At 43.5% G+C, this 144,179-nt stretch overlaps 1 protein-coding gene across 1 annotated transcript; it reads right to left on the bottom strand.

Moving 5' to 3' along the window:
• Window positions 1–98,826: 98,826 nt before the first annotated feature.
• Window positions 98,827–102,060, bottom strand: FOXA2 (forkhead box A2). The gene is made up of 2 exons (XM_081097600.1): window positions 101,881–102,060; window positions 98,827–100,867 (listed from the first exon to the last, which is right to left on the bottom strand). The coding sequence occupies exons 1-2, from the start codon at window positions 101,965–101,967 to the stop codon at window positions 99,560–99,562; spliced, it is 1,395 nt and encodes a 464-aa protein (XP_080953726.1). The 5' UTR covers window positions 101,968–102,060; the 3' UTR covers window positions 98,827–99,559.
• Between the last annotated feature and the right edge of the window lie 42,119 nt (window positions 102,061–144,179).

Raw genomic sequence — 144,179 nt, 5'->3', positions numbered from 1 at the left:
TTTCCAGAAATTTTTAATCCTCTCTCGAGAATATGTTTATTGATTTTTATTTTGTTTTTTAGAGAGAGGAAGGAAGAGGGAGAAAGACATTGATGTGAGAAAGAAACATCGACTGTGGATCAAATCCATAACCTAGGTATGTGCCCTGTTTGAGAATCGAACCCACAACCATTTTGATACATAAGATGATGCTCCAACCAACTGAGCCACCTGGCCAGGCATTCATAATCTTTTTGCAAGAATACTTTCTACCCACTGGATTGTTGACACAAATATTAAAACTCAAAGTATGTTGCCATTCAAAATGGACAAACACGTAGTACTGTGGCTTGTAGGTACTTTATTCTCATTTCCTTCTAACAGTTGACTTGCCAATAACAGGACTACTTAGTATGTCACTGATAAGATTATAAAGATTACGTACAACTATCTGGATCTCAATGATTTATCAAATGGCTTTAAAGATCATAATTCATCTTAGAATTTTTATACACACGGAGATTGTAGTTATGTCAATGACTGTGTACCTGGGAAACTAGGAGACAGTATTGTCCTTTCAGAATTATGACAGGAGTGGTAACTCCTAATTTCAAACATCAGAAAGCTCCCTTATTCACTGCAAATGAGATGTTTCAGTGTGACCTTGGTTGTTTATTGTCTGAGAGAACAGATCCTTTATGGGCTCCAGATGGAAAGTTCAAAGTTAATAACCCATTTTAGACTGTCACCCTCATGCTTTCCTCAAACTGCAGAGATGTGTTCTGATGATAGTGTTATTTTTCAATGAAATGAATATATAAATGGTGATAGAGTGCTGTTTCTGAATTTTGTTCTAGACATAGCAGAAAAAGGTATTTAATATAGTCGTTGAAAAGTCTGAAAGAAGAAATGGGTCTTCCAGTTGGTAATTAAGAATCACCGACCACAGGGTTTTTCAAGATAGTGAGGGGGTAGGTGGATCTTTCTCACACCTCCTCTCGGAACCAAACTGGAAATAAAACAGAATTGGGGAACATTCACACTGAAATACTAACTGGAGACTAGCTGAAGAGGGGACTTAAATATAAACCACCTCAGACGGGTAGGAAGGGTGGGGTGTCGAAAGTGGCTGGCCCCACTCCCTCAGGTGGCAGGCCAAGGGTGTGGAGGGATATCTCGCTGTGGAAAAGGCGGGCTTCCCTGAGATGAGTGAGGCCTGGACCCCAGGTTGGGCTCCCCAATCCAGAGCGCCAGAACAGGGAAAAGCTGCCCCCGTAGTATCTAGTGGTGAAAAGGAACAAGACTCCTATTTGCCAGGGAGAGATGGAGGCTGCTGGAGACAAAGCCATGTTTTTCTTTAAAGGGCTGGAGCATAGGATGTGCATTTATAGTCACTCACCCTGAGCTTCAGCTGAGGGAGGGTGGTGCAAGGAGAGTCTGGGGTGGAAGGCATTGGGGAGAGATGTGTGAAAGTGGCTGCCAGCAGGATACCTGCATTCGGCAACCCCCCTCACCACCCCTCCCATAACATAGCAGCCATTTTTCCTGAGATACACAAGCCCCTCCCAGCAGCAGCAGGCAGGGGAAAGGCAATAAACCCACCCACTGGGATACAGCTCACCCCACCCTGCATCTCAACCCTGCTGAGGAGACAGCATCAGAGGTCAAGCCAATGTGTCTGAGCAGTCTCAGGGGTATCAGTGACTGACATAGGGGTGGGGCCATTCTCCCCACATTCCCAGGAACCCAACTGGTATTTCCCCCGTCACAGGAGAGCTGATAGAAATTCCCGCCTTCCCGCAGACCCCACTGGATTGCCTACAAGGAGCTCTGCCCTGCTAAGGTCGGGGAAATGTTCCAGAACAGACTCAGAAGGGCATCTCAGGACCAAAGGAGCGCACCCGCCATCTTCCCTGAACTCTGAAGGGCACCTCCTCCTCATGGGATAGCCAGAGGTTCCATCCTCCAAATTCTGCCGAAAGACTTTTGAGAAACAACTCAGCGACTGAGTCTGACAGCTGACTGACAGGCAGAGGTGGGTGGAGCAGATTCCGAGATCATGGTTCCATCCTGGTCAAGGGCACATGCCAGGGTTGTGGGCTCCATCCCTAGTAGAGGTTTTGCAGGAGGCAGCCGCCAATGATTTTCTCTTATCATTGATGTTTCTATGTCTTTCTCTCTCTCCCTTCCTCTCTGAAATCAATAAAAATATATTTAAAAATAAAAGTTTAGCCCTGGCCAGGTAGCTCAGTTGGTTGAAGTGTTGTCCCATACACCACAAGTTTGTTTGCAGGTTCTATTTCCAGTCAGACCACATACCTAGGTTGTGAGTTTGATCCTGGTTGGGAGCATTTGGGAGACAACCAACTGATATCTCTTGCATTGACATTTGTCTCTCCCTACCTCCCTCTTTCTCTGTCTCTAAAATCAATAAAAACATATCCTTCAGTGAGGATAAAAATAGTTTACTTCTCTCAGACATAAAAATCCAGATTCTGTTCCATAAATTCCTTACAGCTCACCAGTCACTCTCTCAAATCTGTGGCACTGGTGCCCATGATCCAAGATGGCAAGCCACACTCTCTTTTCAGGCAGAAGGCTGAGTCAACTGGTTTTTTTGTTTTGTTTTGTTTTGTTTTTTATTGATTAAGGTATTACCCTCACCCCTACCCTGGTGTCTGTGTCCATTGGTTATGCTTATATGCATGCATACAAGTCCTTTGGTTGATCTCACCCCCGTACCCCCACCCACCCTTACCTTACCTCTGAGGTTTGAGCATCTGATCGATGCTTCTCTGGGTCTGGATCTGTTTTTGTTCATCAGTTTATGTTGTTCATTATAATCCACAAATGAGTGAGATCATGTGATATTTATCTTTCTCCGACTGGTTTATTTCACTTAGCATAATGCTCTCCAGTTCCATCCATGCTATTGCAAATGGTAAGAATTCCTTCTTTTTTTTACTGCAGCATGGTATTCCATTGTGTAGAGGTACCACAGTTTTTTAATCCAGTCATCTACTGACGGGCACTAAGGCTGTTTCCAAATTTTACCTATGGTAAATTGTGCAGCTATGAACATAGGGGTGCATATATACTTTCTGATTGGTGTTTCTAGTTTCTTGGGATATATTCCTAGAAGTGGGATCATCGGGTCAAATGGGAGTTCTATTTTTAGTTTTTTGAGGAAACTCCATACTGTTCTTCACAGTGGCCGCACCAGTCTGCATTCCCACCAGCAGTGCACGAAAGTTCCCTTTTCTCCACATCCTCGCCAGCACTTGTCATTTGTTGATTTGTTGATGATAGCCATTCTGACAGGTGTGATATGGTACCTCATTGTCATCTTGATTTGCATCTCTCAGATGATTAGTGACTTTGAACATGTTTTCATATGTCTCTTGGTCTTCCTTATGTCCTCTTTCAAAAAGTATCTATTTAGGTCCGTTGCCCATTTTTTGATTGTTTATCTTCCTTTTGTTAAGTTGTATGAGTTCCCTGTAAATACTGGAGATTAAACCTTTATTGGAGATAACATTGGCAAATATGTTCTCCCATGCAGTGGGCTTTCTTGTTGTTTGGGTCAACTGTTCTTGAAGGAAGGCTCCACAAAGCAAGCAGTCATACAATACTTCTGCTCCTATCTTACTGGCCTGATGTTGGTCACATGGTCATACCCAAACTTAGGGGGAGGCTGGGAAACGTAGTATTTTACATGAGTAGCCAAGGACCCTGATAAACCTGAGGTTATATTACTGTGGACAAGAAATTAAGGAATATCAAAGGAAAAAACAGCCTCTGACACAAAGCCTTTATGACAATTTCTGAAGATGTCAATATGGCTAATTTCAATAAGGACTATTCTTGTTTCTTTGGGCCCTCATCTTGCTTATTCCAGAATAAGAATTAAACCTGAGGTCAACTCTAATTAGTAATGTTGAACAACGTTATTTTGGAGCATATGAAATCAACCTGTGGCTGTGTAATGAATAATTTTATTGCTTCAGGGGCAGAAAGCCTCCTCATATCCATTATTCATCCATATGGAGGCATAAAAGCCCTGCTTTCTTCCACAGCCCTGGGTCAGTGCTGAAGGGTCGTCCTACCTACAGAACTCTCAACTGTTGTCTGAGGCTTCCCTGGGTCTATGTCACAGATGTCAACACCATCCCCCCCCCCCCCCGCCCCACACACACACACATACACACACTTGCCTGCCCTGCTTTATCCCTGAGTCGATTTTTGCCTCTCTAACATGAGGATAGCCACCTGCTATCACAGGTTTATTGGTTTAATAATCTAATTTGGTTTAAACCGCCAGCTTTTCAATGCTTTCTGGCATACTTCTTGTATACCCCAGGCTGAGGTAGAATTTACTTGCCCAAATGGTCAAGGATATGCTTTGACTTTCTTATTGAACCCTGAGAACTACAGGGGATTTTCAAAAGAAATGTTCAAAAGAGACCCACTTCGTTGAGGACTCTCATTTTTTGGTGGTGGCCACCTTTTCCTTTGGTTCCTGGCCTCTCTCTCTGTCGCAGTGTGGACCTGTCAGAGTTCAGTGTCTGACCTTGTGTGGCCATTCCAGTTGCTGGATTATTCTCTCACCCTTTGTTGCCTCCAGGCCCAGCAATTGTTTTCGACTCAGGAAAACATGGAGATTTCATGAAAACATCAACCAAGCCACTGATGTAACCTCTGCCCAACTGGAAGACCTGAGAATAACAGGTGGGTTCTCAAAGCAGGGTGCCTCCGCTAGAAGCATCAGCAGGAAACGTGTCAGAAATGTGAATTCTGTGGCCCCAGCCCAGATTTACTGAATCAACAAATCTGAGATCCAGACTCAACAGTCTGTGTGTCAGCCGGCCCTCCAGAGGAATCCTGTAAGTTTGAGAGTCACTGCTAGAGGAGGTGGCCCAAAGGATATAAACAAGAGGGCTTTCCCTGCGAGTCTTGCACCAACATTAAATCCCCACCCCCACTCCATGCAAGTGGCTGTTTGGGGGCTTACTTTCACACAATCATGTTTTCTAATATTGGTTCTATGCCTTTGAAAAAAGAAAAACTACACATTTGTAAAAATTTTAGAGTAAATAGATACTGTACTTTGCAAATTTTTTCCTACCTTTCCTCAGCATTCTGGCAATAAATAAATAAATAAATAAATAAATAAATAGTTATTAAACTTTTAAGCCACGTGACCTGGAAATGATTCCAGGTGCTGACAGTGGATCTGATTATCACACTGTAGGCAATAAAGGGCTAGCTAACCTGCCTTTATTTGCTTTCTGCTCAAGATAAACATTTATCACCGGGTGTATTGATTAACACCATATCACTTCCCTCCTTACACTCTCACAAGAGAAACAGGCTCCCCTGGGTACTCAAACCTTTGTGGGGTTCAAGCGATACCGAGTGCTCCTACAGCTGTGAAGCCCTGTGAGCTTCAGGAAGGTATGGGATCCCCTCTGCCAAGGAGAGGCCAGTCACCATTCTCCAGAGCTGGTTTGTGTATCAGTGATGCTTTCCCAATGGGAGCCAATCAAGGAACAAAATGACTGTGACAGAATGAGGTGTGAAGTCCCCGGTAGGATGCATAAGGCTTTAGAAAGTGGCATTGCTCAAGTGCAAAATCCCTGCTAAGAATGTCTACATTATTCATGACCTGTAAAATAAGTTGTAAATAAACCTTGCATTTCCTGAAGTTTTGCTTTGGGTTTTTTGTTTTGTTTTGTTTTTATGTGTGTGTTGTTTTGGGGTTTTTTTTTGCCAAGTATGGGAAAACAGGGCTAGAGAGAAATCAGAAATATTGGCTTGATTTACCATTTATGACAGACATTAATGAGTAACTGTGGTCTATGAGTGTTTTAATATTTGAGACTGCCTCAGTTCCTATCTAGAAATGGGTGAAATACAAATTATAAATAAATGGATTCATTCCCCACCAACTCTTTCTGTGATCTTTTGTTTTTGTTAATAAACCATTCTTGTAGCTAATAATGTGGGTTTTGAGTCTATACAACTGGAGAATTAAATAATCTATATTTTAAAATCGTAATTATGCATCCTGAGAAGGGTATTTTTATCAGTTAAACATAGTCTAAAGAGGTTGATTCGTGGTTAATTACGCCCTGTGACTAACCTACCCTAACCTATTGCTTTTAAAACAAATTGTTCTGATAGTAAACTTTGTTTCCTATTTCTCTCTCTCTCTCTCTCTCTCTCTCTCTCGGTTCTGGAGAGAACCTTGGAATCTGTCCTTTAAGGGAGCTAATGTGAAAAAGAGGCATTGGGTCTGCACCTCTTGAGTCCATGTAGAGCCAGTGTGTGAGATTAGAATCAGTGGCTGCAATTGTTTCTTCATGGTTTTCTGCAAATAAAAATATAACATTTAAAAAAAAATTAAAAATTTTAAAGTTGACCTTTTTAAAAACTTTCTAAAAGCTTTTTAACCTTTATTTTTAGATAATGAGATAATTGTGGATTCCTGTCATTGTAAGAAATAATACAGACATCCCATGTGCCCTTTAGCCAATGGTAAAACCTTGTAAAATTATTGTACAATATCACAAGGATATTGACATTAATATAGTCAAGACATAAAACATTTCCATCACTACAAGGATCCCTCATGTTGTCCATTTTTGTCCAAACCCATGTCTTTCCCATCTTGTCCTCTCTCTAACCCCTGGCAAAAAATGACTAATCTTTTCTTCATTTCTATATTTTTTTCATTTCAAAAATATTATATAAATGGAGTCATATACTATGCAATCTTGGAAGATTTAATTTTTTCCCTTCAGCATAATTCTCTGAAATTCATCCAGATCATTGCATGTATCAATATTTTGTTCCTTTTTTATTGCTGAGTAGTATCCCAATGTATGAATATACTACATTATATTCAACAATTCACTCATTAAAGGACATCTGGATTGTTTTAGGTTCGGCTGTTATGAATAAAGCTGCCAAACATTCTGTGCATGGATTTTTATGTGAACACTAGAGGCCCGGTGCACAGATTTGTGCACCAGTGGGGTCCCTTGGCCTGGCCTGCACCCTCTTGCAATTCAGGACCCATTGAGGGATGTCTGACTGCCGATTAGGGCCCAATCCCTGCAGGCCAGGCTGAGGGACCCCACTGGTGCACGATCGGGGCCAGGGAGGGACCACAGGAGGGCTCCAGGGCATGTCCAGCCCATCTTGCCCAGTCCTGATTGGCCAGACCCCAGCAGCAAGCTAACCTACCGGTCAGAGCGTCTGTCTCTTGGTGGTCAGTGCATGTCATAGCGACTGGTTGAATGGTCAAACAAACAGTAGGACACTTAGCATATTAGGCTTTTATTATATAGGATAAGTTTTCAGTCTTCAGCAGTGTAATTGCTGGCAGTAGCATGTTTCTTTTTTAAAGAAACTGCTGAATTTTTTCCAGGGTGACTGTGGAATTTTGCCTTCCCACCAGAAATCTAAGAATGATTCAGTTTCTCTGCATCCTAGCCAGTGTTTGGTATTGTCACTATTCCTTGCTGTGGTTTTGATTTACACTTCTCTAATGGCTAATGATTTCCCTAATTCCTAATTAATTTTCATGTTCTTATTTGCAATCTGTATATCCTCTTCCATGAAATGTCTCTTTATGCCCACTTTTTAATAAGATAGTTTGGTTTTTTACTGTTGTGTTTTGAAAGGTCTTTACATATTTTATATACTAGTCTTTTGGTAAGTTATTTGCAAGTATTTCTCCCAGTCAGTAGCTTGTTGTTTCATCCTTTTAACGGGTCTTTTGCCTCCCAAAAATAGTCTTTAATTTTGACAATGACCAATTTTCTTTTATTGATCATTTTTGTGTCAAGTCTAAGAAGGCTTTGCCTCATCCTATATCCCTAAGATTTTAATCTTATGTTTTCTTCTAAAAGTTTTATAGTTTTACATTAACATTTATACCCACACACAACCCATTTTGAGTAAATGTTTTGTATAAAGTTGGAGACATAGGTCGAGGTTCATATTTTGCCTCTGGGTGTCCACTTACTTCAGTACTGTTTGTTGAAAAGGCCACCTTTCCTCTATTGAATGACTTTTGCAACTTTGTCAAAATCTTTTGGGGCATATTTGTTTGGGTCTATGTGCAGGTTCTCTATTCTGTCCCATTGACCTATGTGATTTATCCCTCTGCCAATTCCACACAGTCTTGATTACTATAGCTGCAAATAATTCTTGAAATCCAATAAACTGATTCGTCCCACTTTGTTTTTATTTTTCAAAATTGTTTAAGCTATTTTTTTTAAATATATTTTTATTGATTTCAGAGAGGAAGAGAGAGAGATAGAAACATCAATGATGGGAGAGAATCATTGATTGGCTGCCTCCTGAATGCCCCCTACTGGGGATCGAGCCTGCAACCCTGGGCATGTGCCCTTGACCGGAATCGAACCTGGGACCCTTTGGTCCGCAGGCAGACGCTCTATCCACTGAGCCAAACCAGCTAGGACTGTTTAAGCTATTTAACCCCTTTGTCTTTCCATTTAATTTTAGAATAATCTTGCTTATATCTACAAAAATCTTGCTGAAATTTTGGTAGAAATTTTTATTAAACCTGTATGTGAATTTGGGGAGAAATAACATACTTACCATGCTGAGTCTTCCAATTCATGAACACGTTTGTATTCTCCATTTATTTAGATCTTCATCAGTTTCTTTCATCAGCATTATGTGGTGGTCAGGATACAAGTCATGTATATGTTTGGTTAGATTTATACCTAAGCATTTATTTTTTGGAACAATTTTAAATAGTATATTTTAATTTTGCTCTCCATGTGTTCATTACTAGTATATAAAAAAACAATTTTTGTGCACTTATCTTGTATCCAGAAACCTGTTATAGAAAAAATTTTTGTAGATTCCTTGAGCTTTTTTTAAAAAAAGTTTTTATTGATTTTAGAGAGGAAGAGAGAGAGAAACATGCATTGGCTGCCTTCTGCACACCCCTACTGAGGAACAAGCCCACAACCCAAGCTTGTGCCCTGACCAGGAATCAGATGACCTCTTGGTGCATGGAATAAACTTAACCTACTGAACCACAGGGGCCAGGACGCCTGGGTCTTTTCTGTGTAGATAATAGTACATCTGCAAATAGAGACCATTTTATTTATTTATTTATGCATTTCATTTGCTTTTCTTGCTTCACTGCACATGCTAGAAGTTTTAGCAGTATGTTGAGTAAAAGTTGTAAAAGTGGACATCCTTACCTTATGTTCAGTCTTAGGGGAAAGCATTCAGTATTTCACCATTAAGTATAATTTCAGATGTAGATTTCTATAAATGGTTTTTATCAAGTTGAGGATGTGCTTCTCTATTCTTTTTTTCTGAAAGTTATTATCATAAATGCATATCGAATTTTGTCAAGTACTTTTTCTCTGTAGATGCATTTGGTCATGTGAGATTTTTCTTCTATAGCCTGTTAATATGGTGAAATACATTGATTGATGTACAAATCTTGAAACAACCTCGCATCTCTGAAATAAACCCTATTTGGTCATGGTTTATAATTATTTTTATGTATTACTGTACATATTGTTAAGGATATTTTTTGTCTATATTCAGGAGGGATATTGGTCTGTTGTTTTCTTTTTGAAATGTCTTTGTCTGGTTTTGGTATCAGGGTAATACTAGCCTCACAAAATGAATTAGGAAGTTTTTTTCTCTCTTCTGTTTTCTGGAAGAGATTGTATATAGGATTGGTGTTAATTATTCTTTATATATTTATTTGCATACATATTGGTAGCACAGCTTTCTCCACTGAAACCTTCTGGAACTGGAGATTTTTTTTTGAGGGGGGGATTATGAAATTGCAAATGTAATTTTCTTCATCGTTATAGGCCATTCAAATTATCTATTTCATATTAAGTGAATTGTGGTAGTTTGCATTTTTTAAAGAAATATTTCTATTTTATTTGCCAAGTTTATGTATGTCAAGTTGTTGGTATTTATTTCTTTATTACCCTTTCACTGTCTGCATGATCTGCAGTGCTATCACTTATTTCACTCCAAATATTAGTAATTTGTGCCTCCTTTTTTTTATTGTCAGTCTTGCTAGCAGTTTATCTGTTTTATTGAACTTTTCAAAGAATCCACTGTTTGTTTCATTGATTTTCTCTATTGTTTTCTGTTTTACATTTCATTGATTTCTTATCTTTATTAGTCTCTTCATTCTGCTTACTTTGGACTTATTTTCTCTTCTTTTTGTAAGTTTTTAAGGTGGGAAGTTATATTTGAGGCTCTTTTATAATATAAATGTTTAATGCTATAAATGTTCCTCTCAGCACTGCTTTAGCTGTCTATCACAAATGTTGATGTATTGTATTTTTATTCAGTTCCATTTTTTTATTTTTTTTTACTTGAGACTTGCTCTTTACCCATGTATTATTTAGGAGTACGTTCTTTAGTTTCCAAGTGTTTGGAAACTTGTTTGTTATTTTTCTGTTACCGACTTCTACTTTTATTCCATTGTGGCCAAAGAACATACTCTGATATCAATTCTTACAAAGATTTTCATATTTGTTTTATGATTCAGGAGATGGTCAAAATTGGTTTGTGTTCCATGAGCAGTTGAAAATAATATGTATTCTATCATTGTTGGGTAGAGTGTCCTATAGATGTTAAACAGATCCTCTGGATTGATCATGTTGCTCCGTTCTCTCTTTTTGTTGGTCTCTCTAGATGAAAGTTTATCTATTTTGTTGATCTTCTCATAGAACCAATTTTGGCTTTTGCTCCTTTTCTCTACTGTTTTTCTGTTCTGTATTTCATTTATCTTCACTGTAATTCTATTTTTTTCTTCATTCTGATTGCTTTAGAGTTAGTTTGCTATCCTTTAGATTATTGGTTTGAGATCATTCTCTTTTTTTAATCTAGTCAAACACTAGCAATTTTTAAATTTTTGCCAAATCATTCAGAATTTGAAAGAAAAAGAAAGATTTGTGCACAAATAAGTTTTAGCCTGAGATTTGAGATTTCATATCTCCCTACAGCCCTGTTTTATCTAATTATGCAGCTCAATAATTTATTTTAATTGCTGACGGAAGCAATAAATAATGTCTGTACTTTTTCCTAATTAATTATAAATTTGAATATACTTAGAGTTGAAAGAAGGGAAAGATCCATTTCTGTTATACCTAACGAGGTCGGCCTTCTCAATATGACCTCTCTCAAAAAGGTGAAACTGCTAGTAAGGTCTGTAGGTGAAGATGTCATCCTTCTCAGTCTTGGATTTCCACTCTCACACTCCACATGTTTCTCTTGTCCTTTTATTCCTAGTACTAACGAGACATCTGTTATATATTTTTTTTAATTCAAACCTTTGTTCATTTCTAAATTCACTGGCCCATTCACTGAACAAACTTACAAAGTTTATAGTACAAGCTGGTCCTGGTATGTGAAGACATGAAATAACCTAAAACCCTACCTTGAGAAGCTCATTGTCCATGAGTATTCACTGGTCAGGAACCAATTCCCAGATGATAGACATCTTGCCATTGACATATTAGCTACTCCTCTACCACAGGTACCATATTTGATCCAAGCTTGCCTGGACTGCAGGGTACGATAATGAAAGGATCATTTATTTTCTTAGAAACTAAGCAGAACATGTCTATTTAAGTGATTGTAGAATCCTTCAGAATGACAGTCACTTTGAAAGATTAAGCTCTTCTTCTGTTGGTGTTCAAATGGTTTAGGAACTTGTAGCACACCCTGCCAACGCCCCTGCCCCACCCCCTTGGCCCACCCCAGGGGTCATCTGCCAAAGGATCCAAACATGCCTGAGTCTTTCACCCTCTCTCTGCCGGAAGGAATTCTCTAGCACAACCGTGTGTTTAGGTGCACATGGAGCAGGCTGAAGTCTCTGAGCTACTAGCATCCTAGAAGTAGCCACTAATCCAACAGAACAGGGGTTTAGTAGATCAATACCCAACTTCTCACCCTTGGTAGGATGATTCTGAGGCATATTCTGCACAGTTTCTCAGAAACTTTCTAGCTGACTTGAACCCTAACTGCCCACAGTTTGTGTTTTAAAATAACAGGGTGCCCCCAAAAATGTATACACACTTTGAATAATTATAAAGGAATTATAAAGGCAGCATTTTTTAAAATACATTTCATTTTCAAAATATAATATTATGAATCTACAGACGAAGTGTGTACACCTTTTCTGGGACACCCTGTATACATATATGTATGTATATACAGAAAAATATATACACTAACAGCTGATGGTTCAATTGACATTTTTTTGTTTTCAGATGTAACCCATTAAATAGGAAAAAAATCCTGGTGAATATTCAGGACTGAGACACAGAAAGGGAAGGGAGGCTAACTTTTATCTTTGTGGGGAACTAGATTGACTGGATTTCATTCCCAGCCCTGGAACTGACTGTGTGACCTTAGGCAAGTTACTTAGCCTCTCTGTAAACAGCATATATCTTATGGTTCACGGTGAGGACAAGAGTAGTAAGTGTATGAAAAGTGCTTAGAGTGCCTGGCACATAATATGCATCAATTAAGGCTAGGTATTATTATTATTTATATGTGTTTTGTTTCTTGTTGTTATTTCAAAATGTGTACCATATGTATGTATTGAATTTTTCAAAAATAAATAACTTGAGAACTCTTATAGACATGTGAAAGAACAGTTTTCTGACAAAAATCTATCAGTAATCATTATTTAAGCCACAACTGCATTTTTTCCAGTGGGTACGATGGGGTACTTGATCCATATTGGTAACTTTAAAAAACTTCAGGAATGCTATTATATCTTTTTATATTGTTAACATAAAGAGGAAGAAAAGCCCTTGGGGATATACAGATAGCTGAGTTTTCAGTTCATCCTTATAAGAAGGTTCCTCAATGCCAGTGTCACAATCATGCTCCTCATAATCATGTATTTCTGGTTTGGCTGCAAAAGTGTTTATATTTAACTATGATTTTTATGTTCTAAGTAATTCAGGCAACAGCAATGCCACCTATCCGTAAACATTTGAAAGAGTAACCCAATTATTTATCAGCTGAAAAATAATAACTTACTAAAATCATTTGGTGTCTGAAGTCCACAATGGGCACCTGTTACTCAGAGGTAACCAAGCCTCCCCTGCAGCTGGGGCCTCTAGTCACACCATCTCCATCAAAAAAATTCAGAGCTTAGGACCGATAGGGAAATACGCAGAATAACACCCCCACAACCCCCCAACATGCACCACTAATCAATTACAGTAGCTTGGCCAGGGTGTTTGGGACTGGAAGCTGCTAAGGTTTATTCGGTGGCAGCATCAACTGGGCGAGGAAAACAGCACCCCACACACGGCAGGCAGCTGTGTTTGAGTTGACATTCACCAACTCTGAAATACATTCGAGTGTAAAGACCTCACAGGGTTGTGGGTTTGTTTGTTTGTTTGTTTGCTTTCCCTTTAACTGGGAATCCTGCAGAACGCTGCATTTAAATATCAAACATTGGTACTCATGTCAGCGGTAGTGTTAGTTCGGATGAAATGTCTTCCTCATTGTAGCTAATTGATTGAATATCTGCAAACGGGTGTATTCTTTGTAGAAATGTATGCGGTCTTCTTTTTATAACTTTATTTCATGTTCTGTTCATTTCTGGTATTGACTCAAAGGGCCTTTATCACCTCGCACTGATAATCTGTGCTTTATGGCCGCTGGTGTGATAGGGAACAGTTGAAGCAGCGTGCAGTCATACACACATATAAATATTTGAACAGGAAAAAGAAAGTCTGTCTGATGGAGGCCAAGAAGAAATGCATTTAAACAAATAATGCCACTAGAGGGAACTTGACTCTAACCCAGGACCAGGCAAGATCAGCCTCTCCTTGCACTGCTTGGAAGGTGGGCTGACTGCACAGAGTCGAGCCACACCAGGCCCCAGGGCACGGGTGCCTAGTAGGGTCCACTCTGGCAGGCTATAACGTCATTGCTGCAGCTTGCTGATCGCTAAAATCATCCCTCTGAAAAGAATACATTTGCTCCTGCTGGGAGTTAAAGACCTGAGAGGTTTTAATCAGTTCACCCGGGTGTTCGTGTTTGGTTGCCACACGTTGCTGCAGGGTTCAAAGAACATGATGCTGTGTCTCCCTTTCCCATTTTTGCGTGGGGGCTTCCCCCCACTGTTTGCACCTCTTTCGCACAATTAAAAATGCGCGCAAAGTGGCATGCGACTTAGAAAGTAAGAGCACCAGGAAGCAAAACTGGAGACAAACAGAGCAGCTCATTTTGCCAGGCATAGCTGGTGCTGGCCACCGTTGTCCCTGACAGCAGGCTGACTAGGAACCACCTGTGTTTGCTCACTAGCTTTCCCCAATCTGCGAGAAAATGGCTTGGGCTGGTCACATGGCAGCCAGATAGGCCAGGCAGCATGGGAATACAAAAGCCAGAGCTTTTAGCAGAGTTAATCATTAATGCGCCTTTTCTTTGTCCCATTCAGGAGTGCTGACAGGGCTTTGATAGCCAGTGTTTGCCATTGGGCGGCTGCAGTCACAGCCAGGTACCAATGGGCCCCTGGCTCCCTTGCGTAGTGCCCGCAGAGCCTGGTCTGGACCTGGGCACTGCCCTCCACCCGGGTCCTGCCCCCTGAACACACCACCTAGCCCCAAGTTGTGCCCCACCCCCTCTAGGGCCTCCACCTACCCAGCTAGAGTCCTGGGTGTTTCTGTGTGTTTTCTACCAGAGTCCAGCACAGCAAGGCTAGGAGATGTAATTAGGAAACCCCTAACCCTTCCTTCCCCATGTGTTATCTTTCCCCCAACCAGAAAAAAAAAGCTAAAGTGGGTCTGGTTTTTGTTTTGTTTGTTTGTTTGTATATATATATACATATATATTCCAGAGAGGAGTGGAGAGAATGAGAGAGATAGAAACATCAATGATGAGAGAGAATCCTGGATCAGCTGCCTCCTGCACTCCTCCTACTGGGGATGGAGCCCGCAACGCAGGCATGTGCCCTTGACTGGAATACGAACCCAGGACCCTTCAGTTCACAGGCCGGCGCTCTGTCCACTGAGCCAAACCAGTTAGGGCTGGCTTTGTTTGTTTTAATGTGGACCAGGAAGGGACTACTTTGGTATAACAGCAATGGAGTATTATGTTCTCAAAACTTAGCTTAGAGAATCAGCCATGGGTATATTATGAAATTTCCATCTCAGGAACTAAAATGCAGGTGTCCCTGACAGCCTTTTTTTTTTTTTTTTTTTTTTTTTAAATGGAAAACCCTCAGAGTAAGTAGCTTGGGTGTCAACAGGCTGGAGTTAGGGTAAATGGGAACCACATGAAAACTTCTTGCTACCTATCCGTTTATCTGACTCTGTGAAGCTGCCTCCCTCCTAGCAACAAGATATCCAAACCCCCCAAATCGATGCTTTTGCCTCCAGCTTTGGAAAATGTTCTTTGGGTGTGTGCAGCCAACTTCCTGCCAGTCCCTTGCGAACATAAGCTGGCTGTTAAGATATAAACCATGAATGTCCCATTGTCCTTTAAGAAGAGTTCAAAGCAAGTGAATAAAAAGTACATCTTTGAAGCCTGGCTTACAAAGGGACAGAGATTTTAAACTTTTCAGCCATTAAACGCCAGAGCTTTTCTCTAGGAGCTGAGCACATGGAAAGTTTGCTGACTGTTGATTGTGCATGAGGACACTGTCATTAAAAACATTACTGCCTGGCCACTGTGCTCAGCTGGTTGAGCGGTGTCCCATACGCCACGAGGTCGCAGGTTCGATTCCCAGTCAGGACACATGCCAGGGTTGTGGGCTCGATCCCCAGTGGGGTGCCCCAGGAGGCAGCTGATCAAAATATAATCAATAAAAAGATATTTAAAACAAAACATGGCACTACCATGTGTTTATATTTCTCCCATTGGGCAGAGTCAAAATGCCTTTAAAGATTTTATCCAATTGGTCTTTACCACATCTAGGGCATACTAGACAATGACAGATCTTATTGCCATCTCTCTCTTTTTTTTTTTTAACAGATGAGGAAGTGAAAGTTGACTGACCTGCTTCATCGTCTTGGAACTGTAACAATAGACAGATAATTAGAATCCCAGAAGGATTAGATTGTGCAACCAGTGTTTAGGGATAGACTAGCTGCTTGTTATTGCATCCTGTGCCCTGCAGCCTGATTTTATTCTTACGGAAATTATTTAACAGCTCTCAAGTTCACCAGTTGACTACTATGGACTCCACAACACTTAGCTCTAGAGGGAATAAAAAAGACAATGTGGTTCCTGCTATTGAAAAGCAGCTCCGAAAATTAGACTCGCACGTCATATAAATACAGCAGCAGATGAAAGTGTGCGTCGCATTTAAGTGCCACGGGATAAAATGCCTAAATCCTTATATCCTGGTAGAGCTTTGTCCCAGATCTGAAAACTCTCCACAGGCAGAAAAAGCTGGTGATTTCAGAACCCCTGGGCGTTAGAATGTGGAAAGCTTCCAATTCAAATAATGTTATCAGTTAACATAATGAGCAGGGTCTGTGGCATGATCAGCCTTTACTTTTTAAAATGCTCTTCATTCAGGGAGCATAACAAAACTGTATACCCTACATTGTCCATCTCCTCACAGGTTTATCAACCACAGATTTGTGTTTAAGCTTAGAGTTGACTCTACATTAAAAAAAAAAAATCCATCTTTGTTCCTCTACATGTGCAGTCGCTGCAGAATACAATCTTTAGTTTTAAAGGGGGCAACGCTGTTGGTTAAGTACAAATTCAAATATATTTCAGTGTACACAAAGGACATAAGTAAAAGATATTGTTATTTTGGGGGCAAAATTATCTGATTTATTCCTTAAGATTTAAACAATAATTAAATGGACATTCGAGGCAGATAATGGAGGCTAAATTGATGTATTGATAATGATGCATTGATTGTAATTAATATTGACAGTCTTCTTGAATTTTTAAAATGGGGAGATTGGATCTGTGTTGTTCAGTCTTATTTTCTGGTGGGACAACAGAAATCTTAGTTTTGGATATCCCAAGAGTAGCCCCTAAGTCAAGAATCTGTGGGTGGGTTTTTTGTTTTTTTTTTTTTTTGGAATGTGATCCCAGGAAACAGAGTGAGTGAAAGTAGAAGTGAGACAGGGAAGGGAGGACAGATTATGCTCACACACCGCTGTGGATGACTGGAGCTTAACCCTGTAGGGACATCCACTGAGAAACTGCACAGAACCCACTCCAGGATTGTCCCATTAATGGGAAAGGAACCTGGGTTTCTGGACCACCAACTCCTGTCCTTCATTGTTTGAGGGTCCTTCCTGGAGGTGGAAACTCTCTAACACTCTGACCACCCCACGCACTGGGGAGCACACTCCTCAGTTCCAAGAATACCCTTGCACAGAGGAAGCATCAATATGTGGGAGAACTGTCTCCAAGCGACCTCTGATGGGCTCAGGATATACGGGAAGGGCATGTGCAGCATCAGCTACAACAGACTTCCCTGAGGCACAAGTGGAGGGAAGAGAAAGGAGGCTCATGATCGGGGCCAGTTGAGGTCAACACAACTTGTAGGCAGAGCCCTAGTCATGGAAACATCCAAACACTGGATAATAAGATAAGAAGGTTGATCTTAGATCAACCACAGTTCTCTTTCGTGCCTTCTACTTGCAATATAAGTATATTCTAGCTTGGAGGGACAGGCTTCAAAAGACCTTGAGGCTGCAGAATTTACTTTAAAAGTGTAAGAAGGCCCTCATCAGTTCTGGGCGGTTCCATTTCAATGGATTTACATGTGGCCATGTAGGCCATATGGCTCCTTGTTGGAGCTCATCTGTCCAGTAGCGTGGGGAGCACATTTGGATTGGCTGTGGTCATCCTAGAATGAAGAACCAGGAAGTGGAATAAGTGCATTTATACATTCATGTTCTTAGCATGTTTAAACTCTGACATCTGTTTGCACATTTTTACACATTTTATTCAATGAAGCCATGCCGTTGCAGCAGCCCATGCCTTGTATCCGTGATTCTCAGTGTGCGCCCTGGACCAGCAGCACCAACATCACCTAGGAACTTATTAAAAATGCAAATTTTCAGCCTCTACCCAAGACCTACTCTTTCGGAAACTCTTGCAGTGAGGTCCAGGGATCTGTGTTTTAATAAGCTCAGGGGAACCCTGCGACCTGCTAAAGTGTAAGAACCACTGGTGGGATTGCTCCAGGGGACTAGGATCTCTGCCCCATCTCCTCAGTTTTATATATTTTCCTCATCATATTTCTCAGCTTTAAATGTGATTCAAAGATATACTAACAATTTAATAACTGCTTTCCAGAAAGAGGGGAGGTTTTCCTGATTGCACTGTTCACATCCTAAATGTATATGCCAAGACATGACATTTGAAATAACACCCATCTGGGAAACACGGAAACAGGCATTTGGGATGCCCCATATCTGACTCTAACAACCTACGGCTCTTAAAACAGTGGTCCCCTCTAGGTCTGTTTTCTCATAGGACACAATCTAGAACACAAGAGAAAAAGAGTCAAGAAAAGTTGTTCTTCCTGTGGAGTGGCAAGAAATTCCAGCAAATTCAGTGATGTGCTCAGCACAGGAAGGAGGGAGACTATGTCAAAATTGTGGGCACTCACCTCGCTGATTAACCCCATGCACCACACACCCCAGTGAGGAGAATGGGGACCTGCGTTTTTCTAGTAATCTTCCCCAGGCCTGTGTGCCTCTCAGGATATAAGTATCTCACCCTTGGGTTTTAAGAAGGTGCGTTTGCTTACACAATAGCCCCTAAATGCAAGCTGTTGGTCCAGTTCAACTGAATACCTGTTCTCTCTACTGACTAACAGGAATGCTGGCCCCTGGGACCCAGTGAAAGGAGCAATGTCAGTCTCCAGTGAGGCCCTGCCGATGGGATTTTAAGGATAAATTTGATGACACAGATGTTGCAGGTTGAGTTCCGTAGGAAGCAGTCGCTGAAATGGAAACTAACAAGACATGTATTAGGAATTGAGATATAGACCCGCAAGAGGGAAAAAAAAGAAAGTAGATCAGGCAGAGGGAATCCCAGAAAAGTTCTAGCTGTCCCCATGGAGAGTTCTGGGACAGAGCTGACCTTCAGGGTGTTTCCCACTTGGTTGGGGATAAGAGGTGAGTCTTTACCTCCGTGTTAAGCAGGCACATGTTAGGAGATGCCCTTGGAAAGGGGCACAGCCTTAGGCCAAGCAGTTCTTCAGCCCTAGAACAATGTTTCAAACATAAAATATACATTCTGGATAATTTCATGCACATCTAAATTTGAGAGTTTACCTGTGATACGCTCTTAGGATAAACCTTAAACCATTAACCCATTTATAACACCAAGCTGGAAACAATCCAAGTGTCCATCAACAGGTGAAGGAAGAAACTGTGGTCCATCCATACAATGGAATAATACTCAGCAACGAAAAATGATGAACTGATGATACACGTAGCAACATAGACAAATCTCAAAAACACCGTGCTGGGTGAGAGGAAGAAGGCTCTAAACCTATCTACTGTACGGTTCCGTTTATATAATGTTCTAAATCATGAAAAACTAACCTATGCTAAAAACTTTAGGAACAGCAGTAGACTCAGGGGGAAAAGGCAAAACAAAATAGACTGGGAAGGAATAGGAGAGAACTTTCTAGGGTGATAGGAATGTTCAATCTTGGTAGGGAGTTGGCTTACAGAGATGTCTATATTTATCAAAATCCAGTGGCTGATGAAAGAAAGATTAGTGCATTTCACTATATGTCAATTTTTACCTTAAAAAACTGCAAGCAAATATTGAACTCTAGTCATAATAAAACGCATGCTGTTGTGGCTAGGGATAAAATACCTGGTTGTGTAAAACTTATTTTGAAATGCGTGGGGAAAGCTGACAGATAGGTAGAGGGGTGTGTGAGAAAGTAACTAAAGGGAAACTTTAATAACTACAGGATCTGCCTGGTGCACATGTGGGTGTTCCCAGAAACATTCATTCAACTTTTCTTTACTTTTGAAGGTTTTCATTACATAATCACAGGGAGCAGTCATTAGAAGTAGTTTGCCTCTCCCCTGTTGGTAAACCTACCTCCCTGCTTAGCGATCACAATCCCTGAGCCATGATGCCAAAATTCCTCTTCTTCTCCACAACACTTTTTGGAGCCTTTTACATGAGTGAGGGGAGAATTTCATGATTACTTTGGAAGAACATAAAGAAATGGCACTGTTTGGTTTGTACAGGAACCAAGTTTTGCATCTATTTAGAATGTGCTAGGTTACTTCCTCATGATCAATCACTGAGAGTCCAGGACAAAGAGAGGGGTTCTTCCACAATCTCTAGACATGGACAGAGTGTGCCTCTCTCTGCCCCCAGTGAAGAGAATGCTTAGCACAACAAGCTCATGGACTCTGTTCCATATTTTTTAAAATATATTTTATTGATTTCAGAGAGGAAGGGAGAGGGAGAGAGAGAAACATCAATGATGAGAATAATTGATTGGCTGCCTCCTCCATGCCCCCTACTGGGGATCGAGCTCACAACCTGGGCATGTGCCCTGACTGGTAATTGAACAGTGACCTCCTGGTTCGGTTGATGCTCAACCACTGAGTGACACCGGCCGGACTCTGTTCCATATCTTGAATTAAAGCAAAATGATCCTCATTTGTTATGGACTAATTGTTTATTTATGTTCCCCTAAAATTCATATGTTGAAGCACTAAGTCCCAAAGTGATGATATTTACAGGTGGGGCCTATGGGAGAGAATTAGGTTTAGATACGGCCATGAGGGTGGGGTCCTCATGATGGGATTAGTGTCCATGTAAGAAGATATCAGAGAGCTTGCTTGCTTTCTCTGTCCTTCTGTCTCTACATCTCTCTGCCACATGAGGATACTAAATGACAGGAAGAGAGCTCTCATCTGACACAGAGTCTTGAACACTTTGACCTTGGACTTTTTGGCCTCCAGAACTATAAGATATATACATGTGTTATTTAAGTCACCTACTCTATGGTATTTTGTTATAGCAGCCCAGCCAACTAAGACACCATTGTTTTGAATAAACTGCCAATATTCAGGCTCATTCTGAAGACCAGCCTGCACTAAATGGCTCACTATTTAGCCCCCACTGGTAAGTTACATTGGGGGCTAAACATTGTCATTCTCTGGTTTTATAAGGTGGTAAAGTGAAAGCATGCCCTGAGGTGGAATCTATCATGGACAGTGCAGAGCCCAGGCGCAAAGGGATGGGAAGGATCCCAGTCCAGTATTATAGAGGTGATACTGGTTGGTTTGTTATCAGAGATGCTATAGAAATAACTTCCAAAGGCTGCAGGCTGCAGCAATTGATTATGGAGAAAGGCCAGAATTAAGACCGCCTTAGACATAGGTTCATACAAGTAAGAAGGGGTAGAGGTGACACAATGGAGACCTCAGTGACCTTGGAAACCCCGATAGGAAAGCATGAAGGAGATACTGAGAATAGAAACTGCTAATATTTATTTATTGAGCTCTTATTTGTGCCAGCCATTACTCTATAAACTTCACACTTAATTCTTACAGCTCAAAAAAAGTCCATGAAATAGGTGCGACTATCACCTCCATTCGACAGACAAGGAAACAGTCTCAGAGATGAGGACTGCTCAGATTTACACAGCCACAATGTGAGCTGACTGGAGCTCTAAGTCTGGGGCCAGTCCCCTGGACCACTCCACACATGAGCCCAGTGTACATCTCTGAGCCTCAGCTTCTCATCTGTTCAGTGATGGCAATGGTCGCAACTGAATAGGGGTGCTGTGAAATGGGGTAATGGATGTGATTGTGTTTTGGAATATGAAAATCTGTCCACAAGTATCAGAAACAGTTTTTCTTCTTTTTCTCAGCTGTTGTAGCGAAGAGAGGTTGTTCTTCCATTGACTAAGTGTCCCAGGCATGACACAGTGGAAGTTCCTTTATCTCAAAGCGGAATAGATGGCTGTTGGTCATGCACTTAGAGTTAAAGCCTCAGACACTCTCCCCAGCATGAGTAATGATTTCACAGGCAGATGGCTCTGGTAATGAAACGCTGAGAGGATTTCCAAGAAACACCTGCCTGCAAATAGGGGGGGCCCCCCAGCACTCATCTTGCCATCTTGTGTCCTCAGCTGCAGAAAGTTCCCAATGATGATGGTTCCTAACCTTTCTCTTCTTTAGAGCAAGGTCACAGGTGTTGTGCTTGGGTAATCTGATGGGCACCTCACCCTCTTGATAGCAGCAGCTGCCTTTCCCACGTGGCCTACTTGTCCTCATTTAGAACCTGGGTGGTGTGGGTAGAGACAAGAGACAACACGGGCTGCTTGGAACACACCTGCTTCGGATCTTGTTTACTGACCTTCTTGTCCCCCACCTCTACCAGGGACCGGGAGCCCTCTGCGTGCTCAGCAGATGTTTTTCTAATGCTGTTTTCACAGGCAAAGCTTTTTTTTCTTGCCTTTTTTTATATCAAGGGCCCCCAAGTAGCTATCCAATGGGCTACTTGCTTCTAAGAACACAATTTCCTCTACAAAGAGCAGCTTTCATCTGGAACAGCCCACAGACCTGAATCCCTTTCTTGGTGCCCATCCCAGCTTCCTCCCTTGTCAAAAGATTTCCTGTGAGAACAGCAGAGAAAGTAAAGCTGAAGATGCATTTTTGACCAAATTCTACAGCCTTCTGCAGCTCAACGGTGACCTTCATGAAGCCCCAGCTATACTTCTGCCTTCCCCTCCATCTGATAGTCCTGGTACCTGAAAGGGTCATCCTTGCCATTGAAGGAAACCCAGAGCAATTCTAGAAAAATTTAATCACCTCAGTGTAGCATCTTTGTCCTATACCAATAGCTGTCTGTTCTACCCACAAAAAATCTGCCTTTCTCTAAGACCTTGACATGAAAGTGTTTCCTTTGTGATCAGAGTGGTCAGTAAAGCAAGAGTGCATAGAATACTCAGACAGGGGATATTTCAGAAAGGGGGGAATGTAAAGAGGCTGAGAAGGTGTGCAGAGACAATGTAGGGAAGCCCCAAACTAAAGCTCTTCTTATACCATCCTTGAAATGGCTGTTATTTTCTTCTGTGCCATAAACAATCTTTCCCCTTTATCCCCTGTTTGGAGTCTTTGTTGCTTCTCTCCATCACTAGCCACCAAAACATTGACCCTGGGCCCTGATGCTCCCCTCTTAGGGTCAATCAGCCCAGGAGACTTGGCTATAGGCTTGGGCTTGAAAGCTCACTCAGCCAGAAGAAGCTTTCTTTCACTGTCACTTGCATGGGTGCTATTATTGGCCAATTTGTAAAGGACATTATGAAAAAATATGGACAAGATCATGGTAATCCATTCTCAACAGCGGAAAACCAACTCCAAAAGCATGCTCTATCAATGGAGTGACTACATTGTTCTTTTGGTATAACACAGAACACAATTGCTGCCACCCTGTTACCAGGTGAAATGAACAACACACTGGACTTTGAATCAGGACACATGGGTTTGACTTTCAGTTTTGCCAGTGGCCAGTGTTTTGGGAAAGTCACCAACCTTTTCTCTTTAACCACCTAAAAATAATAGGCCTAATCTTACTAGCCACCAATAAATGCCATCTATGTGTCTTAGTTAATCTTCACAACAAGTTGGGAGGTAGATGTCTATGGTTCAGATGTATCTACTCCCCATAAAGTGTGGGGAGTAGAAAAATGGGATATTTAGAGATCTTCCATTCCCAGGGGAATCCTTCTGTAACCACTCCCCGAAAAGCATTGATTTGTCTCACAATAGAAACCACCTGCAGTCAGCTCAAAGCATTTATTTTCAAACTATCACCCTCATCAGCAGCCCTTCATATGCTCTAGTCATCAAAGGTGAAGACATACTTTCATGGCCTTGGCTTTGCACTGTCCTCTCTGACCCAGTCTCACTGCTCTTCCCATCCTGCTTTGCTGTATTCCCAGCTGATGCTCTGCACCATGTTCTCTCCTCTTCCTGTGGCTTCTCTCAGCAATGGCCTTGTTATCTACCCCACCTCTACTGCTTGGACCAAGCAATTTTCCAGTTTTAACACATGTGTGATGGTATGTACTGTGTCAACTTGGTTTAGCTGGGAATTATGTTCTCCAGAATCCTCTCTCTAGTATTGTTCTGAGTTAGAGGAATTTGCACAAGGTTTGGGCTGTAGAAGCAAAGCAATGACCTTTATTCTCAGGAGATTGCTAAAGGGTTGGATCCAATGATGGACAGAAGGAGGTACAAGTGTCCCCAGGGGCTTTTCTTTGCTCTGTGTCCAGATCACCTTTCAGACTCTCAGCCCTGCTTACCAAGAATTGAATTGGACACCCAGAGTTGTACATACACACAGGAAATAGCTTCCTATAGATTTCCCCAAACTCCTCCATCATGGTCCCTCTTCTGTGGAGATTGTGCTCGTCTTCATAGGTGGACTGGCTGGTAATACTTCTCTAATCTTCCAACATCCTTTGACACTAACATTCATGTATCCCTGCTTCTGGTCTTTTGCAACATCCCTGAGGCACTCTTACTTCAGGCTTCCCATGACCATAAAATGTAAAGCGAGAAAAGAACATTGTGGGAGAGCATGGGTATAAAAAACATTTTATTCTGCTGCAATATTTTATTTTTTAAAGATTTTTTAAAGTTTATTTTTAGAGAGAGAGGAAGGGAGAGGGAGATAGAGAAAAACATCAATGTGAAGCAAAACATCGATGGGTGGCCTCCTGGATGCCCCCTACTGGGGATAGAGCCTGAAACTCAGGCACGTGACTGACTTGGGGAATCAAACCTTTAACTTTTTGGTGGAGGGGATGACGCTCAACCAACTGAGCCACACAAGCCAGAAAAACTTTTATAATAGAAAGCTTTATCTTGAGCTGTCACTACATTTTTCAAAATGCAGGAATCCTTTCACGAGACAGCAAAGACATATCTTATCACCTTATGTTCTGAAACCTTCAAGGTGATCAACCATGACAAAACAACTGATGACTGAAGCCCAAATCAGCCACTTCCCACAGCCAGTGATGATATCTGACACCTGTGCAGGTCTTAGTAAATGTCAAAGGCTGTTGCAAAATTCTAAAATAATAATTACCATAAATTAACTCTAAATATAAAGTGTTGAAAAAAGATAGCCAACGGGAAATGAAGGGAGCTGCAAAATCAAATGATCAAGAAGATACCTCACCTGGGAGGTAAGGAGGTGGATTTGTGAGGTGTTTCTAGAAGCAACACCAGAGTCTGGGTGGCCACACCCAACCTTTCCTGGCTGTAAAGATAGCGTGTCAGATGACAGATGGGCTCCAACACTCGCGGGTGACCTTACCTGGTGCCAGGGAGGGACCTACATTGAGGGGACTTGAGGAGCAAGGAACAGCAAACAGGAAGGAATAAAACTGTTTCCTACCAGCAGTGAAGATAAGCCTTTTATAGGGGGCAGGCTGAGCAAGATTTTTTAAAAGTTTGCCCCAGAGAACAAAGAAGTCATTCTTCTCCTTTGTTATGTAGTAGGTGGGAGTGGGAGCAGCTTGAGGAATCCTCTACTCAAAGCTTGCAGGAAACTAAGGAAGCCTTTGAAATTCCCATTTTGAATTTAACAACCAACAATTGATTGTCCTGTGTCTGCTTGATGTGATGACTGAAGAGACATCCAAAAGTGTCCAGTGGGATAAAGCCACAAGGTGGCCCTCACAGGGCAGTGTGAGTGGTGCTGAGAGCAGATGCCATGTGGGGTGTAAACAAAGTTCGGAAGGAGGAGGCACCAAGGCCTGGAAAGGAGCCCCAGACCGAGGGAATGACACCAGTGGAGGCACATAATGTGAAGAGGGGCACAACATATTTGGGGAAACAAGAGTTTGGATTGCTCAAAATTGAACAGGAGAGTGGAGGGAAATAAGATCACTATAGAAGGCAGGACCACACGTGAAGGAATGCTAAGGGAGCAGCAGAGCTTGCAGCCCCTCTCGCCTAGTGGGATGGCAGCTGAGCATAAGCACAACCCGCCTGGGTGTTAAGTGCATATGATGTAATGCCATTCATAGTCTCAAAACCAGATGATGCCCTCTGTTCCAATGACAGAAAACAGAAGTGTTCCTAAGTAGGCATTACAGGGGGCAAGAAAGTGGCAACATCAGCGAGCAGAGCGTTCTGGGGGCCAAGCACATGATTCTGGTCATCTTGGGTAAGAATGCTCAATCAAGCTATCTGATAAAAGTTTTCTTTTCCTGGTAGCATGAGGGCAGAGACTGAGGGTGCAGTGGTTCTCAACCTTCCTAATGCCGTGACCCTTTAATACAGTTCCTCATGTTGTGGTGACCCCCAATTTCATTGTTACAAATTGAACATAATTAAAGCATAGTGATTAATCACAAAAACAGTCTGTAATTATATATGTGTTTTCTGATGGTCTTAGGCGACCCTTGTGAAAGGGTCGTTCGACCCCCAAAGGGGTCACGACCCACAGGTTGAGAACCTGCTGGTCTAGAGGAAGGAGATAGAAAATGAAATTGATTCTGCACTGATTTGTTGAAGACTCTGAGGGCCTCCTATCAGAAATGGACCCACAGGGCTGCATTACGTTATCCTACTGAATGCAGGATTATAAAAGAAGCCAACCAATGGACACAGACACTGGGGTGGTGGGGGCTTTCCCCGGGTGGGAATGGCTAGAGCGGGGGATGGGGGGGGGCGCAGGTCAATGGGGGGAAAGGAGACATATGTAAAATGTTAGATAATAAATAAATTTAAAAAAATAAAAAAGAAGCCAACAGTTTATTGTCTTAATGCTTCACAGTTAATGTAAAGTACAGTGTCAAAATATTTTCATTTTTCCATATAGAGTTTGCTGTCTAGACCAACTACTGAGGACAGCTCAGGTTTTAAAATTTTGTTTATTTTGCTTTCCTGGATGTGTTTTAGGGGCCAGAAAACATTTGCTTGGATTCCTTTTCCATATTATTATTTATATAGTCTAGAAGTAATTTTGAAACTGGAGATGCAAATAGAATGCACACTCCACTGAGGTGGAGCACACTGGAGACCCCTCCACATGAAGGCAGGTTGGGAGCAACTACAGAATGCAGCTTCCGCTGTCCATTCCTGGACTCAGGAACACCGAGATTGCAGGCAGATGGATCGTCGAAAAGGTATCACTTGCAGCTGCTCCGTGCTGCAAATAAAAACTTTATACAGACTGTGAAACCAATAACATTGGTTTTCAAAATTGTTTGCTAAAGCTGACATGATTTGCAATTGTGGTCTAAGACCCCAAATTTAACTTTTTATATAATAAAAGCTAAGTTTATATGTTAAACCATAAAATAATCATATTTATTATCTTATAATGAGCAAATGTTATAAATATAAAGTAAGAACTAGTATGCCGGCTAGTTATTAAACTAATAAAAGCTCTGTGTTTTGGCTTGTATTCATCGAGGTATGTGCATAATAATTTCTTTGAAAATAGGAGCATTTTTTTAAATTTTATATTTCAATTACATTTGACATTTAATATTATTTTGTGTTAGTTTTATGTGTACAGCATAGTGGTTAGCCAATCATACTCTTTACAAAGTGATCACCAAGATATTTCCAGTATCCACCTGGCACCATATATAGTTATTACAATATTATTGACTACATTCCCTATACTGAGTGACTATTTTGACACTTTCAATTTAAACTCCTATAACCTTCACCTTTTTCACCCAACCCACCAATTGCCTTCCCTTCTGACAACCATCATCAGTCTCTTCTCTGTACTTAGGAATGACTCTGTTTCTCTTTTGTTTATTTTGTTTTTTAGATTTCAGTTATATGTGAAATTGTATGGTATTTGTCTTTCTGTCTCACTTATTTCACTTAGGATGATACCTCTAGCTTCATCCACTTTGTTGCAAATGATAAAAATGCATTCGTTTTTATGGCCAGGTAATATTCCATTGTATATATGTAGCACAGCTTTTATTTTATCTTTAAATTCTTTATTAGTTAAAGAATTACAAGTGTGTCCTCATTCCCCCTCAATTAACCCCCATCCTCACCCCCACCACTCATGCTCTCATTCCCCTGTTGTCCATGTCCATTGGTTTGGCTTATATGCATGCATACAAGTCCTTTGGTTGATCTCTTCCCCTTACCCCCACCCTCCCCTACCTTCCCTCTGGGGATTAATAGTCTGATTAGCACAGCTTTTTTATCTACTTGTCAGTCTTGGGCCCTGAGTTGCTTCCATATCTTGGCTATTATAAATAATGCTACAGTGAACATGAGGGTGCACATATCCTTTCCGATTGTGTTTTGAGGTGTGTTTTTTTTTTTTTTTTTTTGGCTATATCCTCAGAAGTGGAATTGCTGGGTTATAAGCAGTTTCATTTTTAATTTTTTGAGGACTGTCCATGATGTTTTCCATAGTAGCTGCACCAGTTTACATTTCCACTAACTGTGAATGAGGATTCCCTTTTCTCCACATCCTCGCCAACACTTGTTTGTTGATTTATTGATGATAGCCAATCTAATAGGAGTGAAATGATATCTCATTGTGGTTTTAATTCACATTTCTCTGATAATTAGTGACACTGAGCATCTTTTCATATGTCTAATGGCCATCTGGAAGATCTATTGATTGATGTCATGAGGTATTAAAGATCCTTACTATGACTGTATTATTGTCAATCTATCCCTTTATGTCCATCAATATTTGCTTTACATATTTAGGTGCTCCTGTGTTGAGTGCATAACAGATTAAAAGTGTTATATTCTCTTTATCATTGTGTAATGTCCTTGTTTGTTTCTAATTGTAGCCTTTGTATTAAAGTGTATTTCGTCTGCCCTGGCCAGGTCACTCAATTGGTTGGAGTGTCGTCCTGTACACCAAAAGGTTGCTGTTTTGATTCCTAATTAGGGCACATACCTAGGTTGTGTGCTTGATCCCTAGTCGAGGTATGTATGGTAAGCAACTGATCAATGTTTCTCTCTCATATTGACGTTTCTCTCCACCCCCTCTCTTACTTCCTCTCTCTAAAATTAATAAACATATCCTCAGGTAAGGATAAAATAAATAAAGTGTATTTTGTCTGATATTCCTACCCCAGCCTTTTTTGTTTGTTTGTTTACATTTGCATGAAATATCTTTTTTTAAAAAAAAAAAAAAGATATATTTTATTGATTTTTTACAGAGAGGAAGGGAGAGGGATAGAGAGTTAGAAACATAGATCAGCTGCCTCCTGCACACGCCCTACTGGGGATGTTCCCACAACCAAGGTACATGCCCCTGACCGGGATCAAACCTGGGACCCTTGAGTCCGCAGGCCAACGCTCTATCCACTGAGCCAAACCAGTTAGGTCTGCATGAAATATCTTTTTCCATCCTTTAACTTCCAGTTTGTAGGTGACTTTGAATCTTATAGATAGCATATATATGAATCTTTATTTTTATCCATTCAGCTACCCCTATTTCTTTTCATTGAAGCCTTTAATTCATTTAATATTGAAGTGAATCCTGATAGGTATTTATTGCATTTTTATTATTCATATTTATGTTCCTCTTTTTAATTTTCTTTCTTCTTAAAGAAGTCCCTTTAACATTTTCAGTAATATTGGTTTGGTGATGATGAACTCCTTCATCTTTTTATTGTCTGGGAATCTTTTTATTTCACCTTCAAATTTAAATATTAGCCTTGATGGTTAGATTAGACTTGGTTATAAGTCCCTGCTTTTCATTACTTTGAATATCTTTTGTAATCCCTTCTGGCCTGAGAAGTCTCTGTTTAGAAATCAGCTGACACTCTTAGGGGAGTTATTTTATAGGTAACTATCTGTATTTCTCATGCTGCTTTTACAAGTCTCTCTTTGTCTTTGACCTTAATGTGGGCGCCTTTGAGTTCATCTTGTTTGGGACTCTCTCAAAATGCAGATGGAGAAAAATTAACCTAGATGATCATCTGAAGACTAACTGAATAGAAGTCTTATAACTACAGATATACAGAAGAAGTCATGTCAAGACTGGTAGAAAGGGCTAAGATGCAAAATGGGCTGGCTTTGTTCCTACATTGAGAATCAGAAGGAATATCTCTGTTATCTTCTGGTACCCTATGATATGAATGTTTGGAAGCAATTTGGAATAATATCTTCTTCTGTATATCTGTAGCTATAAAACTTCTATTCAGTTATTCTTGAAATGATCATCAAAACTGGGCTTAGGGCATGTCAGCAAAATGCCAAACTGCCCTGAGACCCATCATTGCCTGTCGTCTGCCCATTATGCTCAACTACTGAAAGAACCTCACACAGTACACAAATTGCATGAGGTAGGTACTCAGGGAGAGTGGTGTTCATTTGGTTTATACAGATTCAAACTCAGCACCAGTTGAAGTCTCTGGGTGCACAGAGGTCAGCCACCATCCACCTGAGGCCTTCGGACTTCTGCAGTGAGTGGGATGGAGTCTCAGAGGTTAGCCAACATATTTCTTCAGGATAGAGATTAAGATCTGGCCATGGAGAGGGAGAGCTCAGGACAGGAATGTTGTCACCCATTGAGCATGTGAGAAGATGGCCCTCACTCTAAAATCACACAACTCAGTCTCTCCCTGTGTTTCTCTGGCACCCCCTGAGCTTGTCCATTACTCCTTGAGGGTATTTTATAAAAGAATGCAATAAGGGTTCAGGCTTGTCTCCACAGGCAGAGCCCACAGGCCTGTGCAAGTTGGGTAGGTAGGGCCACAGGGAGTTGGGATGGTAGGGCTAGTGCATCTCTCCAGGTTGATACCATGGTGGGATAATGCTCAACCCACCATGGCATCCATGGGTGGTGTGAGAGTGGAACTCAGCACAGGGATATTGGTGGCTGTCCCTCCAGCCCTCTACCTAATGTCACACAATTCAGTCTCCCCATGTATGTCTCCAACTCCTTTAGAGCTGCCATTTCTCCCCTGGAACCCAGGTTGAGTGGCAGCTTGTGAGAGTGGATTGTCCCTTTAAGAGGATGCTGGGCTTCTAACAGCCTCTGTCTCACCCAGGCAAATGGAATCCCACTGATTTTCACAGCCAGGTGCTTTGTGGACTCCTCTTCCCAGCACTGATGGTCTGGACTGGGGGTCTCAGTGTGATGTTGAGACCACCTCACTCTTCAAGGAGACCTCTGTAACTGAGATGTTCCTTCTGATTCTCAATGTGGGAGCAAAGCCAGCCTATTTTGCATCTCTGCCTTTCCTACCAGTCTTCATATGGATTCTTCTGCATATCTGTAGTTGTAAGACTTCTATTCAGTTAGTCTTCAGATGATCATCTAGGTTAATTTTTCTACAAATTATTTGTAATTTTTATGTGATCATTGGAGGTGAATGCAACTCCACCTTCTTTGCCATGTTGGATATCTCCAGGAGCATTATTATTATTATTATTATTATTATTATTATTATTATTTATTTTAAGTACTCAGAAACAGTCTAACCTTCCCATTCTACAGATAAGAAAAATGAGGCCCAAAGAGATAAATTAGTAAGTCATGGCCCAATTTATCAGCAGAGCTAAGATAAGTATAATATCTTCTCTCTCTAGGTCCACTAAGATTTCTATTTTAATCTACTACTTCTCTCCTCTCAAGAAGTTCAGAAACATGTCAGGATTTTTAATTCATTTTTGAAATAAAAGTACATAGAAAAATAAATAAAATCTTAAAATGGTGTAAAATTTAAAATTTCAAAGCTAATTGAGATACCAGCTTTTCAAATGGCACAGAGACAAGCTAGTTGCAATCCAGCCCCTGCCAACCCAACACCAGATCTTACAGCATGGGGTGACAGCCACTCCGCAGGCTCAGAGTAAACAATTCAGCAATACTTTTCCACGGAAGGGACCTAGTCTGGCAGTCAGGGTTCAAGGTCTTCACCTCAGTTTCATCACCAACTTGCCAGCCATTTAAAGCCACCCAAACACATTTTAATCTGGGTTTTAAAAACAAAACAAACAAATTTTAAAAAGGGGAATGAGCCATGAGGGAAACGGCCATTTTCCTCTCTGAACAGAAAAGAAGAGTACCTGGGAGTAATAGATGGAAAAGAGGAAAAATTAAAATAGCAGCAGTGGCTAATAAAGTTGCATGTGTAAATGGCTCTTTGGTATTCTTGTAGAAATCTATTACTTACCGGCGACTGGTGGCTGCCTACATCCCCCAGCATATAAGAGGCTGCAGTCGTCATGACTGCAGCCCAGCGGGTCACTACACCCAGCCTGTGGTCTACTCTGTGCCTGAGGGACCTGGGGGACCCTTAGCCCTATAATTAACGGGGTCTAAAAACACCTAAGGAGTAAAAGGTGCCTTTTGGATCAGTAATTCGATCTCGCTGAATTTCTACAACCACCAGCCAAGGAAAGCAGAACAGAAACTGCTGCCTGCTTTGCAGTGAGGAAAGTTATGGTTATTTTTAAGGTCATAGAGATCATTGACAACAAGACAAGCCTCCAGCTCCCTCATGGCCTAGAAGTGTTCTTTGCATCACCCCTACTGTTTCAGAGGAGGAAGCTGTAATTGGCAAGGAGCCCTTGGCTTATCAACTGAATTTATCTGCAGGCTGGAGAACTTAGGAAACTTTTAGCAAACAAGAAAAGAAGCAAACAATCAACAGAATAACTCCCATCAGAGAGGCAGAGTCTCCTCCCTCACTGACCGCTGTGTGACCACCCAGGTGGGCCCTGGGAGCCACTGGCAATCTGCTTTATTGGGTTTTGCTCCGCTCCTGTTTACCTGTTTTATCAAGACAGGGCAGTGTGTCAGTGCCTTGCAGGACATTAATAAAGATAAGAGAAGCCATAGCTACCAAACAGAGTTTTCAAAAACTCTCCCCTGGTTTCCCTGGCTGCAGGGCTGCGTGCACAGACACACAGAGTCACTGATGCAGTGACTATTATTGCCATCCAATTATTGTCATTGTAATGCCTATTCAGCTGCCCTTTTGTAAGTTCCTAGAGGGCAGGGACCGTGTCTCGAACTGCTTTTCATGAATTCATGCCTTCCTGCTTCTATTCAGTCATCTTACACACATTTATTGAGTGCAGCCTTCACCGGGCCTGCCACCGCTCTGGGAACCCAGAAAATGCATCGCATCCTGTGTGTCCCCCACAGCACAGCGTTGCTCTGGATGCCAGCCCTCATGCACCGTTCCAAGAACGAAGCCCCAAATTGGGCCCAGGCTGCATCATCTACAGCAGCCAGAAGGCCAGGAGGCTGCAGGTGACCTCTTCTGTCAACATCTTCATTTCATCCAAACTTCTATAGTATGCCTTTGCTTGTTTTATAATAATTAACAAAAACAATCTAATAAAGTCTACTTTTTAAATCTATGATTTTAAACTTAAAAATCTAGTTGCCTTATCCTTGGCTGTCCTTTGGAATCACCAGGAAAACATTAAGATACTGACGCTGGGTCTTACACCCAAGTGAGCCTGATTTCATTGGCCTGGCCATTGGGAGTCTTTAAAGCTCCTCAGGTGATTCTAATATGCAACCAAGATGAGAACCATCATCAAACTCAAGGCAGAGGAGGGATGGTTGCAGGCTCACAGGCAAGGATTGCTCTGGAATTTGTTTTTTTGTAAATCTGCCCAGGTATTTTGGACCCCAAGATCCCTGCCTTGACCCTACACTTCCCATCTGCTCCTCCCATATCTAAGATCTTGCTGTGTTCTGTGACTTCCTGCCTGCTCTTGCATCAGGATGTCCCCCTGACCTAGGGACTCAGAAGACACTCTGGGCCTCTCTGGTTCAGTTAAGACTTCAGGAATCTGGCCCACTATGGGATCATCTACCTGGAAATATGCTCTTTCCCCTGACTTCCCAAAGCCTGGCCATCCCCAGTCTCTGGACTCAAGGCCTCACTCCCTCTGCCTGGAGTTAAGACCTCTTTTTTATTCTCCTTACTATCAGATACACACTGCCCCTTGTGGCAATGATATCATTTAGGAAGAAGGACCCCATTGAGGTATCAGAAGTTGCAGCATATGATAGCTTTCAAGCGATGTCAGGAGCATCTGTGGAGGGCCCCACAGACTGTGCCTGACAATTAGCAGAGAGTGCACGCATACCCTTTTCCTTGATGTTCATTCCAAAGGTCCTATAAACAAAGAAGGACTCCTGGAATGTGCAAATCAAAAGCACAATGAGATACCACTTCACACCCACTGGGCGGGCCATATGTTTATTTAGAAAAAGGAATATAAATGTTGAGGTAGAGGTAAGAAATTGGAACTTGTACATGCTGGTGGGCAAGAAGAAGGGTGTGGCTCCTATGGAAGCAGCTTGGTGGTCCCTCAAAAATTTACCATAGAATTACTATACTACACAGCAATTCCACTCCAAAAGAACAGAAAACAGGGATTCAAACAAACACATGTACACCCATGTCCATAATAGTATTGTTCACCATAGCCAAGAAGTGGAAGCAGTCCAGATGTCAGATGAATGAAAATATTAATGAATAAATTACCTATAATTATTTATCTATAATCTACACTAATAAAAGAGAAAATGCAAATTGACCATACCTTTGCACCACCCACCTGCCAATCAGGAGTGAGTATGAAAATTAACCCAACAAAGATGGCGGGTTAATTTGCATAGACAGTCACCCAAGCTGCCAGGGTGGGGCAGGATGCTTGTGTCGTCGCCATGGTGATGACGCAGGCATTCCGCACTGCCCCAGCTGCTCCAGGCCTCTGGCCAGCATGGGAAGGCAGAAAGGTGGCTCCGGGCCTGAACAAGGCAAAAAGTCGGCTCTGGGCCAGAGCGAAGGCAGAAAGACAGCTCTGGCCGGAGCGAAGGCGGTGTCGGCAGCCAGGGGAAGGAAGGCCCATTCTTGCACAAATCTTCATGCATCAGGCCTCTAGTTATATTCATGTTTATATATTATAAAAGCTTTATGATTGTTTAATAAACAACATATATTGTAAGTAAACATATTAACATATCCTGGCCAGGTAGCTCAGTTGGTTAAAGCATTGTCCAGTATGCCAAGGTGCAGTTTGAACCTTGGTCAGGGCACATACAAGATTCAACAAATAAAGGCATAAGTAAGTGGAACAAAAAAATAGATGTTTCTCTCTCTCTCTACCTCCCTCCCTTCTTCTCTTTCTAAAATCAATCAAATAATAAAAATTAAAAAAAATAAAATGTATTAATACAACATGAATTTAATATTAGGTTACCTTATAAAACATATTATGTATACGGAAATTGAAAGATGAGATTAAAAATATGAAGAAGCCCTAACCAGTTTGGCTCAGTGGATAGCGCGTCAGCCTGAGGACTGAAGGATCTCAGGTTCGATTCCAGTCAAGGGCATGTACCTTGGTTGCGGGCACATCTCCAGTAGGGGGTTTGCAGGAAGCAGCTGGTTGATGTTTCTCTCTCATCAATGTTTCTAACTCTCTATCCCTCTCCCTTTCTCTCTGTAAAAAATCAATAAAATATATTTTTTAAAAAAATGAAAAATATGAAGAAATCTCTCTTTCCTCCAGTCTCCAATGAGGCCACCAATTAAGCAGAACACTCCCACATTGGTTTCCCTTTGCCTAGAAACTCTGAGAGTTAAAATCTTAAGAGATTTCCCCACCCTCTATCTCTGCTTTTCTTCCTGGCTTCACTGAAATTTTAAGTTTAAGGAGAAAATTTGTTGTGCTACTGTGTTAATGGTGACTGTCTCGTTTTCCAATTTTCTTCTGGAAAGGCAGCATAGGTATCTGAATGCCTTTATGAGGTATATCTGCTCTAAAGACAAAACTGTGCTGAGGTTGTACCTGTGAGAATGATAATATTGAAGTAAATGTAACCAAAACTCCTGTGGTAGGATGTAGAAGCAGACATGCACAGGGGCAGGCAAAAGGGATTTTAGGGTTGTTAGTATGGAAAAAGACATGCAATAGGTTATTAAATTGCTTTATTAACTCAGTATTTTATGTACTCACAACTGTAAACCTATATTCAAAGAACTATAAGCAAAGAGCTGTTCTCAACTTTATACTTTTGCATTTTGAGTCCCCCATGCATCTAACCCAGTGTTTGTCTCATCAAATGTAGTCCCTTTGATAGATAAGAATCTCTTGTCTGGAGAGTCCAAGTGGGAGCCAGGGATAGGGCAGCTGGGTGGTGACTGTCGTCCAGGCTTCGGTCTCCCATCTGCTGGTGTAAGGGCCTGATGGGTGAGTTTCAAGGATGGCTCTGACTTCCAAGGGGATTCCCTCCATTGCCAATGTGAAGGTGTGCCTGATGGTCATAATTATATGAATATGGTGACACCTGGAAAAAGAAGATGGGAACATTTTACTTCTGAGCAGGGGAGGGCAGAGCAGGAGAAATAAATTCTGAAAAGAAAATTTTGCTTTATCAATATTTTTTTTACAAAATGAAAACCATGATTTGGATTAGTTAACTTCTCATGCCTGTGCTGTAAAACAAAATGGGCAATTTTACAAGGAAATATATATACTTGAACATATGTTAAGCCATATGAAAATGACAATATCTGACTGGTTTAGACCCATGAAAGAATTAAGTTCAAATGATTTAGCCTAATACTTATGTACCAATCAGTAAACTCCTGAAAGTGTGATATTTAAGCAGAAAATATTTTACTGAGGAATAAAAATAATATATATGAGAGAGTGAGGGGGTTCCAATATAAGAACAAATAACCAAGATAAAAAATAGAATCATCAAGAGTTACTTTTGAATGAATGTTGAAATTCCTCTTCAACGAAGAAAAATCAGGGGGGAAAATCAAATAAGCAAAGAAGGCTTTGACACCCATGGTGGTGTGTGAAGTAATAGATAGACTGAGACAGATCCACACCCCCCTTTTCAAAACTGAGGTTCCAGCAGCAGCCGCCGCTCCGTGGAGGACAAACCGTCATCACCGTCATCGAGAGACCTGTGAAATGAATACAACGCGGCGAGGAGATTTCCCTGGCTGCTGAGCAGACAGCAGACATGCTGGATGGGGCCCCGGCTCAGACAAAGGCTCCTGTTCAGCGGGAACAGGTACAAGACAGATGGTTTGTTAAACATTGCCAGCATACTTGAGCAGTGCCATTCGGCGGTCAGAGCCTGGATAATAGGCCCAAGGACATTGTGTAGCAGCGCGTTGGCTAATTTCAACCCAGCTAAAGCTATTGCTTATCTTTGTTGGTTTTGCAAAGATTAAGGACGTTTTTTCTTCTTTGAATGCACCATAGCTGCCCCGCAAAGCATTCCTGAAGTTCTGTCTGAATTCCCGCTGCTGAGAGGGGTCAGCAGGACTTGGCACATGCAAAGACTTGTTTTACTGGTAGAGTTGCTTCTCCTTAAAAGATCTGGGCCACTCTGTACCCTTACTTCTGGGGGACACTCTGGAGGCGTGGCAGCCCTCTCAGGGAAGTTTCCCGTGGGCTTCAAAGAGAGTCTGCTGTGGATTTCTATTTCCTATTAGGACTGACTCATTTGCTACTTTTGTGGAAAAGGGTTAACACCCTCATAAATTCCATCCGCTGTACAGCGAGGTGGTGGTGCAAATTAAAGGTGTTTGCTTTCGGAAGGGGCCCTTAGCTTCTTATCTTTATGTACCGAAGCAAATCAAGCTCAGCCTGGTCCTTGCGACCAATGGAAACATACCTGGAGGCCAACCGAGTCTGGGACTCCAACCTACTGCCCCTCTCCTCTGTTTGCAGACAAAGGAAGAGGGCATAGAGCTGATGTGGAGGGAGCCTACAGGCCCAATGCAAAAGGAGGTATGGCCATTACCTGGATATGTTAGGGAAAAGTGATGTCTTGATCAATCGGTTATTTCAGACCATTCAGATGCCTCTATCCTCTTTTATAGGCAGTGCGTGGCTCACCCCAGCCTCCAATGCCTAAATTAAATCATTTCCAGCTATGAAATTAAGATGTTGTGCCCAGCAGATAAACCCTAAAATTAGTTTTTTATTGCATCTACAGAAGCAAAGAAGCCAAGGAAATGTGCCTCTCTCTCTCTCTCTCTCTCTCTCTCTCTCTCTCTCTCTCTCTCTCTCTCTCACACACACACACACACACATCTAGGCTAGCATCAGGTATTATCATGTAGAATCAATCAGTAGCAGCTAAGCACTACTGATTTAGTAAACATCTAGGCACTGAGAATATATCCTGGGGAATTAAAAGCCATTTCAATTCTAAAGAGCTTTGTTGTTGGAAACTACAAAACAGGAGAAACCATTGGGAAGTGACACACTCAAATATTGCATTACCATATTTTTTTTCATTCAAGAAAGAAGGATAAAAGCATTGGCTGTGAAGGTTGCCCAAAAATTATTTGAAAGGAATGTTATATATCTTCTCAAGGGCACAGAATTGAAATAATAATAATACTCAGGCACATCACGTTCACACATGGCCCCTCTTAATTTACTTTATATTATTATTTCACCTTGCTCCTCTGTCTGTGTTCTGGCTCCCAAACTCATATAGACACCCCAGCGTGTGTTTCATATGCAGTGTGGGACATATATGTAGATCCCATAAGGTGTGCATGGTGTCATCTGTGCTGCCAGGCATGTTTTGGGGAATGGAAGTACTTTTTTAATTCATATCAGCTTCTTTCCTTTGATTCTTTCAGTCAAGGACTACTAGTTTTCTTGTGCCATTGTCCATTTAATCTAGTCTTAAAGTGTATGAGTGAACAGAATTTCATGCCCACCTTTATCATGCCAATCCTATATATAAAGAGGTAATATGCAAATTAACCCTGACACCCTCACAAGGTGGCTGCCTACAATCAGGCCAGCAGGCGGGTTAATGAGGGACGAGCAAACAACTGAAAAGCAGGCTGCATGGGGTGACCAGGCCAGCAGGGGGGCAGGAAGAGGTGACCAGGCTGGCGGCAGGGGCAGCTAGGAGCGACCAGGCTGGCAGGGAGGTGAGCAATTAGGAGCCAATAGTCCAGGATTGTGAGAGGAATGTCCCCGAAGGGGTCCTGGATTGGAGAGGGTGCAGGCAGGGCTGAGGGGACCCCTCCTCTGTGCACGAATTTTGTGCACCAGGCCACTAGTTATTAAATTGATTTTAGCCAATCTTTTTGGTTGGTTGAAGCATCATCCAGTATATCAAAAGGTGGCAGGTTTGATTCCTGATAAGAGCTCATAGCCAGGATGCAGGTTCAATCCCTGGTCAGGGCACATATAGGAGGCAACAGATCTATGTTTCTCTCTCTCTCTCTCTCTCTCTCTCTCTCTCTCTCTCTCTCTCTCTCTTCATCTCTCTAAGATAATTTTTTTTAAAAGAATCTCATTTTAGTAGAGATTTGGGCTGTTTCATTGATTTCCCATCCAACCGCTCTTATGTCCTTCTTTCTTGTTGCTTTGGTTTTATTATATTATTATTTTCTATTTTTTTCCTTATATGTTTAGTTATGCTCATTGGTCTTTGGTTTTCAATATGTCTTGCTTACTATTGTATGTATTCAAAATTATGCAAAACTTTAAATGCTACTTTAGCTATGAGACACAACTGTTGACATTTGACACTTTTATTTTTAAATAGTTTGTAATTTTAAAATCTCTCTCAATCCCAGTGACTATATAGTACATTTTAAATATATCTTTCAAGGGACCAAGAAGATGTTTAAAGTTTTTATGTTGTTGTTACTAATTTCTTATTTTATTTCATTATGATCAGAGAGTACAACCTGTACATGTGGATTATTTGATATTTATTGAAGTTTCCTTTGTTCTGTGAAAACCTAAAATGAATACTCTGTGAGTATATATTTGATATATAATATGTGTGGCTATTATTTATAAATATATATTTTTTTTCTAGAAAACATATAAACAAAGTAAAAATACAGAGGTGAAGTTAATTTTAATTATATATTTTATTGAAAACAATACATCCAAAATAGCATAATTTCAACATATAATCAATATAAAAGTAATGAAATATTTTGCATTCTTCTATATTAAGTACTAGGAATCTGGGGTAAATTTTATACTTAGAGTGCATCTCAATATAAATGCTAAATTCACTTCAGATACAGTTGCTCTGTATTTAGATTTCATTTTGCAATTGAAAGAGTAGATCCACATACCCAAGTGGTTCCGAACGTACATAAAAGTTGTCCAGTAGCTGAACCAAGTACAGTAGACCCCCTGATGCGTGGTTTCCTTTCTGTCATTGCAGTTACTGACAGTCAATCACAGTCTCAAAATCTTAAATAACTGTGAAGTACTTCAGAGGTTGCGGGTCCAAACAGAGATGTGCTGTGAGTGTAAAACACACGTTAGATTTTGATGATTTAATATGCAAAAACAAGTAAAAATCTCATTAATAATTTTATATTGATTGCTTACTGACATAATGTTTGGATATATTAAATTAAATTAAATATTTAAATTAATTTTGCCTACTTTTTTCAGATTAATTATATATTAGAGCTCACTCCATACTTATCAAATATTATTTGTTAATAACATTATTAACAAATATTATTTGTTCAATTAAAAGGGCATTTTAACAAGGGACCATGCTTCTGAGGCATGCCATTTTCAAAGGCCTCTTAGATACCTACCATGATACTCAAGTCATTTCAAATCAATTATACCCACTCATTGCCTTATTCACATGCATAAAGCTACTGACCACATTCTGCATGCTAGGCACTGCTCCCAGCACTTTCAGTTCCCTGCTACGGTTTTCTTCTTGTGAGCAAAGACATATGATAAGCAATAAAAGTAAGAACTTAGTGAATTTCAGTGCATGCTCAAAGACAATGGGTGCTATGGAAATAAAGAGAAAGGAAAGGAGTGTGGGATATGTGGGCAAATACCATTGTTAACTTGGTATTTTCATTAAGAAGGTAATATTGGTGCAGCAACATGGAGGAAGTGAGGGTATTAAGCATACTAAGTGGACTGGTCTGGTGGGACTGGAGCAGATGAGCAGGGTGGGGAAGGAGATGATCTCAGTGGGGTAAGGGGGCTGAGCATGTAGGAATTTTTACATTAATCTCCGTGAAATGGAATGTCATTGGTGAGTGTGCAGGTGGGATGTGGCTTAACTCACTTAACAGTTTTTGAGGACGACTGCCTGCTTTGTTGAAAATAGGCTGTGGACAGGAAAGGGTAACAACAAGGCAACCAGTGAGGAGGCTCCTACAATAATGCAGGGGCAAGGTGCTGGCAGAGCACGTTGGTAACAGTGGGGGTGGTAGGAAGTGGCAGGACTCTAGATGTACTTTTGAGGTTGCACTAACGGGATGTCTTGATGCAATGAATATGTGAGGTGTAAAAGAAAGGAAAGTCAAAAATGATTCCCAGCTTTTGACGTAAGCACTTGAAGGTCTTGCAGGTGGAATTTATATTCTTTCCCAGAGTTGCAAGAAAAGCATTCCAGGGACCCAGGTATAGGTGGTTGTGGCACAATGATATTTATTTGGGTGAAAACAGAAGGCTGCCCCCACGTTCCCAATATCTCATCTCTGTCCCTCCTGCCATGGAAAAAGTTCAGCCTTTTTTTATTAGGCCCAGAAATATGGCCAGTGTTCAGGCATTTTGTGCTATTGGTTCAGTCCATGTCTGTTCACATCTGGCTGGTGCAGTCTGTTCCCAGTTGCGCTCTGGCTGGTGTTGTGTTGCACAGCATGCAGCTGTTAAATACACGTGGCTGCTATGGAGAGGACATGTGAGCAAGCAGGATGAGCATGTGTTACAGAGGAGCGGGGGAGGGGAGGAGGGAGAGAGAGAGAGAGAGAGAGAGAGAGAGAGAGAGAGAGAGGGAGAGAGAGATTGATTCTTTGTTAGGCTGATTATATTATTTTGGGCTTGGAACACACCAGGTGCTCTTCAAATGAACCAATCAACTTCTCAGACTTTTGTGGGCTTGCACTGGGCCCACCCTCTAACCAATCCATTTTCCAGCTCTTTCTGGATTCTGTGTCCCTTATCCAGTCCAATCCTTTTCTCAGGCTAGAGAGACAGGCCTTTATGGTTGCCATTTTGGTTCTCACTGCACATGTGCCCAGCAGAGGAATGTCTCCTGCTGCTTCTCTTTCTCCCCTGGTAACGATTTTTCCTGCCTGCTTCGCTTGGGGGGAATTAGGTCTGGGGGCAGAGGATGCCGTGGGAAGTGTATGAAGCTGTAACTTCCTAAGGAAGCAAGACTATGCTCCCTAGTTGATTATGCTAAATAATGTTTGATTCCCTTTGCTCTCTTCCTTTATTAATATTTAGCTACCTATGCTAACAGAGGAATGCAACTATTGAGCACCCACTTTTTTTATTAGGCAGCATATGCAAGAAATACAGAAATCGCCCTGACTGGTTTGGCTCAGTGGATAGAGCATTGGCCTGTGGACTGAAGGGTCCCGGGTTCAATTCCAATCAAGGGCATGTACCTTGGTTGCGGGCACATCCCCAGTAGGGGATGTGCAGGAAGCGACTCATTGATGTTTCTCGCTCATCCATGTTTCTGACTCTCTATGCCTCTCCCTTCCTCTCTGTAAAAAATCAATAAACTATATTTTAAAAAAAAAGAAATACAGAAATCCAAAAGCTCTCTGCACTGAAGGGACCCTCAGCAAAGTGGCATGAAAGACACATGCATGTGAAAATACACAGCACTCCGTATGAGAGTACCTGTGCAAAAGGAAAAAGAATGATCATTTTAACTTGTCTGCCAGGCTTCAATTAGGTTATTTGGACATGTATACAAACTCATCAGACTCAAAGTATTAAAAAGGTATCCTATAGTCAAGAAATAGCATGTGCAAAGCCCAGTGTTGACAAAGAAGGTGGGTTATTTGGGGACTTGCAAGTAGAGTGGATGGTGAGTGGCCTGCCAGAAGAGGCCCAACATGAGAAGAGACAATCAGAGTAGGGGCCTGATCATGAGAATATGTGCAGAGCCTGGGTCTTCTCTAGGTAGTGGTGAGAGATCAGAAGTTTCTACAGGAAACTACATGGTCAAATGTGTGTTTTCAATGGATAAGTACTGTACTCTATGTAGAATTGATGGGAGAGAGGATACATTTTAAATATATAGAGGAGTTAGAAAGCTGTTAAAATTGCCCATAGTTTTATTGAGGGTTTCAACTAGAAAGAGTTGGAAGTTAAGAAAGGACTGATTGGAAAGATTCGGGGTTTAATTCGTAGGAATCAGTGACCGATTGAAAGTTGGAGTTTCGAATGTGGAGGAAAGAGAATAAAGAATACTCCCCTGGTTTCTGATTTGGGGGCTGTTGGGTGTTTTCATAAACTGAGATGGACAAAGCAGAAGGGACAGAAAAATGATTCAAGTATGCCGAGTTTGCTTAATTTGATTGAAAGGATTCATTTTGGAAGGTGACCTTGTAAAAAATGTAGAAAAGTAGGGAAGCAAGACAGAAAAGAAAAGGCACACATGTTGACTTGCACAGGTTACTGCTCTTGGGGGCGGTGTATTGTCACAGCTGCTGGGCCCTCTGGAAGATGCAAAGGGCACACATCAGAATTGTTCCACCTAGGGAGCTGGGTATTTATTCACAGATTCTCAGGGTGTCATTGATTCCTGATTTCCTCTGAAGGAAGCCCTCAGGCAAAAAGGAAGGTGACCCAAGGAGGAAGTCTGGGTGTGAATGAAAAGGCAAATACCCAGAGGATAGTTGGAGGCGCTGAAAACAGCAGCTAAAAGGTGCCCCTTGAGGGAGATGTACATGTGGAAATGCCACTGTAGCCACAGAGACTACAAATGGGAAGTTTCAAGAAGTCAGGCAGGAGACTGTGCTTTGGGGACTCCAACACAGTTGGTTAATATTAGCAGAAGCCTTTTCAAACTGGTTTCTTTTCCAGATATCTCTCTTTTGCAGTGAAGACACCTTCACTTGTAAGTTATTAATGTGAACCTCTCCTCAGTACCAACTACGCTGGTGTGGCTGGATTGAATTTGTGCACCAACTGCTCTCTTGATAAAATGTCACTCTATTGGAAGAGAACTCATGGAATTTTATTCCTAAGGGATATTTTTCTAAGATTTTGTTTCTTTTCTTTTCTTTTTTCTTTTTTGTCTGAAGTTTTATATATGTCTCCTTTTCCCCCCCGATTGACGACACCCCCCCCCCCCGTTTGCCCCCAGCCATTCCCACCCTGGGAAGATTTTGTTTCTTAAAGGCAACTTTATTCTATTTAAGAAGTAGGTGTTCCACTGATTGAGTCCAGCTTTCTAAAGAGTAGTAAACAATAATCTCTATCATGGACCAGAGTTATGAGCATTCCTAAATTTAGGTTGGAATTTTGGCTTTAAAAGAAAAGTTACAGACTTGATTACAGGAAAAATACACACACACACACAAAGAAATTTGGGAAAAGCCTATGTCCTTTCAGCAGGAACCAGAAGCACAGGAGGAGGCTTGGAAATGGAGTAACTAGTGGAGGTAAACATGCCCGTATATCTTCCTGTTGGCCTTTTCTATCCAACCTTATCTATGAGCTGCTGGCCTGGAGCAGGAGTTTCCAAGTATTTAAGAATACACATTAAATTCCCAGTCTATATTCATACAATTCCATATGTCTAAGAGCTATCTTCTAAAGACGATGAGTAGAGCCTTGGAACTATCTTCAAGTTCAAATGTGATCTGTGTCCAGTTAACAGTAGGCCCTTAAATGGCCTGTTTTGCCTTCCAAAGTCTCAACTTTCTCAGTGGCAATTAGACCCACCTCACAATTTTTTCAGGATCGGATGTGATAGGGAAGAAAGAAACTGCCATGAGTGCTGAATAGCTCTTGATAGTATTAAAGATTTGGTCTAGATGACTTTCACTGTTATCCCAACTGTGGATAATTATTAAGCTTCCTATGGCTCTGATTACAGTACATAGGCGATGGCTTGAAGGTCTACAGTATGTGAGACAGACATCCACCTCTGGGGGCCCACGGCAAATGATTCAAACACTAGAGCCCCCACTGGGTTCTATCTTTCAAGAAAAGCACTAGATCAGAGAGACCTTGAGTTCTAGATCCTCTTGGACCTCTCATGATGATAGACCCTAGATAGATTATTTCATTCCCTTTTATGTGGAAAAAAATTATATTGGACATATCTGACTCGTACGGCTCAATGCTTCCATAACCTGCACTTAAAACTCTGGTCTTGACTAACTCATAGTCCCATTACTCTGGTTAATTAAGAAACTGAGGTGATAGAAGAAGCTTCATGAGCCACTATCTTCCTAATGAGTGCTAACGGACCATCCTCTGGAGCATTGCAATTTTCTCAGCTCCTGAGCAGCTGACTCGCAGCTCTTATCTACAACCTTCTTCTTTAGTTTCTGCTGGGAGTAGGAGGAACAAGAATGGTGGGAGGCTCTGAAGGGGTTCAAAGAACCTGGCACCCTATGGGGATGCCATATCCCAATCTCAACGGGAGATTCTTTAAACTACAGTCAACTTCATTTTCAATTTAAGGTGAAATTCCAGACTGGTAATCAAAGAATAGGAATTCAACACTTCCATTCAACCCATGTCCCTGGGGGCCTGCAATGGCAAGTGCTGGAAGGAAGGAGCAAAGTTGAACAATGTAAAACAAAGCACATTTAAAAAATAAACATCAATTAGGATATAACTAACAGATGCACACTCCCTATATGTCTTTATGTTTTTAATCATTCAGCCTTTGATTTCAAGATACATTTCCTCTGAACCATCCCCTACCTTGGCCCAGGAAAGCATATGCCATGTAGAACTATGGTGATTCTGGCAAGCACGATGAGTCAGGGACATATGGTGTCCCCCAGCTCTCTGTTTACTCTTGTACCTGGGTGGATTAGTCAGCCAGAGGCACAGAATCAGCCTGGATGCCATCTGGCCATTCCCTGGTACAGCCTGAAGGTAACAAGTCAGCCCTACATACCTTGATAGCTAGGTGTGGGCTTGGATTATTCAAAGTGCTGCAGCCCTGAACAGAAGGCAAGGCTCCTGTTGTACTCACTGTCATATAGTCCCTGCTGACTGAGCAAGGGGAAGCCGCATTCTGGTGAAGGAAAACTGCCCTTGAGTTACTGGGAATCTTGTTTATTCAAGGCTTCCAAGATCTCTCATGGGCTCTTCCCAACTCCAAGACACTACTAGGTGGATGCTATCACTCTTTCCCTTGCTGGTCTGCAGGCCTCAGAAGTTAATCTAAGGGTTACAGGTATTCTGCATTTAAAGCTGGTGCTTTGTCCATGGAAAGAATCTAGACTTTGGCCCTGTGTCCACTTGCTTTTCCACTCTGATCTTGAGATCTTAGATAACCTTCTAAACCTCCATAAGTCTCCCTTTCTTTGTCAATTCTCACAGAACCATTGCCTCAGGATGAATTTATCTGAGATAATCTATGTAAAGCATCTGGATTCAGGAGGGGTGCAATAATAGTTAGTGCCCTTTCCCCTTCCCTAGATTATCTGGTTTTATTTCCCTCTGCCAGAGATTTCTTGGTAAACAGAAAGCTATTATATAATTTGCCTATACTCTTCGTGATGAAATAAAATTCTCATCAAAATAATGTTGATATCCCATTGGCAAGTCTGGGCCACAGAAATAATGATGGGGTGAAATAAAGTCGAAGCAACTAGCTGAAGGAAGAGGTTAACAAGTCACAATGTGAAGAGAGATAGACTGGTACTTATGGGACCTGAACTCTTTCCCATAAAAAGTGAAATTGCACACCACTCTCTTGGGAGATGCTGAAATTTGTGGGCCTCCAAGATATGGCCTTCAACAGAATCCTTCCTCAACTTCATCACCCCAGGTTCGCTTCTCTCTAATTCATCAGAATCAATTGTACTTCACCACCCACCAGCCCCAAAAGGAGGCCAATTTGGCAATAAATTTCATAACCAATCATTAATGGGTAGCTTTTTATCATTAATCTTGGGACAAAATATTAACTTACAAGTTATAAAGTTCCAAATTATGAAGGCATCTCCACTGTATTTTTACTGGTCCAATGGGTTTTGTTACAGAATTTGTATTTGTTTCTGAGAAGAGTCATATTGTCTTAAAAAATGTCCTCTGCTTAGAACACTGTCCTATTTGCAGTGGAGGCACTGCTGGTTCATGCAAGCTCCTTGCCAGGTGCGATTTTCACCACCAAACTTCCCCAGACCTGACAACATCTGACCAAACTAAGAGAAATCAATGAGAGCTGAAAGGGTGGACTTTGTTCACCCATGGTATTCCAATGAATATTTTCAGGCTTAAGGAACTTACTGTCTAAAAATCAAATTCATTGATTTTTTCCAAAGGGCAAGCAGATGGCCCCATTAGAAAAGGTCTTCCCAATAGTTTTCCAACATTCACTCTTTATTCTTCACATTGAATACCTGCTTTTCTGGAGGGCTGAAAAAAAAAAAAAAAGAAAAAAAAACCCTAAAGTTGGCTATTGTGGAATATGCACAGGGCAGAGGGCATTTTTCTGTAGGGAAAGCTGCCCAGTTGTAGAAAGCCATCTCCAAAACCTCATGTCCTGAGGGCAGCCATCTCTGTGAGCTCTCGTGACTTCTGGTTCTGACTTCTGGTATGTATTTCCACACTAACAACGGTTTGCTGTGACCAGGACACCTCTGTTTACACAAAATGAGAGTGGCCCCAGAGTCCAAAATGACACAAGGCTGGAGGAGTGCCAAATTACATAAGCATAGCTTCTTATATGTGCAAAGTGGAAACCATGGCCAGGCTGAAAAACAAACAAACAAAAAACAGGACTTCGGAGTCCAGAGGAGCGAGTGCTAGCCCTGTAGATAGCTTCCAAGATGAGCTGATTTCTTCTATGATCACACCATTTAATCTTTCCCAGGCTCGGTGTCTGCATCCATAGAATGAAACGACGACGCTTGTGTAGGCAGTGTGCTCGGTGCTTGCTAAAAGTGTTATTAGCAGAAATCGAGACAATTGACTTGCTTTTATGGAGGAATGAAGAAAAGGAAGTTGGGGAAGTGCAGCCTGTGAGATTCAGCGACAATTCCTCCTGCTTCAGATCCCAGATACCATGTCAGATTGAGGGCAGAGATCCCACCTCTGGTTGCATTCTTGAGCACTGCCTACATCCCCAAGGTGAGGACTTGAACTCTGGAGCACTGGGCTGTTCTGAAGGAGCTACCATTAATGGGGGAAATCCACATTTGAATTGTGTGCAAGGACTTTTGTCTTTGCTAGTCCTCAGCACTCTTGAAGAGAATGGTGTTGGAAGTTGCTTTTCCAGCGTGAACCCTTTGCCTCCAGAACCATCCAGATTCTTCCTGGATTCTTCTTTAAGTGGAGACAATCCAACATATATGCACAATTACTGTTCAGCATCTTCAAGGACATGTATTTGTGCTCAAAAGTCACCCTGAATCAGCATATTAAATTCTTTCAACTTTTCTGTAGGTTTGAACTATTTCATAATAAATTATTGGAAGATTTTTTTAATTGCCTTAGTCCAAAACCACATTCTTATACTGCAGTGAATTTAGAGTCTTCATTTTAGGGGAGAGGAAAAAATGGCAGTTTTATCAAAATGCAAAACAAATTTTAAAAATCTCATCACAATCTTATTTATAATAGCACAACATTCCTCCAAAACAGATTGCATTTTTTTATGGGACATTATTCTTAGGGAAGGCTCTACAGCCATTAAAACATTAGGTAAAAAGATGATTCAGCAACTTCATGCCTATTATAATGCTAAGTAAAACAAGCAACAGAGAGGCACATTTTTTTATACTTATTACAACTATGTCAAAAAGGAAAACAGAAAGACCAGAAGTAGAGGTACTTAAGAAGATGCTGATGTTTTGATAATGGGGCTAGGATTATAGGAAAACTCTCTTTCATTTATGCAAATGTTACCTTTGGTGTAGTTATATGACATTTTTTTTAAAGAAAAAAATATTTTTATTATTTTCACTTAGTGTAATACTTTGATTTTGAAAAAAATAAATGGAGTGTTTTGTACCCAGGGCCCTCTACTTGGCACTGCTGGCAAGAGTAACTTTGCTTTGAAAGAAGACCTCGTTGGGTTGCCAAATGCATTGTTCAACTGTGGACGCAGAAATGACTTGGAGCACAATAGTTGCCAAGTTAAGGAGTGCCTGCTGGGCAGCCCTCCTTAGGTCTGGTTCAAGTCCATTGTTACATCCACATGGCCAAGCTTTGAAGTTGGGTTCACAGAGCCCATTTTCTCTGAGCGTGAAGTTTATTATGTTGGAGACCACAGACCTGGGAGTGGGGACAAGATGTTCCAAAATGACCCTAAAGATCAACATAATCCCTGAAGAAATGTGTCAGAAAGAGCTGGAGACCTCCTGGCAAAGGTTGAGTTGTTATCAAAAGGGAAGTTGGATATGGGCAGGGTATTTATTTCAGAAATTGATCCAGTGATATGGTCGGCCTTTGGTGAACCAGCCCTTTGCTTCCGCTTTAACGGCCTCTCACAAAAGAGCCATGATTGCCCTTTGTTCTTAGGCAGCAGGAGTCAGGGTCACATCTAAAGCTCCTGGTTTCCCAACCAGGACCGGGCAAGGCTGAGAGGTCAGAATCCAAGAGCAGCAGGGTGCTGTGTACTCTGTGAAGGTTGCAGACCTGGAATTCTGACCCTGCCCTCCTCCTGGGTTGCCAGAGGCCTCAGAGTCCCAGAGATTCAGCTTTGGTGCCAGCCCTTCTGAGGAAGGGTCCCAGGTGCTCATTTTGTTTTGGAGAACTTGCATTCTCTTTTTTAGCTCAATGACTTAGCAACAATATTGCTTAAAGACTTTCCATGTATAAGGAGCTAAGGTGGCAACTATAGATAAAGATACCCACAAGGGATCCACAAAGAATCCATATAGGCATAGTCCATGTTATTATTGTTGTTGTTGTTGTTGTTGTTGTTAAAATCAATGTTTGTTGAGCCTTACTCTTTGTCAAACACTATTCTATGGACTTGCCCTAAATTAACTGATTTAATCTTCATAACAGCTCTATGACATGGGTCCTATTAGAATGTGCATTGTATAAAGAAGGAAACAGACTCAGAGAAGCAAGCACCGGCAGTCTTGCTCTAGAGCCTGCAATCCTAACCCCCACGCCCACCCCAAGGCTGTCTCTCATACAGTGACAGGTGCCATGAAGCATTCGCTTTGGACAGAAAGGCTAGGGAACTTTTTCAGGTGTTTTGGAAGTTTGCTGCTCCAATGTGGGCTTTCCAGCATTTCTTTTCAGTTTAAGGGTTCAGTGAATAAAAGTCCTCCTTTATTTACTTCAAAATCTCTAACATTAAATAAAAATATTTCTTTTTCAATATAAAAACAACATAAACCTACACATTTTTTCTTAATCAAAAAAAAAAAATAACACATTTGTGTAACTCAAAACCCCATAACCAGTGGTGTTTTGCATGCTTTTTCATCACATCTCCCCACATATTTAACACTTTCAATAACATATAACAATTTGCCTCCCTTGTATTCCTGTTGCTTAAATTTAAAGTAGGTACAAAGTTGCTGCATCATTTTTATATTTATCACATGAATGTATTCTGTGTGGTGGATATTCCATAATTAACTTGACCATTACCCTATTTTATACCATTCTTTATGAATAACATTGTTATGGACATCTCTAGGTCTAAAGCATGTTTCATATATTACACTAGAGGCCCGATGCACAAAATTTGTGCATGGGTTGGGTCCCTAAACCTAGCCAGCGAAAAGGGCCAATCAGGTTCTCTGCCTCCCCCCCACCCACCCCCTCCTTCCCTCACAGCCCACATCCACTGCCATCCAACCCTGGTTCACCATCCCAGCCTGGGGCCTGCCTAGGGGGAAGGGCTAGCTGCCACCTCTGTGGGTGAGTGGCAGGCCAATCGGGCCTGCTGGCTGGAGAGGAAACAGGAGAGGGACCCAGGAGATTGGCAGCTGGCCCAGGGAGCTAGCCCTTGGCCCGCCCTGGGAAAGGGGGGAAAGGGGCCACATCCACCACCACCCACTCCTGGTTCCCCGTCTTAGCCCGGGGCCCGGCCCCAATCAGGCGATAGGGGCCTCCTAGCGGGGTGGTGGGGAGGAACCAGGAGTTTGGCCAACAGGCCCCATTGGCAATCAAGGATTGCTGGCTGGGACAGCTCCTGCATTGAGCGTCAGCCCCCCTGGTGGTCAGTGCACATCATAGCAACCAATCATTCTGGTCCTTCCACCAAAATGGTCGCTTAGGCTTTTATATATATTGTTTCCCAAGCCAGAATTCTCAGAGGTGGGATTTTACAGAATCAAGAAGTAAGAACATTTCTAAAAATGCTTGATACACACTGGGTATTATCTCCCAAGATGTACTCTAAGGCAGAATGTTTTACTTGTCAGCAGTTGATCATTTGTCAAGCAGTATTTTAAGAAAGAATTAAGCATATGTGGCCAGGAATGTAAGCTGAGTCCAAGCTGAAGAATAGGAGATTTTAAGTAAAGCAGGAAGTTCATGGAACCCCTGGGAAATACGCTGAGGAAGGTGAGTGAACACACTTCCTTATACAGACATTGAAGAACAAGAACTTGATTGTAGAGATAATGGGGACCCTTTCTAAGGTGCCAAACAGAGCCTATAGGATCAGACTTGCACATATAAAAGATATCCATGCAAGGAAGCAGCTGGGAGGATGGGTGGTGATGAGAAGACAGTGGTCACAGGAGGCCATCAGAGGAGTGAGGAATGTGGGATTGTTAAGACTTGAATGTAACTCATCAGGAGGTAGGAATATAGATGTCTTCCCAGGTTCCTGAATCGATGCCACTCAGCTTAGAAAGGACACACACAAGAAAAAAACGGCTTAAAGATTGGAATGGAAGGGATGATTAATTTAGCTTGAAGCTGAGGCACTGATAGAGTCTCTATCCGGAGGACTATTGAAGAAGAATTGTACATAATGATCTGAGCCCCAGGGAGGGGTCTGAGGAAGGGGCTGGGCTTGAATATCACCACAGTTCAGGGCTAACCTGCAGCTCTGTGAGTGAGGTAACTCCCCAGGGAGAGGTGCTAAAGGGAGCAGCAGAGAGAAGACTGAGAAACACAGACATTCAGGGACATGATAGATGACAAGGATTTAGGAAAGGTGATGACGATCTGAAAATGCAAGAGAACATGATATGGTGCAACTAGGTCACAGAACAATTTTTTTAATATATATTTTTAAATATGTCTTGTGACCTTAGGAGAAATTTAAAAAAGAAAAGAGGGGAGACAGAGGAGAGATTTACCACAAATGTTGCATAGATCAGCCACCTTTCCTGGGCAAACATTATTTGATGATGATTTCACAACTCCCTGATAATCAGTTTTCTCATCTGTAAAATGGAAAACGCTATTTTGTAATTACAAAGTTCTTGTGAGGCGTGGTTGAAAAAAATACGTGTCAAAACTGCCCATAAACCAACATTCCCAAAAGTGTATTTTTGTGGACTATTCCTTGAGATGATAAGTTATTGTAGTCTGATAGAACTAGGATCTATGATGTTAGACAAGATTAAGCACGTTTCCTTGCTGCAACTCCTCTGAACCTTTAATGGACTCACATGCAGAGTGAGTTTCCAAGAGAGACATATAGTATTTTCCCAAATGTATTGGGCCATGGAATACTTTTCACAGAGTACCTGCAGGGATCCGTGCCTACAGAACCCACCTTGGGAAACCCAGTGCATTGACACCCACTTTACTAAGCTGGGAAGATTGGTGTGGTGACATGTGCAAAGTTCCTAGCAGGACTGGTGATCAGTGATCATTAGCTCTTTTCCCACACCAGACAAAGAAAGCAGGCATGTCATTCTGGAAAATCAGAGCTAAAGTGCATAAAGGAAATCTTAGGAAACACTCTGGGACCCTATGTTCTTTTCAGAAAAGCAGCTGTGAATGGGGTCAAGTGCCAGGTCTACAACTTTCTAGCTGTGTGATCTGGCAGTAGTTACTTGGCCTCTCTGAGAAATGATGCAAGAATGAAATCAGATAATCTAGTATTTGCCTCTTACTGTATAATGAATTACCCTAAAACTGAGTGACTTAACACTCATTTATTATTTCAGTTTCTGTTGGTAGAATACCAGGCACTTAGCTGAATTCTCAGCTTTGAGATCTCTTGTAAGACTGCAATTGAGATGTTGGCCAGGACTGGGGATTCAACTGAAACCCCCACCGGAAAAGAATCTACTTCCAAGCTGCATTAGTGGTTATTGGTGGGATTCAGTTACATGAGGACCTCAGTTCCTCTCTGGTTTTTGGCCAGAGGTCACCACTCATTTCCTTACCACGTGGGTCTCTCCAACATGGTAGCTTGCGCCATCAAAGCAATAAGAGGGAGGGACTGCTAACAAGAAGGAGTCGCAATCTTTTGTAACTTAATCATGAAAGAGCCATCCCCTCATTGGCCCCATACTCTATTTTTCAGGAGCACATTACTCAAGGGAAGAAGATTACACAAGGCCAGGAGGTAGGGCCACTGGGTGTTATCTGAAAGACTGCATGCCACATAAAGAGAAGCATTTTAATATTTTATGCTCCTATATAATGGTTGGTTATTCTTACTATTTTTTAAAAAATGCCTGTTAAAATTGATTGGTCAATAGTATCAGCTGACTATCACCTTAGAGAATCAAAGCACTTAGAAAGCATGGCAATGGAGGAAGAAAAACAAAACAAAACAAAACAAAACAAGATTCACCATTGGCTGACTACAGAACAAAGCACTTTGAAATGATCTTAAACCATAAACCACCCAGAAAGCCACTGCTGCATAGTTTTACACTCATTAAGCAATGTTCTTGGATTTATACCATTACCCATCTCTTTATGAAAGGCAAAGATGGGTAAAAAAAAATCATTATTTTAAGTATTTTACACATAGTAACTCATTTAATCTCAGGATAACCCTGTAAATAGGTTCTGTTATTCTCGTTTACAAATGAGGAAACTGAGGTACAAAGAAGTCACAGGATGGGGCCTGTGGTCCTGTAGCTCATGAGTGGAAAATTGGGGATCCCAACCCCCTTGGTGAGCTCACAGTCCATCTTAGTCTCTGTAGTTTATGATCTTGTAGGAGCAGGAGTACGTTGTCTCTGGCCACTCAAGGTGAATTAATTACAGAGAAACTATCCTCCAGGTAAACACTAGAGATGTGAGGTAGGGGAAGAATGGGAGGTGGGACGACAGCAGACAGACTCACCCCCACGCGGCTTTGCCTTAATCCTTGCATCCATTCAGTATATCTGTGGTGTCAGCAGGCCAAGGCTAGCTGGGGTCCGCTGAAAGTTATGAAAATTACGGTCTTAGTTACCCCTTAGTGAGCTCAGATTCATTTATTAGCCTTTCTGAGTCCCAAGGTAAAAAAAAAACAAAAAAAAAAAACAAACAGATACTGAAAACTCTCCTAGAGCCTTTCCTGTGACCAAGAATCCAGAAATAAACAGGCCTGGATAACCTTCAGAGGCTGGGTTAGTAGGAAGCCATGCCCCAATCTGTATAAATCACAATAGACCTTTTTACAAATTGATGATTTGTGTAAGTGTATCACAAATCTTGGAGACCTGACAACATCTGTGCATGTTTCTGAGCTTGGGCAAGCCAGAGCACCAGCACAGAGCTTTTGGGAACATTATGAGGTCAAATATGTTATCTGGGTTATCTCGTAGACCCTGGTTGGTGTCCCCTTGCCTTCTCTATCCTTGTGGATAGAGGCAGCTTACTTTCCAGGAAAATGAAAAAAAAAAACAAACAAAAAAAAAACACTTCAGCTTTCTCACAAATGGGTTCTGGTGGTCACCATGTCAACCCATGAACTTACTAAGGATGTCACAGCACCAGAAGCTGAGTTTAGGAAGAGACAGAATTTAGCACATCATGTGACTGAGGAAACAGCTTAGAAGAGTGGGAATGAATGCAAGTCCTCCCATCCCCCATTACCCACCTCCTAAAAATGAAAAGCCAGGTAGAGGGAACACCAGTGCTTCTATCATTGTTCTCCTTAACTTTGGAGCCTGTTAATTAACCACTGAGCCAAATTAGCTCAGCCAGGAACAAAGGCCAGTGGGGGCAGGAAGGAAAGAACAAAGAACTTCAAAAGGACTTGAAGTCATTCTCCAGGCCTGATGCTCGGAGAGCTACCCAGAGAGATGCCTGCCACCTGCAGAACTGGAATCCAGCTCCCACAAAGAACCTGCTATCCAACGCTTTCCAAACTCTGCACAGAATGAGTTCCTCACACCATCCTTTGCAAAGATTAATACAACAGCCACACACACTCCTGCTGCCACATTCTGTCTACCCATCTGTCACCATCATTTGACACTTTCAGACATGGTCTCCTCGATGATTCCAAACACTGCTGTAGCTTCTGAGAGTAATTCCAATCACACCCAGAAGTTTGGTGGGATCATTAACCCTGCATCTGGAATCAAGGAACAAAACCTAACAGACAAAGTCTTTCTTTCTCTCCCAAGTGAGATCTCCAGCTCTAAAAGGGCTGCCTTAATGTTACATCAGTGTTTTATCTCTGGTATTGATATCTCCATGGAGAAAAGACCAATTTTAAGAAGTTTTATGACCAGAGAAGCTTTCTTTTTCTAATCCCGGGAGTCTGGGATTAATTCCATATTTCCCATTTTCTACCTCTGTGATCCTAGACCGGATGCTGAATCTCTCAGAGCTTCAGTATTATTTGTTATAAAGACAGGGTCATCACGCAAACTGGGCTGGTTTGCTTTGAGCATGGATTCATATAATGGCTATGACATGCCTTGCTCTTGACCCTTCATTTTCAAAGCATTTCCGTGAGGATTCCCCAAGGTGCTCTTTCTTTTGTCCAGCCAAACAGGTAAGGATTTTACACTTTTTTTTCCAGCAGATCCGGGTGACAACACTTTAGTGCACCCAGGATTCTTGGGGTAAATGCAAACATGGCCCAGCCCCATGGGGTCTAAGCTACTTGCCAGAGCAGAGCCTGAGAACTTGACTGGCTCAGTGTCAGCCATCCTGTCCCATCCTGGCTTGGCTGTTAATAGTAGGCATTTGTAGTAAAGCCTTGGTATGCTGGGTGTCTGCATTCCCCCATCCATACCTCATATTGGTTCTTATCTCTGAACTGGACTCCTGACCTTGAATCACCACCCTGCTCCTTCTTGTAGTTTTTGTTTGTTTGTTTGTTTGTTTGTTTTATTTGTCGTTAGTTTTTATGTAAGCTTGGTTAATGACATTTAAGTTCCAGGTGTACAACATTATAATTGGATATATCTATACTTTTTGTGTATCCACCACCAAAAGTCTAGTTTCCTTCTGTTACCATATACTTGTGAATTGGGTAATGGAGGTCAAATACGTGCTTCTTTTTGTCTTGCTGGTGCCTGGTCATCTTTCATTTCTAGCCTCTGCTACTCAGAACTGACCCCTGTTGGAAATTTCTTATTTACGTCTCAGAGAATTCAGAGCCTTAGACCCAGGAAGGGTCTTAGAATACAGATATAATGTCTAACTTCTTAGTACAAGGATCCCCTCTGAAGCCAGCCAGCCAGCCAGCACACCTATTGAGCTCTCATTATATCCCAGGTACTGCAGTAAGTCAAGAAATTCAAAAATTAATAAAACTTTAAGAAACTCATCTTCTGGTGAAGGATACAAGCACATAAATGTATATTTACCTGTTACAAAGTGATTGTTCATCTTAGAGGCTATTCAACCAGGCTGTGCGCCAACATCTCCATGACAGGGCCTTCTTTGTGATAGGGCTTAGTCCAGCCATGGGCAAACTACGGCCCGCGGGCCGGCCCGTTTGAAATGAATAAAACTATTGAAAAAAAAGACCGTACCCTTTTATGTAATGATGTTTACTTTGAATTTATATTAGTTCACACAAACACTCCATCCATGCTTTTGTTCCAGCCCTCCGGTCCAGTTTAAGAACCCATTGTGGCCCTCGAGTCAAAAAGTTTGCCCACCCCTGGCTTAGTCCATCACCAGGTGTTGCTAATTGCTAAAATGTTCTTTCTAATTTGAGCCCTTTTCTCCTCCCTTCTACCTTCACCTATTGGATTTAGAGTTTAAACCCACGTCAATCTAAGATCAGGCTCCATTCTTACCAGTCGTGTGACTTTGAACAAATCTTTCAACCTCTCTGGGACTTGGTTTGTTCAGCTGTAAAATGAGAATTATATTATATGGATGTGTTATATTATCTGAGTTAACTGTTTTTGCTCTAAACTGATAAGGAAACTGAGGCTCAGAATGCTTACACCAGCGGTTCTCAACCTGCGGGTTGCGACCCCTTTGGGGGTCAAACAACCCTTTCACAGGGGTCGACTAAGACCATCCTGCGTATCAGGTATTTACATTAAGGTTCATAACAGTAGCAACATTACAGTTATGAAGTAGCAACAAAAATAATTTTATGGTTGGGGGTCACCATAACATGAGGAACTGTATTAAAGGGTCGCGGCATTAGGAAGGTTGAGAACCACTGCTTTAGGCTCTACACCTAAATATTACTGCTCACAGGGCTTCTCCATTTGATGGACCACAGCTACCTCAAGAAGAATGTGAACACATTTTCTTTCCCTACAAATCTGTTCCATCCCATTTTCTCCTGTCTCATGCAAGTCAGATGCCTGGAAGTCATGCTCACCTCCAGCTCTCACTTCACCTCTGACAGCCAACCAAGCCTCTGGTGCTGCCTCTTGAATGCTGCCCACTCAGACCTCCACTCTTACCTCCTTGCATGGCTTTGGTTGCTGCAGGCTTCATTTCTTGCCTGGATTTCAGCAAGTCTCCTAACTATTCTCCCTGCCTCCAGTCAGACCTCCTGTAATTTGTTGTCCTATTCAGTGATGGCGAACCTTTTGAGCTCGGCGTGTCAGCATTTTGAAAAACCCTAACTTAACTCTGGTGCCGTGTCACATACAGAAATTTTTTGATATTTGCAACCATAGTAAAACAAAGATTTATATTTCTGATATTTAGTTTATATATTTAAATGCCATTTAACAAAGAAAAATCAACCAAAAAAGTGAGTTCGCGTGTCACCTCTGACACACATGTCATAGGTTTGCCATCACTGTGACCTATCTGGTGCCCAAGTGCTTTTTTTTAAATTTGTACTATTTGCTTAAGACTCCTCCCTGGCTAATCATTGTCTCAGAGATAGCATCTACCTTCCTTAACATACAATCCAGCCCATTTATCTTCTATCCCTGCTGCCTCTCAAGGCTACTCCACCATTCCCTGCTTCATCCTCTGCTCCAGACTATTTAGATCACTTGAGTTATGAGGATAATTAGAAAAACAGTTAAGCCTATTGGGTTTTCAGTAGGAGTTACACAATTGTCCTGTCAGCCGTACATGTATGCGGAGTATACAAATTACTGCCTCATAAGTGAAGAGAATGGGGTTCAAAGAAGTTAAGTTATTTGCCCAGAATTTTCAAAATCCGGTCTATCTAGCTCTAGCTCCATAACCCATACTCTTCGCACTGTGCTCTAGAAAGCTGGCTGACTGCTCAGTGTGGATCACCTTCTATGGCCTGCCCGCACCCCACTCCAGGTTGGCTGATTGCTTTAGGTCTTAGTTCAAGGGTCAGCCCTCTGGAAAACTATGGTTGACCTTTTGCCCCCAGGCTGACTCAGATGGCTCATTAACCTTTCATTTATCATACTTCTTTCAATTGAAGATTCCATCATCTCAAATATGCATCCTTGGCATAGTATCTCTATGCAGGAAAACAAAAGTTCCACCATGATAAATGTACACATCCTCAGTCATATCTCACACAGCACACAAACACACATGCACACATAAGCACATAAGATAGCTCCTATGCAAACAGCTAAATTCAGTCTCTACTAGCCTGCCTCTATTGGTCCAATTTCCAATTCTATGAGGCTAAGCTTTTTAAGGGATTATCTCATTTTGATACCCCCAATGCCTGATACATGGTAGAAACTAAGTAATTAAAACTTCAGTGGAAAAATAATAAATAGCATTTTTTAAGCACATACAAAACTGCAGGCATTGAACTAAGCATTTAACATGAATTATCTTATTTTGATTAATCATGACAAAAACTATGAGATAGGGGTTTTTCTTACCTACATTTTGTGAGAATGGAAACAAAGAAATCACAGAGGTTAAGTAAGTCACTTAAGGTTCCACAAATAAAGTGATAAAGGATTGAGATTTAAAAACAGTTTGGCTGATGTCAAAGTTTGCGTTGTAACCCTAGGCTGCCTTTCCAAAGAGCAGACTCTCCGTTGTTCCTCAGAAATGATGTCCAGCCCCCAGTGTCCTCACACCTTCCTGTCCCCGCCCATATAGGCCAAACCTAACAAGATTATTCTCATCCTTTCTTTTTGTCAGTGTCTTTCTCAAAAAAACCACACAAAAAGTTAATTTCAATTCAAAATAGCTTGTCCACCATAGAAAATAATAGAATTAGTACCTCCTTTGACCTGGATGCCACCCTGTCAACCTATTTTAGCAGCTGAGGCACACTGTTGATGTTAGGTGAGCACGTAGTCTACCTTGACTCTAAGTCTTTCTCATTAAAACTAAGCCAGGCAACATTAGTCTTACATTTTTTGTGCTTCTTTCAGTTAAAGACTCTATCATTTGTAAGATGTCTCTTTGACTTAATATCTTCTTTGCAGAAAAAATAAATTAAAAATTAACCATGGAAAATATACACAGCTTCAATCTGTACTTCAAGCCATATATAAAAATAAATTAAAAATGGACTGGGAACCTAAATGTGAAATTAAACATAGCAGAAAATCTTTGTGACCTTGGATTAGACAAATATTTCTTAAATATGATACCAAAAATACAACACATGAAGAAACGTTGATAAATGGAACTTTACCAAAATGAAATCTATTCTTAAAAAGTCACTGTTGCCCTAACTGGTTTGGCTCAGTGGATTGAGCGTCGGTCTGCGGACTGAAGGGTCCCAGGTTTGATTCTAGTCAAGGGCATGTACCTTGGTTGAGGGCACATCCCCAGTAGGGGGTGTGCAGGAGGCAGCTGATAGATGTTTCTCTCTCATTGACTTTCTAACTCTCTATCCCTCACCCTTCCTCTCTGTAAAAAATCAATAAAATATATTTTAAAAAATAAAATAAATAAAAAGTCACTGTTAACAAATGAAAAGACAAGCCAAGCAACTGGGGGACAATATTTACAAAACACATATTAGATAAAGAACTTACCCAGAATACATAGAACTTTCAAATTCAATAAAAAAAAATCCAACAAAAAATTTGAACAGACACTTCACTACAGAAAATATATGGACAAATAATCATATGAAAAGATGACCATATTAAGATTTCTTTTAAGAAAATGCTGACAATATCAAGATACAGAACTCTCATACATTGCTACTGGGAGTGAAAATGGCCATGGCAACTTTGGAAAACATTTGGTCAGTCCCCTAAAATCTTAAACATACCCATGCCAGGGATGCACTGCCTGAATTTAATCATGAGTCAATAGGAAAAAGAAAAATATGGAACTGTATCATTCAAAACTGTCATATCATAAGGACAAAGAAATATTATATAAATGTTCCAGATTAAAGGAGATCATAGAGACTGACAACATATGTTTGGGGGGGGGGCAGGAAATGCTAAATGTATATTATTGACTCAATAATATAATCTGAATACTGATGGTAGATTAGATAAAATATTGTCAATGTTAAATTCACTGAGGTTGATCATTGTACTATGGTTATATAAAAATACCTTTACTCCTAGAAAATATACACTGAGCTATTTAAGAGTAAATAGAAAAAAATTAAGAGTAGAGAGCCAGGATGTGTGCAACTTTCTCTCAAACAGTTTAGGAAAAAAATATTATTTCTTGAAATTATTATCTCTATTATTTTGTTATTATTGAACTTATTATTATTGTCAAAATTCTTTCCAAACAAAACCTTTTAAAAATGCATCCTTTAAGCATGTCATTTCACACATAGATTTAGCACTAGGAGCGTTGCTTAATTACAGAGTGTGGGTGGGGAAAGGATGGAAAATGGTTTTCCAAGCCCAGTGAAAATCCTCTATCGGCCTCTAAGCTGGATCCTTATAAAAGCATCAGTTCTAAATATCACTTTACAGTTGTTCTCCCAGGCTTTCTATTGGGACAAACATCATGCACACTTCCTCCTTCAGACAACGTCTTCTCTGGTGTGGTAAGGGCCCCTGCAGACACCTGCCTGCCAATCATTTCCAACACAACAACCTCCATTTTCCTCAAGATCCTCCAAAGAAGGATTGAATATTACCAAAGTTATCTCAACATTTTCCCTTTTCCACTGTTTGATGTGACCATGATCTTCTTGGATATAGTCAGTGATCCTGTTGGTCAAGACCTAGGCAGTCCCATGACTTTATTCTTCTCTTTCATGGTCATTTTACTGCTCAGTACTACTTAGGGTGGGAGTAGATGCATAGATTATAAGGAAGAAGACGAATTAATTTTGGTGTCTTGTTTTCATCACAGATTTGTCATCCTGATAGACGTGCTATTAACACAGAAATAGAAATACATTGGCTCAGACAAAGTTTGGAGAAAGGGATAAAATTCCTGTTGCAATTACCAGATCTTAGAAAATTAACACATGAAAAGCTTAATTATCACACTCACAAAGATCAATATGGATTGTTTGGTGCTCCTCCAAGTGATGACTGGGAGATCCAGGCCCCTTGACTTTAGTGTCATTATCATCTTCAACATATATTCTGCACTGTTGCCACTGCATGGGGGGGGGGAAAGAGTGGGTGGCACATGGAGCATTGTGTGTAGGTCTAGAAGTGGCTTACATCATTTTATCCACATCATACAGCCAAAAATAATTCATAGACATCAAAACTCCTCCACTGCGAGATGGGCCTACATTTCCTCCTCTTGAATCTAGATGGAACTTTATAGCTATCTCCACCTGCAGAGTATAGTGGAAGTGCCAGTGCATGGCTTCTAAGACTACATTGTAAAAGACAGTGTGGCTCACTCTCTCTGTGTCTTTAAATGCTCATCTTTGGACTTTAGCCACAATATTGTGATGAAGCCTAGGCCACATGGAGGGCCACATGTGTATGTTCCTGCTGACAGCCCCAAGTATTTCCCCAGCCAAGAGCCAAGATCAACTGTTAGATCTGTAAGTGGATAAGTCTTCAGCTTTCTACCGAAGGCTCTAGACATGATGGAGCAGAAATGAGCTATCCTGCCCGGCCGGCATAGCTCAGTGGTTGAGCGTCAACCTATGAACCAGGAAGTCATGGTTCAATTCCCAGTCAGGGCACATGCCACATGCCTGGTTGCAGGCTCAATCCCCAATGTGGGGCATGTGGGAGACTGCTGATCAATGATTCTCTCTCATCATTGATGTTTCTATCTCTCCCTCTTTTTTTAAAAAAGAAATGAGCTATCCTGCTGTATCCAGTGAAATTCCTGGCTTGCAAAAAATGATAAGAAATAATAAATTATTATTATTGTTTTAAGTCACTAAGTTTGGATAACTTGTAACACAGTGATAATAGATAACTAATACAGTGAGCACCTTGCTAGTCTCTGCACAATCCTCCAGCCTCTCTACATGGAGTTGCATATTGGGATTCTCAGACTACCAGCTGGGAGAAAAACTACCACAACCATCGTCACCACCACCATCTTCACTGGTCATTGTTGGTCTCAGTAAGAAATTCAGATGCCACACTGAAAAGGGAAAATTGCGAGAATTTTGTAAAGGTGGTTATGGCAGGGTTACGGGATTTTATTAGTAACATACTCTGGGACTGGCAACAATGAAGGGTGGGGTGACATTACCATCCTAGTCCTGAAGGGGCAAGGTACGGACTGGCTATGGGAATCTAACTATACAGGAGGGATCCGCTGAAAGGGACTGTGACATTCTGAATGCAACCACGGCAAAGAGAGGCCCAGCAAAGAGAGCTAGGGGGATAAATGCCCAAACTGTCTCTCCTCTCACTCTCTGGTCTCTCGATAATATATTTCCTATTGGTTGAAAAGAACCTGAAGCAAAAGGCAAAGGAGCCTGGCTGACACAGTCACGGGGTCAGCCTCCCAGGGGAAAGAGCAGGATGAGAAAGGTAGAGAGTAGATTTGGAGAAGAAATGTGGATATTCTGCACATTCACCATCATCACCATCATTACCACCATCACCACCATCATCATCATCTTTATCATCACCAACTTTATTTACCTCAAATGTGCATACAAATTCCTCATGCTTTCTCTTGTACCATCCTCAGCAGGTAACTCTTGCATCTAGCGGTGGACTTGGTACATAACTGGTGCTTAGTTCAAGCCCACAAATATAGTAGAATTTCTATACTATTCAAGTATCTGGGATAGAAGTATTGGTACAGAGAATAAAATTCCAAGTATCATCACAAAAATGCAGTTTATAAAGGCTTGATCAGAAAAGACTCATGGAGGTAGTGGTGCCCAAGTTTGCCTTTGGGTGATGAATAGATCTCACAACAGGTGTACTTGAAAGGGAGAGAGAGCTTCCACATCCTGGAAACCACATGAAGGAAAAGGTTAAAGGTGAGGGAAATAGAGACCATGTCATGGGAACAGGAAATATTTCCATTTTTCTGCAGCATAGAAATTAAAAAAAAAAAGATGTAAGCTGGGCAGGTGAAAAAGAAGAGTGCTCATATACACTGAGTGGCCAGATTATTATGATCACCCCATCAGTACTTCATTGGGCCACCTTTTGCCTTCAATACTGTGGTGATTCTTCTTGACATTGACTCCATGAGATGTTGAAAGGTGATGCGAGGAATCTGACACCATGCCTGATGAATAGCACTGTCCAGTTCTGTGAGATTTGATGGTTGTGGAACCAGCTGCCTGATGGCTCTTTTAACTTCGCCCCACAAATGTTCAATTGGATTGAGATCTGGTGATTGTGGGGGCCACCTAAGCAAGGTAAAGTCTCTGTCATGTTCTTGAAAGCACTCCTGCACAATACGAGCACCGTGGCATGGAGCATTGTCTTGTTGGAAGAAGCCATCTCCGTTGGGATATGCCATCAACATGATAGGATGAACCTGATCAGCAACGATACTTAGGTATGTTGTGCTATTCAGACGTTGTTCCACACAAATTAAAGGGCCCAAATCATGCCAGGAAAACATGCCCCAAACCATAACACTGCCCCTACCAGCCTGAAGGGTTGTACTCACGCATGTGGGGTGCATGCTTTCATGCTGTTTCCGCCAAATTCTCACTCTGCCATCTGCATGATGCAACTGGAAACGTGATTCATCGGACCACATGACTTTTGTCCAATGCTCGACTGTCCAATCCTTGTGTTCCTGTTCGAATTGGAGACGTTTTATCTTGGTAACTGCAGACAGCAAAGGTGTTCGAACAGGCCTTCGGCTTCCATATCCCATACGATGCAGTGTACGGCTAATTTGCCTACAAACATCAGGTGGTCATAATAATCTGGCCATTTAGTGTATATTGTTATGTCTTGAAAGCTGAGATATACTTGTATTCAACACTGATGGTTTTTGAGCAGAGGAAGAAAATATTCTAACTGGGTAGGATAAATGGAGTACTCTCATACGTAAAGTGGAAAGATTATTTATGGGAACACTGCGCTAGTTTTAGTAATGAGATTCCTGCTAAAGGGATGGGAGCAGAAACAGAAGAAAAGGTGTTGCAACAGACTGACAGTATGAGAACCGAGAGAGTAAAAATGACCTTTCCTTTAGCCAGGCACTGCTGGACATAGTGATGCCATTTGTCCAACACCACAAGTATTTACTGAGTGACTGACTACTCTGTGCCAGGCACTGCTCTTGACCTTGTGGACACAGCAGAGGGCAAGACAGATAAAGCAGTCTAACTCCCCACCCGATTCAGTGAGAGAAGTTAATGCCATTGACATGAGCAGGAAATTCAGGACTAAGAGAAGGCATACAGGTTCTCTGCCTGGAATAGTCTTCCTCTAAGCTCCTTTGCCTAGAAAAATCCTACTCATCCTTCACAACCACCTCTAACTCACCAACAACTTAGACACTTTTGTCCCTCATTCTTTAATTGTGTTTTGCTCGTTCCTCTGGAACCTCCCTTCTGAGACAACTAGAATTTTAAGGACTTAAGACAAGCTTTTGTAATTAAAAGAGATGGATAAAGTCTCTTGGGAGTTTTGTTAAAACTATTAGGTCAAACCATTAGCAAAACTGCATTAGTAGATCAAAATCTTTAAAATGGCAGAAATTTATTATGACTGAAATCCATTCTTTTTCCTGAAAAATTGGAAGCAAGGATGGACTCTGTGCACCACCCACCCCCTCATCTTTACGCCCATGGAATCTTGGGGTGGTGGTGTCGTGCAGCAAAATGGCCCTGAATCCAGGCTCTAAGCTTTCTGGGCCCTACCTGTGCTTCATTCCTCACTGGCCGGACTAGAGAACAGCTGGGTCCAGTGCACCCGGGCAGTCAGTACAGCCTTTTAAGTCAATCTGGCCTAAGCTGGAAAGGAGGCTGTTCCACTTAAATCACAAGGTCTCTGACAAGGATATCAACTCTGCAGAGCCTTGGCTTTCTGACCTGTTAAGGAGGAAGAGGGTTCCTGTGAGGATTAAATGGTGCAAAAATTAGAAAACTCCTGCCCCTCCCTCTTCACCACCCTGTTCCTGGCAGGTATTCAATAAAGTGTGTGTGTGTGTGTTTGGGGGGGGGGATCAATTAAATTCACAAGTTAGGGCTCCCATTGCACTGTGTGTACAATTCTTCACCCTGTGGCTGGCTGTCCCCAGAGACATCTCTGGTGTTACTTCTTGAAGACCGTCTCTGAGGGAGACCCAAGACTGAGAACCCCAGGAAGTCCTCAGGACAGCTTTAATAGGCTCCTGCATCCTTTCTTCAGCTCCATGCTCGCCCCAGTGGTCTATCCTTCCCACAGAAGCACCTGGGTTCACAGTTAACTCATTATTCCCAGCTGAACACCTGTCACTGGCTCCCCACGGTGCCTATCCTAACCCTTCACCTTGACATCACATCCCTGCTGGTTCCCTCTCTCTGAGATATTTCCTCAAGCTGGACACTCATTGTGGGGTATTTAAAAGAAGGGTCTGCCGGTAAACTACAACAAGCCATGCAGACTATCCATGCTCAGCTTCCTCTTCTATAAAATGAGAATGAGGATTCCTCAGAGGTTTTTGCAAAGTTTAAATTAAATATATATATATATATATGTAAAGAATTCAGTATAATGCCTGGAACATAATATGTGTTTAATAAATGTCAGCTACTATGACTGTTGTGGTGATACTGAATTGCTTGGGATTTCAACATTGGTGGTGCCACTTTAAGCACCTAGATCATGCAGAGTGCCATCTATCTCTCATACCTGCATAAGTCTTATTCTTTAAAAGTCAAAGGCAGTTTTTCTAGAGTCTCCAGGTTGAGCTAAAAGCCTCCAGTTAGTTGTCTCAGGCATCTATTCATCCCTCTACTCTAGCACATTTCATATTATAATTAAAACTATGGGTTTATATATTTCTACTTTCCCTCCAGTCTATGAACTTTAGAAGGTGAGGAAATGTGGTATCTCCATCTTTGTATCTCCATCACCCAACAAATTGGCTTGTTTTGAGGAACATGAATAGACAGACAGAGAGGCAAACAGATAGCTAGCTAGATAGATAAGAAAATTGAGAAATCTATTGAAATTTCTAATCTATTTTCTGCCTATGCCCACCCTATACCTTGTTAATAATATAAAAATTGCATTTTTTTAAAAAAATCATACTATATCCTCAGTCACAATATTTTAATTAAGAAAAATCAAGTTAAAATATATAATGGAATTGGCATATGTATTACATATGCCATGTAGATTTTATAACAACAGTAGTTAACTTTTATTGAACACATACTGTATGCCAAACAAGTTGCTAAGGGCACTATCTTTTTAACTAAGTTGATCATCACAACAACTTTGCAAGGGAGATGTTAACATCCTGACTCTATACTTTAAAGGTTTAAGGAAATGCTCAAGGGTAACACAGCCTGGTGCAGAACTTGGAATTTGTCTTTTTTTCCCTTTCCTATATGTTATGGGTTGAATTGTGTCCCCTTTGAAACAGACATATTGAAGTCCTAAGCACTAGTACCTCAGAATGTGACCTTATTTGGAAACAATCTTTACAAAGATAATCAAGTAAAAATGAAATCATTAAGGTAGGCTCTGAACTAGTATGATTGGTGTCCTTAGGGAAAGGGGAAAATTGGACAGAGAGACAGACATGCACAGAGGGAACATAATGTAAAGGGATAGAAACACAAGGATATAACAGCATGAAGACTGGAGTGATGCAGTTATAAGCCAAAGTCTGCCAGCAAACTACCAGCAGCTTGGAGAGAGGCATGGAAAAGAGCCTCTCTCACAGCCTCTGAGGAACCAACCACACCATCATCTTGATTTAAACTTCTAGCCTCCAGAACTGTGAGACAATAAATTGATGCTACTTTAAGCCATTCAGTTTGCGGTACTTTGTCACAGTGAAAAATAGTACATTCTGCTTTCAAAGATGTTGTTCTTAACCACTGAGGAGCTGGAATCACTTTATGTGGGCTTGTCTGTCTCTCCATTGAGTAGGAACTCTTCAGGGGATAATATAATTCTTAAACCTGCACACCCTCCCCCCCAATTCACAGAACAGTTGCTGACATAGCACAAGTGTCCAAATATGTTTAATAAATGAAAATCTATTGCAATAATATTTTCTTTTAACTTTAATGTTTAGAAAATATAAAAAAGTATGTTTATAAATTATCTTTCAGAGCATATTTGAAAAGGACAAAGCAGCTTAATGAAATGTGTTGGAGAAGTAGGGAGTAGAAGACTCAGCTGGGTGATTATATGTAACTAGAAGCCTGGTGCATGAAATGCATGCACTGAGCGGGGAGGCATCCCTCAGCCCAGCCTGCACCCTCTCATAGTCTGGGACCCCTCAGGGGATGTCCCCAGGGATCAGGCCTAAACCGACAGGCAGACATCCCTCTCACAGTCCTGGGCTCTTGCAGCCCTGGACCCCTTGCTCCTTACCGCCCACCTGCACTGGAGGTGGGAGAGGCTTCCGCCACTGCCGCTGTGCTCGCCAGCTGTGAGCCTGACTTCTGGCTGAGCGGCATTCCCGCTATGGAAGCACACTGACCACCAGGGGGCAGCTCCTGCATTGATCTCTTTCCCCCTGGTGGTCAATGCGCATCATAAAGACCTATCATTCCACTGGTCGATTTGCATATTAGGGTTTTATTATATAGGATAGCCACACATTTTCCCAGTATGCACCCACCAGTCCTCCCTGTGGGCCCACCACCCACTCCCAGTTGCTATGCCAGTGAGGGACATCATCTAGAAAGTTCCAGTCCATGCAAACCAAAAGTGTGCCCCAGTCAGTGATATTTTTAAAACCCAAAATTGCAAGTACACAATCAGACAAGTACACTTATTGGGGAAAAAAGTGGTAGAGTGTTTGTAAGTGGCACCTCCCAGAAAACCTGCTGACACATGCTCAGGCATGCAGGCATCCCTGCACCTATAACTGAGAGGACCATGTTTGGGTTTAGGACTGGGTGGAGGGAAAAAGATCATAAATGATTAATTTACTCAACAACCCTTACTGAACACTTTCAGTTCTCAACACTGTGCCAAGGACTGAGAGCCATGAGGTAAGTGACTCAACCTTAAATGTTTATATTCTCATCCAAGAGAGGAAAAACCTGTGGATGAAAATAACAAGTTAATCGTTCTGGGTTCTAATGGCTTAGCACGGTGCTCAGCTTACCCAGACAGGGTGGGCATTTGAGTTGGATTCATCTCCATTTTAAAATGCACAGGAGAGGTTGAATGCTGGTTGAAGGCCATACACCTTAAAGACCTAGTGGGCTCAGAGTCATCTTTCCACTGTGTGCAAAGTGAAGGTCAGGCGAGGCAAACTATCAATGGAGTCCCTATCCATGAGTGCCAGTGAGCTGGGTCTTGAAACATTGAGGAAGGAACTGGAAAGGTTCAGAAATTGTGGGAAAGATGTTATCAGTGAGGAGGTTAGTGTGGAGTTTGTGTGGTGAGAAATAAGACTGAAATAGTATTTTGAGATCAGATAGAGGATGGTGGAAAAAAATAAGTTGAGAATATCATCTTGCAAGAAACAGAAACTCTCTTATGGCCTTGGAGGGGTGAGCACCAAAGCAGAGAGGTTCAGGGACACTTTCCAGATGCCAGTCCACAGAGTGAAAGATGCTAGGAAACTCAGCAAGAAGGGCCTGAACATGAGTGTTGGAGGTGAGGATGGAAAAGAAGATCAATGTGAGAGATTATATATTATGAAAGAAGAGCTGACAGGAAATATGGTGCCTCGGGAAATATGGGAGGGGACAGTGAGGGAAGGAATTCATTTTGTAGAAACATTGGATATGAGGAAATAACAGAACTTCAGGTAGGGATGTCTGGCAATCAGCCAAAGAGATGAGACAAAAAAGCTCAGGAGGGAGGCAAGGATAGATGCTGACTGGAGAGTACTCCACACAAAAGTGATGGCTGTACTTAAAGCAGATGACGCCTCTCAGATGGAGCTTGGAGAGAGGCATGGAAAAGAGCCTCTCTCACAGCCTCTGAGGAACCAACCACACCATCATCTTGATTTAAACTTCTAGCCACTTGTGCTATGTCAGCAACTGTTCTGTGAATTGGGGGGGGGTGCAGGTTTAAGAATTATATTATCCCCTGAAGAGTTCCTACTCAATGGAGAGACAGACAAGCCCACATAAAGTGATTCCAGCTCCTCAGTAGTTAAGAACATCTTTGAAAGCAGAATGTACTATTTTTCACTGTGACAAAGTACCGCAAACTGAATGGCTTAAAGTAGCATTAGAAAGAACAGAGAGCTGATCCCTGGCCCCACAAAGCAGCTTCCATGGAGGGCTAGAAGGAGGATGCGCAGTTAAGAACATGATTGCAGCCTCAGAAGAAAATCAGTAGCTGCATCATCATAGGTCTTTCAAGAGGAGAGGCTGATGAATGATGTCTCTCACTGCCATGGTCACAGAGAGGTGGCCATTGGGTTTGTGATTCAGAGTTCCACCTTTGTAAGTGCTCTGTTAGCAAACAAAGCATCAGAGAGTTGGGAAGAACCCAAGCAGAAAGGCAGTTTCAGCATCACCTACAGAGGACTTCTTTAACTAGGTCAGCAGTCACCACTAGGTGGGAAATTAAGGAGGGGTCTAGAAGAAGAGCATATGGCAGGATTCCAGCCCTCCAGAATCCCATTTATCTCAAAACTGTGACCCCCGATATTTTCACTTTGCATTTTGGAAATTTTCAAACACATTAGAGAGAATAGTAAATCACATCAGTTAGCTCCCACAATTACCAACCCATGGGCAATCCAGATTCATCTTTACTCTACCCACTTTGTCCCTCAGCTAGTTTATTTGAAAGTTAATTCTAGATATTAAATAACTCTTCTTTAAATAATTCCTTGAATGCTACTCTACAAAACACAGGCTTTTAAAAGTATAGCCACATGCCCTTCATGCATCTAAAAAGTTAACAGTAATTCCTGAATACCACATAAGTATTTAAATTTCCCCAATTATTTCATACTACTTGGGGAGCGTGCTTTAATTAAAATCAAGATCCATGCAAAGTCCACACATGGCATTTGACTAACATATATTTTCCATCTTTTTTATTCTATAAATTATCCCTCCTTTTATTCTTGGGGATTATTTGTTGAAAAGCAAGTAATATGTCATATTTCCAACCATCTGGATTTCACTGACACTGCTGATATGGTGCCATTTAACAGGTTCTTTCATCACTTGTATTTCCTATCAGCTAGGAGTTAAATCCATGATGAGGTTCATGTTTGATTTTTGTCAAAAATGCATGTTTCCTGCTGCAGCACATCAGAAGAGGCAAATGTCTGTGACTTCTCTTTCTGTGAAGATCAGATTGATGAGTGTGGCCATCTAGTCCATTTGCCTACTGTGAATTTCTACTACCCTTCACTATGTTGGCAGGCAAATACAACTTCTCACTTTATTACAGAAAATCTAATCTAGTTTGATTAGAAGAATATTCAAGACTCTATAGATATGTAGGACAACACATGTAAAACATCAACTTTTCTTAAATTTAAAAATTATGTGTTCATATCCATGACAAACTATACTTGATTTATCTAAAATGAAAGCCATGTTCAGAATGTGGTCTGTCACTGACATTGAAATAATAAGTATTATTTCAATGGCCAGTGTTGCTCAGTTGATTAAGTGTCGTCCCATGCACCAAAAGGTTGTCAGCTAGATTCCTGGTCAGGGCACATGCCCTGGTTGCAGGCTTGATCCCCAATAGAGGGTATATGGGAGGCAGCCAATCAATGTTTCTCTTTCATTGATGTCTGTCTCTCTCTTTCTCCCTCTCCTTCCTCTCTCTCAGAAATATATAAAAACATATTCTTAAAGTAAAACATTTATGGAATGTCTAATGAAAAGTACAATGATAATTAATCGGAAAGCAACTTGTGCAAACTGACCCCTCTGTGAGCATTGATACAGACTTCTAAAAACCAACTACTGATAGTAACACAGGTGCTGCTAGGAGCTGATTTTCCTTGTCAGAAATAAAGGACCTATACTGGCAGAGAAAATGGAAAAGTAGTGATAAATGTGATATTACGAAAGAAGAATTAACAGGATTTGGTAAATAATTAAAGAAAGGGAGAGTTGAGATATTGTTAGTAGCTTGACCAACCAACTCTCAAGTAATATAAGAATGTGAATTGGAAATTTCACAAGAACATGAAAAATGCCCTGCCGGTTTAGGCCAATGGACTGGTGTTACTCTAACTTTGCAAATAATCAGTGTGCTCAGTTAACCCCAGAAATGTCCTAAGTCATCAGAATCCACTCTTTTATCTTTATATTTCTTTAAAAAACTGCTAATAAATAACAAGGAGTCCCACTGTTAGGGGATATTCTAAAAATCTGAGCCATGTGCCAAGTAGCACATTAAGGAAATAAAATATTAACCTATTTATCTGAAAAATACCCAAATACTTCATTTCCTGTGTAATGAATTGGTTAAGTAAATACACTGGGGAGCTGCCAACACCCCTGCACATATAAAGAATTCTATAGAATAAGTTAAATTGTGAGCTCTCCTATACAGTCAATGTTATTAATGATCCTGTGAATGGCAGAGCCTGGGGGATGGAAGCTTGAAGACTGACAAAAGAGGCATGAGCCACCTGGGAGCCCAGACCTGAGCCCTGAAGATGAGGAAGAAAATAAGAGGAAAAGAGGTGGGGAAAGCTAGGAATAAAAAATCTGAGAAAAACTATTCTATCCTGGAACTGCCCCCTCCCTCCACCCAAATGCTTATTAGAAGCAGTACATTAGAATAAAGGATGCCAATCTCAGGAGTTTAGGATTTCAGTGGTGAACCTTCCAGCCAGTCACTAAACCTATTTATCATAGATATTCTCAGACCAAAAAAAAAAAAACTATTCACCAACCCATTCCTATCTATGTTGGTGCAGGGCAAGGTCTCCTCACTCCCAGGTACCTCCCTGAAAAAAAGACTCAACTACAGATGCTGCCGTTTGACAAGGGACTGTCCACATGGCACAGAGAATCAGGTGTCAATCAGGATGTCTGGGTGGGACTGTTGGTGCCTGGAAAGTGCCTTTCCCGGACAACCAGACCCTCCCAGTGGCCTGTTTGCTGCTGAGGGGCCAAGGGTTCTTTGCGAGGGGTCCTGGGGGTCTGGTGTGGAAGGAATCGATAATTCCTATGAACAGAGAATGCTTTACAGGTGATGAGAAGGAATTAGTCATCTCTTCTCCACTTAAGAAAAAATCGGAGGAGGTCTCTGAGCCCAGAGTTACCGGGCAAAAGATCCTGGTTCTTGTAAGAAAGCAGGTTCTGCATGTCAGAAGGAGGCCTTGGCAGTGCAGGGGACAGGAAGGAAGAAAAACAGGTGAGAGCAGTGGGCTAGCAGGTTGGGATCCCAGCGCCTTCCCCTGGCGGTACTTGAGCCTCACTTGAGACAAATTCTTGAGATAATCATAAAAAACCATAGCAACCTTGTTGATGTTGGGATTTGCACTGAGATTCCAAATCTAGAGGTAGGGCAGGTGAAACAGGTTTGGATTTCTTTCACAGAGCAAGAAAAGAATGTGAGGGCTTTTTAGTGAATTTGAAGAGCTCACTACTGACCACTTATTGGCTTTGCTCACACCCTATTCCACCCCAGGTCTCTATAACAAGAAATGAGTCCAAAACACATCACCAGCACTGGCATCATTCATTTCCAGGAAACTTTGAGAAGCAGTTTTTTTAAATAGTCTGTGAAATGGTTTTGTTTTATTGAGAGAGAGAGGGAGAGAGAGAGAGAGAGAGAGACACTAAGGTCAAAAGAGACAAGTTGGCATTCCCATGCCTTTCACCCACATCACGGGACAGCAAAGGATTAAATGCAGCCCTCAAGTCAATTGTGCACCAGTGTATTAGAGCAGGAAAGAATCAGATGCGGTTGAGAGCATGTGACATGCGATCGCAGAGGCATGAGGTCTCCAGAATTTTGATTAGAATGCTAAAATAAGGGGTAGAGCCAAGTGGTTCTCCTACATTGCTCCTCAAACATGGACGGATGGGCAGGACCAGCGAGCACATGGAGATGCCTAGAGGGTAGCTTTCTCAGCTGGAAATGGGAATGTGTGTGCATGTGGATTCCAGGAAGGGGACCACAGGAAGCTGAAGAAGATGAAGCAATGAAGAGGAAAAGCTGGCTCGGGAAAGCACCAATGGACTGGACATGGCCTTGGGCAGCAAGGGCTCCAGCCCAATAGGAACCCCTGAAGAGCTGAGCAGAATGCCTATCAGAAGTGTCCCTAGAGGGGCAACACATACCCCTGCCCACAGGGATTGGGAACTGCCATGAGCAGTAACTTTGCCAAACTCTGGCCAGCACACACAGAGCGGTGCCTCCCACAGACAGAAGTCAGCGTTGTATCGATTCCAAATGCATCACAGCCCTCAGGGATGGCTCTTCACAGTCACAGCAGGCATCAGAGATGATGTGAGGCTGGGGGACAGGGCCCAAGAGGAGCCCAAAACACTCCCAAACACTGGAGGCCCCCAAAGTTATTATTTCATTCGTTGTTTTTCTTTCCATTATTCTGGAAGGCACTCTGATATGCCAAGTCTGCCTTGCATATATTTCTCTTCCCATCCCACCATCTCCATGCGCTTTCTGCTGCTGGTGGTGCAGCCAAGAGAAGGAAAAGCCTGCGGGCTGCCTGTCCAGTGTGTGAGCCTCAGCCAAGCTCGCTCTGAGGCACCTCCCAACTGTGTCCAAGGATGCCCCTCCTCTCTCCTCTGACCCGAGGTTAGGGCGCCAAAAAGTCTGTTTTTTTGGACACAGGGAGCAATGTGGACTCAGTATTTTCAGAATCGCTATTATTGAAGGTATGGTTCACACTGATGCATTTTCAGTTCATTTTCTCTAACTCTGAGGAATAAGGTCCTCCAATTTCCCCTTCTCCTCTTAGACATACTTGGAGGCAGGGAGTTCGAGCTCTCTTGCTCTCCCTCAGGTAGCAGAGCTGGAGTGGAGTCTTCCCAACCACTGCACAGGGAAGGGCAGTGGGCTCTTTCCTAGAGGACAGAGAACATGGGCTCCGGAATCAGAGCAGGTTGGCCCTGCCCTTTCTGCTTGCATGACCTTAGGAACATGATTCAACCACACTGGGTTCAGTTTCTGCACGTAAGGCATGTTATCCTGCTGGTAATGCTGGGATCACGAAAAATGCTCAGTCATTCGTCCTTCAAAATGTGACAATCTCCAGTTTTCCCCTCACCTTTCACTCTTGACTAAGTTCCACATGTGGCTGACCATGAATGTTTATGACTACTAGGAGCGTTTTCAGAGCACTTTATGTTTAACCAGTTAACTGCCACGATATTTTGAATTTAATTTAAAAAGGTCCGCCGTTTGTGTTCTATAGATGCTTATGGTGTACAAACGGTTAATGCTATTTTTTTAAAAAAATTGGTTTTGGTCCTTTCTTTGGAATATGTGTTTAAAACACACCTCTTTGTACAAATTCCTTTCCTTTACATCATGAATGTAATCTGGAGCAGTCAGATCACAATTCAGAGAATTTAGGATGCCCTCACCTTTCTACTCCTTGGCCAACATTAGAGCCAGGATTACCCTAGGAATATGTACCAACCTTCACTTGTTTTTGCTTCCAAGAGCAGCAACAGGATAAGTTGCTATTTTGTTTTGTTTTGTTTCCCATACATAAGGCCTTGCAGGCCCTGAAACCTGGGCTGCTGGCATTTTAATTAATGTTAATGCCTGGGCTGACCCCGCCCACTTTTTCTCCCCCACTGATCTTTAGTAAGGAAAATAAACTAGCAAACCAGGGAAAGGCTACCTATGACTCCATGGACCTCCTGCAAAAGCTAACCCTCAGGATGGTTAACCAGACCTGTCACAAGCTCACCACCTCCAGCCAATTTGGAAATTTTCAGTTTAAATAGAAATCAGTTGTGGGTGGGGTTGTAATATTTCTCTTTTTGATAAATAAAATAAATACTCTGGAGCCTCCCAATCAGCTTAGAGTCTCCATTTTCTCATTCCCGGGATTATTTATATTCTGAGATCAGTATTGCCAGCATGTGTTAAACGAACACTTCACAACAACAGAAAAGATATATGGCAAATGCCTTCAAATTCCCAGAATCTGGCCTTGAAATCAACCTGATTTTTAAATCAACATGGATATCCTTCTGTTGGGTCAAAGTTTCCCCAGAGATATTGTGTTTCTTTTTTTTCCTTTCTAGTAAATTTCTATCCAACACCCCCCGCCCCCAACCTGCATGGCTTAAGCATTTTATCCAGTTTAAGCGATGGGGATTTAAATTGCTATTTTAGTGGAAGAGGCTTGATTAAAACCTGTGTCCTCATCAAATTATTGGACAGTGGTTCTTGGGCTCTGTTTACATTAGTGTCAACCTTAATTTAAATTCTGCATAACTATATTTGCTTCGCTAAATGCATGCACCAGGAACACACCACAAATTACTTTGCTTTATGAGCAGTCTCTTTGTCTATTGCAAAGTGTTTTGAAATTAGCACCATAAGTAACTAGCTGTAAGTGTCACTCGATCTCCTTAATGCCTCATTAATCAAACCTTGTGGCAGCTGGTGTGATGACCAAGCCAGTCTCACATAAGATCAGTATCACTTGCTCCTTGCCTCTGACCGCAGTCCTTCAAACGCGATTCATTATTTGTATTTGTGCATTTGCCCTTTGTTGCGGCTCTCTTTCCTCATAGGCCTCCCTACACGTGCAGCTGTATACTGCATGCCACTCGCATGTTCGTTCTTTGCAAAAATTGGCAATAAAAAACCCATTTCTCTCATGTGGAAGTCCATGAACTCCAAAGGAAGAAAGTCATTTTTCTGAGTTACCCACAATACTTCAACATGGTTTTCAGATCGCACTTAAATGCTGGAAATTTTTTCCTGGACAAGTTTTTCTTTATGCCGAGAGTTAGAGAGAAAATAAAACACACACATTTACCCTGGCAGACTCCAATTTCCTCACCGTGACCTCAGTTCTCACAAAGCTGGAATACATTTTAGTCTAAGCACCCAGTCAGGAATTAAAAGGGTGTTTGTCCTTTATTATGTAAATAAGAAGACATCTGCACTAAATACAACGTTTTAAAATTTGTGCTGGCAAAGGAAATGCAGAACTTGTACTTGGTAGTTTTATTGCAATCCTTATAGAAAAAGAGATTATCATCTATCCATACAAGTTGATACAAAATCATAGCAAAAATTATATATTTTATAGGATCCTGTTTTTTCATGGTGCCATCAAACACTTGCAAATATCTAACACACACACACACACACACACACACACACACACACACACACACACAGTTTTAACTAAATTTCATATAGTCCTTAACATTACCTAGCAGCTCTACTGGACTATGGCCACAGGGACATTTACATGATGTCTTAGCCCAGCATGGTACACGTCACATGGGTGTTTCTCTTCAGAGAAACCCCTGTTCCCTCCATAGGAGCCGCACATGGCCATTCCTGAGCGCAGAGCGCTGAGCCTGGAGCCAGACCGACAGGTGCTCTCATCTCCGGGGCAGCAGCACAAGAGGTCGGCTCTTCTCAGAGCAAGTCTCCCTGGGAGGCCTTTGGCTTCCTGGTCTTTCCTTCTGACCACCCAGCAGGAAATATATATGGGTTTTGTGGTTTTTTTCGGGGAGTTTTGTCAGTGTGAAAACAAAACAAACAAACAAACAAACAAACAAACCCACTGGCATTGAAACCGTATTTCCAGGTGGGCTTCTGGCCTGTGAATGTTTAATGCAATCATAGCACTAAACCATTCATTTTCTTTGGTGTTAAACTTTTTCCCTTTTCAACTTATAAAACTATTCAGGCTAAATAGACCTATTCCAACAGAATTAAGCATTTGTAGCCTGGCTCCCAAAACCAACATTGATGGCAAAAACCCACTGAATTAGAGGATCTGTATTCGATTTTGACTTTAAAATCAACTTAGTGAAAATGGTACTTTCTGCTTATTTTTGTGTTATTATTACATCTATTTTCTCTAATGGCATTTACAATAGGCTCTGGCTTTAAAAGAGCAAATGTGAAAGATCACCTTGATTATACTTTAGGTGACATTTACTCTGATTAGAGGTGCAAATTATGGCAATGACAAAAGTGTATTTTATGTCCTAGCTCCAGCTCATCTTCTTTTTACATAATCCAGCAACCTCTACTTATTAGGATTCTGAACAAAATGAGTGTAGAACAGAGAATTCCAAGTAATTTTTTAAAATGACAAATCTTCCCTGAAAAGTTTTTAAACTGCCAGTTCAAAACATTTCCCTCTTTTCCGCTGCCAGAAAAGCCTGATGATTCAAACAGAAAATTCTGTCTCGACCCCCTCCACACTTTTCTATACACACACACCTCCTTCTCTGCCATTTGCCAAAAGGCAACATTTTGGCTTGGAGAACAGTACAGATCACTAGACCCTTACATTTAAATGCTCCACGGAGATGTGTCTGATCACAGCCCCCCCCCAAAAAAACACCAGAAAATAAAACAAAACAAAAAACACCAGAAATGAGACACAGGCAATGTCATAGCCCTTGCTTCCCCTGCCCTCCTCCATTCTCTCCCTCACCATCACCTTGTAAAATAAAAGAGAGCAGAGGCTAACCCGTTACAGTAAAGACACCCCGAGATTTAGGGGGATAAGTGGCAGCCTTACTTAGCTGCAACGCTGCAGCTGTGCTCTTATCTGGCCAAAGGAGACAGGAGACAACAAAAGACCCCAAAGAAGGGATAGTAGATGCCTGGGAAAACCACTGCCCGGCATTGTGGTGCCCTTCTGCTGAGCAAATAGTTCAAACTGTCCATTCCCATCTTCTATTCTTTCCCTGGTACATTGTTTGTGCCCTTGCATTTCATTCTGCAAGGAAGGTTGCTCTCTGGGCCTATAAGCAAACAGTCCAGCAAAGAGCTAGCCAGCCTCTTCCCTTCCCCGGAGAACTAGCATTTTTATTTCGGCTCCAAGCTGTCAAAGACCTGGAGAGTTGATGTCAGTGTCCTGAATTAATTGCTTTAAGCTGGAGCAAGCTCCACAGGCTACCAAATGTCCAGAAGATGTTTATTAATAACACTTCCTCCAGGATTCTGGCTTCAATCTGTCCCTTGGCGGTGGCCTTTATCCGGCTGCCACCCTCTCACCCTTGGCCTCTTGGTATTTGGGGGGGTGGGGGAGGGAGGATGGAGGGGAGAAGATGGGGGGGGGGGGAGTTGCCCAGCTCGCTTCTTTCAGTCATTGTGACAAAATTTAGAATTGCCTGGGGTGTAAAAATTTTCACCTATGTAATGAGACCCATATGATGAACATCATTGTTCGGGCCCAGGAGGGTAGCAGAGTTATAGAAACCGCAAGTGTGACCCTGAAATGAGCTGAGGTACAAAAAGCGCACGGACACTGCTCTGTGAAAGCTCCTTTAGCCAATACAATTAGCAAAGGGAGCAGAAGAAATCACCTGCCTCTACTCCCTTCCCCACCTTCTCTCCCCCAAAAGAAAATGCAGTGAGCTGAGAGCATGACGCAATTTGAAGTGATCCTGGTACAAAAAAAAAAAAAAAGTGCCTATTTAAAATGAAATAATAAACCAATTTATATACCGATATAAGACCAGGATCGTGAGTGCCATTGTGTAATTTTCCACTTGACTTTTCATTATCTACCTGAACAAAATCAATCTATATGTATGGGATCAACATACAATTCCGGAGATAAAAGCTGGAAATAAATGTGCTTTGCATATCCCAGAGATAAAAGACACAGTCCTCTGGACTGCCTTTTCTTCTCCAGCAGATGCGTTTGTAAAATAAATTGTGTGTCAAGAAAAGAAAAAAGAGAGAGAGAGGGAGGGAGGCATAGTGCTGTATCTTGAGTGTTGACTGCTTTGCTGGAAATATTGATCCCACAAATGAGCAGTGGTTAATAAGTACCCTCAGATGATATCGGGTCTTTTGCCCTAGTTTACCCAGAGTGCAGTCTGGGTCAATGTTCCTCTCAACCAAACCCCCCCACCTACAAAAAAGAAAAAAAAAAGAAAAGAAAAGAAAAAGAAAAAGAAAACAACTTCCCCTATTAACATGGATTTAAGGCTGAGCACTTCCAGGGCCTTCGAAGCCGCTCCACAGAGACAAAGCACACTGAAAAATCACATTATGTTGGCGCCACCCCCACCCACCACAGCAGCAAATGGCCAGTTTGTGAAGGACACTCAGCCTTCAAAAGGGAAAGAGAGGTGGGCTGTGTGCCTTGAGGTTGACATTTTTACTGTAAACAAGTTGAGTTTCATCCTTTGTGTGCCCTTTCTCACCCCAATAATTAGAAATAGTATTAGGAACAGTTCAACTCTCTCTTCACGAGCCATGCTCCAGTCTGGTGGCTCCCTTCCTTTTGGAAGGTGGACTGTCTGTACTGCATGTGCGAGCCCCGGGGGCAGATGGCAGAGGCAGTGACCAGAGTGCCCTGGGCTGTTCACGTGCCCTGTCAGGTTCAGGGCTCCTAGGGAAAGTACCTGCTCTGCTGGCCTGGGGGCCTCATGGGGCCTGTTTACACTCTGGCCACCGCTCTCCTTCCTGTGAGTCAGGTCTCATTTTCCATGCTTTATGGGCCACCAAAGGAAGGCCCATAGAGGATGGGCACTAGACTGCCTTTCCCCCACAAACAATCACTCTGAATTTGTGGGCTTTTTCTGGTCACTGAAAAGTAATGATGTCTTAGGCCAGTCGCTCAATGATTTATAAAAATTGTTCACTAACCATTATTTATTCATAGCAAGCTTTAGTAACTCCAGAGAAAGTTAAATGTCTTCTTGGGCACCTTGACCGTCACACGTTCAATTTGTCCAACAGGACAAATCAACACTTGTAATATCTTTGTGTTGATAAATCCTAATGGTAGTGGGTCTGGAAGGTTGGTACAAATCTGTAAGTCTTTATTTTCGTGTCCCCTTTCCCCTTATCCCGAGAGCTCTGGACCGTCACCTATGAACAGTCTGTTTTGTGTCATATTCCTCATGGAAAATTTTGAGGAAAGCATCCTGGAACAATCTGAAAGCAGGGTGTGGCCTGTAGGGGACACTGGTGATGGTCAAAGTTCTGCATGGGGAGAAACTCGCTTATGCACTTTCGGTCATGTGAGGCTCAGGAAAACAAATGTCCTCCCTCCCTCTCATCTTTTTGTTCCAGTAGCTGTGAATAAGCAATTCTAGAGAAACATAAGACTGCGGTCAAGGACAGTAAGACAGGAATTAGAATCTTGTTTGAAAAGTGAACTACATGCTGATGGAATGTTTTGAAAAGTCCCCATATTTTCATTACCAAATTGATGCCTTCTATGCCAAGAGTACTCAGCCTCCCTGAACTCAAGGTCTATTTTATCCGTGGTTTAATCTCACCATTATCCAAACACTTACTCTGAGCTCTAGAGAACCAGTATTATAACACATGGAATTTACCCGTCATCCAGATCGTCCTTTAGGAGTGTTGTGCCCCACGCTCCATGAGGCAGGAGAATGCACCGAAAGAGGGTGTTCCTGCTTCCACAGACACATTTGCTTATGCCCCGCAAATGTCATTGCTGAGTAACATCAGCACCACCTTCTCAGTCAGGGGCAAAGCTCCATTGACAAAGCAGAATTCGGACTCAGAGTCGGATTGCAATCCATGTTTATAAAATAAATATGTATTAAACAGAAGAAACGGAACATTTTTAAAGGTATTCTTAGGAATGATGTCAGGGGAAGAAAAATGGACAGTCAGAAGTCCAGTAAATATATTCAGATAAATAGAATGAAACAGAAAGTTATCATTAATGTTTGCTAGCCTTGACATTTTCAAAAACATATATATGCCGTTAAAATCTTTAAAGGAAGAGACGAGGAGTGTAAACAAATTCAGGAATGAGGGTGCAAGTAAGCACCTATTGGTCCTGTTGGCTGGGCTAAGACAAAACTCTCAGGCTGTTGGCACACTGCAGTTGTTGAGCATCTACTAGAACCTGGGAAACTGGAATTGTTTATGAATCATGCAAGCAGGCCTGGTCATACTTATCTTCCTAGGTATCATAAGCTAACTCATTTCCCCCTCAATAATTGACTCACTCTTGCCTTCTAGTGTGTGCTCAGAATCTTTAAAATTAACCAATTAGCCCTAACCAGTTTGGCTCAGTGGCTAGAGCGTCAGCCTGTGGACTCAAAGGTCCCAGGTTCTATTGGTTGCGGGCACATCCCCAGTAGGGGGTGTGCAGAAGGCAGCTGATCGATGTTTCTCTCTCATCGATGTTTCTGCCTCTCTATCCCTCTCCCTTCCTCTCTGTAAAAAAAAATCAATAAAATATATTTTTTAAAAAATAAAAATAACCAATTACAGCCCTAGCCAGTTTGCTAAGTGGATAGAGCATCCACCTGCAGACTGAAGGATCCTAGGTTCTATTCCTGTCAAGGGCACATGCCCAGGTTGTGGGCTTGATCCCCTCAATGATTCTCTCTCATCATTGATGTTTCTGTCTCTCTCTCCCTCACCCTTCCTCTCTGAAATCAATAAAAATATATTTAAAAAAACAAATAAACAATTATAGAGAACTCCACCCATATGAGAGACTCACCCCACCCCCCAAAAAAACCCCAGCGTGTTCCTTCATACCAGGCTTAATGAAGAAATAAGGAACCCATTTTATAGATGAATAACTAAAATGGTATCCATGCCTTCTGTGGTAGATGTATTAAGCTTACTCTTTCTAAAGGCCAAATAGGAATGTTTTCCAAAGTTGGGTTTTTGTTTTTTTTGTTGTTGTTTGTTTTTCGGAGGGCTGATAGGAAGGAAGCCTGGGTGACACGGAGCTTTAAATCAGAATCTCCTGCACACTCTTCTGGAACCAGGCGCTTGAGCTCCGTGAAGATAAAATTCCTCCTCTTGGGTCTCTGACTTGTCAACACAGAAATCCACTCAGAAGAGGGTGAGATATAGAAATAGGGTCAGGAGAGGGATTTGCTGTGCCCTAAACATACCACACACTTCTCACAGGACTTAAAATCTCCTTCAAGTGGTCCTAGATCAAGAGATTTGTTTAAGATGTAAAGAAAAATAATTTTAACTCATTGATGATGACAATTTGAAAGGTGAATGAAATTTTCATTTTGAATGCATTCTGTCACCATGGAAAAAAATTATAAGCTATAGGATGCTAGAGAGAGTATAGACATGCTATGAAAGACAGATCATTTCTTCTTTGTCTTATAGTTGTTTAAAAGTTTTTTTAATGTGGAGAACTAATGAAAAATCTCTAAAACTAAAATTAACATTTGACCTATACAGTGTTGCTTTTATCACAGGAATCACACATGAAGGGGGATCACCACTCATTCAATATATGTCCTAACTTTTCTTGATTTGAAAATGTTTTCAAATATATTTATTAAGCATGCCCTTTATTATTTAACAATAAAAACTATGTTTTCCTTGCCTATTTTTTTTGCCATGTTACTATATACAAAGACCACATAATATTAGGGGGCGGGGGGGGGGGATAGGTTTCTTTTTTTAAATATTAAAACAGTTGTTCTATTTCACAACTTGGGTAGTGATGGTTTTATGACAATCTCTTTTAAAATAGCGTTTAATGCACTTGCACAGATGGCGTGTCGGGCAGTCTGCGCATGACTCTGGGCTGCAACAGCAGCAGTTGTATGGAGTCAAATATGTTGCTATGATGTAGGAGTCATTAAAATCAAATTAGGTGAACTTGGTTCAAATGTACTTTAAATTCTTTTCCAGAAATTCTACAAGATAAAGATGTGGCTTCACAGAGAGGATAGTTCTCAGTGAAACCAGGAAGTCTTTATTGAGGGTGTCATTTTAAAAGGAACTATCCAAATGACGATTTCTTGTCACAAACATCACTGAAAAGTTCAAAAGAAGTGCCTGCAGCCCAGCACAGGGAAAGTGTTTTACTTCCCATTCACTCACACTTCTAAAATGGTTGATATTGTCTGCAGACTTACTCGGATAAATCAGGAAAAGCATCTTTGTATTCTGAACTGTGAGTTTATGAAACCAAAAAAACATTGTCAGAAGCCCATTTTTTCTCTCCTTCTGGTTTCCTCTAGGAGCTAGGGAAAGAGTGAAAGGACAGTAGGAAATAATACCCTGGTAGTGTTTTTATTTTGAGAAAAAGGTAAGCACTCATTTTCAAGTAATTTGAAGAATGAAAATCCTGGTACTGAAGTATTTCAATGCCGGTTTTCCTTGAAACTCAAGACTAATTCATATAGCAAATACAAAGGTGCAAATTCTTTAGAGTGTAAGTTTTGTTTCTTTTTTCTATTGAGTAAGAAAGTAATTAAATTAAGAAAAGCGCGCGAGCGCGCGCGCGCGTGCGAGAGAGAGAGAGAGAGAGAGAGAGAGAGAGAGAGAGAGAGAGAACATTATTAGATGTTTTGCTTGACATTGCACAAAGTAATTTCACTTTAATAAAAGGATACCAGATTTCAAAAATTTATATGTTCCTGTCCTAGCTAAAAAATCATGTCATGTCCAAAAACCAGGCCTGGGTTAATGTGAGATTTTTTACCGATTTTAGGTCAGGTAAGAGAACTTGGTGGAAATACACGTCATGGCTTGGGGTGGAATTAAATATGCCTGATTCCCGTGTCCATTTTGAGCTCATTTGTGTGTCCATCTTTGCCCAGTTTTTGCTGGAGGTCCGCACGGAGTACAGATGGCTACATTCTCGTACTGGGCACCCAAAGAAGGCCACATGCTTTACATCCATGGCAATTAGCTCCCTTTTTAAAATGGAAAATGTCATTAAGTTCTTGAATAATTCAAGAGTACAGGTCACAATACAGTGTCCCTTTTGGGGGTCTTTATGGTGCAAATGGAAAACAAGGCGATCCTATCAGTAGGAGTAGATCTAAGGTTTACAATGTAGCTCTATTTAGTGTGACAGGAAAATTAAATTACTCCAGGCACTCATTCATTGTCACCGGTTAACAGGCTTGGGAAAATTGTGGATCCCTGGGGGCAAATCACTGACAATTTGCGAGGCAAATAATCATATTTCATGGTAACTGGTGGCTGTTTCCTCTGCTTAGGTTGGAAATTAACAAATATAAACACGTCCCCTACAACTCTCTTTGGAAAGAGGGTCCCGAATCTCCAAAACGCAACCACCGCTTGCGAGCACATTATAAAGTCTGATGAGCGTGGATCTTATCCAGGGGTTTCTGTAAAGGAAGCATAGGTTTCCAAGGAAAATCGGCCTCAGCTACTCCCCACCCCATTGCAATCCAGGCTGGCTGGACTGGAGCAGTTCCTGCGTTTCTCAAACTGGGGCTCCCCCCAAAAAAGTACGACTGAGGAGGAAGCCCCAATTGTCTTCCCTCCGCAGTGAGGTAGAAGCCGGCCTGCCTTTGGTGATCCCGGGCCTGACCCCCGGCTCCTGGGCTGGGCTGGGGTCGGCGGGTGTTAGAACCGGAGGGAGAGCGGGCTGCGGGGCTGCATGGAAATCCTCAGAAGTCACCGAATGAGATGAAAGTTGTTTCAAGGCCACGCCGGCACCCGGAGCCCTCGCAGGAGTCCCCGGCGTCCCCCACTGTTCTGGGGAAGGCGGGTGGGCGTGGCTGCTCGGGCCGGCTCCCACCCTTGACCGCAGAGCGGGTCACCGCAGAGCGCGGGTCCACCTGCTTTTCCAGACGCCGCCCCCGGTGCCATGCGGACCACCGCCCGACCTGGCCGCCCGAGGCACCTGCGAGAAGAAACCCGGACGCGCCGGTGTTCCCCAGGCAGGAGGGGGGACGGGACGGGGGCGGGGGCGGGCAGCGGGTGAAGGGCGGCGGGGAATACAGTCTGCAGTGCCCAGGTGACTGGGGGTGGGATTGGCCCGTCCACTGGGTCGGTTCCCTGGGCTTTCGAACTGGGAAAAGGTAAGATGATCGCTGGTCTGCCTATGGCTTTTTTATAATTCTCTCTCTCTTTTCCCTAATATGTATATAATCTGGCACTTCCCTTTTTCGGTCTCCTCCAACAGGTCTCCGGAAAATGCAGTTAGTGGAGTGGTCATCGAGGGGAGCGACGCAAAGCCCGCCCCCCTCCACCCACCCATGGGCACCCTTTCGGGTTTTCGTGTTTCGCGCGTCTCCAACATCGGGGAGTCGGAAGGCGCGCGAAGAAGGCTCCCAGGCTCGGCCGCTGCTCCGCGGATCCGGGGCCGAGCTGCCGGCTGCGCGCCCCGGTAGCGGCCCAGGAGGCCGGACTGCATCGCCGCCGTCCGCCTGCCCGCCCTTCCGCGCGTCCGCAGAGAGGGGCTTGGGCTCGGCTTGGCAGAGCGTCCTCGCCACTCGCAGCCAGCGGCTCCGGGCTCACTCCCCAGTGCGGAAAGCGGATGCTCTTCGGTTTAGTTAACCAGGCTCGACTTTAGTAACACTAATGGGAGACATTCAACTTTAGAAAAAAAAAAGGTTATATTCCAATGTGATTGATGCCTAGGACGAACGACTGATGCTTGAGCCTTAGTACATTGGTAGTGGAATTAATGAACAAATTTCACACCTAGGGGTCGGGGAACAGAGAGGGGAAATGGAGGGGTTTTTCATTTTCTAAATGCTTCAATTTCAGCAAACACTTGGGGGCTCCAAGCCGCAGTAATTCCAAAGACAATTTTCCCTGGTTTTAATTTGATTTGCATTTTTTTCAACTTTGATAATATTCAATTTCATGGCTGAATACACATGTAAACACCGTTAGGTCGTGTTTTTCGCCCCTTGCACCCAATAGCATGCCGCTTGTGTCAGAGTGCCCGGGGAGGTTACACCCCACGTCCCACTAATGTCTGCAGGTTTGTCCTGAATTATTTTCAGAATTTAGCGTGGCTTTGACTGGGCTCGGAGGTGGTGAACTATTACAAAATATCTAAACAGCCCAGGTGTGAGGAGACCCGCACCAACACTACACAGAGAGGAGGCAGAGCAAACAAACTGCTATTCTATGTAGAATCTATTCTATTTTTACCCAGAAACATTTATATATATAATTAAATATTTCAAACAATACAAAACGATCAATATATTCGCTTCCCCCAGAAATGTTTTCCAGGTAAATTTCATAGCCAGAACGGCAAACACAGAAATAGTCTTTGTAAGGAGCGGTTTAATTAGCACCTTTGAGCTATTTTGTCAAATATAAGATTTAGAGACAAAATATGAGGTGAGATTGGATAATTAGCATTAGTCACATCAAAGCTGATATGCAAAAAAGCAGTCAGTAACAAGCAAGCTAGGATACTGTGAACCCACACGTGAGCAGCTACACCGAAGGCTGTAACTTGCTTGGACGGCCATTTGTCATTCTTTCGATTTCTCAAGACACACCATAGGGGCTACACATAGTGCCAAGACATATTTGAGCCTCATCCATTGTGCAGGTAGATGGCACATAATAAATATATCTAAACTCCCAATGCACGTTATAGCTCACAAAATTGTGCTAGCTAGACACAGCAAGGAGCAAAGAAATGACATACTTTATTGATTTGTCCAGGGGTACCTCATATAATAAATTAGCAATCTAATTTCTGGGACTATCCTTTTAAAAAAAATACATTTGCTTATGTTTCTTACTGTGGAACACGATACTGTGGAAGATATTTCTATTTTAAATCTTAAGATATCAGTGTTTTCTATTTTAGGATTTTTTCTTCCAATTGGGTAGCTCATGAACAAGATAATGGTTTTTTTGTGTTTGTTTTTTTTAAAAAGATATTAGAGTTTTGGCATCTTGGGAAGAACAGATCCAGAAATTTGATTCATGGGACGTTTAAAAGGCTTTTTGCTTGAGGCTGACAAATGTAAGAAAACTGTATTTTAAGTTGAGTGATCTAACTTCAAAAATTTTTTTTTTATCACTTGAAGGACATTTAAACAAACAAGAAAAAATTCCATTTGAAATCGTACCAACTTTGAAAAAAGAACTCCTTAATTTTTTAAAACACTCTTTGCAGGCTGATAGTGTCAAATGTCTTCAGAAAAAAAACTGTGCTTTATCATTTATCAAATCGTTTTTAAAGAATTCTTGAATTTGAAAGTATCATTGATTAGGATTTGTACTAATCTTTTATATTGTGGTGATGGCTGGCAATTGTGTCTATTTATTTTGCACAAATAGATGGCAGAGTATGCAGATTCCACAGGATCCCTTCAGAGCAAACCTATTCCTAGAGTTGCGGCTAAATGAAGGCGCCCAATTTAAAGAATGGTCAATTCAGAGAACTGCAAATGGTGTACAATAGGAAACATTTTTTTCTCTTCAGAATTGAGGAGTAAAGTGGGGATCTTGTTAAAAACCTTAAAAGTTTGCTCATCAGAGGAAGCTTACCAACTTAGTTTCCGATTCCTCCAAAGGGAGCCATACCCAGGACCAGGGTTCAGGAGCAGCGCTCTTGGGTGGCAGTTGACAAATCTGCCCCCTCCCCCTATTTTGTTCCGCTGGCTCAGAGCTGCCATGGACTTGTCGCAGACCAACCAGGATTGGTGGCCTCTTCTGTGAGGGAAGAGAGGCCAGGAAGGAATGACCCAGAGAAGTCTTTGGCATGGATTTTAGCCAGGTGGGAACTTTTAGAGGTGACAGGGTAAACAGCCAAAGGGTCAACCCTCTCTCAAAAAACGTTCCCTACAGATTTAGAAAATTGGGAGACTATGTTCTTTGGGAGAGATCTGAGTTCTCACAGGAAGGTGTAGAATCCCCCAAAAGCCTGGGGATGGGGAGGTCAGCTTAGGGTGTTATAAAAGAAACACAGTCTGGTTGTTTCTTGCCTGAAGAATGGAAAGAGTGTGTGTGTGAGAGAGAGAGAGAAAGGGGGGAGGGAGGGAGGGAGAGAGAGAGAGAGAGAGAGAGAGAGAGAGAGAGAGAGAGAGAGATTTCACTGAATGCAAGGAAGAAATCCGGCAGTTACTTTTAGTTGTTTACTGAGCAAGGGTGAAATCTAAACAGCTCTTTCCACAATCAATGAAAAGATCGCCTGGGGTTCCCGAGTTGAGCTCCCTAAATGAGTCTGGCATTCTGATAACTGCAGGTTAGCACCTGAGATCAACTCCTTCCCACTGCTCAGTGCTGGCAAGAGATAGGGAGGCATCTTGTTCCTGAGCTCTGGGAAGGGAGAGGGGAGAGGGGGATTTAATTGTCTGCCTGGGTGAATCGAAATGTCCTTTTAAAGCAAAGAAATCAAGAGAGATTGGCCTTTAATTGGCAAACTCTGCTGGTGGGAGGGGAGTGGTAATTAAAATGGAGAGCAGACAAAATATAGATTGGATACCTGCCCCCTCTTACCCTCATAAATAGTCCTAAAATTGCATTCTCCTCTTCTCTTTAGTATTTAGAAGGCTCAGAGCCTGATCTGAGTTTGGGTAACTGTCATTCTCCCCACCTTAGTCTAATGCAGTGATGGCAAACCTTTTGAGCTCGGCGTGTCAGCATTTTGAAAAACCCTAACTTAACTCTGGTGCCATGTCACATATAGAAATTTTTTGATAGTTGCAACCTTAGTAAAACAAAGACTTATATTTTTGATATTTATTTTATATATTTAAATGCCATTTAACAAAGAAAAATCAACCAAAAAATGAGTTCGCCTGTCACCTCGGATACGTGTGTCATAGGTTCGCCATCACTGGTCTAATGTCTCAATTACCCAGTTTGAAATAGGGAGTTTGGTTTAATCTAGAACCCCATTCACTTTCAAGAGTTGGTCATCCCCCTATCTTAGACATCATTGTGTGTGGAGCTGGCCTTAGAATCCAGTTGTCCAGAGCCTCCCTGAAATCCGCAAATGGAAGATGTTAAGTCTGAAGAAAATCCCACACCACTGGAAACAGACAGTCTGGGGAAATTACATTAAAAATGTTGGGCGGGGGGAGCCCTCAACCTGAGACCCTATTGTCAGGACAGCCAGTGCTCAATCAGCCCCAAGTTCCCAGGGCCTGGTGCAAGCAGGTGTCAGCCATCTGGACACCTATGTGCTCCTGTGCACTCAACTAGATGGTGCTATTCTCCCAGACTGCAGGCCTACTGAGTGCTGGGGCACGTCCTCCCTCTGTCTTAGAACTAGGCAGTCAGTCCAGCCAAGCCTCCTATTCATGGGCAAACCTCTGAGGCAGGTGTTTATACAGATCTGCATTTATATAATGTGGGAGGGAGGCCTGCTGTGGGGTCTGGGGTCTTGCTGTTCTTGCAGCTGGGGTAGGGGCAAGGAAGCGCTGAAGCCCAGCGGTGGGTGGTGTGTGCATTCCAGCTGTGCTGTCACCTGTGCTGTCAGGCCACCAGGTGCGGGTCAGGGGGAGGTCAGAGGCAAGAGTCTCAGGACATTCCTAGGCCTGCTTCAGAATCCCCAGTACAGGCTGACAGGCTGCCTCTCAAGAGATAATTTGGCTATTGGTATTGTTTTAAGCCCGTAGGTCAGGCCATTGTTTCTGCCCCTGACTTTTTTCTCTTCTCTGGCATTTTCTCTTGCTAATCACACACAATACAAGAGCTGTCTCCTCCTTCTAGCACTCACCAGCTGGCCCTGGAAGTTTCAATGGGAAAAGTGGCTGGTTCAGGCCTGACTGAATGAACCTCTGGCCAGCTTTGAGGGACCAAGGTCACTTGGGAATTCTAATTGTGTTGCTGGAAAAGAGAAAATAAGAACTCAGCCTGATCCCAGTGGTAACTCACCCGATTGCCTTCTAATTTAATGGGTAGGATTTCCCCCATCCTCTGAGGGAGAGTACCCAAGCCTGGCTCTTCTTGAGATCTTCCTGTTTCTTTCCAGCCTTCCCCTAACACTTCGGGCTTCACTCTCTACCAAAAGCAGCTCACTTTGAAACCTGGGTTTCTGGTGAAGGCATGCTTCCTACTGAATATGAATCAGAGAGATCTGTGTTCAAGGTAATACGAAGTCAAAAGAAATTGAAAGAACATAGAGCTGAAAGACTTGAGTTCAATGCTGAGCTCTGAAATTGAAACAGGTCCCCTAGTTTCTCTTTGCCCCAGGCCCATCACCCATCAATTCTGACATCTACCTGTGGGGCATGGGGAAGCTTAAGTGAGTTCATGTTCATGAGACAACTTGCATGTGTACAGGCTATGGTGGTTGGATTGAATATCATTGTGATGAAGGAAAGGGGAGAATGCAAGTTAAGAAACACTAAAATGGTACAATAAAGGGCAAAGTTTTGCCAAGAAATAGACTCACTTATCTGGGTAGAGGGTGGGTTTTCTCAACCAGCATGTCACTGAAGTTAGAACTTCTATGTGTGAACAACCCAGTTTAATGGAGTTCAGAGTTGCAGACTTAATTGAAACTATATCGTGGAATTGGTCTCTTTTATTTTAAATTTCTTAAATTGTTTTTTTTTAACATATGGCAAGCAGAAAGCTTGAGTAGAGGGCTACATATTTTATACCAGAGTGTGCACATGTTGATCTCCTGATTTCTTTTCTAAAGATGCTTCACCCTCCATACAGAGATCCCTATGACCCAAGTCCTGCCCTGGCGAACCCTTTACCCTGTTCCTTCACACACACACACACACACACACACACACACACACACACACACACACACCATATGATCATTATCTTTCCTTCCTGGTTCTCCAGCCATCCACGTCATGCCTCAGTCCTCACAAACCCTCTCTTCCAAACACTTCCCAAGATCACATTTTGTAGTTTAAAGCAGTAAGCTTTTAACATTTATGTCTTCAAATTAGGAACTGCATGCTTTTCTTGACGTGAACAAAAACTTTCCAACAAAACCCATTATTCAACCAGGTCTGCTTTGTGAAAGAAGAAATAATTAATTAAGATCACATTTCTAATGAAACAGCAAGTCAAAATTGACATGCATCCGATCCTATTTTAATTTGCTGGGGTTATTACCAACCCTGGTCTGAAACCTGCCTGCTTATTCTTAAAACCTGTTTTATTCTTTTCAGATAAATGAAACAAAGGAAAAGCTAATTTGCCTATGAAAAAATCTAGTCCTCAATCATTATAGCAAGTAGAAGTGAAACTGCTTAAGCAAGTAGAACTAAAACACAGCAAACGATTCTCATTGCAAAATTGCAATGTGCACAATGCCTGTATGTTTTCCTCACACATATATGGTTGTTCCCTTTTGGTTAATTTGATGTTTTTAAGTTTAAAAATATATATGATGTTGCTGGTATGGTGCCCTGCATTGCAGGGACTGGTGCTGCCTCCAGTTAGCTTCAGAAGAGAGCACACCTTAGGCCAGTGATGGCGAACCTATGACACGCGTGTCAGAGGTGACAAGCGAACTCATTTTTTTGGTTGATTTTTCTTTGTTAAATGGCATCTAAATATATAAAATAAATATCAAAAATATAAATCTTTGTTTTACTATGGTTGCAAATATCAAAAAATTTCTATATGTGACACAGCACCAGAGTTAAGTTAGGGTTTTTCAAAATGCTGACATGCTGAGCTCAAAAGGTTCGCCATCACTGCCTTAGGCACCTGCCATAATGAGAACTTGAGAACTCTAATTTAGCATGAATGAATGAATGCAACTTAATTTGGGTTGCTTCCTTCAGCATTCCCAGCTATAAGTTGTGTTATCTCATAGTGACAGAGAGAGAATGAGGAAAAGAAAGAGAGGGAGAGAGAGAGAGAGAGGGAGAGAGGGGGAGAGAGAGAGAGAGAGAGAGAGAGAGAGAGAGAGAGAGAGAGATAGAGAGAGAAGAAAATAGTGTAAAGGAAAAGTCAATGCCTTTTCATGGCAGGAAAGGAGAGCCAGTGTGACAGTGACCACTGACCAGTCCATATCTTGTTGGCAGTGAGCTCGGAGCTCTCTGACAAACAGCCACTAATATAAAAACATCAGCATACTGCAGTGAAGATGTGCATGTGAAACAGCCCTGCCCTCTCTACCTGTGCGTGAAAGGGGCTGTGGTGGCAGCTGCTGCTGCAGGGGATAAGCCTGAGGATTCAGGGGGAGGGGGGAATAGAAATCACCTCCCGTCTGGCAATAGGGACCAGGGTGGAATGACAGCTTGTAAAATAAGCCTCCATCAGTCTCCCAGGAGACAGCCAGCTTCAACTTGGGTGTTCCGGGCTTGTTAGCCTCCATCATAATTGGTCTCTCCTCCCATCCCACGTTGTTGGTTTTCTGTGTGTGGCTTTCGGTGTGAGCGTGTTAGGTCATCAGCAAATACAATGGCAGGAGGGGGCGGGGGTGGGGTACACACATGATTGTTTTAAAGAAGAAAGGAGAAAAAAGATAAGAGAGTGGGCAGGAAGGCTGTGAACAGAATGGGGAAGATGCCCCAGGATTTAGGCTTCCGTGGCAACCCCTGAAGCGCTGAGGTAGGGCACTCCCTGGGAGCTTTGTCAAAGGGAGAAGGAGCTGGGACCCTGCAGAGCCTCACTGAGGACCTGCAACTATTCCATGCAATTATGGACTCCATGCGATTTTTGTTTGCTCATCTCTGGAGGTGCCTGTAACTTCCTCTCCATATCCGGTGCATCTCATCAAAAAGAAATTTTCGGGGGGGAAAAAATCCCAGCCATTGTGGCATGCCCTAGAAAGGATGTGAGTGTGACACCAAAGGCCTAAAGAGCTGCCCAGGCACCAGGGCCGGCCAAGCACACGAGCAAGTTCCAGGCAGCCTGTCTCCATTCATTTTTGAAACCCGTTCCCCCACTGCCTCACAATCTTTTGATCCATCTCCAATATCTTCTTGTCTCCTCTTCTCAGAGGAAAGCCAGTCCCTGGAGGTAGAGGCTATAAGAAACTGTGATCTGAAGTCTGTTGTAAAACTGGGACCAGACATGCCTTTGCAGCAAGGAGAGCTGTAGATCTGCACATTGTTTGGGCTCACAATGGGGCATATAAGGTCTGAGACCCTCAGATATTTATTTACTGGAAAAAGCAGATGGGAAAGAAGGAGCAGAAGTGTAAGTGTATGGAGCTGCAAGCTTTCGGGAAGTTTTTTCTTTATGTTTTTGGTGTGTGTGTGTGTGTGTGTGTGTGTGTGTGTGTGTGTTTTAATTTCACTCCACAAATCCTTGGCTGCCCTGGGTTGCCATGGTGCTGGTGTCTTCAGCTTCCCTGACCCAGCAAAGACATTTCAAAATATTGTTCTGCTACAGGAGGGGACGGCAGACTGGGACTGGTGGCTCTAACGTGTGTGTGTGTGTGGGGGGGGGAGCAGGCACACTCTTCTGTGTGGTAGGACTCTATGCGTGCCTACAAGTCTATGGGCAATAGCCAGCACCGACTATTCTGCAATGCCAGGTCCAAGGATGGGTAGGGACTCAGCGAAACTTCCCTTTCCGACATCCTCTCCTGCTGCTTTCTGCGGACAGTTCTGACCTACACATTCCAGAAGATACTGTCTCAGCGCCTCCTCCCCCGTGCTTAGCGGGACCCACTATCCCAAACAAAACCAGTTACCTCAGGTGTCTTCAGGTACCTTCTTGAGCAAACAGCCCTATCCCTGCCCTATTAAGCCTCATCTCTTTCTCCCCTTGTCCCCACCCCCACATTAAAAAGGCCCCCAAAACACTGAGGACCGGCTTCTCTCTTTAAAGCTGGGGGGAAAGGCAGTAGGCGGGTGACAAAGATTAAGCATTTAAATTGGCCACTTGGAAGATGACATCTCTTCAGCGAGGGTCTTTCTTTCAAAACTCGCCCCGAATGAAGGCTCTCAAAGGCCCGCACATTTCATTCGGCCGCGGTTCGGCTGGGTAGGTGACCTGGCGCCATCAAAGGACCCAGGGAAGGCCACGGAGTACACACGTCTAATGACAAGTAATTGACGAATTCGAGGCCGCGCATTACCAGCGGAACGGGGAGGCATTAATTATTTAAAAACGATTAGCCTGGCCCTGTGTCCTGCAGCCTTTCCCTGTTGTTCAGCGGAGAGAACCAGCCACGCGAGCCAGCCGCCTTCGGAGGGCAGCGGGCGAGCAACTCCGCTGGACAAAGGGAAGGAGGGGGGCGCCCAAGGTTCCCACACAAGACAGGGCCCACATAACTGGCACTGTCCATGGCCGGGATCGGTTTCTGCCCATTTGTGTTCCCGATCTGGGGCCTCTGGCACAGACCAGGAGAGCTTCCCAGCTGGGGAGGCGGGCGATGTCTGTGGGCCGGGTACCTAGCGGCTGGCTCACTGGCGAAGTATCCAGAGTGCCCGAGCCGGCCTGGGCCTCTTACAAAGCCGGGTACGTCGCTTTTAAAGTAATCCTCCGCGGGGGAGGGGGGGCACATGGTGAGACCCCAAAGGCAGGACACCTTTTTCCGTTCCCTGGAAACGGAGGGTCCTGAGGTTTCAACTGGCAGTATTTGGACGAACCCCTAGTTTCCTGAGCCTGCGCCTTCCTATCAAGATGCGTTCAATGCTGTTTGATCCTTAAAACTCGCGTCCCTCGGCACCGCAGCGCGCCCCTGCCCAGCCCTGTGTGGGGACAGCGGGGTGGTAAATGGCTCGGCTGCGGTTTTCTGCCTTTTCCTCCTGGACCGGACTCCCAACACCCAAGGTTCCCGAACGCGCCTAGAGCGGCGCCCGCCTGTGCGTAAAGGCCACCGGCGGCTTCTGGTCGCCAGAACAAAAAGTCCTCCCGCTGCTCGCAGAGGCGTCGCCCCTCCCCTCCTTGCGCTGGGTTTCGGCCCCAGCCCCAGCCTAGGCCCCAGAGCTTCTGGGGCAACGCCCGGGCTGGACTCGAACTCTCGCGCGCTGGGGGAGAGTCCGCTACTCTCCAGCCTCTGTCTCTGCAACCAGCCCACTCCCAGGGCGCCCCTTTCCGCTGACCCCAAGCCCTGACTCTGAGGCCCAGGTGCCACCCCACCCTCACCTTCCCACTGTCCTTGGGAAACAGACCCGCGGGGCGGCAGGGACGGGCCTTGGCTCCCCAGAGCACGGGGCCACACCGAGCTGAGCGCAGAGCCTAGATGTAGTCCGAGTTTGTAACTCCTCCACTGCTCATCCTCCCACACCGTGCATTCTTAGAAAAACCCCGAAAAAATACGCCCCCCCCCGCCAGAGGCCACCTTACAAACTCCTGGGTCTTCAAGGATTTAGCGTCTCACTACCTCCCCTTCCAATCCTCACCCCCCTCCCTGGGATCGGAGGTCTCGGAAGGGATAAGTACTATCCGGGGGAGGGGAGGCACGCCGCTAGGAGTGGGGGTGGGGGTCGGACGCGAGGAGGACCCCGGGGCGCGGCCCCCGGCTGGGCGCGCTGCCTACCTGCCGAGCTCGGGCTGCGGGCGGCGGGCGGCGGGGCGTCCGGCGCGCGGAGGGTAGCGGCCGACTGCTCCCAGCCCAAGCATCCCCGCATTTATTTGAGCTCAAACCCAGCGACTGTTGACTTTAGCACACAAAGCAAAGATTTCACTGCCCGCTAGTTTAAAAATGAATATTTTACCAAGATATCGATCAGCGTTATAAAATTCAGTTAAGTACAATGGGATCATGGAAAAAAAAAGAATAATAAAGGCGGGGGGAGGCAATATAATATCTGTGCAAATTTGCTGAAGTCTGACGTGGCGCGGGAAGTTTACCCTCCTGGAATTCGGATCTAGAATGTTTTTTTCGGTTGTTTACTGACTGTGTTTATTCACAGATCACGGTTGCTTAAATCGGCGCGGGGCGATTTCAGTGCGGGGCGGGTGGCGGGGGGAGGAAGAAAAAAAAAGAGAGGAGGGGGGAGGAAAAAAGAATCGCTGCACCCTGCAATCTTTAGAGTTGAGGGAAGGCAGGCGGAGGGCGAGCCGTGAGCGAGTGCGCTGGGAACCTGGCCTGGGGGAAGGAGGCGGTGGCCGGAGGGTGGGGTGTGAAAGGAAGGAGAGGCGCTGAAACCCCCGAAAGCGCCCACTCCCCGACGTCCTTTTTATGTATTCGGACAGAACTCTATCTCCTCAGCCGGGATCAGTGGAGGGGGGCGGGGGGGGAGGGTGCGCTCTAAGTAGTTTAAAACGACCCTCGCACAATGGGCGTGCGATACGAAACATAGCAGGTTAGGGCAGCGCTTTCAGCCTCCATTGTCCCCCACTCGGCCTCCCGCTCGGCCTCTCCGCTCCTTCGCCACAGGAGCCTTTTATGTGATAATGAAACACATTTCAGGCCGGGCTCGCGACGTGTGTGTCCTGGCCAGGGGGAGAGACAGCCCTGATAACTGGATTCTGCCTCCGGATACCACTGCTACCCCGCCCTAGTTGCTCTTCCCTGTGCTGCTCGGGACAATGAGGCACGTTAAAAACTAGGATTTAGAGGCGGGAGAGGGTGGAGGAGGCGAGGGCAACCCCCTCAGCGCGTGGGAAGGCCAGGGTTGGAGGTGACAGAGACCTCTCTTGGTGGCAGAGGGTGCAAGGAGAGGCAGTCTCCAAGGTTGGGACGAAGCTGGGACACTCCAGGTTTGGTTGGTCAGGAAGCCCTAAGATTAGTCCCGGAAAAAGGATCTAGGGCTTTAGAAACCCCAAAAAAGAGTCCTGGACTTGGAAACCTGCTTTTCTTACCCACAGCTGGCTAAGCTGTTCTCCGGCTGGCCCCCAGTCTGAGGGGCCCTCAAAGACACTGGCTCCTGACCTCCCCGGGCCAGCTCGCAGGCCAGTAGATGCCCTGGGCAAAGCCAAGTGGGGGTGGGGGGTGGGGGCGGCTTTGTGCTTCACCTCCAGGGTGCCCACTGTGATTGGCCACTGATTTAGGGTGTCTGTGGGAAGAGATAGCAGGATTGTAAGAATTTATTCTGGGTATTTCTTTATAAGTTTGGATTTTTCCTTTTAGGCTCACAAAAACAAAACAAAACAAAACAAAACAAAAGAAAACACAAAAAACCCTCAGCCCCTCCGCTGGGCTATCTTGGCTTGCCAAACCCCGCAAACTGTACGCTGTGCTGGGGTGTTGGGAGGAAGACCCTGCAGACTCGGATCTCTCCACTGGCCACTGTCGCTTGGCAAGCCCCGCAAGACACCCCCGACCCCCGCCTCACTCTAAATATACATTTTATTTTTTTAAAACCCCCACCCAGGTTATGTTTTTATTGATTTTAGAGGGGGGGAGGTGAGAAACATCAGTGTGAAAGAGAAACACCCATCAGTTGCTTCCTATTCACACCCTGACTGGTGATTGAACCTGCAACCTAGGTATGTGCCCTGACTGGGAATGGAACCTGCAACCTTTTGGATGTCCTGGATGCTCCAACCAACTGAGCCACCCAGCCAGGGCCAAATATACCTTATTTTTAAAAGGAGGTTTGGAACATCACACTGAGCATTCCCTTCATAACCAATTCCAGGAGAAAGTCGCCTGTGTCTCCAGACCCCTCACTAGTCCCGGCTTCAGCTAGGTCTACCAAAGTTGTGCAGAACGCCTGTGAAGGAGGAGGCTGGGGTAGGGTGGTGGAATGTAGACAGGAAGGTAAAGTTCCGATGCCACAGAGATGCAGCGATGGAAAGGGCAAGTACTGCACCAGGAATTTGCAAATTCAACCTGGCCTCACTTACTTAAAGGGTCGAGGGAGCTAATATAGAAAATACAGCAAAACATGGCAAATCCAGGCTTCTTCTCAGAGAGGCCTGCACTAGAGCCGAAGGGATGTCAGCAACATTGAACCTTCACATGGGCTCAGGTGGAAAAATCAAGACATGTAGGTTGCTCCGGGCTTGAAAGATAAACCTGCATCCAACCCATGGAAAGGCTGACCTGGGATCTGTGTTTCATGGTGTGTAAAGATAAACTGAAAACTCCGAAAGTGACCATAAACAATATTGTGTTCTATTCAATGGTGTGCTTGTTGAAGTATTTAGGGGGCAATGCACTAATGTCTGAAATTTACTTTGAAATGCCCTTAAAATATAAGCCAAATTGACCAATGGCATTTAGATAGGTGGACAGATATGCAATATAACAAGAACAGTGAAATAATTGTAAAATCTGGGCAATGGGTACATGTGTACTTTCTGTAAAATCCATTCAAATTCAGCATGTCTGAAAATTGTAATAAAATGTTGGTAAAGCAACAACCCCTCCTCCAATGAAATAGAATCTACAATCAGCCAGGCTCTCCCTCCCTCCACTTTGAAATAATTTCCAGACCTGATTATTTGTTAAGCCAGGCAAAGAAAAAAAACATCTTGATGATTCAAGGAATAAAACCGGCAATAACACTTTAATATAGATTTGTGAGACTCTGGTCCTTGCAGCCAGAACACATATTTATAAGCCATAAATAAAGCACTCAGAAAGCATAAATTAATCAGACCCGAGACCTGGATTTCACTGTTTCAAGAACAGGAATGCATTTTTCCCCCCCTTGGTCATTAACAACAGACCCTTACATCATTTTTTATCTCTTTTTTAAACAATAGCACAACTCTCTGGTTCTTTGTTAAAACTACATTGTTTTACACTGAGTCACAAAAAGTTTGTGGGATTTTTTTTTTGTTTTGTTTTTTTATAGAGGGTTTTTTTTTGTGTGGGTTTGTTTGTTTGTTTTTTTAAATAAAGTAAGACTTCCCTGCAACAGCAGCAATGGAGGAGAGTGATAACAAAAGTCAGAATTCTAGGATGCTTCCAGAAGCAGGCATCTACAGAGTAGTGGAAACCGGGGGGGCTTTTTTCGTTCTGTCTTTTTTGACTTTATCTTTTTGTCCCCTTTCCCTCCTTATATAGAATGAATGACACATATCAGTGTGGCCCATCTGGGAGGGAAGAGCTGCAGAGGGTGGGGGGAGACTGCTGTCCTGGGGGTGGGAGTGTCTTGGATGTCTTCTCCCTTGCATCTCTCCAACACCCCTACCTCAAAGTCTCTCCCCCCCCCCACCCCCAACTTCCTCTCTCTTGTCTGGGCTAGCTGGGACGCAGCCCTCTTAAGAGGAGTTCATAATGGGCCGCGAGTACACCCCCTGGTAGTAGGAGGTGTCCGCGGCCAGGGGCGAGGCTTCCAGGCCCGCTTTGTTCGTGATTGGGCCCATGGCCAGGCTTCCCGGCATGGGGGAACCATAGCCCGGGTAGTGCATCACCTGTTCATAGGCCTTGAGGTCCATTTTGTGGGGCTGGTGGTGGTGGTGGCTGTGATGGTGCTGCTGCTCCGAGGACATGAGGTTGTTGATGGAGAAGGGGTGGTTGAAGGCGTAGTGGTGCTCGGGCTTCAGGTGGGCCTCGGGCGGCAGCCCCGGGTGGTGGGGAGGGCCCAGCAGGTGCGCCGCGGCCTGCTGCTGCTGCTGCCCAGGCGAAGGCTCCTGCTCCGGGGGGCTCAGCGCCGCGGCCGGCGTCCCCTTCAGCTCGCCCAGGCCCCCTCGCTTGTGCTCCTGGCACGGAGAGGAGCTCGAGTGGGGCGACTCGGTGCCCGCCGGAGTCTCGGAGGCCGGCCCGGAGGCCTCCCCGAGCTGCCCCTGCGAGGCCGGCGGCCCAGCGGCCACCTTCTTGCCCCCGCCCGCGGCGCCCCCGGCCTCCTTCAGGGCCAGCTGCTTCTCGCACTTGAAGCGCTTCTGGCGGCGCAGGTAGCAGCCGTTCTCGAACATGTTGCCGGAGTCAGGGTGCAGCGTCCAGAAGGAGCCCTTGCCCGGCTTGTCGGGCGAGCGGGGCACCTTGAGGAAGCAGTCGTTGAAGGAGAGCGAGTGGCGGATGGAGTTCTGCCAGCGCTGCTGGTTCTGCCGGTAGAAGGGGAAGAGGTCCATGATCCACTGGTAGATCTCGCTGAGCGTCAGCATCTTGTTGGGGCTCTGCTGGATGGCCATGGTGATGAGCGAGATGTACGAGTAGGGCGGCTTGGCGTGCGTGTAGCTGCGCCGGTACGTCTTGGGGTCACGCGCGCGGCTCAGGCCCGCCTGCCCGTACATGGGGCTCATGGAGTTCATGTTGGCATAGGGGGCCAGGCCGCCCATGGCGCCCGCCGCCTGCCCCCCGAGCGGGCTCAGGCTCGGACTCAGGTGCGACCCCATGCCCGCCACGCCGGCCGCCCCGGCCGAGCCGCCCATGCTGGCCATGGCGCCCGCCCCGGGGGACATGCCGGCTAGGGACGGGCTCATGCCGGCTCCCACGTACGAGGACATGTTCATCGAGCCTGCGCTCATGTTGCCGGAGCCGCTGCCCATGGCGGCCGCCGACATGCTCATGTAGGTGTTCATGCCGTTCATGCCCAGGCCAGCGTTCATGTTGCTCACCGAGGAGTAGCCCTGCGGACAGAAGCCGGGGGCGGAGGCACACGCGTTAGCACCGCGGCGGGAGCGCGCCCTGCGCCCTGCGCCCTGCGCCCTGACCTCCCAGCTACCAGGTCAGCTCTGACCCCCTGGGGAGTCCATCCCTCGTACTCCCCACTTCTCCCCCTCCGGCACCCCGAGTCCAGTTCACTCAGAGAGCTCCCTGATCGCCTTTGAAGAGGTGGCCAGAGGGTTGCTGCTCTGTGAGCGTGGCTAGTTCCTAGCCCTTCTCTGCCGGGCTCGGATTCTAAAACAAGGGTCCCCTGGAGCACCCCAAGCCAGGCACCTCAAAATCTCTGCCCTGCGCCCAGTCTCCCACCACTCTGGCCAGCACAGTGAGTTGCCGCCAGGGCCATAGCGTGCAACCGGTGGGACCCCGCGCAGGGCGACACGGGTGGCCTCAAGGGAGGACTGTCCCAAGTTCCTCTCTGTTCGCTTTTCCTCCCAGAAGCCCATTCTTGGCCCCGAGGGAACCGAAACTCGGGGCCTGAGCGGAGCCTGGGGCCAGCCGGAGGCTTTGAATGAAAGGATAGGGAGGGGACGGCAAATTGAACTCCGGCGGCTGGGGTTTGCAGCCACCAACTTTCTCTTTGTCCTCGGTGTCTTTAACTCTTCGCCTCTACCTCAGCCCCCCACTCGTGCCCACCTTCTTCCCTCCGGCTCCCCACCCCCTCGCCGCCGAACTCATACCCCTCCCCAGCCGCGCGCTGCCAAACATAACTCTGTTAGGATAGTGCGTGGCTCGACCACGAAGAGGATTTGGAGGCGCCGCAAGTCAATATTTGATCACAAAGTTAATATTATCTCAAGGCTAACAGTGTGTCGTATAAAAAAGAGACCCATTTGAGTGGAAGGAGGGTGGAAAAGGTGGCTGCCCGGAGCGGCTGCGGGTGGGGGGCGGACGCAGGCGAGGACAGCGGCCCCGAGGTTGGGGCCGGAGAGAGCGGACGCCGCCACCCCACGTCCCCCCGGAAAAGGCGAGTGCCTACCTCCGGCTCGGCATAGTAGCTGCTCCAGTCGGACGGCTCGTGCCCTTCCATCTTCACGGCTCCCAGCATACTGGAAGCCGAGTGCATGGCAGTTTAAAATTTAACAGCCACAACAAACGACCAGCAATCACCCCCCACCCCCACCCTCTTTAAAAAAAAAAAAAAGTCAGCTAAGGCACTGTCCCCTCCCTCCCTCTCTTTCGCTCCCTCTCTCCGGGCTCCACTCCCTCTCTCTCCCGGGGCTGGCCGGAGGCGGTAGTTGGAAGTGGGCGGGAGGGGGCAGATGAGTCGCCCGAGGAGGGGGCTGAGGATCGGAGGGGGCCCAGACCGGAGCCCGGGTGCCCGCAGAGCCCGCCGCCCGTCGCCCGCCGCCTTCGCGCCCGCGGGCTGCCCGGCGGAGCCCGAGCTTGGCAGTGCGGAGCTGCGGGCAGGCGGCGGGAAGCGCGCGGCGCGGGGGCGGGTGGGGGTGGAGAGAGGAGGAGGAGGAAGAGGAGGAGGAGGAGGAGGAGGAGGAGGAGGTGTGGACCGCGGAGCCGACAAGTGCCGCAGTGACGTGGGCGGCTGGTGATATAGCGCGCCGCGCGGGCGCGGGCCTCCAATCCCCAGACCCCGGGCAGCCCATTTGAATAATCAGCTCACACCTAGGTGAGAGGGAGCCGCGGCCAGCGCCCCGCACCTGCCCCTGGGCGGCCACAGCCCGCCGCGCCCGGCTGGGACTGCGACTGCGGGGCCGGCGATCCAGGCGAGGGGGCGCCCGGGCTCCCCAGGACGGCCCCCTTCCTTCCGCGCGCACCCGGAGCGGCCGCGGGAGGAGAGCTCTGGGGGGGGCGAGGGGGGGCAGCCATCCCTGGAGAGGCCCAGGGCTCTGACCCCCTCCCCGTCCCATAGCGCCTGGCGCCTAAGGCTCCTGTGGGAGGGCGCGCTCGGCCTGGGCGCCCCTTTACTCTCTGCAGAGCCTTTTAGAAGCCGCATGTGTGTATCCCGGCTTCTTCGCTCTGGGTGTTCCTTCCCTGTCAAAACAACAAGACGGCGACAGAGCCCGTTTGCAAAGCTCTGTCCTATTTAGCAAAACTGTGTACACACCTTCAGCTCGGCCGCCGCTGCTCCGGGAGGCCCCTCCCCGTTACAGTTGAGACTCCGAGTGGCCCGGAAGGCGCGGGGAGCGCCGGGCCGGCCGCCTTGGCTTTCTGCCTCCTCGGAGCCCGGCCTCCGGCGACCTGCAGGGGGGTGGCCGGCGGCGGGAGGGACGCTGTCCCGGCGCAGGGCGCACGCGGCCTCGCCAGCTGCAGCCGACGGTTGAGAGACTGTAATTTATCTCTGACATTCAGGACGCCGTGTTTCAAGGTTACTTTTCAGTCACAACCGAGGTGCCCACAGAATTTCGTAACTAAAACAAACAGGGCAGGAGGTGGGGTGAGAGTGGAGCGGGAGGAGAGAAAGGCATAAAGGAATCAATACGCAGCGCATGGAATCCCTTCAGGAGGGTCTCTGTCCTCTCTGCTTTCCTGAGGCGTCTGTTTTGTAAGAATTGGAAACCCCAGCAACCATCTTCTCCCTTTTAATGTTCGCTCCGGCGTCTGGGTTCCAACGATCACCTGCCCTGGACCAGCCCCTAGACCCCAGTGAGCCCAGATTACAGGTGTTTCGATGTGGGCGCCCTTTCTTGGTTCTAAAAACCCATGTTGGGCCTGAGGATCCCAGCCCCGAGACCTCCACCTCAAAGATAGAGGAAAAAACTAGAAATTATGGGCACCTGGCTCACTTCTCCAAAGCTGTGGGTAAAGGTGGCAGAAGACAAGAGAGGTGGCAGGCAGGGGGATGGACACAGGGAAAGGATGGGCCCCGAGGTTCAGACTAGAAGGCAAGTGGGTGCAGGGCACTTCCAGCCCTTCCCTCCACCCCAGGTCTCTAGGCCGGCCCAGCATCGCTTTGAACCAAAGATGGAGCCAGTGGCAGCCTCCTTAGAGCTGAAACGCCAGGATGGGCCAACTAATTGATGCTGAGGGCCTTAATGAGCTCGCTGAGCGAGTTCCAAGGCAGGATCCCTGAAGCCATGCGTAGCGCTGAGGGCTCCCAGCAAGGGCAGTGTCTCCTGGGAGTATATATGCACAGGTAGTGCAGGTGTGCAAAGGGGAGGCTCAGGGACCAGATCACCAGCATCTATCACGGAGTTCCCAGGACTTGGGAAAGAAGCGTACGCACTGGCCCAGTTGCCTGTTCTTTAAAACTTTATGCGCAGGCCTAAGGCAGAAAGGTGCGTGAGCGCTCACACACACACACACCACCTAAAGTCCCCTTCCTCCTTCCTACTGGTGCTTCTCGCAGTCCGTAGAAAAAGAAAAGAAAAGAAAAAAAATAAAGGACGCCAAATACACAAACCCCACGAAACAAACAGACAGCTTTCTACTGTGTATGAAGTTGAAAACCAAAAAGAATACTCTGGTGTGCACATGTATATGACTGTCCACTCCTTTTCTCTTTTAGCTCCTGGTCTAAATATAGTTCTAGAAATTATTCCTGGAATAAAAGGAGCGACCGGGGCGGGGAGAGGAGATCCACGGGAGGAAAGGAAGCTACCTTTTTAAAAGAGCTAAGCTTACAAGTTCCCCCATCCTCCGTTATGGGCATCGGTGGGCACCGGGAAGCGCTCCGCACCGACGTCCGCAGTGACAGCGCGCCCCCTGTCGGCCGCACGGCCCTTGACACCGACTAGAGCCCTCATTTACCCACGCGCTCCTCACCCCTAAACCCGGGCGCCAGCCGCTCACCATCTCCCGGAACACGCCTCCAGTGGGTTGGCATTTCTCTGCAGTCCCCTAACTTCTGCGCACACTGAAACCGGCCTCCTCCCGCCTCTGAATGCTCCTCGAGTCCGGGACCCTCTCCGCGCTTGGCCTCAGGGGTGGGGTGGGGGTAGGGAGAGGCGAACAGCTCGGAACCCAGAACCTTTGCAGGAATCCGGACTTGCACCCAGCTTAGGGTTCGCTTTCCTTTTTCCCAAGCGCCCAGGTCTTTGGAGGCGCCACCTCCCTACACACTCCGGGTCCTTCCCGGCAGGGCAGCTTCGGTTGGTTGTGAAGGTTTATTCAGAGCGTCTGGCACGCCGGCCTGGGCTGGAATGCTGTAAATTGCTCCAGGAGCTTCTCTCCAGGAAAACGTTCGCGGGGAGCTGGGGTCGAAAACAGATATTTCCCCTGATCCCCTTTAGTGGAAACCCACCTAGGACTGAGACCCACAAAGCTTTCGTTGGCCCGTGTTCCCCTTCTTTTCCTTTCGTTCGTGCTGCCTGCCGAGGTTCCGAATAAAGCTGCCTTATAACCGATGACTATGCTTGGGGTTAACATGCTGTTTTTATTCTGGACGCTGTACCAGCGGATTTGACCTGGGCGCAAAACTGGGCCTCCTCTTGTCTTCCTGAGAAGAGGATGCTATGGTCCTGCATCCCCTACCAAAACTCCTTCCTCTCAGAGCCCTCTGTCATAGGAAACTAGTCCGGGGAAGGGGACATCAATAAACAGAACTTCCCTAGGCGAGAACCAGTCAAATATCAGATGTGCGGAAAGCTGCATTCCATTGATCAATACTTCAACCCCTGAAGCCTTCCAGGGAATCCATACCCCGACAGGCCTTGCTTTAGGGCATGATCAGGCAGGTCTGCAGGTGAGGTTAACACAGAGGAGACAGAAAGGTGACTAGGCAAAGTCTTGTGAAAATATACATTTCACTTTCAAATAAGCTTTTCTCTGGGCAAAAATCAGAAGTGGCCCATACCTCTATCCCAGGTCTGACAGAGAGAGAGAGAGAGAGAGAGAGAGAGAGAGAGAGAGAGAGAATTCTATCAAAGGTTATAATCAACCTTTCATGTTCTGTGGATGGGTTGTTATTTCTGAAATTCCACTTTAAAAAATCAGACAATTACAAGTAGCCTACTTGAGCACACCTTCAGGTACTCTTTCCCTGGCTTTCATAGTTCTTGGCCGGCCAGATACTAGTTGTTTATGAAGAGGACAACGGAAAAGGTGAGCTAAGAGCTGTCTGTCAAAGGGGGTTTATGGAAAGACTGCAGGAAAGGTTCAGCAGGTCTCAGTCTTCTGCAAAAACACAGGAAAGTGCTGATAAAAGTCAGGGGGAAACAAGATACAACATTGTAAGTTTTTTTTTAATATATTTTATTGATTTTTTACAGAGAGGAAGGGAGAGAGAGAGTTAGAAACATCGATGAGAGAGAAACATCGATCAGCTGCCTCCTGCACATCCCCCACTGGGGAAGTGCCTGCAACCCAGGTACATGCCCTTGACCGGAATCGAACCTGGGACCTTTCAGTCCGCAGGCCGACGCTCTATCCGCTGAGCCAAACCGGCTTGGGCCATTGTTAGTTTTTTTAAAAATGTTTTTTTTTTTTTATTGATTTTAGAGAGAGGAAGGGAGAGGGATGCCTTCTACTTTGAGGGATGGGGTCCCAAAACCCTGACAGGGAATGGAGCCTGGACCTCTTGGTGCCTGGAACAAAGCTCACCCAACTGAGCCACACGGGCCAGGACCAACATTGTAAGTTTAGTGCACAATGCACCTGCATACATTCTAGCTCTTCTGGGCAAGATTCACAGGGAAAGATGGGAAATAAGTAATAATAAAATTTGATCATCAATACAAATGTAAAATCAATACAATGCTAATTGCCCTAATTGTTTTTGGGTGGTAGAATTATATCTTCAATCTACTTTTTTTTTCATGCAGTAGAGTGGTAATGTATAGTGATATATAATAAAATAATATATTTTATTATTACATGTTTCTTATTTTATGGTGAAATATGTAATTAGAATATTACATCTTGATGTCATAGAAACTTTCGCAAAAATAAATTGTACAGATTTTTGTGCAGTTCTTACACTTGAAAGAAGATCAGTGAAGCTACCATTCAACAGTCAAGGTTTGACTTCTGAAAAACAAATCAGTATTTTTTCCTTACTTATGTCAGAAAGTGAACTCTACTCTTTCTTGAGTTGAGGGAAGAAAGAAAGTGATATATTCATGCCAACAACAGATGGTGATTTCTTAACAGGGTACAGGAAAGAAGGGAGACTCTGTCCTCAGGATACTATTAGGAGGAATTTGGCACGTGGATTATTCTCTGTGGATGTAGAATTGGATAGTTGTTTGGAAGGTTGGGTGCAGTTATGGATTGTTCATCTTTTATGGGTTTTCTCTCGGTTGGGTTGACTCCACTCCCATCTGTGTGGGCCTGTGGGGAGGCTGGTGCTGTGCCCACTCGCGTCGAGGGTTTGACAAATATTTCTGGTATATACTTGGCATCCTGTCTACCATTCTTGAGTTTTTAAGCATATTTCGGTATGTGGGACTGTTATAACAGGTAATTAAAATAATTGGAAGAGATAAAAATAAAGAAACAGCAACTTTTAGTAGCAATAATAACACTCAATGTGAATGCGAATAAATGGCCCTTTGAGGGATGCCTAAATTAGATGCATCTGCATTTGTGGCCCTGTGAGCTATTTCATACATTTGGATGTTATTCTTGGAGGAAGTCTCAGTTATTCCTGCTGAAAAGGCAAGCACTGAACTTCATAAAGAACAGGAGCCCAGGAGAGTCAGTCACAGACCTGGAGAATCAGGCTCCCAGCATTGCTTCTCAGGAAGCCTTTACCTTACTCAGGGAGATAATTCAGATGTGGCTTCATTAGATACTGATTACTTACTTGGAGAAACACACTTTTAATAAATATGAAAGGTTGAAGCATCTGACAGATGTGGGGATCAGAAAGAGTTTAGCCAGGCATGGGTTTTGAGTCTTGTGCGTATGAAGCAGTTGTTTGCTTCTTGTTTCCTTCGCAAAGTGATGAGGCTGGGGGCTCTATGTAAACATAAAAGAATAACGTATAACTTGCTCTAACATTAAGCAGTGATAATGAAGACAAGCTTATATATGTCTGGTCCACTCAGCCACTGTTTTAATGAGTACTTACTATATTCCCGGTAGTGGAAATACAGCTTTGAACAAGGTAGGCAAAGCCATGAGCTTAAAGAGATTGTTTCCTTCTTCTACTTCCTTCCTTCTTTCTGTCACAGGTTCCAGCGGAACTTGTTTTTCCTTATGTTTTCATGTCTTTTTTCAGCCATAACCCAGGAATTTCCAAGTGTCAAAATCTCATTGCAAAGGGAATCTGCATTTCACCCTCCAGAAGTAGTCTATCTGCTGGCAGGGATGCATTAAAACCCAAGAAGTGTTCTGCCTGTGTTGGCTCAGAATTGATAGGACAACCAAGGACTCAGTCCTTTGAAGCAGCCAGCATGACATCAGCAGAATAGGTCTGGCCAGAGTGTAGTCAGTCACACAGGAGCCCTAGGAGCGCCAATCCTGTCCCACTACCATTGGTAACCTTTCTAGAGTATCAGTTTTCCACCAAAGGGGTACTAGGAGTTCTAGATTTCAAAAGAAGGAGGAAATAGCAGGGAAGTGCTCCTGCTGGTGGTGGGTGTTGGCTTGAGAACCCTGTCCTGCCTGTGTGAGAACTCCGGGCTTGGCACACAGGGAGGGCTCAAGTGTTTCTGATATATGTGCCTGTATTCAATCTTACTTCCAAAAGTAATTTCAAAGGAAGGATCCTGGAGTTTCTGGGAAAATCCCAGAGCTTTATTTTACAGGGAGGAGTAGCATACTACAGCAACAGTGACTCACTGGGACTGAGGTAATTAAACAGGCCTGGGACCACCTCTCAAATCTGTATGTGCATAGGAACTCCCTGGGGATCTTGTTAAAATGCAGATTCAGATTCGGCAGATCTGGGGAGGTGGTTGGGAGTTTGCATTCTAACAAGCTTCCTAGTGACTGCTGCTGCCTAAGGTGTTTGACCACAGGTGGAACAGCCCCGCCCTTAAAGTACTGTTTCACTCATTTTGTCTGAGCTGGATGTTGAGATGTGATTTGATAAAATGAGCAGCGTTAAATTCATCCTCTGTTGACAGTTCTCCCCTCCCATTCCCACCAGCCATACTAACTCTCCCCAGGATGCCAGATTCACCTTCCCAGCCCACAGGACTCAGAACCCATCTCTGCCAGAAATCCAAGTAGTGGGGTAAGCTTGCTCCAAGCAAAATTCTCTCCCCCCTCCCCCCGGCTAAAATTGTTAGCTCACCTAACACCCACTACCACCTCTTTTCCTGGGCTGCGTTTTTCCTAAACAGGGTCCTCCCTGGTGGACTGGGGAGGAGAGGAGACCTACGGCAACTATTAGTTTGCAAATAGAAGCTGTCATTTTCCAAGGTGGAAGATGGTCTAGCAAAGTTTCAGCAATCACACTGTGCCGTCTGAAGTCCACGGAGCCCCCTTAACTTTTCTCCTTAAGGAAGAGGCCTCAGGGAACCCAGTTTATCCTGCCTTCCTGTGAACCTGTGAACCTCTGACGTTGGGCTCACCCTGAAAAAGAAAAGAGACAGGACTGACCTGGTCCTAAACATTTCCAACCTTTTGACCCTAATATGCATTTTAAGAACCAAAATAGAAAGATCAAAAAGATGAAAAAGTGACAAAGAGATTCCTGTTTATTGAGTTTTTTTTAAAATTTGTTTTATTGCTTGAAGTATTACAAAGAGTATTCCATATGTCTCCTCTCCGCCCCCCCCCCCCAACCCCCGACCTTCCCCCGGCGGGGTTTGTATGTCTTCCTCCTGGAAAAGACCTGGACCTCTTGTGATAGCCACTGGGAATGGTTGACTCCCCGCTCCCCCTGCCCCCCGAATTTGACCTGATGCTGAAGTGGCACTTCCTGCTAACATATGAGAAAAATAACATGACCCGGATAATGATAACTAAACCCACAGACAATACCCAAGTTACCCCACCCCCAACCCCATTAAGAAATACACTGTTTCTCTTGCTTTGTCACCCAAATATCTTCCAACATACATAGCAGGAAACATTTAAGAATTAAAACTTGTGCTCTCAAAGGTGTGAAGCATTTAAAAACTTACGTTGTTTTCTTAAAGGTTATTCTATTTGCAATATGCACTAATAATTAGTACTAAGATCATCTTACCCTTGTTGTAAGGCATTCCTTCTGAAAAGGTCTCCTTTCTACCAAGTAAGAACTTCTAAAAGGTTGGGAGCATACTTTTTTTCCTGTGGGCAAATTCTTCTTAGTTCTACCATATTTATATAAGCACATGAAGAATTAATGTAAACACAATGAGAATTCTGACCCAAGTACTTAATCTATGTTTCATGTTAAAGCAATGTGGATTGGGACTAAGAAAGCTGATGAAGAGATTGTACTAAGCTGCTTAATAGGTCTATACCTTTCAAAATCCCGATTTTAGCTTTTCCCTTTAAGAACAAAACTTAGTAAATTCATTCCTCTAAGTCTTCAAAATAAAGTGCTAAGTGGATGCTAATGAAGAGGAACATCTGGTCCTGGTGGGAGTTCTGTGTTTCAGACCTGAGATCTACCTCCCAATCCTTAGAGTTACATAGAAAGTGGAAAGAGAAATCCTATCTCTACTTCCCTGTTTCTTTCATTCTTTTCTCCTTTTTAACATGTTGAATTTAGAAATACAGAAAATGTCCTTTATGTTCACTCCTGGAGTTCCCTACCCCCAAATGACTTGGATCTTGGAAAATAAAGAGAGGTTGTGGAAGGAGCTAAAAGCAGCCTAAGACTTGATGCTTCAAACCAGTCTTTCCCATCTGGGAGCTTGTTCTCTTTGTTGCCACAGGAATGGGGCCTTCCTCAGGTCACTGAGCCCTTCAAGTCCAGCCCAAGTTCTCTGACCCAAATCTTGACCTGTTTCTGACTTATGTTCTCTTCCTTCCCAATAGACAGACATTCCTTCAGTGAGATGGAAAAGACATCAGAAGATGGAAAAAGAACATGCTCATGGGAAGTTTTCAGTTATTGATATGGTTTGTGTGTGTGTAGTTTATTTCTTTTTACTTTTTAAAACTTTTAAAAAATATATTTTTATTTATTTCAGAGAGGAAGGGGGAGGGAGAGGGATAGAAACATCAATGATGAGAGAGAATCATTGATCGGCTGCCTCCTGCATGCCACACACTGGGGATTGAACCCACAACCTGGGTATGTGCCCTGACCAGGAATCAAACCCTGACATCTTGGTTCATAGGTCGACGCTCAATCATTGAGCCACCATGGCCGGGCTGTGTGTGTGTAGTTTATTAACAACATGCCCAAGGTCATGAAGAGTATGGTTAAATAAATAATAACCCAACATCAAATTTACAACTAAACTGCAGAACAATCATGGTTCAGAACTCTAAAATCTAGCTGAACAGAAGTTTTATAATTAAGGGTATAGAGAAGAAGCCACCTCAAAACTGGTAAGAGGGGCAGTGGTGAGGAAAGGGCTTGCCCCATACCCACATGTGACAGAAATCAGGAGAAATACTCAGCTGTGGAGGGCTCTCTGGAGGATCGAGGAGTTCCATCCTCACACTGGGCTCCCCTGCCTAAGGGTCCAGTGTCCTGAAGAGAAGTCACCATAACTTCTGGCTGAGAAAACCAGCAGGGAGTGTGTCTGAGTGAGATGGAAGGCTTCTAGAGTCCCTGGTGTTCTAGAAGGGCAGCAGCTCCAAAGGTGCAATGATACATCATGGGAGGAGCTGAATTGTCTGCTTTAGGGCAAGAGCTGGAGCGGCAGCTTTCTCCCAGGCAGAAGTTCTCTCAGAGGTCTTTGTTCCTTTGCTGAGCCCTCCTCCTGCAGGCACAGGCAGGTGCCATATCCGAGTCTCCATCCACCTGAAGACTACACTCCACCTAACTTGTAGGCCCATCCAAGCTGCTTCCAGTGGCTTTTCCAAATAAAAGTCCTGGCTTGACTCATGCGGTGGACTTTTTAGAACTCTCTCAAAGATTTACAAACCCCAACAAGCAACATCTGGCCTTGCTATGTCCTGTACCTCTTGCTAAGTGGCCCAATCCTGATAGTAGCAGCAGCCAGCCTTGGTTTGCAGTGTGGCCTCTCTCAGGCACCTCCAAGACCAGTACAAGTAGCTTTTTAGCTTATGCCAGGTCACCCAGGGCAGGGCATAGGTGGAAGATGATATTGGCCAGAAGTTCCTGGGAGGCCCCAGAGCCAAGCACCTGGTGGACAGCTTCAGACTACACCAGAGCCCTTCCCATTCACCTGTATGAGCGACACACTCAAGAGGCAGACTCTGCATGCACTGGAACCCTCCATAGGGTCAGCCCTGCATAGCAGCTCCTATGTCATGTTAGCAGCCAGTCCTCAAAGGCAATGAGCTAGGGGGTAAATCCCTCCCCTGATGTGCCAACAGCAATCAAGGCTCAACTGTAACAGGAGACTGACTATGCATAGCCCTCATGAGAGAACACCTGAAGCATACAGCTTCAGTGATCAAGGAGGTTGTCACTGTCATTAATGACAGTGACATTATTGACAGTGACCTTATATAGAATATCTACTATATAAGGCCATTCTACCAAGACTGGAAGACATAGCAGCTTACTTAATACATAGAAACAAACACAGAGAGGCAGCCAAAATGAGGAGACAAAAAACATGTCCCAAATGAAAGAATAGAACAAAATTCCAGAAAAGTAACTAAACAAAATGGAGACAAGCCATCTATCAGATGCAGAATCCAAAACACTGGTTATAAGGGTGCTCAATGAACTTTGGGGAAGAGTAGATGAATTTAGTGAGAACTTCAACAAAGAGATAGGAAACATAAAAATGGAAATGGAAAACGAAAAAGAACCACTTGAAAATAAAGAATACAATAACTAAAATGAAGAATACATTACAGGGAATCAACAGTAGAGTAGATAAAGCAGAGGATTAAATCAATGATTTAAAAGACAAAGTGGCAGAAAACACCAAATCAGAACAGCAAAAAAGGAAAAAAAAGAATCCAGAAAAATGAGGATAATATAAGGAGCCTCTGGGACAACTTCAAGTGTACCAACATTCACACTATAGGGGTGTCAGAAGGAGAAGAGAGAGAACAAGGAATTGAAAACCTGGTTGGAAAAATAATGACAGAAAACTCTTCTAACCTGGAGAAGGAAATAGATGTACAAGCCCAGGAAGCACAAAAGAGTCCCAAATAAGATAAACCCAAAGAGGCCCACACAAAGACACATTGTAATTCAAGTGCCAAAGATTAAAGACAAAGAGATAATCTTAAAAGCAGCAAGAACAAAGCAGTTAGTTATCTATAGGGACTATCAGCTGATCTCTCAACAGAAACTTTGCAGGCCAGAATTGGCACATAATATTTAAAGTGATGAAAAGTAATGACCTACAACCAAGATTACTTACCCAGCAAAGTTATCATTTACAATCAAAGGACAGATAAAGAGCTTCCCAGACAAGAAAAACCTAAAGGAGTTATCACCATCAAATTAATATTAAAAGACATGGTAAAGAATCTTCTTTAAGAAGGAAAGAGGAAAAACGATAAAATTATGAATAATAAAATGGCAATAAATACATACCTATTAACAATTACTTTAACTGCAAATACATTAAATACTCTAATAAAAAAAATAGGACGGCTGAAGGGATAAGAAAACATGACCCTTATATATGTTCAGATCAATAGACACACACACTGAAAGTAAAGGGATGGAAAAAGTTATTTCATGACAATGGAAATTTAAAAAATAAGTTTGGGTGGCAATACTTCTAACAGATAAAATCGACTTTTCTTTTTTTTTTTAATTTTTAAGCGTTTATTTGAGCCAAACTGAGGACATATGCCAGGTAGTAAGATCTCAAATGCTTCCCAAAATATATCTTAAACAAAGGATATAACAAGAGACAAAGGTCCCACAAATTCTACTTTATGTATTTATCCAAGGAAACCCCAAACACTAAATAGAAAAGACATATACATCCATATGTTCATTGCAGCATTATTTACAATTGTCAAGGTATGGAATCAACCTAAGTGTTCATGAATGGACAAAGAAGTAGTGCATATATATATATGGAATATGACTTGGCCATAAAAAAGAATGAAATTTTGCCATATGCAAAAACATAGATGGCCCTAGGGTACTGGGCTAAGTGAAATAAGTCAGAGAAAGGCAAATGCTATATGATTTCACTTATACATGGAATCTAAAAAACAAATTAACAAGCAGAACAGAACCAGACTCATAGATACAGAGAACATTTTGACAATTGCTAGATGGGAGGAGGTTTAGGGGAAATGGGTGATAAAGGTGAAGGAATTAAGAAATAAAGTTGGTAGTTACAGAATAGTCATGGGGCTGCAAAGTACAGCATAGAGTATATATATATGCGGGTGGGTGGGGCTGCATGTGCAGCAAGGCGCATGCGGGTGAGCAGGGACCTGACTCTGGGTCTGGCGATGTCTGTGGGGACTTGACACTGCACCGGCCCAGACTCTGACAGGAGGGAGGAGGGAGCCAGATATGCACAATATTAAAATATTTCCTCTAATTAATTCCCTTTTAATGTGCATGAATTTCGTGCACCAGGCCACTAGTACAGTCAATAATATTGTAATAACTATGTATGGTGCCAGATGGGTACTAGATTTATTGGAGTGATCACTTTGTAAGTCATATGAATTCTAATCACTGGGTTGTACACCTGAAACTAATTAATATTGTATGTCAACTGTAATTGACATACCCCAACTCTATTCTGAAATGTTGCACAGCAGTTGTAAAGAATTATATAAATCTCCATGAAATAATATAGAAAGTATATCCATTTCATGATGAAGGGTTAAATAGTTTCATATATAAGCAATTTGATTTTTATAAAAATAAGCTCTGACTCTGTTTGTGTATGCATAGAAAATATCTGAAGGTCACACACAAAGCTGTTCACAAACTAACCCCCAGAAACTGGGATTGGAAGAAGTTGGGAGAAGACTTTCACTTTCCACTTCATATATCCCTCATTTTTACAATTGCCACTAATGGTTTTGTCATTAAGTAATAGTAAATAATAAACACTGTAAAGTATGTTCTCTCCACTGAATAGCTAGCTGACAGACTGCACAGAAATATTTCTGGTCCTTATTAATCAAAATATACACGTTGGGGCATCTTGTTTAAAGAAAATGAACAAGTCCTCTGGAGGAGCATACATCATATTTACAGGAGAAGAATCAAATTGGGGACATGCACAAGGCAGGAGAAGTTAGGCAGGAAAAAGAAACCACTAGGATTTAATAAATCTGACCTAATTTTAAAAATAAAAACGTGGATGTCACAGGGCACTCTTATAGAACCAGATAGTACTTAAATTGCTGTGGTTCTTAATTGCTTATGGTCCTCAGGCGGTGCATGGATTGAAATACAGCCTCTCTGTGGTTGAGCTTAATTAATATTTATGACTGCAGGAGAAAATTAAATAAGGTAAATGGTGTAATTTTAAGCAGCCTGTGGTCACGGTTAGCAGGACTCACAACAAATTCAGAAGCGAGAAAGAAGTGAGAGCGCTGTGGGGACGGATGGTGTGGTTTCAGTTTTCTTCACTTCCCCATCCATTTTTGTGCTATGTGAGACCTTTAATGCTGACATCTCAGCATGCTATGGTGACTGCTTCTCTTATCTTTTATTTGCGTTTTCTTTTTCTTTGTGACTGATTATCTGAAGGAAGATTTTCATTTTTGAGGGGGCGTGGTTTATGCCCAAAGATGTTAGCTCTGGAGCCATCTGTGATTGCTCTGTTAGGTGTTTCTATGGTGTATATTTGCCATTTACTGATTCTTTGCATGGCCCAATCATTCCAGTTTTTTTCATTTGGGGAGCTGAAGATTAATGAGATAGCATCAATTCCTGTAGTGGGGAACCCTAGACCATAAAGTTGGTTCAACTTCTGCATGCTAATAGGTATTTATTGATGGATGGATAGATGGATGGGTGGATGGAGGAATAGAGGAAAGATGCCATATGACTTTTTTTTCTTTATTGATTAAGGTATTACATATGTGTCCTTATCGCCCCATTTCCTTCTCACCCACCCCCACTCATGCTCTCACCCCCCTGGTGCCATAGAACTTTGATTTAAAAACTCATAGTTTACCTGTGAGGACTGGTTTTGGAGGGGTAACATCAGATTGTAACAAATCTTAGTTGAGTGCTTTTAAAACTTCAATTGATGTCTCATTAATATGGTGTGGCTGCAATTTACTAGTACTTTATTGAAACTATTATCAAATAAAGGAAAGGAAGAGAATCAGTGCATCTGACATAGAAAAGGCATGTGTAGTTTAGAAAAATCTGTTTCCATTATAAAAGTGTGTGTATCTGCATCAGGAGGAAAATGCATTCTTTATTCTGAGCTCTCATCTAAAAAGCCCAAAAGACCAGGTACGCTGGGGGCTGAGGGCTCTTTAGCTCTCCCTGCAAAGCAGCTCTGAATTTCTCATCTGTTACACAGAATAATAGCAGAAGTCACCTTCATGGACTGGGTGAGGACAGAATGGGTTGAGGCACCTGGCATATTGAGAACGTCTGATCAAGGTTGCTTTTCCTCCCCTGCATCCTATGCAGTTTCTCAGCATGACACTGAAGAAGATCTCAATGCTTTGCACAGAGAGTTGCACTCTAGTCCTACATTTTATAATTTTTCCTCTCAGCTCTAACCAAAACAACCCTCTTAAAAGACAACTAAACTTGCTCAAAATGACACAACATATTTGAAAAGACCATTCTCCTCCCTTTGTGTGATGTGAGAGCTGCTCGGAGCTCTGAGCCGGGACTGCTCCAGGATTAGCAAACGTGTTCTACCCACTTGTGACTCTTCTTAGCCAAGAACGAGACATGGCTTCAACCCCGTGGCTTTTCCTCCCTTTGAAGGCTAAATTCAGCATTTCATTTTTTATGCTGACAATAACCCCCAACCTCTCCCTGCTTTGACTTCTAAACCCTTTACTACATGCTAAAACCATCTCCCCCTTTTTCTTCTGTCCTCTTCCTGCAATCAGTTGTTCCAGAAAGCCTCTGCTTTCAAGTGTTTTTTGCAACTCCCCATTTTGCGCTTGCCAGCAACATAGATTTCTCTTTCCGATTCCCATTCTGTTCTCTTGATAGTCTCTATACTCCCCTTCTCTCCCACTCATAAAGCCATCTCTCACCCAAGTGATTTTCTTCAGGTGACCCAAATCCCACAGAAGCTGCCTTCATTTGTCTCTATAGAGGCAGCCTGCCCTCTTCCCCCACTGGCTGCTTCAGATCAGCTTGGGGAACCCGCACTTGGAACATTTTCCAAGTTTCACCCATTAGATAAACAAGCAAACAAACAAAGCAAGCAAACAAACAAACAAACTACTGCTTGGATTTGTTTTAGGTAACTTGAAGGTCTCATACTCTTAAGCTGACTAATGTAACCACCTGTTCTATAAGAAAATAGAAACCTTGCTCTCAGTGATGGAAATTTCTCCCTTTTTCCATGGGATGGGGTTAGTTGGCAAGTGAGAGCAGAGGTCCCCATGATCAGCAGCCACTTTGCTCACTGCTTGGAAACACAGAAGTCAGGCTGGTAACAGACAGCAGGGCAGGAATGCCTGGGGATGGGCAGAGGGGAATATTCCCAATAGCATTGCTCAGTGGTATTCTTTTTTGCCAATGCAATTTTAACACATATATTCATACCATATTTTAATTTGTTTTTGAGATCTTCCCATGTTGACACATACAGAATATTCTTATTGTCCATGGCAGTGCAATATGCATATTTCACTGTTCTTTGGTCAATCTACTACTGTCAGTATCTTAAGTGAGCTCCCCAGAAGCAGGGCCTTAAGGGGTGGTTCGTTCCAGAAGTGTCATCGCCTTCATCTCCCATGGCTCTTCTTCTATGTGTAGTGTAAGTTTTTATTATAATGACTAGTGACCCAGTGCACAAAATTTGTGCACATTAAAAGGGAATTAGAGGAAATATTTTAATATTGCTATTTGCTCTTTCTTTATAATAGAAGTGTCAGAGATGAAAGAAAATTAGTCAGAGTCTGGGGTACACCACAGGAAGCAGAGTCAAGTCCTTGCCCACCCACATGCGCCTCAAAATCATGTGAGACCCAAACCCGGCCTGCCCCACCCCATCAAGTTCTGCTGGGTGGGGGTCATGGCCTCAGGTCACCTGGCCTGGTGCTGGGGCAGGGGGCACGGCCTGAGGTCCCCCATCAAGCCCCACCAGGCAAGGGTCACAGCCTCAGGTCCCCCAACCTGGTGCCGGGGTACCCAACCTGAGGTCCCCTGGTCCAGGCTGGGGCAGGGGGCATGCCTTGAGGTCCCTGTCAAGCCCCACCAGGCAGGGGTGCAGCCTTAGGTCCTCCAGCCTGGCACTGGGGCGGGGGTGTGGCCTGAGGTCCTCCATCAAGTCCTGCCAGGTGGGGGGCGTGGCCTGAGGGCCCCCAGCCTGGTGCCGGGGCGGGGAGCATGGCCTCAGGTCCCCCGTCAAGCCCCACTAGGCAGGGGGCACAGCCTCAGGTCCCCTGCCCCCGGCCCAGCACCACGTAGCCTCAGGTCCCTGCTGATTATACGTTAAGGCTCATTATGGGAACTCAGCCTCTGCTGTGGGCGCAGCCATCTTGACCATTAAGGTGTGGTCAATTTGCATATTCCCTCTTTATTAGATAAGATGGTATAATAAGTTTTCAGATTTTTCTCTGGACAGTTTTTCCTCCACCTTGGATTGATCTGATTTTAGCCAGTTCTTGCTGTTATTCACTTATGTGACCACTGCAGGAGTTTTCTGCCCTAAACTGTTTCTTTTGATCATACTTGGGGCTCTAGTCAGAGGACCTAGAAACTTATCAACCTGTGAAGTCTCCTACTTCCTTATTCCACTCATCAGGAATTTTCCCTAACTTCTTTCTATCCTGACTCAAAATGAAAATATAGACTTGGGGGTCAAAAGGTCTGTGTCTTAGTTTTGGCTTCCTCAGAAGTACATCCGAGGATATGAGTGCAAGCAGGGAATTTGGATCACGTGCACTGAAAAGGTTGGGGAGTTTCTCCAGGAATGGAAAGCAGCTACTAAAGGACAGGTCATCGAGTTAGTTTCTACCATAGGCAACTGAGTCTTAACCTGCTGGGGCCTCAGGAGGAAAAGTAGAACTTGCACCTCAGAGATATTCCCATTAAAAGGGGAATGAGCTGAAGTATTTATCCACCAGCTCCTGTCAGTTGTTGACTGACAGCTGGTGCTGGGAAGTCTTATTTCTCTAGGCATTTCTAATCCTGGGTGGAAAAGGTAGAATTCTTCTGCCAGAAAACATCTCAAACACAAATCAGAAGCTGGAAATTGGGCTTAGGGGACATATTTAGGGCCCTAATATCTTTTGTTTAAGTTCTAGTGTCTCCATTTTCTAATGGCAAGGGCTTAGAGGCCTAATGCCCCATGAGCTTCAGCCCTTTAATGATAAAGCAAAGATAATGATCAGTGCCACATAATAGTTGTGAGCTTTAGATGTGACTTTGCTTTAGCTCTCCAATAATATATTTAAGAATGAGTGATGTGGAGGAAAGAGACAAGTAGCTCTATAATAATATTAATGGTTATCACATGCCTTGGACCTCAGAATTGCATTCCCCTCCAACATCTTCAAGATAGAATCAACCTTTCAAATTTGAATCACCTGCATTCACCAAAAGTTATATTTTGCCAACTCTCTCTAGAAATAGTAAGTGAACTATTCAGGAAAATACCTCAGAATTTAGTAATGTTATTTCCCACCTTTTAGGGATAACATCTAGGAACAGTGAGGTCAGTGTCAACTAGAGAGTTAACAGGATTTGGAGTCCTTCTGTCTCCACCGCAGTGCTCACTGAACCAGAAGTCCTTTGTATTACTTGAAGGAAGGCAGGTAGAAATATCCAGTTTGAGCAGAAACCTTCTAAAACTATGCATTTCCAGCATTCAGTGTGAAAGAGTCAGCTGAGATGTTGAGTAATGTTGAACTTTGTTCCATATTAAATAGAAGGTAAACTATTGCCTTGCTTCCTGGTGAGATGATTCATTTGTAGTGAAAGGGGACTCATGATAAAATTATATCTCCATGGAAAACCTCAGTAAATGCTGAATCTCTAGCTGCTCCCTAAACTCTAGAGGCCAGAAAGTACAAATCACTGGGGGCTCAAATAGAGTGTAGATTACCGAGGAAAGTTCTTATTATTTGACCCTCAGAACTTTTGTGCAAATACCTGAACTATGATAATTCCCAACATGTGTGAGGAAGGACATCCCATTTTCAGGACTATTTCTACAAAGTACTGATGGATATTCTCCCATCCTATAAAAACTCTCATTTCCTAAATTTCAGATTCACCTTTAACAAAAAGCCTCTGATTAGATTCCATGTGGTTAATGGGAGCTTAAATCAATCACAAGATCCTTCAGAATTTATCTGGAATTTCTATCCTCTCTTTATTTTTATCACTATCCCAATAGTCTTCCTATAATTGAATTTTATGTTCTAGACATTAATCATCCGGATGTTATCTAGATTTTTGAATCTAGATAACATCTGAAGGACTACTTCTCATTTCCTAGTCTTGTTTGGAACAGTACTGAATAATACAAAAAGCCTTGACTTGCTCTGGTTACCAAATATCTCTCTCTCTCTCTCTCTCTCTCTCTCTCTCTCTCTCTCTCTCTCTCTCACACACACACACACACACACACACACACACACACACACACACCATGAAATATTACAGACTTTATGATCTAAGCATAACTAAAAAGGCTGAGCCTTTGATTCATATTCTATTCAATCAGCAGTATAGCAGTGCTAAAGGGATTTGCATGTTTAAGGAGCATTCAGAAGAACAACCCACATATTGAATTCTCCAGGGGTCTTTGCAGAAAAATTGGTATTCATTCCAATGGCTGGTGTCTGTTGCAGGGTCTGTGTTCTCCAAGCATGCTGATTGGACATCAGTGCTCAACAGCAGCCAATTATAAGGCATCAGAGTGGAGGCCCCCATTTTGGCTAGACATGGGAAGGCAGGCAAAGGATGAGTTGAGTGGCCAGCAGGCTGCACCAACTGGTGGAGAGGATGTGTGTACAGTTGCTGAGGGGTGGGTAGTGGGGATGGTTCCTTTTATTAAACAATCTTTTTAGCAGGGAACATTCTCATTTCTAGAGTTTAAAAACCCAGAGATATTCCTTTCTTGGTTTTATGTAGGCACTTGCATAGATCACTGCTTTTCCTTGTGTGAAAATGTGCTGGAAAATTGACAAGGAAGGGAGCCTTTGGCCATCAGATTGGTAGGAAATTCTACATTAAAATGTTCAATGGTCTGGCCCTGGCCAGTGTTTCTCAGTGGTTAGAGTACCAGCCTGCACACTGAAGTGTCACATGTTCAATACCTGGTCAAGGACACATACTTGGGTTGCAGGTTTGATCTCTGTCTGGCCCCTTAGGGGTACAAGCAGGAGGCAACCAATAGATGTGTCTCTCATATTGATGTTTCTCTCTATATATCTCTCTCTAAAAAAATCAATGGGAAAATATCTTTGGGTGATGATTAATAGCAATGAAAAATGATCCATGGTCTGTACTAAAACTGTTGCATTCCAGTACCTCAAATAGCTATGTTTGAGTTTATTAAAAATTTTATAAGAAAAGGTGAAGGCACACCACTAGCATGTATTGAAATCTCTGTTTCTCAAAGGGTTGTATGAAAAGGAACTGGAATGGGGTCTGGGAAAAACCTCAGCTTTGCTGTTTAGCCTTAGTCATCAGCACCACCTTCTCTGCAACTGTGTCAACATGGTAGGCAGGACTTTCTCTGCTGGTCACCACCTTTGATGCCTGGGGATTCCTGCCTCTCTATGCCCACAGGTCCTTCATCAGCCCCCTGCTGGGCATTCTTCTCCTTTAGGACTCTGCCAGAGATTGCTCCTCCCTGAGGCTCATCATCCAGTCTAACAGATGGTCTAGACCAAAGGTTTTCATTGGTTGAGGAGATAAATTGATGGATGGTAGTGCTAAAGAATGACCCTGACTTCAGTTTCTGTTTCTGCCACTTATGAGCTGGGTACCCTTGGTTAGGTTACTGAGCCTCCCCAAGACTCAATTTCCTCATTTCTCGAAGAAGATAATGGTTATTCCTTTCTCTAAGCATTGTAGACCTCATGCCTGGCATGTATCATGATGGCTCACAGTAAGTCTGCTGGATGTATTAATCATGACCTATACAAATATAATAAGATTTATCTATACAATGGTTATTGCAGGTTGTGGAAACAGCTGAATAGATTGTCACTGAATTTTGAAGTGGTCTGATTTACCACACAGGCTGAATGGTGCCTGAGAAACTCCCTTTGTAGAGCTCTGAGAGTCCCAGGGTGGCAAGTATGTGTTTATTTTGAGGGTGGTTGATGCTTCCTCCAATAAAGCTTGATAATTAATTATTTCCCCTCTTCTTCCTCTCCCTCCTCTTCCTCTTTATTATAGGAGTGTGAGAATCCTAATGTTTGAGGTTGATATCTTAGAGGCACATCCTATTCTCCCACAGAAGGTTACATAAAAAAACCAAATTGTTCTAAGTCAAGGCAAGCATTTTTTTCTTATTTTTGTGGTTATTTCTAAAAACAAAGAAACAAGTCTTTTACTGGCATTCTTCTTTTAAACAGCTTGGAAAAGATATTGGGAGTAGATTTGAATGATTCAGCTCTGTCCCCAGCTCTGCCTCTTGGGAGACTGGTGATCCTGAGTGAGTTGTAATGTCACTGAGCCTCAGGAACATAGCCTGTTTTATCATCAGAGGTTGGGAAGATGATTATGATATTGTAGGACAGAGGCTTTGGCCCACAACCTGGTTCTCAGAGACATAAGGGGATGCAAGCTGAAAGCCTTTGGGAATTCCTCCGATGAACCAGTTACAGTTTGTCAGGGCATGGAAAGGATTTGGTTCTCCCCAAGGGTTTTTGTTTTCATTTTTGTTTTTACAAAGGTACACCCCTATTAATGATGACTAGGAGTAAATCCTTATTATTGAAAACTAGAGGCCCAGTGCACAAAATTCATGCATGGGGGTGGGGTAGTCCATTAGCCTGGCCTGCACCCTCTCCAATCTGGGACCCCTCGGGGGATGTCTGACCCACAGGGATTGGGCCTAAACCAGCAATCTGGGACTGCAGGCTCCTAACAGCTCACCTGTCTGTCTGCCTGATTGCCCCTAACCACCTCTGCCTGCCTGCCTGATTGCCCCTAACTGCTACCCTGCTGGCCTGATCACCCCTAACTGCCTCGGCCCTGCACCCAGGACCCAGGATTCCCTCCCTCTGGCTAGCCACAGGCACCTGGGACCCAGGCTGGCTTCACTCAGGCCAGTCGCAGCCACAGGGGACCGTGGGTGGGTGGCTTCTCTAGGACCACAGCTGCTGCTACCCGGGATGTGGGTGGGCAGCTTCACCCAGGCCCAGCTTTGTCAGGAAGGACGTTTGGAAGGTTGTCCAGAAGACGTCCGGTCTAATTAGCAATTACCCTTTTATTAGTATAGATATTAAACCAGTGCCTTTTTAGTGCCCTTGTAAATCACATTCTCTTTCAATCCATCAACTGTGAAAGTGAACCTAGGGGGGAAGGACTGAAGAGTTTTTTCTAAACTAATGCTACTTAAACTTCACTGTGCACACAAGTCACCTGGTGGGAGGTGGGGGGAGGGGCAGATCTCACTCAAAGACAGATTTTGATTTAGAAGGTCTATGGAGGCCTGAGAGTCTGCATTTTGACAAGCTTCTAGGCAATGCTGGCCTACCATTGTGGGGGCCAATCTGAGCATCAAAAGTCAAGAATAAAATGGCAATTAACTGGCTTTGGAGTTCAAAGTTCTCTATCTTGAATACATAGCAAGGAAATAATTTGAAAGGCAAGTTTTGGAGAAAGAGAAAAATATATTTTATTTGTTTATTTTTTGTTAATCCTCACCTGAGGATATTTTGCATGGATTTTTAGAGAGAGTAGAAGGAAGGGGGAGAGACAGAGAGAGAAACATCGATGTGAGAGAGACACATCAATTGGTTGTTTCCCACATGAGCCCTGATCAGGGCTGGGGATCGAACCTGCAATGGAGGTACCCACCCCTTACCGGAATTGAAACCAGGACCCTTCAATCTGCGGGCTGATGCTCTATCCACTGAGCCAAACTGGCCAGGGCGAGAAAAAGATATTTTAATTCCAAATCTTCCTTTCCATGTCAAGAATGAAAGCAGAGAGTTTCTGACCCTAAAACTTTACCATAAGCGGTGACAAAGGAAGGTTTCAGGACTTGATGTGGTCCTGAACAAACAGCATGTGGGTGGGAAGAGGCCCTAGTTTCTGAGAGGGTCAAAGGGATGGAATATTAGGTGGGGTCCTGGCTACTCCTCCCCAGGATGAGGGAGGAGTATGAAGATATCCAGGAGATGTTTTCTGAAGTTCCAAAGACATCTGGCTGGATGCTTCCCCCCCCCCCCCCCAACATGGGAGAGCAGCTGTAGAATAGAATGGAAGGAAGTGGGATTGGGGTGGAGGGTCCTGACTGAGTGTTTCATCTTCCTCCCCTGCCTCCATGGAAGGCAGGCAGCCAGGCATTCCGGGGGCAGGTGCATAGAGTCGTGAGATCTATCTTGCCTGCTATGGGTTGCAGGGTAAGGGGTGGAGGGACCCCTCTGTCAGAGGCTGTTTGGTAAAGATTTCAAGCAGGGGCTGAAAGTGAACATACCTGGGACTCAGAGGATCTGCAGCCCTAGAAGCTGAGAGTCAGCCCTCCTGTGTGTGGCCCCCAGCCCTGATCCAGGTGCATGCTCAGCGGACACTCGAGCACAGAGAACTTCACAGTCCCCTAGAAGAACCAGGCAGGGCCGGTGGCACCAGGGGCTAATGTCTACACCAACTTGGAGAAGTTCCTCACCTGGGGATTAGTCAGACCTAGAGGAGTTCCTGGATGGGATCAGGCGCCTCCCCCATCACCTGAGGACATGTAAGCATTTCTTGAAGAGGCAGAGGAGAGGGGTAAATTGCTCTGGTGGGGAAGGTGGCTTTTGAAGAGATGTTGTGATAATTAGCTGACAGGCTGCTTAAACAGAGGAGACTGTGTGACTTTTAACTAGCAGGCTTGCTCAGGCTCCTTCTACCCCACAGTCTTTAGAGGAAATGCAGGTGGGAAGGACTTCAAAGTTGACCTCAATGATAGGAAATAAAGAAACCACTTTTTTTTTACTTGGTGCATGGGAACAGTCCTGTATAATGCCACGCCCGACACAGTATCATTTAATCGATTTAATAATAACCTAAGTCGCAACACAGCAACACAAAGCCATTTAATTTATATTTTTTCTTTTTTTTTCTTTTTTTTTTTTTATAGATATTAAGTGGTTTAATCTATATTTTTTCTTGAAGTCTGTGACATATGTATAGATACATATTTTACCTAAAATGATATTAAACCTGATATTTCATACTCTTAAAAGTGGACATTGCATTATACATATTTTCATGCTTGCTTAGACTTCTTAATCTTTACATATTCAACCTTGAAGCCATTTATTGAGAAAAATGGCAAATATGTAAGTATGCATATATTTTCAGTAAACATAAATGTAACATAAGGAAGGCCTCATTTTATTGCACTTCAGTTTATTCTAATAATGTTGCATTTTTAAAAATAAATTGAAGGCATAACCTTCCACCAGTAAAAAAGATAAGGGCTCACTTTATTGCAGTGGTCTGGAACCACGCCCTAAATACTCTAACATATGCCTGTATATAATAATGTGCAGCTTAGTGATGGGGTGGCACACTGAGAAATGCATCATGAGGTATTTCATCTTTGTGTGAACATCATTGAGTGCACTACTAACACACACCTGGAAGATACAGCCTGCTAGGCAGCTAGGCTATATGGGATAGGCTCTCACTCAGAAACCACTAGCCTGTACAACATGTTACTGTACAAAACAACATGAGATTAAATCAAGCACAAGAGAAGATGATGCTCAAAAGAGACTTGGTAACACAATGTATGGGGCTACTACTGGCATAACACAGCATACTGTTCTATAGCAAACTTATTTTTAGTAAGTGCAAAGAGTACTATCTAAAATAATCCTATCTAATAAAAGAGAAACATGGTAATTGGCGTACGACCGCTACCCTTCCCATTGGCTAATCAGGGAAATATGCAAATTAACTGTAAGCCAAGATGGCGGCTGGCAGCCAGGCAGCTTGAAACTAACATGAGGCTTGCTTGCTTCAGTGACAGAGGACTGCAACGTTCCCCGCCTGCCGCTGCAGGCCTCTGAGCTGCAAGCAACTATGTAACAAACATAGAAGCTAAACAAAACCCCAGAAACCTGCCAGGCTTCAGCCAGCAGGATCGCAACATTGTAAGCAAAGGCCAGAAACCTACTTTCAGCAGCAGAGGCCTAAGAGCTGGAGCCAAGCCTCAAAGCTAAAGCTGGCCCAGAATAAAAAAGAAAAAAGAAAAAAAAGGAGCGGTTGGGAGCTTCAGTCACCCCCAGCCTGAAAACAGCCCTTAGCCCCTCACCCAGACTGGCCAGGTACCCCAGTGGGGACCCCCACCCTGAAGGGTGTGTGACCAGCTGCAAACAGCCATCATCCCCTCATCCAGGCTGGCCAGGCACCCCAGTGGGGACCCCCACCCTGATCCAGGACACCCTTCAGGGCAAACCAGCCGGCACCCACCCATGCACCAGGCCTCTACCCTATATAGTAAAAGGGTAATATGCCTCCCAGCACTGGGATCAGCAGAGCTGTGAGGCCTCCCGGCACCGGGATCAGTGTGACAGGGGGCAGCGTCCAAACCCCCTGATCACCCTGTGGCTCTGTGTGTGACAGGATGCGGCGCCCCAACCCCCTGATCGGCCCTGCTCTGTGTGTGACAGGGTGTGGCACCCCAACCCCTCCCCCCCCCCCCACGGGCCCTGCTCTGTGTGTGACGGGGTAGAGCCATAACCTCCCCATCGGCCCTGCCCTGAGTGTGAGAGTGGCGGCACCCCAACCCCCTGATCGGCCCTGCTCTGTGGGTGATAGAGGGTGGCACCCCAACCCCCTGATGGGCCCTGCTCTGTGCGTGACAGGGTACAGAGCTCCAACCCCCTGATTGGCCCAGCTCTGTGCATGACAGAGGGTGGCGCCGCAACCTCCCCATCGACCCTGCCTTGAGTGTGACAGGGGATGGTGCCCCAACCCCCCAATTGGCCCTACCCTGAGCGTGACTAAGGGTGGAATCACAACCTCCCGATCACCCTGCTCTGTGTATGACAGGGGACGGCGCCCCAACTCCCCAATCGGCCCTGCTCTGAGCCCGACCAGGAGCTGCACCTAGGGATTGGGCCTGCCCTCTGCCACCCGGGAGCAGGCCTAAGCCAGCAGGTCGTTATCTCCCGAGGGGTCCCAGACTGCGAGAGGGCACAGGCCGGGCTGAGGGGCCCCCCTCCCCCCTGAGTGCACAAATTTTTGTGCACCGGGCCTCTAGTGATAAAAATAATAATACAGTAAACACATAAACCAGTAACAGTAATGTATTATCATTATCAAGTATTATGTACTACACATAGTTACATGTGCTACACCTTTGCTAGCTGGCTGGGCAGTTTACGCCAGTATCACCGCAAACATGTGAGTAATGCCTTACACTACAAAAATGTTAAGATGGAGTAACCATGGTAGCCCCTTAAGATGGGCACATATATGCCATTTTGGCCCCTGCAGACAGGGCCTCCAGGCAGTCTCTCTTGGTTGTCTTCGATTTCTCTGTTCCTTTCTCTGAAACTTTTCTAATTTTTTTGTTGCCAAATTGCTGTTTTTCCTCTTCGCCCTGGAATGGGTGTGCCTGCTTGAATTTTCCAGCTCAACTCTGCCTCTGGTGTCCATTCAGAAGAAGGCTCTGCCCTGAGCTTTCACTCCAGAGCCACCAAGGGAATGAGGGGCCCAACATGGCGGTGCATGCTTTCTCCTGGGGCTTGTCCGGGCCAAAAACACAGAACTTTGGTGAAGAAAGGGTGGGGATCAGGGCCCTACTTACTTGTGTTACCTCTCAATGGTGTGTAGGCCATCAGCACTCACTGGGAATTTCAAGATTATTTTTGTTTATTCAGTTGTGGGTCACATAATCAGAAACCCATAGGCCTAGGGGATATGTTGACTGTTGGTTATACTGTACTTAGGGTACAAACACTTGAAAAGTTTTGTTCACATTATTTCTTGTTTTCATTAATCCTGCATAATGCCCCAGTCCTTAATGCTGTATAGTGAGTTCAACTGGAGCCACTCAAAAGTTACCTACTGGGCTATATCTGGCTCCTGTTGCAATGCCAATTGACCCAAGTCTGTAAGAGTGACTTCTGGTGAGCAGTTAAAACTGAAGCAGGGCTGACATGGCAAAAAAACTCCAGTTGGTTTTGCCATCCTTGCAACATAGGTGTGCAAACACACTCTAAAAACCCACAGGGTGGAATGCAAATATGCCAAGATTATAGATCTAGGTGGATAGAAAGCATTTTCCCTCTAGATTCTCATTTTCATGGATACAGGGCAGCACATCCCAATTTGGTATATGATGCTGATGGTACCTGTGAAACATTTAGCAGGTGCACTGTATTTGGGGAGGGGGTGGAAGAAGAGAGAAAAATCAAGCCAGAGTGAGGCAGAATTCTAATACCTCCCCCATGACTCCTACCTGCTAATATTCATGACCTATAGAGTCCCCTCCAGGATGGGACCTGTGATTTGCTTCAGCCAAAAGACTTTGGCAAAGGGGGAGGGATTTTGTAGATGTCATTAAGGTTCCAAATCAGCGGAGTTTGCATTAATCAAAGGAAGATGATTCCAGCTGAGCCTGACTTCATTAGGTGAGCTCTTAAAGATGACCTTAGCCCTTACTGGGGTCAGAGGCCATTGCTGGCTGGTCTGAAGAAGCTGAAATATGGTGAGCTGAACTAGAGAAGGCCATGTGGACAATAACCTACTAGCTTCAACCTGTCCCTGGTTCCTAGGGACAGCGTTGGTCTAAGAGACAAGGTGGCTGGGATAGTTCTATCATTGACTCAGGGGCGAACAGGGGAAATGGGGAGATTTCTGGAAGCCTTCCTTTTAAAATCTCATAACCTTGTCAGCAGCCCCAGAAGTCAACTGGCCACTCAGCAACCTGCTGAGGTCTGAGAGGACCCTGGGGCTACTCGGAGTCCTGGCAACTCTGTGACTACGCCTGCCTCTCCTTCCTAGATCAGCCGGCCCTACAACACCAGTTGTTTTTCTGCTTAGTTCTTGGTAACTCTATATCTTAGGTATCCAGACACTTTCCATGTAGTCCTTGCATTTGGGGGATGCTATTGCAAGTGTCTTGGGGTCAGGTCTTAGTTAGTTCAACTTCACCTCCTGGCCATAAGTGTGAGTTCAGGGGTGGGCTCTATATTCAAAATTAGCCTCGGTGAACATGTGCTAGGGATGTCTGGGGGAAAAAAGGTGTTTTGCTTTTCTTAAGAGAGATCTCCACTCTCCTGGATGTGGTGGGAAAACTTGGCAATCATGAGACTTGTTAGGAGGTATATGCAGTCCTGTGTAAAGCTGACCACACACAGGAGACAAGAAAAACAGGATGAATCCAGGGCCCACTATACCTTGGAATTAAACTAACTGGAAAGCTTCCGTCCCTCTGGACCTCCACTGATGTGATCCCTAAGTGCATTCTGGTGTGAGGTTGGAAGTGGTGTCTCCCAGCAAGGGCTTGGGTGGGTTAGCTGAAACGTTAGCAAAGTAGAACCTCATTGGTAAAAACATAGTAATTCTATGTTTGCACCTTTCAAATACCTCACAGCCAAGCAGACTTCACAAATGCTGATAAATATCCCTCAAACCATCATTAAATGAAAACGCTCATTTCCAATTTGCAAGATGCCTGCATTCAAAAAGTCTGTAGGCTTATAGCAAAGAGGCGTTTTTCTTCTGAAAATACCTACACCAGGATTTCAACTATAAGGATGCTGAAAAGAAAAGTCCCCAAACTTTTGGGATTGGTATTTGCATTTGCAAAATAATTTGCAACTAGAACTGCCTGGTAGCACTTTATGGAAATCAAAAATTGGGTTTTGAATATCTAGGTCATTTCCCCCCACCTCACCCCCACAGCCCCAGCATCCAAATCCATAGGAAAATCAACTTTCTAGCTGTCTGGAAGAGATCGCACTAAATGCTCAGAGTAGCTCTCCCAAAAATTCTGAATAATTTGGATAAAAGTAGACGCATCTGGGGCATAGTCATATTTAACTGATTTACCTTAATTCTGTAAATCGATTTATTGCCCGAGAAGCTCCTCCATTCAGTTGTCCTTGCCCTGTGCCACCTTCCGTAGTTGCCAAAGCTGCCGGCTCCTCCACCCTAAATAACTCTGAACCTGTGGCAGAGGCGTTGGGGTTGGTTTGAAATGGCAGTATTTTCCCACCCATTTCTCCATTCAGGATTTTCTCCCTTCAAAGGATGCTTTGTATATCTCGTGTTTCCTTCCCCTGCTTGTTTGAATCTAAAATGAATCTGAACTAAAAGTACTTGTTGAGTGGTTAGGCTCCCAGCTGTAATTTGGAGTCAAGGTATGAATATTTTATACTCAAAGAGTCACTGAAGATTTATAGGAGGTTTTTAAAAATAAACGAATACACTCATTTTTGTTGGCATAGGTATACTATAGCTGGGGGAAAACAAAAATACAGGACAAGCCCTCAGTCATTAGTCTTTAAAAAATGGACCTGGATTTGTGTTTTGGGATGATGGGGAGTAAGTGTGGTGAGCACACAGTGTCCCTTGGAGGAAAGAAATACTAGGATGAAGGAGACCCGGGTAGGAAACAAACACAAAAGCCACCCAAAGGCTCAAATCTTGATTTGAACCCACCCAGATTCCAGAGGTATCGTTTCAGAAGGTGCTCTTCATGTCCTGGCAGAAATTAGGTGTCGGGCTGGGGAGCCAGTACTCAGATGCCTGTGGCTTCCTTTCACTACAAAAATAGACTTAAAAAATAATCCAGTCTTTGGCAAAGTCTCTTCCATGATGGAGCGACCTGAGTAGCCCCTTCACTTTCGCTGGGTTTGCCGTTGCACGGAGCCCGCAGCCTGGTGAGCTCATTGGTGGTTCAAAGGTGTTGAACGCAGTTGAAACAGAATATTCATACATGTTAACTAAGCATTTCCAGTTTTTTTCTTCTCCTATAAATCTGTGAAGTTTTTATTCTCCTAATAACATGTATTGGCTTACATTTTACCAGTATCCTGTGGCTTCTTCTGTATAAGGTAGGCCGGTTAAGTAATTTTCTTTAGCTTTAAAGATCTAAAGAGTAGAGAGAAAGCATTTGGGCTCTTTTAACCTCTAAGCATGACCACACTAAGCATTACCCCAGAAACATAAGCTTTTCTTCCTAAAGCTTCCTGAGGAAGGACATTCCAGTCACGTCATTTCTGATGTTCATTAAGTATTCAATATATGTTTTAATTGTGCCTAATACATATTGATTCTCTTGTAATGCCCTGATTTTACCCTAGACAAACTGGATGGCAATTTAGAAGGAAAAAAGGAACTTTCTAAACTTTTATGGGTGGCTGCCAAGATCATGACCACCTGTGGAGTGTCGGGTACGCTGCCCAAAGTAAATGTTCTTACTGACAACAATTCATTCTTTTTCCCCTTCATCCCTAATGTCTAAACCTCTATCTATATCCTTTAAGTAGATTCAGCCTGCAAGAAGTTTGTAAAAATTCAGACATATGCAAAAAACAAAAACAAAACCCAATAACCTAGACACCATTTTTACTATTAAATTGGCGAAGATATTGACATTTCTTAACATGTAGCATTGATAAAACTGTTAGAATGTGGCTGTTAAGACTGGGTGTGAGAGTAAAATGGGTATAACCTTTGAGGATAGATTGGCAGCATATTCTACCACATAACAACACTTCTAGTTATTTATCCCACAGCTGTAGAGGAGAGAAAAGATTTATTATTGCATTTATTGTGATAGCAAATTGTGGAAACAACTTTTATGCTAACCAACAGGGAACTCCTTATATAAACGAAGGAATATTTATACAAAGGAATATTATGCAGCCATGTACAAGGACAAGCTAGTGGGAATGTGTAGACATTAAGAGATAGCCAAGAGACAGGCTTGAAAAACAGAAAGGGACAGAACAGTATGTATACTGTAATCCATTGTACATTTGCAGACAATTTCTAATAGAACTAATAAGAAATTGTAATGACTGGTACTTTTTTAGATATGGAACAGTGGATCTGAGAGGAGAAGAGGGAGAATTTACCTTTTGAATTTTATACCCTTTTGGATTACTTTGGTTTTAAAAAGTCATTATGTATGTACTAGAGGCCTGATACACAAAATTCGTGCAAGGGTAGGCCTTCCTTCCCCCGGCTGCCAGCACCAGCTTCCCTCCGGCACCCGGAACCCAGGCTTCCCTCCAGCCACCGGCAGGCACCTGGGACCCGGGCAACCCCAGCATCATCTGGAAGGTTGTCCTGAAGAATGTCTGGTCTAATTAGCATATTATGCTTTTATTATTATAGATTCATTGATTATAATCAAGCTTGTATAATTTTTAATAAACAAAAAAATATCTACTGTGGCCATGACTCTATATCTCCTACATTAATCCAGACCACTTCCTGTTTACCACCATTGATGTTCCCCCAACTCATCTCAGTTTCTCTGACAACCTCTTTTTGGCTGAGTTTCTTACGCCCAGAGGACAAGCCTTCACTCTCAGTGCTCCTGTGCTCAAGCCTTACCTGAAACAAAAGGTATTAAGTGTTCTGTGGAGAATCGAGGGGCTGATTGTGATCCTGACTTCTTCATTCCCACGTCATGTTTTCCTGGGTCCTCTAAACACTTTAGCAGTCCTGTCAGCCTTCCTTAATGTCACTGTATGAGTTTTATATTTCTGCATAATAAATTATCACAAACTTGGTGGTTTAACACAAAATACATTTATTACCTCACAGTTTCCATGGGCAGGAGTCCAAGCACAACTTACCAGATACTTTAGGATATCTCACAAGGCTAAATTCAAGGTGTTGGCTGGGGGCTGTGATTTTATCTCAAGGCTCAACCAGAGCAGCTCCCCCTCTAAGGTGTTGATGGTGGCAGAATTTGATTCCTTGCCACCTGTTGAATTGGACTATTTCTCCTGGCTGTTGGCCAATGACTCTCTCAAGTCCCTTCCTTCACCAAAACCAGTGGGGAGAGTGTCTCCAACTCTTGTAACATAGTCACGGCAGCAACAGCTCATCCCTCATTTATTGGTTAGAAGCAAGTCACAGATCCTGCACAAACTCATGGGGAGATGAATATACAAAAGCAAAAATACCAGGAGGTGGGGTCATTGAGGACCACCTTAGAGCCAGAATAGTCATGAACTTGTATGATTGACATTGGGGTAGCCTAAAAGGGACTCCATCAGTGATATCTTTTCTTTTTTTAAGTTCTCAATTACAGTTGACATTCAATATTATTTTGTATTAGTTTCAGGTGTACAGCATAGTGATTAGACAATCATATACTTTACAGAGTGCCCCCCCCCACACACACACACACATTTTAAATACTAACCTGGCACCATACATAGTTATTACAATACTAGAGGCTCAGTGCATGAATTTGTGCATGGGTGGGGTCCCTTGGGGTGGCCAGTGGAGATCCGGCTCCAGCTTGCACCCTCAGCTTTGCAGCCCTGCAGCCTCACCTGGCACCCCACCCCCTCACCTGCTCCACCAGCCCGCCCTGGGAGCTGGGCGGCGGGCCCTGCCTCTGCCCCTGCCACTGGTTGCCATCTGCAGGGCCATTGGTGGGGTGACTGGGCCCCTGCTTGCACCTACCTTTGTCTGGCGCCACCCGCTCACCTGCTCCACCATCCTGCTCTCATCAGAGTCCATTGGGGCCGGCAGTGCCTCCACTGTTGCCCCCTGCCAACGCCATGTCACCAACGCCCGCCATGTTCCATGCCATCCCCTGGTGGTCAGCGCACATTATAGTAAGTGGTCAAACTCCCAATCTCCTGGTCGAACGACCGCCCGAGGGGACAATTTGCATATTAGGCTTTTATTATATAGGATTATTGACCATTTTCCCTATACTGTACTTTAACATCCCCATGATTATGTTGTAATTACCAAAATCATATAGTATTTGTCTTTCTCTGTCTGACTAATTTCACTTAGCATGATACCATCTAGGCCCATTCATGCTGTCGCAAATAGTAAGATTTCATTTTTTACAGCTGAATAATATCTCATTGTATATATTTACCTCAGCTTGTTTATTCTGTTATTTATTAATGGACACTTGGATTACTTCCATATTTTGGCTATTATAAATAATGCTGCAATGAACATGAGGTGCATATATGCTTTCAAATTAGTGTTTTGGATTTCTTTGGATATATACCCAGAAGTGGAATCACTGGGTCATAAGGCAGTACTATTTTTAATTTTTGAGGAACATCCATAATGTCTGCCATAGTGGCTGGAGCAATGTGCATTCATACCAACAGTACACAAGGGTTCTCTTTTCTCCACTTTCTCACCAACATTTGTTGTTTGTTTATTCATTAATTATAGCCATTCTGACAAGAATGAAGTGATATCTCATTGGGGTTTTAATTTGCATTTCTTGATGATTAGTGACATCAAGCAACTTTGCATATGTCTATTGAACATCTGTATGTTCTCTTTAGAGAAGTGTCTATTCAGGTCCTCTGCCCACTTTTTAATTGGATTGTGTTGTGTGTGTGTGCGTGTGTGTGTGTGTGTGTGTGTGTGTGGTGTGTACGCGCATGCGTTGAGTTGTATTAGTTCTTTATAAATTTTTAATATTAACCCCTTATCCAATGTATCACTGACAAATATCTTCGCCCATTCAGTGGTTGTCTTTTAGCTTTGATAATGTTTTACTTTGTTGTGCAAAACATTTTAGTTCGACGTAGTCCCTTTGGTTTTTTGTTTGCTTGCTAGTTTTCCTTGCTCAAGGAGATTTGTCAGAAAAAAACTGATTGCTAAAAGAAATGTTAGAGTGCTTACTGCCTATAATTTCTTCTAGGAGTTTTGTGGTTTTGAATCCCATGTTTAAGTCTTTAATTCATTTTGACTTTTTTCTATTAAGTGGTGTAAGAAGGTGGTCTAGTTTCATTTTTTTCCCCCATGTATCTGTCCAATTTTTCCAATATCATTTATTGAGCAGAATGTCTTTACCCCATTGTAAGTTCTTGTATCCTTTGTCAAATATTAATTGATCTTGTAGGCATAGGTTTATTTTGTTACATTGATCTATGTGTCTCTTTTTATGCCAGTACCATGCTGTTTTGATTATTATAACCTTGTAGTATTGTTTGCTATCAGATAGCATGATTCCTTCAACTTTGTTCTTCTTTCTCAAGATTGCTGTGGCTATACAGGGTCTTTTGTGGTTCCATATAAAAATTTGGATTATTTGTTCAAGTTCTGTGAAAAATGTCATTGGTATTTTGATAAGAATTGCACTGGAAATATTAAATGGTTTGAGGTAGTATGGAGATTTTAACAATGTTAATTCTTTCAATCCACAAGCATGCTATATGCTTCCATTTATTTGTATCTTTTTCACTTCCTTTATCCATTGTCCTATAATTTTCTGAGTCCAGGTTTTTTACCTCCTTGATTAGTTTTATTTCTAGGTATTTTTTTTATCCCATTGTAAATGGGATTATTCTCTTATTTTCTTTTTCTGATAATTCATCACTGGTGTATAAAGTGTAACACATTTATGAATACTCATTTTATGTCTTGCTACTTTACTGAATTCATTTATTAGTTCTAGTCCTTTTTTGATAGAATCTTTAGGGTTCTCTCTATATAGTATCATGACACCTGCAAATAATGACTTTTTCTTTCTTTTCAATTTGGATGTTTTTTGTTTTTTTCTTCTTATTGTCTGATTGCTGAAGCTAGGACTTTGAATATTATGTTGACTAAGGGTGGTGAAGATTGGCATTCCTGTCTTGTTCCTGGTCTTAAGAGAAACACTTTTAGTTTTCCCCCATTGAGTATGATGTTAACTGTGGGTTTGTCATATATGGCTTTTATGATGTTGTGGTATGTTTCCTCCATTTCCTCCTTGCTGAGCATTTTTATCATAAATGGGTGATGGATTTTGTCGAATACTATTTCTGCAACTATTGATATAATCATATGATTTTTACCCTTCATTTTGTTTATGTGGTGTATCATGGAATTGATTTGTGATAATTCCCACTTCACAGGAATAAATCCTACTTGATCATAGCAGATGGTCTTTTAATGTATGGCTAAATTTAGTTTGCTAATATTTTGTTGAGAATTATTGAATTTATGCTCATCAAAGACATTGGTCTATAATTTTCTTTCTTTGTAGTGTTTTTAATTGGGAATAAGGATAATGCTGGCCTCATAAATTGAGCTTGGGAGTCTTCTGTCCTCTTGAATTTTTATAATAGTTTGAGAATGATAGGTATTTTTTCTTCTCTGAATGTTTGATAAAATTCACAGCTGAAGTAATCCATTCTAAGACTTTTATTTGTTGGTAGTTTATTAAATTACTGTTATTAAATTACTGTTTTGACTTCATTCATTGTAATTGATCTGTTCAAATTTTCTGTTTCTTCTTGATTTAGTCTCAGAAAATTGTTGTTTCTAGGAACTTATCTATTTCTTCCAGATTGTCCAATTTGTTGGCATATGATTGTTTATAATATTTTCTTATAATCTTTGTATCTCTGGGGTATCAGTTGTTACTTCTCTTTTGTTTTTAATTTTATTTGTTTTTGTTCTCTTTTGTCTTGATGAGTCTGATTAATGTTTTATCAAAATTTTTAAAATTTTTTCAAAGAACAAGCACTTGGTTTCATTGACCTTTTGTATTTTCTATAGACTCTATTTTGTTTATATTCATTCTGATCTTTATTATTTCTTTCCTTCTACTCATTTTGGACTTTGTTGTTCCTATTATAGTTCCTTAGGTATATGGTTAATTGTTTGAGATTTTTCTTCTTTGTTGAGGTAGGCCTGCAATGGTATGAATTTCCCTCTTAGGACTGCTTTTTCTGTGGCCCACAGATTTGTGTTGATGTATTTTTATTTCCATTTGATTCAATGTATTTTTTATTTCTTTCTTGATCTCACTGTTAACCAATTCATTGTTTAGTGACATGTTACTTATTTTCCATGTCTGTGTGTTTTTCAGTTTTTTTTCTCATAATTGATTTCTAGTTTTATACCAATATGGTCAAAGAAGAGGGTTGATATGCTTTCAAGCTTCTTAAATTTATTGAAACTTGTTTTGTGGCCTAACATGTCATCTATCCTTAAAAATGCTCCTTTTGCACTTGAAAAAAAATGTACATTCTGCTGCTTTGGGGTGAATGCTCTGAAATATCAATTATATGTATCTGGCCTAGTGTGTAACTCAAGGCCTCTTTTTCCTTTCTGTCTGGATGATCTACTCATTGATTTCAATAGGATGCTATACTCCCCTACTCTGACTCTATTCCTAGGAAAGTTATAATTTGTGGGCAGTGTGGGAAAGGGACTTAGCACAGGGACAATGGCGGCTGGCCCTCCAACTCTCTCCCCAAAGTCACATACCCCAATTTCTCACCCTAGGACTCCTGTCTGACCCTAGCTGCTGGCCCACACACTGGAGCTCAGGGTGAATGCCTACAAATGAGATTTTGTGCCCTGGCCCTTTAAGAAGGCACCTGGGTTTCTAGCAGTCTCTTGTCTTACACTGGGGGACAAAATCTCTCTGACTTTGACAACTGGATGTTATGTGAGCCCCTGTGCACAGCACTGCTGTTCCAAACTTGGGAGCCCAGCAAAAAATCCCTCACTTCTCACGGTAGACCTTTGTAGCTGAGATATCCCTCCACATTCTCAACCAGCACACATGGGTGTGGGGAAGCCCTCTACGCGTGTTTGCCCTTTTTACCAGTATCGTGTGGCTTCTTCTGCATATCCTCAGTTATAAGACTTGTGTTCAGTTAGTCTTCAGTTGGCTATTCAGGTTGAATGATCTATAATTTAATTGTAATTACAATTTTGTCATGGAAGGAGGTGAGTGTAACTTCTACTACTCCACCACCATATCAGAAAACTATTTAAACACAGATGATTTTCCTAATAATCTCCTTATTTTTCCAATTGCTTACAACTTCCCTGGGGTCTTTCAAGGCCACTTTCCACCCAAAGTGTCTCATTCCTGTATCTCCTTTCTATCTGGGCTTTGTCTGATAATGTCAGCCTGTACTGAAAGATGACTTCCATTCTTTCCTCATTGGCATCACCCAGCTCTAATCCTCAGGATTGGTGAGAAGTAACTTGGGAGCTATTGAGCTAGAACTATATAACAGTAAGTAATCCTGACTTGTCTGGGCTCTGGCTCCCAGCTCAAATGCCCCCTTCTCACCACCACTGACACAGCCTACTGTGCTCCTGCTCTGCTACTCATTGCATATCACACTTTCTCTTTTTTTTCTTCATAAGTATAATCACATCTGAAGCTCTCTGGTTTGATTACTTGTTGTCTTGTTTACTGTCTGCTTCCTCTGAAGAGGGTAAGAAGCTGGGTGCAGAGGTCTTGTTTTTCTTTGCAGTATCTCCAGAACCTTGGATGGCTCCTGCCACAGGGGGAAATATTTAACATCTATCTGTGAAATTAATAATTCGATTAATCAGTGCATAATCAATGTGCCCTGGGAACCCTCTGTGTAGAGGAAGCACCATTGGTACCCAGGCCTTAAAAGTAATTTCTTAGAGTTTTCCTAGGTGCCCAATGGTTGCAAACCTAAACTTCACCACCTTGGTGTTATTGACTTTTGTCTTGATAATATCTGAGCGTTTCCCACCCCTCACTCTCTCCTCAGCAATCATTGAGAATTTTGATGGCTGGACTAAGACATGCTCCAGTAACTGAGCCCACATGGAAGGTGACATCTGGAAGTTGCTTTCAGTATCTGTGTTGGTCAGTGGCTATCAGATGTTGAACTGTGACCAAGAAATAGCTGCAGAATTTGGAAGCCAACAACTGCCCCTCTTTACCTACATATTTGTTGCCAGAGATGACATCATTATAGATGAAGGTTGATAATCACAAAAATAATAAGCACTTTTTAAAGTGCTTGATGTGCATCAGGCTCTTAGCTAAGTGCTTTATCTGCAGTAGTGTCTCTTTTCAACCTTACAACAGCCCATCAAGAATGGAAGGTGGTGTTTGTTCCTATTTGGGCATCACCATGTCTAGAAACAACCACCTGATCAAATGTAAATGCATTTTCTAAGCCTGATTATTAGGAGAATGTCAATAAAAATAAATTTATTAGCATTCTTTCATTAGGAAGAAGTCTTAATAAAAACACAATTTTACCATAATTGGAATGAAATAGTTCAGCACTGTACAAATAATCTGAAATGATCTTACTTTGGCTCACGTAGTATCTGGAAAAAGTCACTACTGCAAGCTGTTAAGAAATGGATTTCTAATATTTGATTTTTCATAGTGTTTATTCAAAATTTAATTTTACCATTAAAATTTTCATTAAATGAGTCATTAAGACTTCCTCATTACTATAAGAAGAAGACACATTCAAACAAAGGCATTTCAGAGTGCTTAGGGATGGTTAAAAGTCCATACCACAGGCTTTCTTTGAGCTGGTTGGTGCTTTTTGCCCTTAGTAGAGGGCAACTTCTCTCCCATTCATAGGAATGAACATTTTACATCAAATTTTAAGGACTGTTTTTCTATTGTGCCTTTTCAATGGTCTTTTTTTCTAGAGTCAATCTCTGAAAACCAATGCTCTCTTTCTATATTTGTGTCCATGCTCTGGACTATTGTGGGTAGGGGAGTGAGAGCAGAGGGAGTGGGGGTGAGCCTTACAAGTCCTTTTAATAAAGGGGAGAATGTCATTGCCCAATAACACTCCCATAGAGACTTGTCCCGGAGAAAGGGACAGCAAGTACACAGCAGGGATATTTTTGCTACTGGACTGGGGACATCTCAGGTGGTCATGTAGATGGGGTCATTAAACTCTGGTTCAGGTAACTTAACTGAAGCATTCCTATTGACTTGGTAGGGTCTTAGGAGTCGTGAGTGATAAGTGCTAGAGTAATGCAGACTCTGAAGTGAGATGAGACAGACTTGCATTTCCAGGCTATGTAACAAAGGTCTGCTTTCTTAACTTCTTTGAACACTGACTTCCTTGTCTATGAGTTGAGAGTAGTGTGAGATAGCAACCTCACAAGAGGAGGGTTAATATTTAATGAACACATTTGTACCTAATACCACTCCTTGACACAAAGTAAAAAAATGAAACCTGGTCCTCCTTGTTATGGCCTCCTACCAATTTCTGCAGAGACCAATGTCTCTTCTTGCAACTCAAATAAAGTTTGGGTTCCGCTAACAAGAAAAATGAGTTGGGATGATGCCCAATGTGTAAGCAACTGCAGTGTCTCCTCAACATGCAAATCACGAGATGAAAAATCCAAATTATGAGAAGCTTAATTCAAAGTAGAGAATTCTCTATACTGAGTCCTTCGTGTGATGCTTCTCTCTCATTTATGATTAAGAGAACTCTTGCTTTCCCACTCCACCCATCCAAACATTCCTTCTTCCTCAAAGTTCATGTGCAGTAAATGCAATCTCCATTCATGTAGGTGTTCAGGTTCCAAACCAAAGTCTTTTCCTTGCTTTCTTGCTTTACCATAGATTTCATGTCCAATCCGCAAGCAAGACCTGTTGGCTTGGCTTTCAAACACCTCCATTACCTCTAATGTTGTCCCCATGTTTTAAAATTCATGATGTTTTTGTTAGTTCTTGGGACTGCTTCACCAGCTTCTATGCTTGCTCCCAACTGACAGCAAACAGAGGAAATCTTGAAATGCGTAAATCTGATCATACTTCTTTTATCTTGAAACCCTCAAATGACTTCCCATTGAACTTAAAATAAAATCTCCACAGAAATATTGATTAGCTTTTAAATTATAATTCAAAGGGGAGGATACTCAGGATTCAAATATAAGTGAGGAAGAGGTCAAGTCCAATTTAGTGATATCAGGTCACAGGAAGTAGAATGTCTGGCTAGAACCACTCTTTTTAAAAAAATATATATTTTATTGGTTTTTTACAGAGAGAAAGGGAGAGGGATAGAGAGTTAGAAACATTGATGAGAGAGAAACATTGATCAGCTGCCTCCTATACACCTCCTACTGGGGATGGGCCCGCAACCAAGGTACATGCCCTTGACCGGAATCGAACCTGGGACCCTTCAGTCCGCAGGCCAACGCTCTATCCACTGAGCCAAACCGGTCAGGGCAGAACCACTCTTTTTAAGCATGAGCAAGATAAGCAGTGGCAAAGCAACTACGCAAATGATTTTTGAACCAAGATACCACAAGCTTTATTAGAATATGTCCAACTCCAGCTATCAGAACATTTGGCTAGGGCTGCCTTACACAAATGGGACACTTCCCTCCCTCATATAATAAGTCTACAGGTAGGTTGGCATGGGTTAAGGGTCACTGACTTCAGAGCTATGGGTCAACATCTCTGAAATTCTTTCAGCCTTTCTCTTATGATTGCAAAATGTTTATTCCCCTGACCCTTATATAATGCCCATACCTATCACAATGCTTTGTGCATATTATACGTCCCATAATTAATATATCCTGTATTTGAGCAGATTTTCAGAGGGCAGGGACTATCACTGGGGAGAAAAGATAGTGCAAAAACAAGTTCGAATTGAAACACCAATTAATACAAACATTTGGAGTTTATGGGATGCTTGTGACAGAAGGTGCCTCATACCGAGAGGATGGACAGGACAAAGACGCACATCCTCAGAACTGAACAAGGTAGGCAGCACAGTCTCCATAACAGTGGGCATGCACCAAATGTTGGTTTATTTCCATGCATTTTATGACTTAGAGGCACAATATGGTAGTCTATTAAAAACATGGGAATCCAAGCTAAACAAATTTGCTTTTATATTCTAAATGGCTCTCTGATATTAATTAGTGTGCAGTACTTGAAAGCAGCGATTGAGATTAAACAAACTAGTTTTTAAAACTTAGTTCCTTCACTTCTTAGCAGGCTGTCCTTCCTCCTGTGTAAAATGGGGTTACTACTGTTATGATGAGGTAACAACAACAAGCAATTACTCCAAGTTTGCACTAAATAACACCTCATTACTGTTAATATCTTCAAGGAAATTTCAGCCCAATAATTAATGCCACTGATCGGTTCTTTGTTGCTCTACTGTTTCTTTTGCTTTAGGTTAAATTCATTAATCTTTTTGTGCCTCTCTTTCCATGATTGTAAACGTGGGTTGGTGTCGTGTTCTGAAGGTATCAGATGCCGAGTGTGCACAAATAATTCGTACCAGGAAGCTGAAGTCTGATCCTGGGTCACTCAGCTGATACCTGGCAAAGTTGCTGACCTTTCCTTATCTCTACACTGGGCACCACCAAGTTGGCCTTCCTTCCCATGGCTGCTTCTTGGAGGAACTTATAACTGATGATAAAGTACTTGACAAACATGGCGTGCTGAATGGTATCTGGTGGGGAGATTGAACCAAAGGTGAGGTGTTGATAAGAAGGGGGATGGTGATATATTTCTGGTACTTACCCTGGGCTCCTACAAACAAAGTATTTCCTGGATATTGTCATACAGTGCCGTACACTAACACTATTAATTATAGTAGTAACTGGCATTTATTGAAAGCTTGGTCTATTATAGGGAGGGGAATACCTGGTGATTTGACATCACAAACAGCTCATTTTTTAACAACTCATCATCCTATCTAATAAAAGAGAAACATGATAATTAGCATATGTCTGCTACCCTTCCCATTGGTTAATCAGTGAGATATGCAAATTAACTGCCAGCCAAGATGGCAGCCGGCAGCCAGGCAGCTTGAAGCTAACATGAGGCTTGCTTGCTTCAGTGACGGAGGAAACCAATGTTCCCCGCCTGCCTTGCCGGCCTCTGAGCTTGCAGTTTGAAACATTGTTACAAATATAGAAGCTAAACAAAACCCCAGAAACCTGCTTTCAGCCCGCCAGGATCTCAGAGCTGGAGTTGATACAGTGTTTCGATTATAGAACCCAAACAAACCAGATACCTGCTTTCAGCAGCAGAGGCCTAAGAGCTGGAGCCAGAGCTAAAGCTGGCCCAGAATAAAAAAAAGAAAGAAAAAAAGGAGCAGTTGGGAGCTTCAGTCACCCGCCACCCTGAAAACAGCCCTCAGCCCCTCACCCAGACTGGCCAGGCACTGCAGTGGGGACCCCCACCCAGAAGGGTGTGCGACCAGCTGCAAACAGCCATCATCCCCTCACCCAGGCTGGCCAGGAATGCCAGTGGGGACCCCAACCCTGATCCAGGACACCCTTCAGGGCAAACCAGCCAGCCCCCACCCGTGCACCAGGCCTCTATCCTATATAGTAAAAGGGTAATATGCTTCCCAGCACTGGGATCAGCAGAGCTGAGAGGCCTCCCGGCACCGGGATCAGTGTGACAGGGGGCAGTGCCCAAACCCCCTGATCACCCTGCGGCTCCGTGTGTGACAGGGGGCGGGGCCACAACCTCCCTATCTGCCCTGCTCTGTTCGTGACGGGGGAAGGCTCCCCAACCCCCTGATCAGCCCTGCTCTGTGCCTGATAGGGGGGAGCTCCCCAACCCCCTGATCGTCCTGCAGCTCTGTGTGTGACAGGGTGCAGCACCCCCCCCCCCATGGGCCCTGCTCTGTGTGTGCGGGGTAGAGCCATAACCTCCCCATCAGCCCTGCCCTGAGTGTGAGAGTGGCAGCGCCCCAACCCCCCTAATCGGCCCTCCTCTGTGGGTGACAGCGGGGAGCTCCCCAACCCCCTGATGGGCCCTGCTCTGTGTGTGACAGGGGGTGGCGCCGCAACCTCCCCATCGATCCTGCCTTGAGTGTGACAGGGGGTGGTGCCCCAACCCCCCAATCGGCCCTACCCTGAGCATAACTGAGTGTGGCATCACAACCTCCCGATTCACCCTGTTCTGTGCATGACAGGGGGCGGCACCCCAACTCCCCAATTGGCTCTGCTCTGAGCCCGACCAGGGGCTGCACCTAGGGATTGGGCCTACCCTCTGCCACCCGGGAGCAGGCCTAAGAGAGCAGATCGTTATCTCCCGAGGGGTCCCAGACAGCAAGAGGGCACAGGCTGGGCTGAGGGACCCTCCCCTCCCCCACGAGTGCACAAATTTTTGTGCA

Source organism: Myotis nattereri (assembly GCF_964212035.1).
Source record: "Myotis nattereri genome assembly, chromosome: 8".
Lineage (NCBI taxonomy): Eukaryota > Metazoa > Chordata > Mammalia > Chiroptera > Vespertilionidae > Myotis > Myotis nattereri.
Note: the sequence above shows the minus strand (reverse complement) of the source record. Positions and strands in the feature narration are given on the sequence as shown.

Excerpts from the sequence above, each read along its gene's own strand:
- FOXA2 (XM_081097600.1), bottom strand. The coding sequence starts at position 101,967 with ATGCACTCGGCTTCCAGTATGCTGGGAGCCGTGAAGATGGAAGGGCAC. Across the intron at positions 100,868-101,880 it reads GCTACTATGCCGAGCCGGAG|GGCTACTCCTCGGTGAGCAA; the intron begins GTAGGCACTCGC and ends TTCTGTCCGCAG.